The following is a 144,179-nucleotide window of genomic DNA, read 5'->3' on the forward strand; positions in this document are numbered from 1 at the left end:
ACGTTTTAAAGTTTTTTACTGGTTACATGTTTTGAGTTACAGAGGAGCTCTAGGGCCAAAATTATTGCACTCGCTCTAACATACGCAGCGATACCTCACATGTGTGGTTTGAACACCGTTTTCATATGTGGGCGGGACTTACGTATGCGTTCAGTTCTGCATGGGGACAGGGGCGTTTTAAAAAATATTTTTTTTTTATTGTTCATTTTCTGAGATTTTCTCAGATTCTGGCTTCGATCGTAGCAGTGAGTCAGTAGAAGCACCGGAGGGTGGCGGGGGGGTTGTCCCCTCTCGCCTCCCGTAAGAACGATCAAGCAGCGGAACAGCCATTATGATCATTCTTATGGTGTAGGGAATCGCCGGCTGAAAAAGCTGATATCTGAATGATGCCTGTAGCTGCACCCATCATTCAGATATCCCCGCACAAAGTCAAGGTTATCATATGACGGCCGGCGGGCGGGATGTGGTTAAAATGCTTTTTTTTTTTTTTTACACAAAGTTGTCCATTTATACAATATTTCTAACACATAGTATGTACATAGCAGAAATGACACCCCAAAATAGATTCTCCTACTCCTCCTGAGTACGGCGATACCACATGTGTGAGACAGCCTGGCCACATACAGAGGCCAAGTACAGCCAAGCATGGCCGAGCATGCCCGGGTACGGCTGGGTATCACCAAGTATTGCAGGGTATCACCGGATATGGCTGGGTATGGCAGGGTATTGCTGGGTATGGCAGTTTATGACAGAGTATTGGCAGGGTATTGCTGAGTATTGCAGAGTATTGGCAGGGCATTGCAGAGTATTGGTAGGGTATTTCTTGGTATTGCAGAGTATTGGCAGGGCATTGATGGGTATTGCAGAGTATTGGCAGGGCATTGCTAGCTAATAGTTTGTTATAAAATTTTGCAACAGGTAATTTTTCTCCTTCATTGATATGCGCTGATGAGGCGGCACTGATAGGGACAGCTAAGGCGACACTGATAGGCATAGATAAGGTGGCACTGATAGGGACAGATAAGACGGCATTGATGGGCACAGATAAGGCAGCACTGATGGCCACTGATAAGATGGCACTGATCGGCACTGATAGGTACCAATGATGGGCAGCACTGTTGTTGAGGCACTGATTGTGGGCACTGGTAGGCGGCACTGTTGCCTATTGCTAGGTGGCACTGGCAGGGGGCACAGAGGATCTGGCGGCAGCTCGCCATGTTCGGGACTGATGTCCCTCTCACAGCCGCTCACAGGCGATCTGCTTTTTTTTTTTCCTCCTCACACTGTCAAGAGGCTGCAGCAATAAAACATGTTAATCTGGCCCAGGCAAGAATGAGGGTATGGGCCGGCCAGGGGATGAATTTTAGAGGATAAGTTCACCTTTCGTAACATATTACACCCAACATGTTATGAAAAGATGGCCCCTCCCCCTTTTTGACAGCTAGCAGGGGATCTTCTCCCCCCCACTGGCGGTTACAATTTTTTTAAAAAAACAAAAAAACCTAGGCTGTGCGGGGCTGATCGCTCTCAAAACAAAAAAATTGTAAGTGCACATTTTTTTCACCTGCAGAAATTGCGCATTTAGAATTTTTTGGTGAAAAGGTGAGCTTATCCTTTTAAGGAAGAAAAAAGTAGTAAAAAAAAGGGGGTTATGCATTTGGGGGGAGGGGGGATTGAGGCTGCATTAGTGCGAACTTGGGTTTTGAAGTGGTCTGCAGGAATGATAAATATATACAGCCCATTACATATTGTGATAGAGATATTATATATCTAGATCTCAATAAATAATAATGAGTCTCTGTATCTGGGTAGCTGTAATATACAGTAGAAAGCTGTAGAGGAGCAGACATTACACATTGCAATATGATTAAAATTAACAAAAAAAACTAAACAAAAAGTTTCCTCCAATTATAACTCCATTGAACCAGACACTAGACCTCCAGGTGCCCACGGGAAGTGAACTGCACATGCGCACTCAGCTTGTCACTCAGCCCCGGAAGGCCAGAGCCCCCAGGATCTCATCGATCCTGTCATACTGCTTGTCTGAAATCGGCACATGCGCAGTAGTAGCAGAGGATACCCATCTTACTTCTACACCGCCGCTCAGCTGTTTCTCTTCGGAGACATTTGTCTCCTTTCTCATCCTTACTACGCAAGCGCGGCGCCTGCGCAGTACGGAACGGACAGTATCCAATGAAGGGGACAGATTTTGGCAGAACTAAAGGTCATGTTGCTTGGTGTCAGTCGCTGTGTAATGTGCGGTATTCGCACAGTTCCCCGGAGACTGTGGGGCGGACGCTGTAATTTCCTCCCCGGACTGGTATCCGGAGTGCAGTGGAAGCGGAGTGTGGCGGCTGATAGTCGGCGCCATCCAGGCTTGGAAGAACTAATAAGGAGCGAAGCGTGGAGCGGATACCTACAACGATGGGAAGCGGAGGCAGCTCAGACTGCAGACACAGGAGGCGACCAGCAGAGGGCAGCACCCTGGGAAGGTGGAGGAGGGAATGTGGGCTTGAGGAATTGGCGTATCCTACCTGTGATCAGAGAGCTGAGAGCTAAGGAAAGAGAGCTGAGTGATCTCCAACAGCTCCTATCAGGTGAGAGCAGGTGAAATGGGGATATTTATTATAGCAAAAAGTACAAATGATTTTTCTACTACTCTTGAGTATGACATTAGCACATGTGTGAAACCGTTTCACTGCCTAGATACTTTAAATCTAAGGAGCATCTTCAGGCATTCAAGGGGCATACATAACACATCTGATTTGTTGACTACTTGAACCCCCAGAAAGTGCCAGAACAGGAGAAACGACCACGTTTTGCAAAGTAGATCTTTTGAAGATCACATTATTTTTTTTTATTTTTTTTTGCTACAAGTTTTTGAAAAATAAAGAAAGATAATTTGTATTTCTTCTAGCCTAGCTGCATGGAGATGCATGTTTGGAGGTCCTGGAGTGACAGGACAATAGAAACACTTTACAATCCCCACATTTTGGAGAGTAAACGCTCTAAGGTATTTTTAAGAGGCACAGTGAATCTTTTACAGAGTTTGTTTTTGCCACAAGATGTAGAAAGAAATGTATTTTTTGTTAAAGTTGTAATTTTAACCACTTACTGACTGTTGCGTGCTGATATACGTCGGCACAATGGCAGCAGTGGGCAAATGGGCGTACCTGTACGTTGCCTGTAAGAGGCGGGGATAGAAGGCGTGCCCGCCACATACAGCGTGGGACCAGCGGACTCGCTGTCTGCCAGTCTCCTGGTGATCGCATCACAGAGCTGCAGAACGGGGAGATGCCTATGTAAACAAGGCATTTCCCCATTCTGGCTTGTGTCATGATAGAGATTACTGCTCGCTGTCATGTGACTAGTAGCTCCCCCCCCCCCGTTAGAATCACTCCATAGGACACACTTAACACCTTCCTTGCCTCCTAGTGGTTAACCCCTTCGTTGCCAGTGTCATTTACACAGTAATCAGTGCATTTTTAAAGCACTGATTGCTGTATAAATTACAGTGGTCCCAAAATAGTGTCAAAAGTGTCCGATGTGTCTGCCATAATGTCGCAGTCCTGATAAAAATCGCCGCCATTACTAAATAATTATTACTAAAAATGCCATAAAACTATCCTCTATTTTGTAGGCGCTATAGCTTTTGTGCAAACCAATCAATATATGCTTATTGCGATTTTTATTTAATTTTTTTCTTCTAAAAATATGTAGAAGAATACATATCGGCCAAAAATGAGGAAAGAAAAAAAAAAAAAAAAAAAAAAAATATATATATATATATATATATATATATATATATATATATATATATATATATATATATATATATATATATATATATATATATATATATATATATATATATATTTTTTTTTATATTTCCGGGGGATATTTATTATAGCAAAAAGTAAAAAAAAAATTGGGTGTAATGTTGCACTTGTTAAGTTAAAGCGGCGCTGTGCGGAATCACAAAAATGGTCCGGTCGTTAGATTTTTTTTTTTTTTTTTAATGAAGAGTTTTTTGCTTTAAGGTAAATTGAACTTTGGCTTTAGCACAGTGTTTTCTGGAAAGAATCAGTAGTAGCTCACGTATGTGGGGTCCACAGGGCAGAACCTTTGCAAGATAAAAATGAGTTTTGTCTTTTTTTTTTTTTTTTTTGTTTATTATTTTTGTTCTTTTGCTGCTTTACAGATGAAAATGAAGATTTAAAGGCACTTGCAAACACAGAAGTAGCATCTTGTGTAGAAGAAATAATGAGCCTAAAATACCAGGTAATGTACACTTTATTATTATTATTATTACATGTGTAAAAATAAATAAAAATAAACGGTTGGCGTTCAAGTACTAGCGCTTAGATTCTGGATTATTAAAGGAAACCTTCACTCTGAGGAATTCGTAGGCTGTTTTTTTTTTTTTTTTTTTTTTTTTTTTTTTCCTTCTGCCACTTATATAAAATAAGTTTTGTTTTAGGCCAAGCTGGTTGAACAAATGAACTATAACCTTTACTAAGAGATGCGCCTGATGTGAGTGCTGAATAAAAACTGTATTTAGCACCAGCTACACACGGTATACACGCTGTGTTCTGGTAGCAGTATGGGTACTTTCGGGCCATTCCCAGAACAAAATTTCGTTGGGCTGAGCGCTAGTCAGCCATGTGGAGGAAGCTTTGTATCTTCTGAATGAGTAGGATTCCTCTGGCTGAAGTGGAGATCACAACTTCATAAACCACCTCTTTACTGTAGCCCAGGGATGTGCAATTAGCGGACCTCCAGCTGTTGCAGAACTACAAGTCCCATGAGGCATAGCAAGACTGACAGCCACAAGCATGACTCCCAGAGGCAGAAGCGTGATGGGATTTGTAGTTTTGCAACAGCTGGAGGTCCGCTAATTGCATATCCCTGCTGTAGCCTATTGGAGGAAGCCTTGTACTCCAGAAAATTCAAAGGTTTTTATGAATGGCTGAATAGAGCACATCCCAACTCAGATTTGTTCTGGTAAAGGGACAGAAGTCCCATCCTGCTGCCAGAGCACAGCACTGTATACTGTGTAGCTGATGCTACATACGAAGGAACTATTTTAACCGGTTCCTGACCAGCGCACGACGATGTACGTCGACAGAATGGCACGGGCAGGCATATTGGCGTACAGGTATGTCCAATATTCAATGCCGCCCTGCCATCGGGAGCGTGCCGCCGGCGGCGCGCTCTCGCGCTGGTCAGGACCCCCGTGAGTCCGGTCGCGGGACCCGCGGACTCGATCGCCGCGGGCATCACCGCGATCGTCTCACGGAACGGCTGAATGGAGGAAATGCCGTGTAAACAGCATTTCTCCATTCTGCCTAGCAACTAGTGACACTGATCTCTGCTCCATGTGATTGGAGCAGAGATCAGTGTTCACTAAATGAAAGCCCAACCCCCCCCACAGTTAGTAACACACCCCTAGGAACACTTAACCCCTACACTGGTTAACCCCTTCACTGCCAGTGTCATTTACACAGGAATCACTGCATTTATATAGCAGTGATTACTGTATAAATGACAATGGTCCCAAAAATGTCCGATGGGACCCCCACAATGTCGCAGTCACAATAAAAATCGCTGATCGCCGCCATTACTAGTAAAAAAAAAAATAATAAAAAATTATTAATAAAAATGCTATAAAACTATCCCTATTTTGTAAACGCTATAATTTTTGCGCAAACCAATCAATCGCTTATTGCAATTTTTTTTTTTTACCAAAAATATGTAGAATACGTATCGGCCTAAACTGAGGGAAAAAAATGTTTTTAGATATTTTTGGGGGATATTTATTATAAGAAAAAGTAAAAAATAATGCTTTTTTTTCAAAATTGTTGCTCTATTTTTGTTTATAGCGCAAAAAATAAAAACCGCAGGGGTGATCAAATACCACCAAAAGAAAGCTCTATTTGTGGGGAAAAAAGGACGTCAATTTTGTTTGGGAGCCACGTCGCACGACCGCGCAATTGTCAGTTAAAGCGACGCAGTGCCAAATCGCAAAAAGTGGTCTGGTCTTTGACCAGCAAAATGGTCCGGTCTGTAAGTGGTTAAAGTGAGAGAAAGCATGTTGTAAAACATTTTGGGTGATTGGCTTGGACATTGTATACAACAAGTGAAGTCAGAAAACTTTTTGTGTGTGTGTACATGCCAATGCCTTGCAGTGACAGTGTCGGTCTCCTGCGTGTGCTTCTACAGTTGGATGTTGTGCTATCTCCACCTGAAGGAGCTCCACCCCATCAGGTGCAGAGACCACTCTCATGCAAACTATGCAGGCAATAAAATCTCAAGAATCAATTCAGTCGTGGGTGTTTATATACACACTATATTAGCAAAAGTATTGGGACGCCTGCCTTTACATGCACATGAACTTTAGCTCGGTTCACACTGGTACTGATTGCACAGGAACGCTGTGTGTCCTTGTTCTCAGTTTCGGGGATGAATCTTTGCTTGAAATGGAGCCAAAGACGCACGGGGCTGCACAGTGCTCTCCGCAGCCACCCAGTGAACTGGCTCCATAGAGAGTCGGTCACGTTGTCCTGCTATGCGAATTTCCCCGCATCTAATTCGCATAGGTGTGAGCCCAGCCTGAATGGCATCCTAGTCTTAGTCCATAGGGTTCAATATTGAGTTGGCCCACCACTCTTCTTGGACGGCTGTCTGCAAGGCTTAGGAGCGTGTATATGTGAATGTTTGACCATTTTTCCAGAAACGCATTTGTGAGGTAAGGCACTGATGTTGGACAAGAAGGCCTGGCTCGCAGTCTCCCCTCCTAATTCATCCCAAAGGTGTTCTACTGGGTTGAGGTCCGGACTCTGTGCAGGTCAGTCAAGTTCCTCCACCCCAAACTCGCTTGTTCATGTCTTCACGGGCCTTGCTTTGTGCACTGGTCCAAATCATTTGATGGAGGGGGGAATTATGTTGGGCTTGGCCCTTCCAGTTAAGGGAACTCTTAAGGCGCCAGCATGCCAAGACATTTTGGTCAATCTCATGCTTCCAACTTTGTGGGACCAGTTTGGGGATGGTCTTCCTGTTTCAACAAGACTGCGCACCAGTGCACAAAGCAAGGTCCATAAAGACATGGATGAGTGAGTTTGAGGTGGAGGAGTTTGAATGGCCTGTGCAGAGTCCTGACCTCAACCCAGTAGAACACTTTGGGATGAATTAGAGCGGAGACTGTGAGCCAGGCCTTCTCGTCCACATCAGTGCCTGACCTCCTGCACTTCAGGAAGAATGGTCAAACATTTCCATAGACGCACTCCTAAACCTTGTGGACAGCCTTCCCAGAACAGTTGAAGCTGTTATAGCTGCAAAGGGTGGGCCAACTCAATATTGAACCCTACGGACTAAGACTGGGATGCCATTATGTGGGTGTAAAGGCGGGCACCCCAATACTTTTTGGTAAGTGTGTGTGTGTATGTGTATATAATATATATTTAAGAATTTTGAAGAAGACTTGCTGAAGTTCAAAATGGGTAAGAAAGGGGATTTAATTGACTTTGAATGTGCCATGGTTGTTAGTGCCAGTCAGGCTGGCCTGCGTAATGCAAAAACTGCCGATCTACTGGGATTTGCATACACAACCATCTCTAGGGATTACAGAGAATGGTTTGAAAAAGAGAAAATATCCAGTGAGCGGCAGTTATATGGACAAAAATGCCTTGTTGATGTCATCCCTTACATAATACAAAAAAATTGGACTACCTTTACGGTTTATTTTATTTTTTGATCTTGTAAGCAACAAGTGTTGTGAAAAGGCTTAGTCTTTAAGTGGTTAAACTTCCCTCCATTTACAGACCAACATTAATTACTTTCATCTAAAAGAACCAAATGATACTTTTTCTTTATATCTCTCAGTGCTGAGCAATATTGTAATAAATTTTGCTGGCTGCTTTATTTTTTTTTTTTTTATGGCTCTGCACTTGTTACATGAATCGTGGAAATGCCGGATTAAGATCGTGGGGGGGGGGGGGGGGGTTCATTCAAGTTCACAATCTTCTTCTTCTTCTTCCCCCTTTTTTTTGATTTTTTATTTATTTTTATTTTTTACAAATAATCATGCAGCTCTACTACTAGAATATCATCTCTGAATGCACAACACATCCAACCTTGAAGAAGATGGGCTACAATAGCAAAAGACCACACGGGTGCCCCTCCTGTCAGCTAAGAACAGGAAACTAATGCTACAATTCGCACAGGCTCACAAGTTGGACAGCGGGACCTGAACCTGGTCCCTTTGGTCCAGAAGGTTGCCTTTTTGCTTGCTATCACTTCCACATGCCACGTATCAGAGCTTGTGGCCTAGTCCCTTACGTCTCCTTATTGGTTTTACACCCGTGTCCTTCTTTCCCTTCAGGTGAAAAGCAGACACCACTTTTGAATGAGGACATTCCTGCCTTCTCTGTGCCCATGCCCTAAGGCTATTGCGTTGCATTTTTTGGATGTGGTCCACACAGTTGTGTGTACCTGTCTGCTACAGCTTCTCTTCGGAGGTCAGACTCCATTTTTGATATTGTGGATGGCCCACATAAGAGCCTGACGGCCTCTTCTGCATCTACTTCTCTTTGGATCTCCTTTTTTCTGACTCTTGTTTCTTACAAAGTTTAATTTTAAAATCCAGTATTTTTTTGCTAAAAAAATTACTTGGAACCCACAAAAAAAAGAGAAAAAATAAATAAATAGATAGATAGATAGATAGAGATGATGTAACGCTGATAGAATTGTGATCTTTATTCTAAGCGAAAAAAAAAAAAATCAAGATTCTCATTTTAGCCAGAATCGTGCAGCTCTACTGTGAATGAAGGTAAGAGAAAACAATTTTTGTTACTCGCTGTAAAATCCTTTTTCTCTGAGTTAATCGATAGACACCGCACTCGCCCCTCAATTTGTGCTGTCCTGTGCTTTGACGGTGCTATGTTCTTTCTGCCTAGTGTCCTACTCCTGTAGGTAGGGCTGTAAAACCTTATGGTCAGGAATATGAAGAAGCGATGTCCATCATTGAAGTCGGAGAGAGGGATTTTACAATGAGTAACAAAATCCTGTTCATACCGCCAATTACAAACTGTGCAGCATTAATAAAGGCAGAAGCAACATTTTAAAGATTTTACTTTCTTAAGCTTTGTGATACATTTCTATGTACTCATTCTCATTCCATTCTATGACACTGCACTAGAAGCTGAAAGATGAAAACCTTTTTTTTTTTCTTTTTAGATGGCTCGGCTTTTAATTCCAAGAGATGAAGTGGACGACTGCAATCTTATTCTGGAGCTTACAGCTGGTGTTGGAGGACAGGAGGCAATGCTTTTTACTGCTGAAATATTTGACATGTATCAGCGTTTTGCTAGTTATAAAAATTGGAGCTTTGACATATTGGAATACTCCCACAGTGATCTGGGTACATTATGCAATATACTTAAAGAATTTTTTTTCCTGCACAGTTGATAATGAAATCTGAACATACAACTCAGTCCAATAGAGACTATCATACGTATTTTTTTTTCATGTTTTTATACATGTGTAGATACAAAAATTTGTTCCTGAAGAGCCCTTGATAAGAAGGGCTGTAGCAGCAGCTCAACTTAGCAATGTAGTCTATTTTTTTAATGTAAATCTTTTGTTAACCACTTGCTTACTGGGCACTTACACCCCTTTCCTGCCCAGGCCATTTTGCAGCTTTCAGCGCTGTCGCACTTTGAATGACAATTGTGTGGTCGTGTTACACTACCCAAACAAATTTTTTATCATTTTCTTCACGCAAATGGAGCTTTCTTTTTGGTGGTATTTAATCAATGCGTGTGTGTGTGTGTGTGTGTTTGTTTTTTTTGTTTTTGTTTTTTTTCCCCTTTATCAGTGTGAGGCGAGGATTGCTGATTACCGGACTTCCTTGTTTACATGTGACCGGCTGTGAATGGACACAGCCAATCACATGGTTAAAGAGCCATGCCGTGTCCTAGAAACACAGTGAGGCAGCGATCGCCGTGTGTGCGAGAGCGGCCATATCTCCCACAACGAGAGCTGTACGCTCCGCCACCATTTGACGGTGGGCGGGCGGCAAGCGGTTAAATAATTCCAGGCATGGCTATATTATATGTTGGCCTAGCCAATGTTATTACCATACCTGACTGATGCCAAGTTGAGTCACTAAAATAGACACTGCTACTTCAGTGACCCCCACTTATCAATCACAGGAGGTTGGCTGCTCAGCATGGGCGCTATTCAGGCAATGTTTCTCATATTCTGAATGAACGTAAAGCATTCTCGGAATGGACAAGGCGAGGCAGTGATGTCTGGCTGATTCTCCTGGAAGCTGGAAATTACTGATGTAGACTTTGCTACTCCAATCATCTCCACAGTGGCCGTATGCCCTATGCTCCAAGCATTTCCTTTTAATGCTTATATGGATCAATGGTGGCAAAACCATGTGGAATAGTATATTTCTTCTTCTGCCTTTGTAAAGAAAACCTGTCTTGAATGAAACATGGAGATTTCCATTGTTTCTAATTTGGCTTTGTACCTTCTTCCAGAAGGAAACTAGGAACAGGTATCACTACAGAAGCAAAGTCTGACTGCTGTGATCCTATTTATTTCCACTCCTAAAGGTGGCCACAGATGGATCGAAATTCAGATGGTTCAGCAGGATCCAGCTGATTTCTGATCCATGTGTGGCCACTGACTTCTGATGAATTACAATCTATTGATCGTCTGTTGAACAAATCTGTTTGAAGAAAGCTGGCTGCAGTGCTGATCTGTGTATTGTGAGAGCAGAAGAGTCTCTCTGCTGTCAGAATACAATAGCACAATGAAGAGGCTTTTTCTTGAATGTGTGGATGGGGGAATCGAGTAAATCTTTTTAATTCATCCTGAATTAACAAAAACAACTGAGCCATGTATGGCCAGCTTAATGTGGTTGTAAAGGCAGAATTTTTTTTTTTTTTTTTTTTATCATAATACATTCTATGCATTAGACTCAGTTCTCACTGGTGCGATGCAGGAAACCCTGCAAATCCAGTGAGGGTTTCCGCATTGTACCTAAATAGCCACCAGTTCACGCTGCCCTCTATGAACCGCTGAGGGTGTCAATACGACGTTAATGAGATCAGATCACAGTGTGAACTGTTAATTTGAACTGGAATCGGATCGCATGGGTGTGAACACCCATGCGATCCGATCCTGGTGCAGACAAAAAAAGGGTCCTGCACAATTTTGGTCCGAAGGCAATGCAAATTCAGCCATGCGATCACATGTGATTCGCACCGCACTGTAGATGTCTGACATTGCACCAGTGTGAACCAAGCCTTAAGATAAAACAACCTTCTGTGTGTAGAAAATTGAGACTTTACAATAACTTTAAGTAAAAAATAGATAAACAGAGCTAACATAAGAATGCGAACAGATAAATGGAGCAGTGAGTGGATGCACACCAGATTCAGAATTTACTCTTCCTTTATTTTTGAAAGCCACATAATCATTCTTCCCCAATTTTTTTTTTTGGCTCTGCCTTTTTTGAGCCTACGTTGAAGTATGTATCGGGAATAAAAAAATATATGTATAACTATTTTTGGGCAACTGATACTCGACTTCTTCAATGCAAAGTGTGCACTGAGCATGAGAATGCACAGGAACAAGGGGGACAGGTCATATTCATCAAGAAGAAAAAGCAATTTCTTGTTAACCGAATTTTTACATTTTTCTTTTATTTTGATCATGACTTTGGGGGTAATTTTATCAAACAATGACGCTTAGACTATTTTTCAGTGCACTTGGGAAGATTGAAGAAGGAATTTTATGAAGGGAATTCGGATTGCGAGTCCCTTTCTCACTAATCACTTCAGTTGAATGAAAATGAGTGGCAGGGTGAGACATCTAGTTCAATTTATAAACTATACACATCGCTCACTTCAAGTGTTACTAAAGGTAATTTTTAAAAATTAAAATGATAAACGTGTTATACTCATCTACACTGTGCAATGGTTTTGCACAACGTGGCCCTGAACCTCCTCTTCTGGGGTCCCCCGCCAGAGATCTTGGCTACTCCTCTTCTTCATGTGCCCCCATAGCATGCTGCCTGCTATGGAGACACACACAGTGTGCGATTGCTCCTGAGCAGTGTGTGTCTATGCAGCTGTGCTCCATAGACACAGAGCCACTTAGCCCCACTTCCTTCTTACAGCATTTGAGTGACAGCAGCAGGAGCCAGTGGCCCTGTGTAAATAAGAGGGGGGGAGAGAATAGATCCAGCCATGAATAGCACTGAATCAATTGAGGACTCTGGTAAGTATATAGAGGTGGGGGATGACAGCAAGCCGAAAACTTTATTTACCCTAACATTTTTGATTCAGAGTTTCAGTCTTTTTGGTGAGATGGGGAATTAAAGGATTCTCTCCCATTTTTGTGCAAAGCCGCCTTTTTATATAATCCTGTTTCTTGTTCATTCCAGACATAGTGACAGGATTGTTTTAAAGCCCTAGGTTCAGTAATCCTCGCCCTCCTAGTGCTCTTCTGCTGCCCTTTTCTTTGCAGCTGCCACAAAATGCCAGGTGTTGGAGCTTACGGGTAGTGATGACGTGATCCCCCCCCCCCCCTCGGTCACATGACAGTGTTTGAGGGTGGGAATTTACTGCTAGGCCCAACCACTGCATCACAGGAGGTACTCATACTCCTTTGTGGAAGAACTGTGTATTTTGTAAGGGCTGTGATGGAATAACATCTAATATTACTTTTTATTATGTATTAGGTGGAGTGCGACATGCATCAGCAAGCGTAGGAGGTTTAGATGCCTATAGATGTTTAAAATATGAAGGTGGAGTGCACAGAGTTCAGCGAGTGCCAAAGACTGAGAAACAAGGAAGAATACACACAAGTACTATGACTGTAGCAGTATTGCCTCAACCAAGTGAGGTAAAGTATAAACTGAAATAAGAAGCTGTAAATGTTCTATTGAAATGTGGCAAAATGTTGATGTTTTAGCTGTTCACTGGCAAAAACAGTTTGATCATCAAAAAGCAATAGAAACCTATGCTTAAAATATTTAGATATTGTGTGTCAAAGCCCTAGAAGTAAACTATTCTGGGTTTAGCTTGGTCATAAAATAGAAATCCAGCTATGTTGAAAGTATAACTAAAGGCAATTTTCTCCCTTTGCCTTTCAGGACAGCACCTTGGAGAGAGAGAGCGTAGCACCACCTCTTAAAACCTGCTGCTCCCACCATGACATCAGTTTTAGTGTTTCCTCCGCCATGGTGGAAGCACTGCTGGGGAACCAGAGAGGTTGTGCTTTCTCCAAGGAGGGGGTTTTGGCAGTACCTTAGGCTTTTTGCTGTCATCAGACCTGCCCAGCTCCCTCCCGCACAAGAAGGTGGGATCGCTCCAGTGCCCGTTCATTCGGCTCACAGGAGTAAGGGTCCATTGGTGGTTGTCTGCCCCATGTGTTCGGGGGGGGGGGCGGCACAGGTGTGTTCAGTTGGAGCGTATGTGCCAGGTCTCGGCATGTTGGCACAGAGTCTCGGATGGCAGGGGATGGAGACTTCCAGCGTGTCGTAGCAACACGTGGTTCTGGCTGCTGGAGCCCAGGAAGAAGGGGCGGGTCATCTTGCCGGGACTTCCTTCTGCTCCTGAGCAATAGATGCCAGAGGAGCTTCATTTAAGGAGCACACAGGCAGCTGCTGCGGCACTCGTGAAGGAGGAGACAGAGTCGTCAGCAGCAGTTGCGGATGCAGGCGCCCAGGTTCCTGGCCAGTCCCAGGTAGGAGAGGTGCAGAGGCACCTCCTTTCCTTTTCTTCACTGGGTGGTTATTTTGTTTGGTTTGATGGTTAGAGCCTGCAGCTGCCTGCTAGGATGACACGTTCTGTTAGCAGTTCAGCACGGAGGGAGACTCTGGGGAGTATGCTTTGGGCACTTTTTCTTGTCTCTCTATTGCAGTAGTATCTCGCTAATAGAGGTATGGGGGTTGTTTCTGTCTTACAGAAAGCCACTGCCAAAACAGAGACCTGCAGGAAGAAAATGCCCTTCATGCAAAAACCCATTAAGGGACACATGGGCCGAAATCGATTTGCAGATCCTGCGTCGCTGGTTTAATAAGGGAAGAGAACACACAGAAGTATAAGGAGCTATTTTCCTCAGTGAGAAAGGAATTCGCAGAGACCCTTGGGAAAGTACATTCCCTTATGAAGAAACAGGGCCACAGTTCCAGCCAGGAACAAGAGCTCCCAGTCCAGTCTTCCTCCTACCACTTCAAGACTAATTGCACTTTTTTACCTACAAAAAGATGTGCGTTTTTTTTTTTTTTTTTTGTTTTGATTTTAACAAATTTATAACAGTGTATGTGATTTCCCTTTTTGTTAAAGTTTATTTGTCTCACAATTGTTAAAAGCAAATGAAAGTTTTTAGAGTACTTTTGAACGACATTTGTCAAGCTGTCGATTTGATATGGTCAATTTTTACTTTTGCCTATTCTGCACAGTTTTTGTATTTTAGGATGTTTTCACCACCTTTTTGGTCATCTTACTGTGACTAGCCTTGAAAATCGGCTACAGTTTTCTTCTGTGTAGTTTTCAGGGTATGCATTGCAGATCACTCCTCCTACTTAAACCCAGCCCACCAAAAGCTTATGCTATAGGTTAGGCAGACTTCAGTTCTGTAACCTGTTGGGCTAGTGGTCATCAAAACTAAGGCTGGTTGACAGTTAAGTGGATAGATAGATTTTTTATTTATTTTTTTTAATTCATGGTTTTATTCATTTATTTAGTTTGCCAATAGTCATATTTTATTGCTGTCTGTGTCTCATGGGCAAGATTTTCCATCGCTTCTGTCCCATTAACAGCATTCTTACCAAAATAGGAAATAAAGGCTAAATCGATCCCACGTTGTCAAAATAAGTCCTCTTTTAGCACAGCACATGAAAGGTATGTCTTATCCAACCTGAAACTGAATACCCAGTGCTTGCCAATTATAATGTACAGTCAGATGCACTGTTTAAGTTTTTGTATTTCCTTTGGCCTAGCAGGATCAATTCAATTGAAACAAGTTTTTACTTTGGCCTTATTGCTATTAGTACTAACTTTAATTTAGACACCATAGACCTACTCGGTCTGATTTCGTAGAGTGAAGGTTGGAGGAGAGCTCACTTACGTGCTTTACAGGAAGTCTTCGATCTTCTCTCTCCTTTAGCAGGGTATTTATTTCTTCTTACTTTGTCTGGTTTCCCATCCCTCATATTTTCAAGTGAGAACCAGGCCCGGACTGGCCATAGGGCAGACCAGGCATGTGCTTGGTAGACCGGGGCAACCCGGGTTGTGGCCTGTTGATAACTGGGCCACCTAGCTGGAGATGACTGGGGTTGCTGCTCGCCTCCCTCTATGCAGCCATACCTGTGTCTCCTCTGCTCCACTCCTGGTGGAACTAACGGCGAAGTTGTTGGCTGCATGGCTTTGAGCTGTGTTTGACAGCTCAGAGCCAACGCTGACAGCCCCCCCACACTCTTCGCTCCGCACCACACAGACGGGAGAGGAGAGAGAGCTCTTCTGCTCCTCCTCCTGCCGCTATTGTGTTTGCCTCACCCACACTCCCCAGGGATGTGTGGGCAGGAAGTTTGAACCAGCAGACGCCAGCCAGTAGAGGAAAGTTGCAGGCAGCCTCCAACCTGGGGTGAGTAAGCTCACACTCTCTCCTGCTTCCCAGTGTATAAATTAATTTAAAGGGTTCTCTGTGGACTCTGCTGTGGGGGGGGGGGGGCTTTGGTGAGCAGAGACCCCCTTGCATCAGAGTTCCCCTTTACACCAAAGTACACAGCATTTCCCTTTACGTCAGAGTCCCCTTAAAGCAGGGTTCCTCTTTACATTGGAGTCCACAGAGCTCCCTGCTCCCTCCTTAAAGCGTAAGTGGAAATTCTGCACACTCTGGTGGTTTTGGGGGGGGGGGGGGGGAGCTCTGTGGACTCTAAGGGATCAAGGGGAGATCTGCACAGAAAGTAAAAGGGTCACTGTGATTATAGATAAAGGGGGGGGGGGGGATATGACTGCACTGTGATGGGGCTGTGATTGCTAGGGGCACTATAATGTAAAGGGACACTGAGATTTAAAGGGGACTTCACTGTAAAGGAGCACTAATTGTTACAGTGCATTCCCCTTGATGTCACAGTGTCCCTTTATTACATTAGTGTGTAGGACCGCATGCCAATAATACGGACAGCTTAAAGGAAGAAACAGCAGCCATAGCATCTACTTAATAAAGTATCAGGGCATCTATAGTAGGTTGGAGACCTGTTATTATTTCTGCTCCTTCCTTCCTCTTTGATATATTGTCGTCATCTGTTACTTTTGTCTATGTCTGCAGATACATTTAACAATTAATCCCAAAGACTTGCGTATAGAAACAAAAAGGGCCAGCGGTGCTGGGGGACAGCATGTTAATACTACAGACAGTGCTGTACGAATTGTTCACATTCCGACAGGTAGGTAACAAACTGTTAAGGAAAATTATTTTACTCTTGTCAATGAATATATAGCTGACTGATGGGAAAAAAAATGTGTACACCTAAAACTTGTTTGCATCATGCCTAATGTTTAATCACCTCCCACCCAGCCACTGCATATAAACAGCCGAGTGGGAACTTTCTAGATTTGGGAGGATATACCCATATACCCATGTCTTCCCACTCATGTGCCTTGTGTGAGTTTACAGATCAGGGTACAGGCTTATATTGTAATTGCTGTGATCCATCTCGGCAATCACACGTGCAAGCTAAGGCTGCATGCGGCAGCCTTCAAACTGTCTCCTCACATAGCGATCATCTGTGAAAGGAAACCAAGTGTTTTATTACAGTGATCAACACTCTGCGCGTAAAACAAAATTAAAATACAAATTAATCATACCCCTTAAGCAGTACAGTGTCACTATGGTGACACTGTACTGCTCTGGTGATCAAAGGCACCAACTGCTGCACTGATGACACCATATGCCAATGTAGCAGCCACTGTCTTTGATCAATGTCGTCATAATCGTGACAGTATTTAAAAAAAAAAAAACAAAAAAAAAAAAACATACTGTCACCAAAGTAATTGCAAAGTCACTATGGTGACCTTGTACTGCTGTGACCAGTGATTATCTACAGTGACTGACTGCTCTAATTGCTGTATCTCTGGTGCAGCCAAGCATTGTCACTGTGTCATCAGAAGGCCTCATTTGTGTGTGTGTGTGTCTGTCTCACTCTAACCTCGAACTCTGAACTCTGATGATCAGTGTTGGGATGGCTCTTCAGAAAGCATTGGACAGGCAATGAGGAGATATTGTATTGCCCCCTTACCCCCTGCTTTAACCACTTGGACCCTACACATGAGCCCTCATTCACTTAAAAGGGTCCTGATCAGCAGGTGCTACGCCCGCCAAAAGCAAGAGGATATAATTCCTACCATGGCTATGAAGGAAAGTATTGCAGCCATGGTATGTGTCCACTCCTGACTGCTGCCTCTGCAGCTAAAAGGGGCAGTGGTTACGGGGCAGTAAAACCACTGCCCAACCTGACCTGTAAACAAGCCCTAATAGTGTCGGTGTTGCCAGACCAGTGTAGTTGGAAACGGTGTTCCGGTTTGCCACCACACCGGACCAGTGCGGCCAGCAACAGTTTTTCCTGATCACCACACCAGTCTGTGTCACTAGAATTATGTATACCTGCAACAGTGTTCCTTATCACCGCAAGACCAGTGTATGCCAGCAGCAGTGTTTATGATCGTCACCACACAAGTCCCACTGTCACCAAGGAAGTGTAAGCTGGCGACTGTGTCCCTGATTGCTGCCACACTAGTCCCAGTGTAAGCCATCAACAGTGTTCCTGATCACCACTATATCCGTACAGTGATACCAGAGCCAGTGTAGCTTGGCCTGCAAAAGTTTTCCTGATCACCGCCACACCAGTGCAGTATTGCCTCTGGCTGCCTGCCCTGGCCTGTTTATTGACATTGTTTCTGCCTGCTGTCTGAACCAATCCTTTTGTGTTTTTAACTGACCATGTCTCTACTTGCCACCAGAACTGGCCCTACTGACTACATTCCTATGAGAAACCAGCCATCCCCTGTGGACAACTGCACTCCTGGAACCACAGGAAGCTTTTTTTTGTTCTTCCTTCTTTATCCTCATGTACATCCTGGTCAGGAAACATGGTGTTCCTGGGGTCAACCATGTACCAGTAGGCTAGGCTTCCTTGGCTTTTAGAAACGGGTACTCCTTGGACTTTATAGCCCATTTGTAGTTGGGCTGTAAAAGTCTCGCGCATGTGGTATCTCCATACTTTGGAGTAGCAGAATGTGTTTTGGGGTGTAATTCTAAGTATGTCTGTGCTGTGTGTTAACCATTTGCCTACTGGGCACTTTTACCCCCTTCCTGGCCAGGCCAATTTCCAGCTTTCATCGCTGTCACATATTGAATGACAATTGCCAGTCGTGCAACGCTGTACCCATACAAATTTAAATTTTTTTTTTTCACACAAATACTTTCTTTTCGTGGTATTTATTTAATCACCCCAGGTGTGTATGTATGTATGTATGTATGTATGTATGTATGTATGTAATTAGCGCTGCACGATTCTGGCCAAAATGAGAATCACGATTTTTTTATTTTTATTAGAATATAAAGATCATGATTCTCATGACGTAAAATCTTTCACATTTATTTTTATTTTTTTTCTTCATTAAACTAATTTTTTCCCCAAAAAATTGCATTTGAAAGACTGCTGCACAAATACAGTGTGACATAAAATATTGCAACAACCACCATTTTATTCTCTAGGGTGTCTTAAAAATATAATGCTTAAAAAAAAAAAAAAAAAAAAATATATATATATATATATATATATATATATATATATATATATATATATATATATATATATATATATATATATATATATATATATATATATATATATATATATATATATATATATATATATATATATAAATAAATAAATATCTCTATATCAAGACCAAAGATTTAGAAAAAAAAATGTTCATAGTTTTGTTATAAAATTTTTGAAAACCTGGTAATTTTTTCTCCTTCACTGGGAGGGTGACACTGGTGGGTACACATTGGTGGCACTGGTGAGCACCGTTCGGTGCCCTGATTATCAGTGTAGATGTCCCTTTTAGAGAAGCCAGTTAGCTCTGAGCATGAGGAAAGAAGTGCAGATAACTGGCTTCTATTTAAATCTGTGATCAGCTGTGATTGAACACAGCTGATCATATGGTAAAGAGTTGCTTATTGGCTCTTTACCTCAATCTGTTATCAGCAGCGACAGAGCGCTCCGACAGCGCCCCACAGCAGACGCGATCAGGACGGCCTCCCAGAACTAGCTGTCCATTCATCTATAGCGCAGTCTCCAAGTGGTTAATTGACAATTTTTTTATTTTTTTTATTTTTTATAACACAATGGTAATTTAAAAAATTGCCATATTTTCCAAAAACGTGTGGCAAAAAGACATTTAAAAAATAAATAAATAAATAACTATGCCTTTCAGAAAATAACTTGGGGCATTTGCTTTCCAAAATCTAATAATTTAGATGGGTAGTCAGGAAGTTAGACATGTCATTTATGATCCTTGAAAGCACAAAGGAGCTGCTTTTTGTGTCTAAGCTGAGAGTCTGAGGCCCCTTTCACATGGGCTGTCTGATCAGCTCCGTCTGTCAGTTTTTCAGGCGGACCTGATCGACCCTCATTGTTCTCTATGGAGTGGGGAATGTCAGCAGACACATGTTCGCTGACACCCACCGCCATCAGATCTGTTCCTATCCGCCAAAAACAGATGGTGGTCCTATTTTCCATCTGCTCATCGGATTGGATGTAAACTGAAGATGGTCCGTTTTCCATCCGATTGCCCCATAGAGGAGAGTAGGACTGTGTCCACACTGCATAGCGGAGCGGACACAGACCTGGACCTGTCATCCACCTGCTTAGCAAAGAGATCCCCCATTAAACAAGCGGATTCAGCTTAGCGGAGACGCCCGTGTGAAAGGGGCCTTACACATGTAGTATCCTGATATTTGAGCTGTGAAGCAGAATGTGTTTTGTGGTATAATTGTAAGTATGCCTATGCCGTGTGTAAGACATGCCTTGTTAACATGTTCCCGACCAGCCGCTGCAGTTGTACTGCGGCAGAATGGCACGGGCAGGCGAATCGCGGTCATACTACGTCGGGCGCGTGGCCCCGGTGATCGTATTCGAACCAGAACCGATCAGTCTCCAGACCCAGGCCAATGAAATCTGATCGGATCCTCGTGTTGGTCTTTTCCCTTCCAGACAGAGGAGAGATAACATTGAACAGTGAGTTGCACCAACACTATACTGACACCAGGTCACGTAGGCACACAATTCACCCCCCCCCCCCCCCCAGTTAACCCAATCACCACCTGTCACTGCGTCACCCAGTACAGCATTCAGATTTTTTTTTTTTTTTTGATCGCTGTACTGGTGTCATTAGTGACACAAATCCATGTTTGGGTAATTAGTCTTAGGCCCAGATAGGTCTAGGGACCCCCCTAAACCCCCCCCCCACCATAAAGGTTTAACCCCTTGATTACCCCGTCACCAGTGATCACTGTATAAGTGTTATGGGTGACGCAGTTTAGCTAGTTTATTTTTTTTATAGCGTCAGGGCACCTGCCGTATTTTACCCAATAAAGGTTTAACCCCCTGATTGCTCGGCGGGTGATATCAGCGGCATTCCCAAAAACGCAGTGTTAGTGGGATCGGCTGAGATACCTGCTATCACCTTCGTTTAGCCCCTCTGCCCAGCCCACCTCATCCCACCCAAGTGCAGTATCAATGGATCACTGTTGCTTACAAAATGCATAACTGCAGCGTTCGCAGAGTCAGGCCTGATTGCTGTGAATGCTAACAGTTTTTTTGGTAGCGTTTGAATCAGTCGCTAACAATCAAGGAGCTTTTTTATCCGTGAGTATCACTACTGTACCAATAAATTTAGAGACCAAAATGTCAAATCGAAGGTACACTAGTGAAGAGGCCTACACATTTCTGAGCATGACAGATAGTGAAGAGGAAGTCACTCCTTTGTCAGATTCAGGCTCGGAATACAAACCCGTAGACAGCAGCGGCACCCTGACAGATCGCTCTGACGACGGAGTTGTGGTTCCTGCCAAGGTCAGGCATACCAGACCCCGTTCTGCTGTCGTTGAGGTGTAAAAACCACGGGTCCCTCATAGAGCCGCGAGCCGGTACTAGCACTGCTCATCCTTCTGGTGAACTGGCAAGCACCAGCGGCCTAGTACATCCTGGTCGTACATCCAGCACTTGGTGATGTGGCGAGTCCCATAAGTGCAGTGCAAGCCGACAAGCACAAGTAGTGTCCCGCTGCCACCAAGAAGAAGACAAAGACAGGCCCATCAAACCCATAGTGCCCTTCCTGCAGCATTCGCCAATCCTAATTGGCAACCCACCACTTCTGAAACAGGTAGAAACAGTTGATTTTACGTCACTTGATTTTTATTTGATGTTTTTCACCGAAGATCTCTATAGAGCTATTGTGGACCAAAGCAATTTATATGCTGGTCAATTCATCGCCGCTAATCCCCAGCTGACCCTTGCCTTCCTGGGCCTATCCCTCCTCATGGGCATAACTAAAAAGAGTGACTTGCGGTCATATTGGTCCACTATCCCAATTCACCATATGCCCGTGTTCTCTGCCTCCATGGCCAGGGCACGATACGAGCAGATCTTGCTGTTCATGCATTTCGACAATAATTACCTCTCTTGGCCCCTCGTAAACTACTTCAACCAACGGTTTGCAGCCTTTTTCACTCCCCATCAAGCCTGGGTTGATGAGTCCCTGATTACGTTTCCTGGCCGCTTGTCATTCAAACAGTATCTTCCCAGCAAGCATGCCAGATGTGGGGTCAAGATGTATAAGCGCTGTGACAGGGCCACTGGCTATACATGTAGTTTTATGGTTTACGAGGGAAGAGGTAGTTGTGTAGAGCCGGAGAACTGCCCTGACTACAAAGGGAGCGCTGGTAAGTTTGTGTAAGACTTGGTGTCACCCTTATTCGGAAAGGGGTACCACTTGTATGTGGACAATTATTACACAAGAGTGCCACTTTTTAGTCACTTGTTTGATCATCAAATTGGCGCATGTGGCACCGTGCGATCTAATCGCCAGGGCTTTCCCGAGCAGCTTGTAGATTCCCGTCTTAGGCTGGGGGAGAGAGCCTGCTTGAGTTGTAGTAATTTGCTCGCTGTGAAGTGGAGGGATAAGAATGTTTTCATTCTGTCCTCCCTTCACGCAGACACAACGGTCCAAATTCCTATGGTGACTGGTGTTGTGGAAAAACCCCTGTGTCCACGAACATAATCTGAATATGGGAGGGGTGGACCTCGATGACCAGTTGTTGGCGCCGTACCTAATTGCCCGTAAGGACAGACGCTGGTACCTAAAAGTGTCTGTTTATTTACTTCAATTGGCTCTGCTGAATGCTTTTGTGCTATACAAAGCTTCTGGATGAACTGGATCCTTCTTTAACCACTACAATACAGGGCACTTTCGCCCCCTTCCTTCCCAGCCCAATTTTCAGCTTTCATCTCTCTCGCACTTTCAATGACAATTGCGCGGTCATGCTACACTGTACCCAAATGAAATTTTTATCATTTTGTTCGCACAAATAGAGCTTTATTTTGGTGGTATTTATTCACGACTCAGTTTTTTTTATTTTTTGCGATATAAAAGCGGAAATTTGGGAAAAAAAACTATATTTTCTTCATTCTATTTTAAAAGAAATCAAATAAAATCAAATTTTGTCATAAAGTTAAGCCAAAATGTATTCTGCTACATGTTTTTGGTAAAAAAAATTTCCGTTAAGTGTATAATAATTGGTTTGTGTGATCACGGACATATGTGCGCAAATGATCATGTACATATGTGTGCAGATAATCATTGGAACATGTGATTTTAGTGGGACGTGTTTTTTTTATTTGGGGACATGTGTGGTGACATGTGTATTGTGGTGACATGTGTGTTTACACTGTAGGTTTATACTAGACTGGTGATCAGTTAGTAAAAAGCTGTAAAAACCGCTCATACTCACTGATCACCAGCCGGCTGCAGCGATCTGCTCTCCTCTCCTCAGCGACGACTTCCGTGTGAGGAGAGGAGAGCCGATTGCCTAGTAACCGGCTGTTTACATTGCATGACGGCCGTGATTGGACACGGCCGTAATGTGATCAGGAGGGCCAATCACAGAGCCCTCCTGCCGATCCGAGATGCCCATCAGGATCGCGCCGCTGCACGGGCACGCACGATCCCCCTCATTCTGAAGGACGTTCCTGAACGTCCTCTCAGAAGTAGAGAGCTCTCACCCAGCCGTATATGTACATTGGCCGGGTGGGAAGTGGTTAAATTCCAGCAAGACATCATCAGAGCCCTTCTGCTTCCAGATGATGCTCTGGCCCAACTTCCCAATGCAAATGCAGTAAGCCGGCTGCATGAGAGGCATTTTTCACATATCCTCTCTGGTACCCCTACCCAAAGAAACCCCCCAAAAAGAAAAAGATGTCGTGTCTGTAGAAAGAGTGGATATAGGCGGGACACCCGCTATTATTGTCCTTCCTGTCCTGACCAATCAGGTATTTGCATTGGTGACTGTTTCGAACGCTGCCACACGCTAGTTGAGTATAGCATAGGGTACAGTACCACACAGGCACACGTACACAGGGTATCAAAAGATGTGATGGCCATCAGATTTTGACCCTAATCTGCAATGTTCAGTTTACAGTTTTTCTTTTTTTTTTTTTTTTACAGTTTTTATAAAAGTGAAAAAAATAAAAAAACGCACAAAAAAGCCAAAAATAGTTGTGGTTGTATTTTCTCTCTCGTTCACTCTCTACTGTCCGCTCACTATTGTTCTATATCTATCGTTCTCTGTTTTATTTTTACTATGTTTTATTGTATTTGCTTTGCGGGTATGTTTATACTGTAATGTTTGTTTTATTGTTAACCATCATTTGCTTGGCAGGTATGCCATTCAGCTGCAGCACGGGTTTATCTTGACCACAACAGCGTTTGCTCCCACGATACATAAAGCTGTGACTCCAGCTCTGTCGGAGGTGATTTCACCACCACAGTTAAAAAAAATAAAATAAAATGGTGCATGTATGCCTAACATTAGAAGTGGGTGGAGGAAGGGCGCCCTGAGGCTGCATGAAAAAAATAACATTACAATGTATGCCCAACAAGGACCAGCAAGGTACTGGTATGTTGCTAGACTTTGAGTGGATTATACCAGAATGATGCCTGCAGGTTTAGGTATCATCTTTGTATCATTCTTTTCAGCCAGCGGTCAACTTTCATGTAAAAGTAATCCTAGTGGCTAATTAGCCTGTAGACTGCTTTTCTAAGCAGTGGGAGTGGTAGGGCCTATGTTTGGGGGTTCAAAGTAATTTTCTTGAAAAAAAAAAAAAAATATATATATATATATATATATATATATATATATATATATATATATATATATATATATATATATAATTTTTTTTTTTTTTTTTTTTTTTTCATGTAAACAAAGTGTCAGGGCTTTGTCTTCAAGTGGTTAGAACAGTGTGTGATATGTGACATAATGTTGTGCATAAAATGCCAGGACAGTTCAAAACCCCCAAATGACCCCTTTTTGGAAAGTAGACACTCCAAGCTATTTGCTGATAGGCATGTTGAGTCCATGGAATATCTTATATTTTTATTTTTACCCTTTTTTCCCTTTTTTTTTTTTTTTTTTTTTTTTTGCACAAAGTTGTCACTAAATTATATATTGTTCAAACATGGCATGGTTATGTGTAGAATTGCACCTCAAAATGCATTCTGCTGCTTCTCCTGAGTATGGGGATACCTCATGTGTGAGACTTTTTGGGAGCCCAGCCGTGTACAAGACCCCCGAAAACCAATCACCGCCTTCAGGATTTCTAAGGGTGTAAAATGTTGATTTCACTTCCTCACTACCTATCACAGTTTCGGAGGCCATGAAATGTCAGGATAGCGCAAAACCCCTACAAATGACCCCATTTTGGAAAGAACACACTTCAAGCTTTTTGTTGAGAGGCCTGTTGAGTCCATGGAATATTTTATATTTTACCACAAGTTTCAGGAAAATTACATTTTTTATTTTTTATTTTTTTACACAAAGTTGTGGCATTATACCCCAAAATACATTCTATGTGTGGTAGTCCCATATACAGGAGAAGCGGCAGAATGCATTTTGGGGTGCAATTCCTCATATAACCATGCCATGTTTGAACAATATATAATTTAGTGACAATGTTTTGTTTATATAAAAAAAAAAAAAAAAATTATTTTCCCGAAACTTGTGGCAAAATATAAGATATTCCATGGACACAACACGCCTATCAGCAAATGGCTTGGGGTGTCTACTTTCCAAAATGGGGTCATCTGGGGGGGGGGGGGGGGCTTGTGCTATCTTGGCATTTTATGACTTTTGAAACTGGGCTAGGAGGTGAGGAAGTGAAATCAAAAATTACGCCCTTAGAACTCCTGAAGGCGGTGATTGGTTTTCGGGGACCTGTATGCGGCTAGGCTCCCAAAAAGTCTCACACGTGTGGTATCTCCATACTCTGAAGAAGCAGCAGAATGTATTTTGGGGTGTAATTCCACATATAGCCACATCTTAACAGCCTATGCCCTAACTCCTTGCTCCCCTTTTCCTCTAAACTCCTTGAATGCCTGGTTTACAACCAACTGAGTGACCACCTCATTAAAAATAACCTTCTTGATCCCCTTCAATCTGGATTTCGCCCTCAACACTCCACAGAAACTGCTCTTTTAAATCTCACAAATAGGGCTGCAACTAACGATTATTTTCATAATCGATTAGTTGGCCGATTTATTGTTTCAATTAATCGGTTAACCTTTAAAAAAAAAAAAAAAAAAAACTGGGTCAAATCGACGTTCGTTTTCAACCACAGTGACGGGAAAATTTGGAAATAGAAAACTTCTTAGTCAAAGGAATTTTCAGACAGGGTATGTGGTTTTCGTTCAGAAATTACATTCATTTTAAAAACAGAATGTTAAAAACAAGTGAAAATTTCAAAAGAATTCTTTCATTCAGCGAATGTACAAAGATTTTTCGTATGAATATTCTCATCTGAAAATTGATGCGTGTGGCCAGCATAAGGCTTGATACACACCTATGCAGTTTGCTTTTGATCTGTTTCTGCAGTGCTTTTTGCTGTACGTTTTGATTTTTGCGCACATGATTTTACTGCAATTTGTATTTTTGCATTTTTTGGACAGATTAAAAAACACAAATTGCTGCAAAAACGCATTACATGCTTTTCTGCAGCTTCTCCATTGAAGAATATTGAGCCAATAAAGAATCATTTTGCGTTAAAAGTCCCTGACCCTTTCAGATATGAATGTGTCCCATAGGAAACCATGTAAATGAACTGTAGTGCATTTCTGCAAAAAGCACCAACACATAGATGTGAATCGGGTCTAAGACATTTAGTAACATAATGGGGTTAAAAAAACGAAATTAGCCCTTTATAGTAGAAAAAAGCAGATAATCACTACTGTAAGGGGTTCATTTTTTACTGTAGAACAGTAAGCGTAATGTTTTCAGTAGCGATAATTTGCTCTTTGTACTATAAAGGGCTAATTTTAGTTTTTTTAACCCTATTATGTTACTGGCCGATTAATCGATTATGAAAATAGTAATCGATTAATTTCATAATCGATTAGTTGTTTCAGCCCTACTCACAAATGACCTACTAACTGCAAAAATTCTCAGTCTTTGTGTTTTTTTTTTTTTTAATATCGCAAAAAATGGCAGAGGCAATCAAATACCATCAAAAGAAAGCTCCATTTGTGGGAAAAAATGGACACAAATTTTGTTTTGGGTACAGCATTCAGCATTGCATGACCAAGCAATTATCGGTTAAATCAACGCAGTGCCAAATTGTAAAAAGTGCTCTGGTCGTTGAGCAGCCAAATTCTCCGGGGCTGACGTGATTAAAATTCCAACTTTTTTGGAAAAGAAAGAAATAAAAACATTTTTTTCCGCAGATTGTGACAAAAAAAAAATACAAATTAAAAAAAAAAAACACACCATGCCTTACCAAATGACTTTTGGACTGTCAACTTTCCAAAAAAGGTTTTAAAAAAAATGATATGATATAAAATTTAGCACTGGGTACAGTGATGCGTGACTGAGGAAGTGTGTGTGTGTGTGTGTGTGTGAGATGGAAATGAAAACTGAAAATAGCCTGGGCAGGAAGAGGGTGAAACGGTCGAGTCTTCAAGTGGTTAAACAAATGAGTCAGTCTTGGAGCACACATGTATCTGTATGTTACCCTTAAAGTGGTTGTAAAGGCAACCACCTCAATGCATAGGATACATTTAAGGTGAAAATACCTCTTTATTCTCTCGCAGTTTACTAGCAAGGTTACTGAATGATGTGTACCCTTTTTAAAAGGAAACTATAAAAGTATATATTTTTTTCTTACATGTTTACAGAGGTTTCAACTTTTATATCGCTACTAATTGGCACAATAAGACCTGCTTGCTTTGCAGATTTGGTTGTCTGAAGCCTCAAATTGAGCTTTTTAAAAGATGGCTTGCTGCTCTGACTAAGGGCCATTTCAAACTAGAACACGGTGCAGGAACAAAGTTCAAAATGCACAGCCTTGATGATCTGTTGCCATTGCCAGTATAGCAACCCAAACGCAGTTTGTAAATGGAGTGCATTTACAAGTGTTCTATCAGGTTTGTTAATGGAAGTGACGTTTTGTCACGGCCATCTTGGTACACCCTGCACTCGGCCACACTAAGCCTACAGTCAGAAGGCGGCAAGCGGACATCTTTTTACACCCACCAAAGTCTAGTCTTATATAGTGAAATACAATATTTTGAAATCGGTCACTGTTTTGATGTTGAATTTGAACCAGCCGCCATTGACTTGAAAACCTAAACTTGAAAGGTAGACTAGAGCATCACCTGCTGGCTCCAAAATAGTTCTAAAGTCTTAACATTTTTTACCTAAATGCATTCTCTGCATTCAGGTAAACCATTTCACCAGTAACTGTACCACCCCCTCATCCCTCTTTTACTTAAAGGGGAGGGCCACCCTGAAAAACAAAAAAATGTTAATTACAAAAAATCTAAAAAAAAAAAATGAAGAAATTTTTTTTTTTTTTTACTTACCAGAAATGCCTGTTGCTAGGCACTTTCTCCTAATCTTCCTCTTCCTCCTCCGCGGAGATCTTCTGTCTTCTCTCTTCGTCGCGGCGTCTTCTGGGTAATGAGTCGCGCTGTGTTGTGGGAACTGTGTGTTCCAGAACACAGCGCGTCCCATTCAGAAAGCGCTGCGGGACTCGCGCATGCGCAGTAGCTGCGGGACTCGCGCATGCGCAGTAGGAAACGGGCAGTGAAGCCATAAGGCTCCGCTGCCTGTTTCCCTTACAAGGGATGGCGGCGCCGGGACCCGAGAGCCGAGGGACGGGTCGGCCTCGGGCGGCCGACATCGCGGGCGCCCTGGACAGGTGAGTGTGTTTATTAAGTCAGCAGCTGCAGTGTTTGCAGCTGCTGACTTTTTTTTTTTTTTTTTTTTTTTTTTTATAACCGGCCCTCCGCTTTAACTGAGCCTGATCTTAATTCAGCACTGTGCCAGCAGCAACTCTCTCCTCTCTGCTTACAGAGGCAGTAGCAGGAGCTTGTGGTCAATCGAATCCTGTAAGCATAGGGCAAGGGTCAGGGCTGAGCCGCACTACGTGTGTCAATAGGCATACACAGCCTGACTTAGGTTTGAGCTCACAAGTGCGCAGTCCCATCCCCCCTTCAGTTAGAACACAAAATAGGATACGTATTAACCTCTCCCCTGCCCCCTAGGGTTAACCCCTTCACTGCCAGTGACATTTTTACAGTAATCAATGCAATTTTAATTGCACTGATCGCTGTATTAATGCCAGTGGTCCCAAAAATGTGTCAGAATTGTCTGACGTGTCCGCCATAATGTCGCAGCCATGATAAAAATCACTGATCGTCAGCATTACTAGTAAAAAAAAAAAAAAAAAAAAAAAAAATTATATAAATGCCATAAATCTATCCCCTATTTTCTAGTGCTATAACTTTTGTGCAAACCAATCAATATATGCTTATTGCGTTTAAAAAAAAAAAAAAAAAATATGTAGAAGAATACATGTCGGCCTAAACGGAGGACGAAAAAATGTTTTTTTTTATATATTTTTGGGAGATATTTATTATAGCAAAAAGTTAAAAATAATGCTTATTTTTTTATTTTTATTTTTTATTGGCGCATTTTTTTTGTTTTATAGTGAAAAAAATAAAAACCGCAGAGGTGATCAAATACCACCAAAAGAAAACTCAATTTGTGGGAAAAAAAGGACGTCCATTTTGTTTGGGAGCCATGTCGCACGACCGCGCAATTGTCAGCTAAATGGACGCAGTGCCAAATCTCAAAGTGGTCTGGTCTTTGGGCAGCCAAATGGCCCGGGGCTTAAGTGGTTAAACAAAACCCTTTTCATGATGGCCATAATAAAATATGTACAAAACCACTATGCGTTCCCTTTTTCTCAAGTAGTCTTCCAGGACGGCACCCTGAGAGATGACTGGTCCACTTGACAGGAAACACAATCAAAGAGGTTAAAAGCCACCGCCCCTGCCTGTGCGCTTCAGTTTTTTATTGTGTTTGCCTACAGCGAAACGGTTTATTTTTTCTTAGACCCGAAGCCTTGGGCTGGTGGTCTCCCCCTGGGAGCCGGACCAAATGCCTGGGAAGCCTCTGGGTCTGGCAGGATTTTCCCATCCTTCCTGGGTGGTTCCCCTATATTTTTCCTCGGGGGGAGGGTGCAGCAGAAACTGGAAGAGCCCCCCTGAGCGCTGAAGGACCCTGGGTACAGTGGTGTACGCAGTACTTTAGGGGCCAATTTTCCTCTCCTCTCCTTACCTGTGCAGTGGCAGTGCAGAAAAGGAGCCTGGTTTCCCTTTTGACAGGGCTGTGCTGGTATCTCTCCGATCCTGGAGTCCTTGATGCAGCTGCGGAGATCAGCAGGAGATGAGCTGGCGTTCTGCCGAGCCCACGAGGTTATCTCTCCCCTCACAGCAGGGGTGTTGAGTAGACACTGCTCAGCGTTCTGGGGGGCTCGGCGCCACCTTCCTGGAGTTTGGTGGAGGAATGAATCCACAGAATGATATGAGCTCAGCATATCCGGTCTACAGCAAAATGGTGGCTGCATCAGCGCGGGGGAGGGGGGAGGAAGCCACAGCCTCACAGAATTACTGCTAATTAGTCGAAATGGGGGATATAAATCCAGGAGGAGCAGGCAACCACTTCTCCCACAGACCAGCTGCCGCTCACCTTTGTTAGCTGTCCGAAGAAGCCCAGCAACAGCATGGAACGTGAGGAGAGACCCACAGGGTCCATGGCCATGGAGGAGACCACAGGAGGTGAGTCTGACCGGCCGCCAGAGGTTTAGATGGCGGAGGGTACCCCAACTCTTCTCCTTTTGGGTGGTACAGTGCTGTATTGTAATGCCTGTATGTTTTTGTTTCAGGGGACGATGCCACTATCCTTGGGGTTGCCAGCCGTCCTGTGAAATCTACCCGATCTAAGCATTGCGGGAACTGTAATGATAGATTACCCCCAGATCATTCTAAACCCTTCTGCTTTAAATGTATACAGAAGCTGACAGGAAAGGAAACATCTCCGATCATGAAAGAGTTTCTCCAGTACAAACTTAGATGTTGTCCACTCTGAAAGCCTTTCAGTCCTCCCTTAAGGCTAGAGATTCAGAGGCTCACACTAGCAAGGAAGCCTCCTCCCAGGAGGGCTCAGCTTCCTCTAGGGAGTCTAGACAGCGGGCAGATAACCCAAAGTATCTCCCGTCTTTAGGATTCAGAGGAGGAGGATGAGTCCGAATTACCTTGGGCAGGGATTCTCTGACGAGAGTGTGTTGGACAGCCAAGAGGAGGATGAAGGGGAGGTGTAGCAGGCATATCTTCTCAGCTGATGACATGGAGGGACTGCTGAGGGCTATTTACGCTTCTGAAGAGATTTAGGAGCCCACGGCACAGGTCTCTGCCCAAGACAAAATGTATAGGGGCTTAATTAAACCTCAGGCCAGGGTTCTTCCAGGACATCCCGCACTTAAAGATATTATCTTAAGGGAGTGTAAGGAACCGGAGAAGAGGCTCCTAAAGTACAATATGTGGAAGGCACAAATTCCCTACTAAACCAAGGAGGGATAGGAAGGGTTTTTTTTGTGGCCCCCAGGCAAAGAACTGTTTCTCAGAGAAAAAGGTCTCCCTTAATAGATGTTGGAGGGGGGCTGAGAAAGACAAGCAGAAATCAGGCATTCTTTTTTCCACCCAGAAGTCAGGCGACAACACCCCCAAATGACATTCCAGTGGGTGGGGGGGGACTTTCCCACTTTGTCCCTTAGTGGGAAAGGGTCACTCGGAGCCCCCATATTCTACAGATTTCTTCCCCTCCTCCCACCAAGTTTCTCTTGACCCATCTTCCCGGGGATCCCTGCAAGGCAGCAGGAATCCTACAGAACATAGAAGTGCTGGCCAGTCAGGAGGTCATAGTGCCGATTCCAGAGGGCCAGCAGGGTCGGGGGTTCTGCTCCCACATATTTGTGGTACCAAAACCCTCAGGAGGTATCGCCTCATCATAAATCTAAGACTCCTCAATGTCTTCCTGCAGTACAAGAAGTTCTGCATGGAGAGTGTTTATTCTCTCAGGAGACACCTCTTTAAGGATGTGTTCATGGTAACCTTGGATTTAAAGGACGCCTACCTTCACGTCCCTCTATTTCAAGACCATCAGGTCTTCCTGAGATTCGCAATTGCCTCTCCAGAGGGAGTTCAGCATTGGCCGTTTGCTGCCCTCCCCTTCAGGCTGGCGTCCAGTCTAAGGGTCTTTACGAAGGTCCTGGCAAAAGTGGTGGCCTTCTTGCATCTCCAGGAAGTAGCGTTGATTCCCTATTTAGACGACATTCTGATTTACAATCAGAATCGGGATCAGCTGCTTTTGGATCTAACCAGGGTAGTGGAAACCTTAGAATCCCTGGGATGGATCATCGGCAAGGAAAAATCCTTGCTGATTCTGTTCCAGACGAAAATGTATCTGGGATTCCTGGTGGATTCCTGGGAACTGAAGTTAGTTCTACCCCAGAGCAAGGTAGAGGGCTTAATTTCCTGATCCCAGCTTCTTCAGACTGACGGCCTGGCTCTTGAAAGGCAGAACCTGCTGGACAAGGGCCTTTTGGACAGAGAATTGGATACTCTCCTCCTCAGTAGAAAGCCAGTTACAAGGCGTATTTACGCTAAGATCGGGGGGATTCTTTCTCGCTGCTGTCAGGTGAGCAGGACTTCACAACAAGAGATCCCGGCCATTCTGGAGTTTGTCCAGGATGGGGCAGAGCAGGGTTTGGCAACCAAGACACTTAAGGCACAGGTCGCAGCCTTGTCCTGTTTTTTTGGAGAGATGCTTGGCACTAGACCCCATGATAAAGAGATTCCTATTGGTCAGAGAGAGGTTGTCCCCTGTCCAGGTGTCTAGGTTTCCACCATGGGACCTTACCTTGGTGGTAGAAGGGTAAACAAGGCCCCCCTTAGAACTGATAGATCAGATCCCCCTTAGGATCCTCACCTTTAAGTTGGCCTTTCTGCTTCCTATTACATCAGCCAGGAGAGCAGGTGATATTCAGGCTTTCAATCAAGGAACCATATTTCTGTTTACTTGAGGACAGGTTTATACTTAAGCAGGACCCCCTGTACCTCCCTAAGGTAGCATCTAGGTTCCATAGGACTCGAGAAGTAGTGCTACCTTCCTTTGTAATAAGCCCCAAAATGAGAGGGTAGTTTCTTTTCACTGTCTGGACGTCAGACGTTGTTTATTATCCTACTTTAGAAAAAGTTAAGGAGTTTAGAAGGCATCTAGCCATGTTTTAGTTAATTTTTCGGGCCAAAAGAAGGGCCAACAAGCCTCCAAAGCATTCATAGCTAGATAGATTAAGCATACCATTGCTTTAGCCTATGAGAAGTCCGGTAAGGCAGTCCCTAGGGACCTGAAAGCACATTCCACGCGATCTCTGGCAACCTCTTGGGCGGAAAGGGCCGGAGCTTCGGTGGAACACCTTCCTGAGGCATTACAAGGTGGAGTTACTGTCCTTTCAGGATCTGGCATTTGGCAGGAAGGTCCTGCAAGCGGTTGTCCTGCCCTAAGGTAGGCTACTTGCTCCTCTCTCAGGCTGCCATCCTGGAAGACGACTTGAGAAAATGACTAGTTACACTTACCGGTAACTGTGTTTCTGGGAAGTTTTCCAGGACGGCAGGCCTACTTCCCACTCGTTCTCTTTAGGTATAATTTAAAGTTTAGAGAGTGGTGGTGTTGGTATCTTCACTCTCGTTCACTGGTGTGGGTCAATACTTTTTCACAACTGAAGAGCACAGGGAGGGGCGGGGGCTTTTAACCTCTTTGATTGTGTTTCCTGTCAAGTGGACCAGTCATCTCTCAGGGTGCTGTCCTGGAAGACTTCCCAGAAACACTGTTACCAGTAAGTGTAACTGGTCATTTTTCAACCGAAATTTAAACAGAATCAAAGTCTGTGACAGTTTGTCCCCAGGTCATCTTGCAGGACAGCATATTTGGACATTTCCTTGATGATGAAATGGGACAAGCACTAGCAAAAAAATTAAAAGGTGCCTGCACTTAAGACTGCAATTTTGCAGTCTACTAGAAACCCTCACAATTCCTATGCAAAGTTTGGCTTTCTGAACACACCCAGAGCTGATTTGTGGGAGTCTGGGGGGTGTGGACATCTTTATGTGCAACATTCCTGAAAATATTGAGTTATTTGTGGGGGCTGATCTATGTCCTGAGGTATAGTAAGAGCAGGAACCATATTGCTTATTGTGCTTGCTATAACTCGTATTTTAAGCAGAGTTCCACCCATTTAAAAGTCAGCAGCTACAGAAAGTGTGGCTGACGACTTTAAATCGGACACTCACCTGTCCCACCGTCCAGCAGTTTAGGCGAATGAAGCCCTGTTCCCCTCCCCATACTCTCTGCGGCGCAGGCATTGTAAATGAGGGCTCCCGGCTGTGGCTTCACAGCCGGGCATGCAGTGCGCATGTGCGAGCCGCGCACTGTGAGTGGCCGGGGAATCTTCTGGGACCTGTAATTTGTCCCAGAAGATTGGAGGGAGGTGGGAGAGGTCAGCTTCCTTCCAGGGCCCTGGGAGGAAGTGGGAGCTGGATGCCTCTAAAAAGAGAGGGTATACGCCCCCCCCCCCACCAAAAAAAAAATGACATGCCAATGTGGCATGTCAGGGGGTCACCATCACTTAAAGCAGAAATTCAATTTTTGGGTGGACCTCCGCTTTAAGGTGGTTGTAGGCAACTTCTGTTGTGATGCCTCTGAAACAAGACACAGACCAATGCTTAAAGTGCATTGTTAGAACGATTGAATACATAAAAACATTGCTGCTACTTTGAGCCTCGATGCAGCCCTTCCTTTTTCTACAGTTTTTGTAAAGATGACAAATATTATTTGGTAATCATTGATGTTAGACTTTTTTTTGCTTCCTTATCATATAGGTACAGTTGCTGAATGTCAACAAGAACGATCACAGATCAAAAATAAAGATACTGCAATGAAAGTTCTTCGAGCTAAGTTATACAATGTGAAATTAGAAGAAGCGAGAAATAAAAGACAGAGTGCAAGAAAAATACAGGTAAAGACCACTAAAGACTTAAAGCATTTGTTACCCCAACATTTATTTTACCTGATATGTGACTGATGTGCCATGTAAAAAAAAAAAAAAAAAGTATTCTGTTCTCTTTGTAATACTTTGTGTATATGAAATCCCTGGCGTACCTGTTGCCCCCCTGCTTTTCTATTAAAACTGACCACACTAAGCAGAAGAGCACAACATGGTCAGTTCTCTAGCTGTGCTGGGAGCTCGGCCTGCTCTCCTTCAATGATCAGACTTGTCCTGACAGGCTGTTGTGCAACTGAGAACAGAGGGAATGTAATCACTTAAAAAAAAAAAAAAAAAAAAAGGTGTGTGTGTGTGTGTTTGTTTTTCCCATCTATACACCTCACAAGGTGATCATTTACAACCACTTTAATCCTTCTGTTCTGTTGAGAGAAGATGATAAAATCTGAAATGCAGGTATTTAATAAAATCCACTTTTTAACTGCATTATGGACTCTCCCCTGCCAGCTATTGTATTTTGTTTGCAGAATAGCTTAAAGTGGGGTTCCACCCAAAAGTAGAACTTCTGTTGATCTGCTTCCCCCCCAGCGCCCCCTCCCCCCCCCCCCCCCCCCCCCCCCCCCCCCCATTCCTTTCACAGGTACCAGTGCCTGACACTGCAATGCCAATTAGAAAGCGCAGTAGGGAACTGGCTGTGAACCCGAAAGAGTTCACTGCCGGTTTCCCTTACGACAGATGGCATCGACAGGATCCGTTCTGAAAATCGGCTGGGGTGCCGACATCACGGGCTTCCTTGACGGCTAAGTGTATACAGTATATATTAGTATTTGTAGCTGCTGACTTTTTTCATTTTTTCTTTTCCCAGGCGGAACACCGCTTTAACAGTTAGCTGCATCTGTTTCGATGCATTCACCATTTGGTCAAAACTTTTCCACCTGGCTCCTTCATCAAAAGTCAATTAAATCAGCTGAAATTTGAGCTGTGTATGGCTCGAATAGAGAGCAGTATTTTATCTCCGTTTGTGTCACCTTTTTCATTGTTGAATCAAGGGGTGCAGGCAGGGCAGCCATCAGAAATTTCGGGGTACCTTACAGAGCTTTAGGCCTGGGCCCCCCGGGGCCTGAAAACCAAAATTCCCCAGGGCCTGCCCACTGGCTGTCCCACAAAATCAGCCCACATTCTGGAGACTGGAGGAATGGATAGATGTATGGTGTTGGGCGTGGATGTGGATATATTGTGAAAACTGGAGGGATGGATCTTGCTGGGTGTGGATGTGGATACATTGTGGAGACTGGAGGGATGAATGGATGGGTGATGCTGGGTGTGGATGTGGAAACTGGAGGGAGGAATGGATGGATGATGCTGGGCCTGGATGTGGATACTGGAGGGATGGATGGATGATTGTGGATACATTGTGGAGAGGGATGGATGATACTAGTATATATAAGGGACCCCCTCAAAGTCTTGCCCATAGTGAAGCATATATTACAAAGTGAGCCTCGTCAAAGTCTTGCCTATAGTGTAGCGCACATTGCAAAGTGGACCTGTCACAGTCCTGCCTATAGCTTAGCATGTATTACAAAGGGGACTCATTACAGTACTGCTTATAGTGTAATATGCTTTACAATGGGGAGGGGGCATGAATTTTATAAAGGATGTGTATCTGAGTCTTGACTATAGGATAGCATGCATTACAAAGGGGGCCTGTCAGAGCCCTGCTTATTGGATGGCACGGGGCCCATTAGTCCTGCCTATAGTTTAGCATTTAGCCTCAACTCTGGATGCAAAAGCATTATTGCAAAGCCTGCCTCCTGTACACACTGAATCCTAGGACTCGGGAGCCACATAAAACAGTGTAGAACAAGTCCCCCTCTATCCATGAATGCATTGTTGTATTTCAGTAAGTAAAACGGACTTGCTGTGTTTATTATTGTATTAGGAGATATCCATTTATAGACAGGAAGGGACAGCAGAGCTTAGACAGAGCATCTGTTTTTACAGTTCACATTTAGGCCCCCTTGGACATGGCATTAAACTGCTGTGTGTGAAAACCTGACATTTTAGGGCGCCCAGAAACACTGGTGCAGTGTCCAGGCCCATTGCCTGCAGCCTGTCAAAGTCTATAGCAGGCAGACTTATGCTGGTATAGGAAAAGGCTGAATGCTGTACTGAATGGTACTCGCATTTAGGGCCCTATGCATTCAGGAATAGATGCCCAGAATGCACACGACCCTAAAAACGCAAGTACCACTAGTGTTCAGCCCTTTCAACAGCAGCATATTCTAGCCCAGGGGTAGGGAACCTTTTTGGCTGAGAGAACCATGAACGCCACATATTTTAAAATGTAATTCCGTGAGAGCCATACAATGTTTAAAACTAAATACAAGTAAATGTGTGCATTTTATGTTAGACCAACACTTTTTTTTAAATTACAATCAGTCTCTGAATTAAACAATCAGGTGTTCTTTTATTAAGGGATAAATCACAGAACAAAGAAATATGGCAAAGTTGCCGAACATGACATGACCTCTGAATTCTTTTTAATAACGTTGTTATGCTTTTGCTAACCAATGATGAATAAAGTACTTCTTACCATTAATGCGACTTCTGGTGCTGCATGGTTTTGCTGATGGCTTTGTAGTGTGGTTGATCCACATCTTCCCCCGCTGTAATATCCATGTCATCTCTCCCAACTGTAAAATCTGTTTTTTGTTTTTTTTTCTCCTATAATTTTGCATAGAGTCTAGAAGGGATAGAATTTCTGTTTTGATTGCCATTTCTCTATTGGAGTAAACATCCCCAGATAATACTCTGTCCTGCTGACCACACAGGAAGTGCCCAACAGGGCCACCAATAGAAATGGAAACATGATAGTCTCCGAACCTCCCCACAGTAGTAGGAAAAAAGTGATGTTAATAAATACATATATATATATTAATATATAATTATTGTTTTGTTTTGCAGGTAGGCACAAAAGGGCGGGCAGAAAAAATTCGCACATACAACTTCCCGCAGGACCGGATTACAGACCACCGTATTAGCAAGTCTGTGCACAATATAGAAGGATTTATGCTTGGTGATGAACTTTTAGATGATATCATTCAGGCTCTCAGTGATTTTTCGGACTATGAATCTCTTGTGGAAATAATTTCAAGTTAAATTAAAATGTTAATGTTTGTATTAAATTTTGTTATGAAGTAATATTTTTTTATTGCATTTGGTGAACTCTAACTATACACAAATGTATGTGTGTGGGGTGTTTTTTTTATTTATTTTTATTTACTTTTTAACCTTTTTTGCTAAAGTGGGGGAAGTGTGTGTGTGTGTGTGTGTGTGTGTGTGTGTGTGTGTGTGTGTGTGTGTGTGTTTTTTTTTTTTTTTGTTTAATATAAACTGTAAGGTTTACTGCTATCTTTGTCACTATTGGTGGCCACAAAGTTGGAGAGGTACCCTTCTCTTGCTGTCTTTTTGATGATAACCACCTGCTGACTGCTCACATTAAATATACTGTGACTGATCGGCGGGCACTTTTTTGGGGAATTTTTTTATTTATTTTTTAACCAGACAGGTAGCAGAATAGATTTTGGCCTCAATTTATGAAGAAATGTGTTTATTTATATTTTTTTTATGTTTGTATAACAGAATGTAGAAAATATTGGTTGTGTTTTTTGGTTTTTTTTACATTATTGGCCTTTTTTATTTATATAATAAAAAAAATTTAAAACCCAGTGGTGATCAAATCCCACCAAAAAATCTCTATCTGTGTGAAAAATATTATAAAAATTTAATTTGCATACAGTGTTGCATGACCACGCAGTCAAAACATGCCCTGGTCATGAAGGGGGTAAAACCTTCTGGAGGTCAAGTGGTTAAACCCCAGAACCCCAGAACACTAAAACCATTTAAGCACACTAGTGGTACTTGGGTTTTTAGGGTCGTATGCATTCTGGGCATTTATTCCTGAATGCATAGGGCCCTAAATGTGAGTACCATTCAGTACAGCATTCAGCCTTGTACTACCAGCATATGTTCACCTGCTATAGATTTTGACAGACTGTCCCTTCCTGCCTCTGTATAAATGGATCTCCCCTAATACAATAAGAAACACAGCAAGTTTAGTTTTATTTACTGAAATTCAACACTACATTCATGGATAGAAAACGACTTGTAATACACGGTTTTATGTAGTTCCCGAGTCCTAGGATGCAGTATGTACAGGAGGCGGACTTTGCAATATCACTTTTGCATCCAACTGTATGAAAATTTGTTGCACCAAATAGGACACTGTGGTGGTTACTGATACCTGCTGAAGCCCAGGAGGCTTGTTTAAAGCTGGCCATAAATGGATCCAATTCAGGTCGGCTCAGCAGGGACTGGTCAAGATTTGATCCATGTATGGGCAGGCTGATTGTGCCCAAGTCGATCGATTGACTTGGGTATTACCAGCTCGTCCCTTTTTTTTTTTTTTTTTTTTTTTTTTTTTCTCCCATGGGTTTACTGCCAACCACTTTAGTCTCTAGCCGTAATCATTGTGTTCTGCCAGCTCAGAAGGCTACTCATGCCCACCTGCTGGCAGAACACGAGCACTACAGGAGACATGATTCCCCCATCAACACTGTTGTTTTTGAATTGTGACTGCTGGCGGGGGGTGGGGAGGCTAGCTGTCAAATAATGGAGGTGCGGGGGTTAGGTGGTCCGTCCATAACCTTGAATATGGATGTAACATGTTATGAAATGTGGACTTTTCATTTAACCACTTCAGCCCTGGAAGTATTTACCTCCTTCCTGACCAGGTCATTTTTTGCGATATGGAGCTGCGTCGATTTAACTGACAATTGTGCGGAAGTGCGACACTGTACCCAAACATTATTGACTTTTTTTTTTTTTTTTTTTTTTTTTTCCACAAATAGAGCTTTTTTTTTTTTTTTTTTGGTGGTATTTGATCACCTCTGCTATTTATTTTTTGCGCTATACACAAAAAAGACTGTTTTGGGAAAAAAATAACTTTTTTATTTTATTTTTTATTTTTTTACTTTTTGTTATAATAGCCCCACAAAATCGATAAAAAAAAATCGAATTTCTTCATCAGTTTAGGCCAATATGTATTCTACATATTTTTGTACTAATCACTAAGCGTAAATTTGATTGGTTTGCACAAAAGTTATAGCGTCTACAAAATGGGGGATAGATTTGTGGCATTTTTATTATTTTTTTTTTTTTTTTTTTTTAGTAATGGTGGCTACCCGCAATATTTTATTTTTTTATTAAGACTGCGACATTGCGGTGGACAGTTCGGACACTTTTCACACTATTTTGGGACAATTGACATCTATACAGTGATCAGAACTATAAATAGCTTTTGATTACTGTATAAATGTCACTGGCAGAGAAGGGGTTAACACTAGGGGGAAATCAAGGGATTAAATGTGTGTCCTAGGGGGTGATTCTGTGGGGCGATGCGCCTGCCTGGGGGAAAAGACTGATTGCTATTCCTAAGCAGTAGGAACAACAGATCGCTCTCCTCACCCTTGACAGAATGAAGATCTGTCTGTTTACATTGAGAGATCTCTGTTCTCCTTCTCAGAAGCAGTTGCGGGTAGCCAGCGGCAACGCACCCCGGCTCCTACGTCATGAGGTGGGCACGCCCACCATACAGCTACGGCGATTCACACAGGAGTGCCATTCTGACACCCTAAATCGGCTAATGTATACAGTAAAAAATGCTGTAAAAAAAAAAACCTTGTGCTTTTAGGCTTCATTCAGATGGGCAGTGACACCCATTCTGTGTGCTGACCGTATTTGTTATTGCGCTTGCATCTGCCCCAAGCTGCATGCAAGCAGCCAAAAGCGGTAGATGCCGCAGCTCCACAGGCACAGCCCTATGTCAACATTTGAGAGCTGGTGCATGGATCCAAACACACACTGCTAGCAATTGGTATCAGGTGTCGATGTCTGTCTGAATGAAGCCTTAAAGTGCAAGTTCACCCCAACACTAACATCACTGCATCTACAGACATCCACGATCTAACACTAACCTATCTAGCCCTGTAAAGAAGAAACCAGTATACATACCTTCCCCCTTTTTATATATATATATATATATATATATATATATATATATATATATAATCTGATCCGTTCTCCAGCGGTGGAAGCTCTGCAGAGGACACAGCTGATCATGGCTGTGAAATGAATGGGTAGCGACATCACCCATTGACTTACTATGGGGCTTCTGTTGTCAGACGTGTCCTCTGCACCCACCTCCACAGCGAAGCCGCAGCTGATAGCGTGGTATTGGGTCAGGTCGGCTTAAAAAGTTATGTATACTGATTTCTTCTTTACAGAGCTAGATAGGTTAGTGTTAGATTGCAGGGGTTTAGGATGGACTTCTACTTTAATATCACTTTAACCCCTTCCCACCCAGCCCCGGCATACTATTAAACTATTCAGAATACACAGGGGGTGGGAAGGATTGCCAATCGTGTTTCCCCTGTGACAGTGGTCACATGATCGAAGGCCTGTCACATTGGCTACTAATCTTTAGCTTGGAGCAAGAGCTTTCTTGTATAGTCCGTCTTTGCGCTGGGAGCTGGCAATGAGCGCACTCTCAAAACATAACCGCCAGCAATGCATGGACATTAAAGCCCACTCTTTACCTGCTGCCCATTTGTGTTGGGTGGTCATGAAGGGATTACTACACCTAAAAGGAAGAGTTCCACCCCCCCCCCCCCCCTTAACTTTTGGCATATAATTTTATTTGGGGGGTGGGATTCCTAATTTCGACAAACCCATCAGAAGTTCTTCTCCATCCCCCCCAGTGTTGCCAAGAAAATCAGATTGAAATTTACTGACACGTCATCCAAGATTTCCTGGCACAGCCAAGTTTTTACTGGCATATCCAAAAGTTCCAAAATTACAATTGTAAGTGCACAATTTAGTCTACAAACAAGTACAATATGCAATTAGATTTAAAGTGGTTGTAAACTCTTACAACACACTTTGACCTACAGGTAAGCCTAGATTAAGGCTTACCTGTAGGTCCAAGAAATATCTCCTAAACCTATACGGTTTAGGAGATATTTGCCCGAAGACAGGCACCGCTGTCTACGGCGCATGTGCCGTAGACAGCGGCATGCAGGCGCACTGAGCGCGGCATTTTCAACTACGGAGCTGCCGCGCGTGTCGCCTCCCGTGCACATGCGCGGGGGTGACGTCATCGCGGCTTCACCGAATGGCAGCGGCGGAGCTGCGAGACCCCACCAAGAAGATGGATGCGCCGGACTACATTGGACAGCGGTGACTTCGCTGGCTCCTGTGTCAGGTAAGTGACACATAATGGGCTACTATGCGATGCATAGTAGTCCATTATGCTTTGCCTTTGCAGGGAATGAAAGAGGAAGTAAACTCATCAGGGTTTATTTCCTCTTTAAGGTAGATATTAGGGGAAAAAAAAAAAATTTCCTATTTTATTTTCGATATAGTAAGTATGTAGCTCAGGGACAGGACTCGGGAGGGCAAGAAATTACACCAGGGCCTTTTGCAGGCGCTATAGCGTTAGAAATAGCGCCTGCAATCCGCCCTAAAAAAGCTGCACCATTGTCTGTAGTGTGAAAGCCCGAGGGCTTTCACACTACAGCGGTGCGCTTGCAGAGCGTCAGGGAAAAGTCCTGCCAGCAGCTTCTTTGGAGCGGTGTGTTTACAGCTCCTCCACCGCTGCTCCCCATTGAAATCAACGGCACAGCGCTGTAATACTGCCGGCAAAACGCTGCTATTGCGGCATATTGCCAGCGGTTTTAACCCTTTCTTGGCTGCTAGCGGGGGGTAAAAGCACCCCGCTAGCGGCCGAAATGCACCGCAAATCCGCTGGTAAAACACCGCTAAAAATAGCAGCGTATTACCGCCCACGCTATGGGCGGTGTGGTGTGAAAGGGGTCTTAAAGTCAGCGGCTACAGTTTTTTTTTTTAATAGAAGCTGGGTTTACCTATATGCGCATTGGATGTGTTTTAAACTGCTTCAAATTCGCATGACATGTGAATGTGTCCGGCTCTCAATGGAGCCGGTTCACACATGTCCGTGGTGGCTGTGGTGCGTTTTTCGATCTGGTTCAGGTGTGAATTCAGGCAAAAATTTGCACCAGCACTGGTGAACAGGAATGCACCGCACCCCGAACTGTAAACCGCAGCCGCACATATGTGAAGCCAGCTTTAATATTTGAAGGACTGACTGAAGAACCGCTTTGAAGTCCATTTACAACTAGCCTATTGCACTTTGTGGCAACGCTGGTTCCACCAAATTTCACAGCTAAATAGTGTTGTCACTGAAGTAAAAAAAATAACGCATCTCCTGGAAGTCTCAATAGGTTATAAAACCATGTTGTGCAGGGGGCTGGGAACACTGCTGTGGTAATACTAATGCAACGATGGATTGCATATGTCACGTTTTATTTTTTATCAATAAGCATGATATCCCGGCAACTTCTCTGTACAGTATCAGCTGCCATCATATTTCTCTCAGAATAGCTTTCAAAGCAGGGGTCCCTGTTTTAAAGGAAGGAAGCTTTTGCCAGCACACAACATGGCGCTTCTAGCACATTAAAGCAGGGACGTGGCTTAGAGTCTTTAAGGACCCGAGAATACGCGATTGACCAATGAGCATCCGAAGATTCTAAGCGCCAACCTTCTCCTCAATGGCCAGCGATAAAGCGGAACTTAACTGCGATTGGCTGGAAGTTTTAGGCACGAAATTCAAAGGTTTTTTAAATCGTCTGAGCAGCTGGCGCCTTTTATATGACACAGGCAGGCAGTGCGAGCAGTAGACGGGCTTCTGGGGAGTGCGCGGTTAGAGTTGAACATACCCAATCGCCTATAGACTTTTTGTTTTTATATTTTATTCCAGCCGCCCGGCTTAAACAGTGATATGAATTTTATATGAAAGGGGCAGCGTCCAATCAGCGTGCGATCTTGGGATTTAATCCGAGCCAAAGATCTGGAGTCTTGTAAGTGATTTATTTTGTATTTTCTTTGTGGAGATCTGTTTGGAATCCCCGAAGTCTCCTCTATTGAGTTTTATTCGGATGGTTTCTGATGTCTTAATAGAGGAGAAGGAGGGAAAATTTGACATCCGGGCTCTCGCTGTTCTCTATGGATCACAAAGACTTCTCCCCCCTCCGATCACATCACTGATCACTTCTAATCCCCCCGATCTATCACATCTCCCATCCATCCTCTATAATCCGCCATGTATTGTCAGTATAGATCCAGTGTCCCCACCCGCCAAAACCTTCCCTCCATCTTGTGATGGGGGAGGGGGGCCTCCAGTCTGTGTGTACCGGGCTTCTCTACACCTCACCGATATCACTTCAAATGTCTGCAGATTTCTACACTTCATTATTGCTGTGTATAAGGAGAGGATTTAGGCGGGGAGAGGGTGGTGGGGGATGGGAGTCTGCCATGTCCTGATAACAAGCTGACCCTTCTATGTACATTCCTTTTATCACAGCTCTATTCTCACTAATGGAGTCTTCCTTTAGTCCTGAATTCTACCCTGTGGTGACCATGGACAGGAGAAGTCCAGTCACTATGGACAGTGCTGAGGGTTCCTCATACAAAGTATCTGAGGTTATAAACAAAATGTCTGTGGAGGACGTTCTCAGTCCATCTCCACCATTGTCCTGAGGTGAGCATCACCTCCATGACGCTTGTGTGTCGCACTGCGTCCTGTGCGATGTGCTGCAATATAAAGAAGACTGCCATGTGTTGGATTTCAGCCCTTCATATTAAAGAACGTCGCCCCTTCTTCCCTCCATTTTTTTTTCTTTTAACCCCCTGATTGCAGGTCCTGTGCAGTTGGCGCGGATCATCATTCATAAATTGATAGTCCCACCTGTCCCCCCTCTGCTACCTGGATAGCCGCTTTTTTTTTTTTTTTTCTGTCTCCAATGCAGGTTATTCACCTAGGCAAGTGGTCTATATACTGCGTCTCATGGGCAAGATGTGGCCCTTTGCCTTTTATCTGGCCCTCGATGCACCATTCCTCCCACTGCCCCCAGTGACGCAGTGCCATTCCCCCCCCCCCCCCCATTCTTCCCACTGCACTCAATGACACAGTGCCATTCCCCCCCTTCCTGCCAGTGACATGGGTGCCATTCCTCCCACTGCACTCAATGACACGGTGCCATTCCCCCCCTTCCTGCCAGTGACGCAAGGGCCATTCCTCCCAATGACGCTGTGTCATTTCCTCACCAAAAACTCCCCTGCCTGGCAGTGGCGCGGGTGGGTGTCATGCCTTCCCCTGCCTGGCAGTGGCGCGGGTGGGTGTCATGCCTTCCCCTGCCTGGCAGTGGCGCGGGTGGGTGCCATGCCTTCCCCTGCCTGGCAGTGGCGCGGGTGGGTGCCATGCCTTCCCCTGCCTGGCAGTGGCGCGGGTGGGTGCCATGCCTTCCCCTGCCTGGCAGTGGCGCGGGTGGGTGCCATGCCTTCCCCCCTGCCTGGCAGTGGCGCGGGTGGGTGCCATGCCTTCCCCCCTGCCTGGCAGTGGCGCGGGTGGGTGCCATGCCTTCCCCCCCTGCCTGGCAGTGGCGCGGGTGGGTGCCATGCCTTCCCCCCTGCCTGGCAGTGGCGCGGGTGGGTGCCATGCCTTCCCCCCTGCCTGGCAGTGGCGCGGGTGGGTGCCATGCCTTCCCCCCTGCCTGGCAGTGGCGCGGGTGGGTGCCATGCCTTCCCCCCTGCCTGGCGGCGGCGCGTGCCATGCCTTCCCCCCTGCCTGGCGGCGGCGCGTGCCATGCCTTCCCCCCTGCCTGGCGGCGGCGCGTGCCATGCCTTCCCCCCTGCCTGGCGGCGGCGGCGTGTGCCATGCCTTCCCCCCTGCCTGGCGGCGGCGGCGTGTGCCATGCCTTCCCCCCTGCCTGGCGGCGGCGGGGAGGTGCCATGCCTTCCCCCCTGCCTGGCGGGGGCGGGGAGGTGCCATGCCTTCCCCCCTGCCTGGCGGGGGCGGGGAGGTGCCATGCCTTCCCCCCTGCCTGGCGGGGAGGTGCCATGCCTTCCCCCCTGCCTGGCGGGGAGGTGCCATGCCTTCCCCCCTGCCTGGCGGGGAGGTGCCATGCCTTCCCCCCTGCCTGGCGGGGAGGTGCCATGCCTTCCCCACTTCCTGCCGGGGGCGGGGAGGTGCCATGCCTTCCCCACTTCCTGCCGGGGGCGGGGAGGTGCCATGCCTTCCCCACTGCCGCCAATGACATGGACGGGCCATTTCCTCCCATGTGGGAAGGGGGAGAGAGGAGAGGCCATTCTTCCCAGTGACGGTGGGGGGGGGGGGGGGGGGGGCATTCCTCCCACTGACAAACTGGTCAGTCTGGTCCCCTATAGCCTGAGGAGCGTTAAACTGGCCCTTTGTTTCAAAAGTTTGGAGACCCCTGGCTTAGGTGAATGGCATGATATCACACGTCCAAAAAGGCCTTAGTGTGTCGGGGGGGGGGGGGGGGGGCCTTAAGACCCTCTTTGGGATACTCACCTGCCCAGTGGATACATTGTTGTCATGTTGAGATTCTCTTCTGTCCCCTGCTTGGTCCTGCGCTGCCATCTTGTGTGATGTCATTGGGAAGCTACTGGCTCTTCTGGGTGCAGCCAGACATGCTGATGACAAGCTATTCGTCTGGCACCATCCTCACTCGATGGATTATTCCCCCTGAACATTCATATCCCAGCAGGCAAGCGCGTCATTCACCTAGGCGTGTGACTTGTGGGGCGAGAGCCCTTTTTATATATATATTTTTTAAATGCACCCTATTTGCACAATGGAGGGGTGGAAAGGAGGCAACATCAAATTGAGTGTGAAGATACTCTTTAAATGGGGTGTTTGAGGCAATGTATGACAATATGGTGTAAACGGACCCTCAGAAAATTTAGGGCTCTTTCACCTGGCCATATAGCATAAGTTCCAGCTGGGTGCGGTGTACAGCTGCCTATGGAAGTGACTGGCTATACTTACGGTATGTACTGTGTGTGAGAACTTACCTAAATGTGTCTGCTTACAAATATAAAATGCATGGGAATGAGCGTGTTCTAGTTTGAACTGGTTCTTACACTTTGTAGTTAAACATCTGAGGAAGCCATGTTGATTATGTGGTTTTATATTTATCATGTAGCATTTACTCAATGTTAAACTATTTTAATTTTACTTTGACAGGCTGTTAGTAGTGTTTTACACAACTACAAATATGAAGTGTGGACTTAAATCCCCAACAAAGTTGTCGCCTTCGAAATCCAAGCATGGCTCTAGTCCAAACAAGCATGACTCTAGTCCAACCAAGCAGGAACAAGAACCTTGTAAAGAATATGGATCTCCTCAAAAACTGGACTGCTTGGAAACCAATATTGACCAATTGTCTCCATCAAAGGTGGACAGCTTTAAACAAGACAGACCAGTCAACAACAAAGAGAACCTGTTACGCAGACTTGAAGAGGCTGAAGTGAACGATATAGATTGTAGTCCTTTACAAGACAGTGGCTATGCTTCAATACTGCAAAATGACTCTCAAAGCCAAGATGAAGAGGAAGATGATGAGTTTAGCACATCATGTCTTCCATCATTCGAGACACCAAAGCAACTTGGCTCACAGAGTGAGAAACCTGCATCAGTATGTTTCACAAGCATGTTGCCGGTGTTGCGTTTTGAGGAAGCTATGTGTTCTACTTTGAAGAAAAGCAGCAAGGGAAGTCCCAGGTTTGATTGGGATGCTATTGAAGAAGTTGCCTCCAGGGAAGCCTATGGTCTTGATAAGCTAATTGGCAAAAAAATGGGTTTGGAAAGACTGGATATCCTTGGTGAACTTTTCAAAAAAGATTTCAAGCATCTCCTCGGCAATATTTTAAGGCATCTTAGTGCAATGGATTTAATAAAGTGAGTTTAATTTTTAGCTGCACAAGAGTCATGTACTTGTGATCACAGTGCTTTAATGTCGGGCCCCTTTCACACGGGTGCCTCCATATAGCGGATTCTGCTTGCTCAGCTGGGATTACGTCGCTGATCCCCCGCTGAGCAGGCGGATGACATGTCCCCTGCTCACTATGCAGGAAGAACACAGTCCCACTCTCCTCTTTGGGGAAATCGAATGGAAACTTAACAGCCTTGGTTTCCATTCGATCCGCCAGGTGGATGGAAAATGGGGCCACCGTCCGTCTGGATTTTGCAGGCAGGATCGGATGGCAGCGAGTGTCAGCGAACATCCACCGCTCCATAGAGGAGACTGCAGGGTCTGATCAGGTTCACCTGAAAAACTGGGCAGACCTGATCAGACAGCCCATGTGAAAGGGCCATTTTTGTTGGTGTGAGAGATTAACTGCTACTGCTTTAATAATTTACTACTGCTAGTGATTTTAGCATGACTGCTCTTCAGGATGATTTGTATATAATATTTAAGGCACATATAGATGTTAAAAATGTAACGTGGTATTTTGCATTTGTCATCATGGGTCGCTAACCTTATTACTCTTGCCTTTTAGTGTTATCAGTGTGAGCTCAACATGGAGAAAGATTGTGCAGAGGGATAGCTGGGCTTACAGCGTTTATCAAAAGTGCCACAAAGAAATATGTGTAAGTTTTTTTTTATTTATTTATTTATTTATTTCACTTTTATACTTAGAAGAGAATTATGGTGTGTGGGGGTTTTTTTTCCGCAGATTCATACTAGCCTAGGTTAATGCAACATCAGTCCCCTGCTGGCTGTAAGACTGTGCACTGAGTGATCAAACGCCGCCAATTGCTCAGTTCTCAGAACCCCCTGAACAGAGAGCTGCCGACTTTCCCGAGCCTAGATCAACTCTGGGACACCAGTCGACAGCGGGCTTCAGTCTGCTGTCTGCTGAAAACGGGTCACAGGAGTGCAGAACAAACTGCATTCCTGTGCTTCACAGAAGTACAGCCAAACTAGCTTTGGCTAAACTTCTCCTTTTTCTCCTTTACTAGCCTTCAGGTTATTGGCACTGGTATCCTAACTGTGGGCAGCTGACTTTGTTGCCTTTTGGCTTCACACGCGGCTGACTACATGTGGGAGCAGCGCTGCATTTTGTGACTGGTCCGCATTCTTCTGGGACCTGTGTCCATGAAGACTGCCAAAATGGTACCCCCGTCCAACAAAATGACATGCCAAATGTAGCTGAGGAGAAGCTGAGCTCCCCCTTTTGGGTGTAGTTTAAACTAAATTTCTGTGATAAAAAAAAAAAAAAAAAAAAACACCCTTGCAATGGGGGTCAGCCCCATTGCAGGGATTAAATACTCGTAAAGTCTAGGGTTAGCGGTATAACCTCCCAGTCATCAACCTCCCGAGTTCTCGTGTCATGTACAATATGGTCTTGCATTATATAGGACAACGCAACTGCCTGTCGTAGTGAACAAAGTGATGACAGATGGCAAATAATGTGAGTGTCTTGTTTCACATTAGAATTGATATTCAGTCATGCGTTTTGTGTCAAACAGGAAAAAGCAAGGCATGCTGAAAATGCTGCACCACGTGATTCTTCTCTGTTCCGGTTACCACTTGCCTCTGTTCAGAAAATAGCCAGTGCTGCATGTTGTGTTTCGAAGAAAAAGTGTAACAAAAAGAAACCATCATCCCCACATAGTCGACACATTGAGTTTAATGAGGTAAGCCTGTGTGGTGGGGGAGAATACATCTACTTGCATGAACTTTGTTTTGGTTTCCCTTCTCTTCTTGCTTATTGTAGCATTTCATAGACTGCTGCTGCTCTGAGTAAAAAAAAAAAAAAAAAAAAAATATATATATATATATATATATATATATATATATATATATATATATATATATATATATATATATATATATATAATTTATTTTACAGATACTTGTATAGCGCCATCAATATACACAGCGCTTTATACATATCTATTGTACGTCACATCAGTCCCTGTCTTCAAGGTTTTATGATCTAAGGTCCTTAACTCCCATACTAGAGCCAATTTAGACAGGAGCTAATTAACCACTTCAATACCGGGCACTTATACGCCTTCCTCCCCAGACGAATTTTGAGCTTTCAGCTCTGTTGCACTTTTAATGACAATTGTGCGGTCATGCTACACCGTACCCAAGCTAAATTTTTATCATTTTGTTCCCACAAATAGAGCTTTCTTTTGGTGGTATTTGATCACCTCTGGGATTTTTATTTTCTGCTAAACAAAAAAAAAAAAAAAAAAGGCTGACAATTTTGAAAACCCTTTTTTTTTTTTTGTTTCAGTTACAAAACTTTGTAAATAAGTTTTCTCCTTCACTGATGGGCACTGACGGCGCCGCAGTGACTGGCACTGATGGGCACCAGTGAAGTGGCACTGATATGCGACACACACTGATAGGTGGCACGGATTGTCATGAATGGTGCGGCATGGATGGGCACTGATAGGCGGCACGGATGGGCATTGTAGTGTACAGTATTGTATAGGGATGGATGTCAATCAGTGGCAAACAATACATGCCAATCAGTGATGCCCATTGTGGGCATTGATTGGCATCCATTGTGGGCACTGACTGGCATACCTGGTGGTCTAGGGGGCATACTTGTTGCTAGGCATCCCTGGTGGTCCAGTGAGGGCATCCTCGGGGGTGCTGTGCTGATAATCGATCAGCACAGACCCCCCCCCGTCAGGAGCAGTCGATCGGCGAGTGAGGAAAAGCCTGTCACCGGCTCTTCCTATTTACACTGATTAGCCGTGATTGGCCACGGCTGATCACATGGTAAAGAGTCTCCGTCAGACTCTGACACCCCGCAACTACGATCTCAGTAAAGACTGACACCCCGCAACAGCGATGGGCGCGCAGCGGCTTAATATCCTGATCACATCATATGACGTCCAGTCAGGATATTAAAACCACTTTCCCACCGTCATTTTGCTATATGGCGGGCGGCAAGTGGTTAACCTACCAGATTGTCTTTGGAGTCAAGAAAGGAGATAGGCCGTCAGTACATCAGGATTGATCAATTTTCAGATATATACCATAGTTTGTGGACTCTAACTTTCCTATAGACCAGTGGTTCTTAGCCTGGGGGTCAGGACCCCCTTGGGTCGAATGGTGACTTGCAAGGGGTCACCAAATCCTGGACCATTCCTGAAGCCCTCACCACTCTCCCAGCCTTTTCGTGGCCACCCAACAGGGCTGTCCCTGGAGCCCGTGGAAGCCCAGCTGGGCTGTTCCTAGAGCCTGCGGCCGCCCATTCAGCCTCTTCCCAGCCGCTCATTCAGTTCATGGCATGGGTGGGGGGCAGAGACTAGAGGTCAGCTGACTGGTGAATGTGAAGTGGGAGGGGCTGGAGGAGACACCATTTCCTGATTTCGGCATAAGTGTCACTGCTGCGAGACACCACAGAGCTGGAGACACAGTGAGTAACTACCTGTGATTATAGTTGCCATTAAAAATCCCCTCTACATTTCTCAGATCAGCAGATAACCTTGATCCAGAGCTCCTAAGTTGGCTGATCAGAACACCCCCCAGCACTGCCATTCACTACCCCCCCCCCCCCCAAGACATAAGAGTAGGCATAAATATAGAGAATACATGGAAGGGAGAAGAAAAGAGGGGGGAGGAACAAATAAAAAGGTAGAGAGAATGAGAAAAATGTCTACAGAAGGATTGGGGGGTGGGGGGGAGACGACAACAAGAAATTAGGCTAGAGAGAGATAAAAGGGAAAGAAAGGAGAACTAAGAGTGGTACATCCTAAAATGTACCATGAGGGGTTTTAATACTGTACAAGTGGAAGGGACTAAGGGAGCGCTAAATGTCCGTGGGCTAGGGATGCAAATTGTCTTGCCTTGGGTGCTGACAACCCACAATCTTACTGTTGGGGTTCCTCACAACTTGGGAAATTTTATCAAGGGGTCACGGCACTAGAAGGATGAGAACCACTGACTAAAGACTAATGCCGATCTGGGTTATTTTCACCAAAGGAATGTAGTAGAGTACATTTTGACCTAAATGTATGAAGAAAGATTTGCAAAATCATATAACCAAAACTATTTTTTTTACAATTTTCGGTCTTTTATATTTTGCAAAAGCCAGTGATGGTTACCACCAAAAGAAAGCTCTATTTGAAAAATGATAAAAATGTCTTAAGTGTTGCATGACCGTGCAATTGTCAATGTGCGACAATGCTGAAAGTGTCCTGGGCAGGAAGGGGGTGAAAATGCCGGTATTAAAGTGGTTAAATGATTAATACAAGTTCCTTTATTGCAGTTTACCAGTACAGAGGATTTGTTTATTTTTTTTTTTATTTTTTTTACCTGGTCTTTCTGCCAGTAATGCACATCTATCCCTGCATGACAGCGCTCACTCATTGTACCAGAGGAGAGGACTGAAATATCCTCTTTCATAATACTACATAGAGGTGTTCTGTAGTAAAATAGCTGGGAACAATGTAACTGATACAGCTTCATGTACACTTGGCTGTCATTTACTGTGGCAAAATTGTGCTGAGATTTTGACAGTTTTTTGTGGTTTCCCGTGGCCGGCGGTCCAAACGTTCCTATACTGGATGCGATTCTTCCGCGTTCAGGAGAGGAAGATTAAACCTTGCTATGTGTACATGGACACAGGCTTTTAAAGGATTGAGTTTAGCAACTTTGGCAAAAAAGGCCAAAAGCTCATAAAATGCAATTAGCTCTATGTACATGAAGCCCGATTGCAAAACAGTAATTTATAGCTTTCTGGAATAATCAGCTTTTGTCTATTTGCCTCTTTGGCATGATAAAAAACAAAAGTGAAAGCCGCTGCTGCAGCTACCCTAATAAGCCTAGATTTCTGTGATTTACACATGTAAATGTATAATCATTTTTGATATCCTTAGTATATATGGCATGTAAAAGTACGGTTAACAAGTTTTTTTATGTTCATGTGGAGTTCAATGCTGACCACATAAAAATAGTTCTGGAAGCATTTCTATGGCAGTTTTATATACATATACACAGAGCTCAAAAATTCAAGTCCTGAGCTACTAGCCAGGCCTTGTTGCTTGCCACCAGTTGCCCCTCCCAACCCCTGCCCCTAAACACGCCCCCATAAATTTTCTCATGAAATTACACTGTTAAATGATTTATGCAGAATTAAGTTTCAAAAATAAATATTAACAACTTGATCAGTTTCCCATTAAAGCAGCCTCACCAGTGGCCATCAGTGCAGCCCGATGGGCGCCCATCAATGCAATACATTGAGTTTTGAGGCATTGGTATGATTGGGGAGGGGTGGTGGCACTGGAGGCAAAAGGATTCAGACCTATGCCTTCAATCCCCCCTTCGATTTATCACAACTATGCCTCCAAATAGCCCCCCCTTTCCTCCCAGCATCCGTCTTGTTCAATTTCCAATTCAATGCCTTCATGTGCTGCTTTTAATCACCTCCTTAATTATCAAGCTCCTCTGTGAGTCAGTGCGGAGGGCAGGGACGAGCAGCAGGAGGGAGGTGGAGAGGGGCGGCAGACTGCTCCTCCTGAAATGCCCCTCTGTCCAAGGCACTGGCTATACATTCCTGGACAGCACAGCCCTGACCATACTGGTACTGCTCATAATTGCACTCTCCAAATGTGAGCAGATGAGTTGAAATTTTGAGGGCTGTCTATACACATCCTGGGTGCCGCTGAAATTTGCTGTATGTTTTCCAAAAAAATATCTAGTTCATTATTCCGTCCCTGTATGGCATACTTGACTTTTTTGTGTTTTGTATAGATAATGGTGTTTTTATTAGACATATATTGACACTTTCTTTTAATTTTTAACAGGTTGGAAAAACACTTGTTAATGACAAAAGCCTTAAAGTTTGTAGAGACTGTGGTTCTCCTGCCAAGTTTGATTCCTACCTACACAGAGCAATCTGCACCCGGGAAAGCTGTCAGTTGGACTTTTGCACACTTTGCAACTGTGAATATCACTTTTCCAAAGAATGCATGAGCAGTGTAAATCGAAATAAATACTTGTCACAACCTCTACCTGGAAGTAAAAAGAGCAAGCAGAACTTGAGAAGGCTTTGAACCGTAAAAGCACTGAAAAAGAAAACCATGTTTTGATTTTATGGATTTTATGAATTTGCAACATCTATGTGGGACCAAGGGTGTTGGCTGTTCGCCTGTACTGCACAATGCAGATTTAAATAAGGTTTTTAGTGTTGGTAAGACTTTTATAAAGTTTATTTTATAGGGAAAATTATTTTGAATGTTTTTAGAAATTGCATTCGTAATTGTTTTTAGTGTATGCCTAGCCCAAACATTTCTGAAATTTAGATAGTGAGAAAGGGTTAACCCCCATATGTGAACCATTGGGGGAATTCCTCTTACTGTCTCTCACAGCAAGAAGTTGGAGGAAACCTCTGTGGGGAAATTTCCATCTTACTAACTTAGGACAGTTGTCCCAATTAGAAAATATCCCCTTGCCAATTTTCTTGGCAACATTGGCCACCATACTAATAGGGTTGAGTCTTCCCAATGGGGACACAGCATTAAAAAAAAAAAAGACAAAGGGTCTAACACTTTCACTTGCTATCCAAAACAAAAGTTTTTCTTAAAGGTACACTTTAATTTTACCTGTGAGCTTGTGCACAGACCTTCTTGGCTGTGGTTTTACGCCTGTTAAAATGGGGCCCGAATTTACTTTAATTGGCAGCACCCTCTATGGAGTTGAGCTTAATTTGATAAATATTGAAGCATCTGTTAAGCTGCCGCTCCAACAAGTACTTTTATCGGTTTCTAACGTCTTTCCCAGACATATTTTTCATTTTTTTAATTAAATGTTCAGTTTACAAGTTTAACACATTTAAAAGTTGCTGAAATAATAAAAAAAAAAAAAACTGAAGGTTTGCTCCTTTAAGTGTTATATATTTTTTGTAAAATAATTTGGTGCTGTAAATACTGTAAATATGTTTTAAGTGCGTTCCTTTTTTATGTCATGTTTGTGTTTACGTGTGCAATATTTTTGCACTATATGAAATAAATTATTACAAATTTAACAGTATTGTGTGTGGTTTCCTAAAATTGTTCCAACTAATAATGCCTAGTTACCTGGCTGTCACTCTCCAGGCAAGTGACAAGCCATTGAAACCACAAAGTATGCAGTTAGTATTCTAATTTTCCTGATCTGAATAGGTGTTCAGGTTTACATAACAGCAAACTATCACTTTGGTGGTCAGCAACGATGGCCCCCGGTAGTTTCTCTTAAGGCCTCATTTACACCATGGTGCAGAAACATTTGTTTTTCTGCACGTGTTCTGCAAGGGCTCAAGAAAACAATGGTTCTCTGTGCCCTGTTCACACCACAACATGCAGATTTTTTTTCTGCGTAGGAATCTGCAATGTGTATGCAGTTTTCTGCATTGGAAAAAAACTGGCATGAAATTCACATTGGTGTGAACAGGGCACATAACTAACATACGTGAAAACTGATGTCTCTGCAAGTGAAATCTGCATGGTTATTCAATCTGTTTTCATGTATGGTGTGAATAAGCCCTAAAGGTTATATGAAACATCAGTTTTTAGAGGTTTTCACACTTTTTTTCTGCTGTCCATACAATTCCACCCACAGTAGCATTGTGTGCTTCCAACAAGCGATGACCTAAACAAATATTGATCAGCACATCCTAGGCAAATACTTGTGCAGCTCAGGTCCACAGCACTGGCAGGCAAGGACCTGTTGTGCAGATTGGGCTGTCAGCATCCATTCACATTCGCCTCTGTGATTTCTCTCTCCATCACTGGTTGCCAGCAAGGAGAGGAGCACTGGCTATTTCAGGGCTGTATGCAGTCAGAGTGGGGCGGGGGGGGGTTTAGCCCGGGGGGGGGGGGGTTTAGCCCTGCTCACCATCCATAGAAAAAGAAGAGAAAACCTGGCTGCTGTGGGTACTGGGAAGGACCAAGCTATGACTTGTGGGGAATGTAGCCCCCAGCGTGTTTGAGCCCAGGTGGCTCTGGGACTACATAGCCCAACATTACCAGAGGTCTGGTAATATGCAGCAGGCTGTTGATGGTGGAGAGCACGTCACTACAGCTGACAGCCCTGGATGGAGAGCGGGAGGAGAGGGTTCGGCACCCCAGGAATTGGTGAGAGGATGCTGCCCATACTCTACAACACCCCACTTAAAGGAACAGTATTGCCTACTGGGGACACTGTTCAGACACCTGGGTTCAGAGCGACTCGATTCTAAGCGTTACCACTGGATTTGGGCCCTTGCATACCAACCAGTAGTGAAGGGCTTGACAAACACTGCTGGACCATTGCCTCACCTCCTAGATCACCTTCCCCAGTATAGGGATTAGGGGGCATTTGCTTATCCGCTTGTTAGTGTTGTATTTCAGCTCCTGCGACATACTGGCACATCACTGGAGTTTGAAGCGGTTATTCTAGGATGATAGCTGCAGGCATCATTCCAGTATTTTTTCCCAAGGCGTCTTTCAGGACAGCACCTGAGAGATAGCGACTCCACCCTCCTCGTTAGGAAACACCTTCTTCCTCCAGACTTTAAAGGGAGGCGCCTCCCTACCACACATCAGTTTTTGTGTTTCCTCCGGCCCGGAGGGAACACCTTTTGGGAAGGAGTCTGTTTCTCTTAGGTGTTCCTGAGGGACTAGGCTTCTTTCCCTTTTTTTCCTCCTTTAGAGACCCGCTGTCCTCCCGACCTACCCACGCCTCGTCAGCGGTAGCAAGCGGGCTCCTCTTCCCCTCTTGTGCTCGGAGAGAGCCGAAGACTCGGTGGCCCGCACGTTCGTAGGCGCGGCGGCGCGCGTGTGCCGCCGCCATGTTTGTTTTCGGCGGTCGCGCCGGAAGTGACAGAGCGGGTCATCGGGTCAGCTGAAACGTCGTTTCCGGCGTGGACGCAGGGGGGAGGAGGGAGGACAGGTGCTGGTGCCTATTTCCGCTTCCGGTCCGGTGCAGCTGCACGGCGTGACTCCGGAGGCGGCGTTTAGCCACAAGTGGATCTCTGCACAGCTGATTATGGAAGATTCAGCGTCTGCAGCGGTGGGGACAGGCACAGGCACCAGCAAGGCCCAGGTAAGAGGCAGCAGTTAAAGTCTGCCTTTCTTTTTCTATTTCCTGGCGTTTGGTCTCGCTCTCTCCTTTCTTTTTTCCCCCCTGGTGGCAAGGGGCCTGTCTGGGCACTAGAAGCTGACTGGTTTCTTCTTAGTGCACCTGTGTGGTGATCCCTATCAAAGCTGAGACTGGGTCTCACTAAGGGTTCCCTGGTTTTTTTCCCTTTTTTGTCTTTTTCTTCATAGGCTAAGAGCTCTGACCCAAAGAAAAGATGTCCTTCTTGCAGGGCCAAGCTGGGAGAAAATTGGAAGAAAACCTTATGCAGTCCCTGCATTACTTCTTTAGTTAAAGAGGAATCTGCCTCTGTATGTGAGGATCTGGTGGCCTCTGTAAAGAAGGAGCTGTACGCCACGATCCAGAATTTTCGTGACTCACTAGCAAACCCGGCTGCTAGTCAGCCTTCCACTTCAGAGTCTTCCCAGGGGTCTCTCTCAATCCCGGTGTTAGAATCTCTGCCTGAAGACCCTTCAGATAGGGAAAAGCAGTCCACTGCTCTTTCCGTTAAAGATTCGGAAGAGGAGTTGGAGGATTCTGAGGTAGCCCCCTCTAAATTCAAACTGTCCCTTGAAGAGGTCGATGGGCTCCTTAAAGCCATTCATGCTACGCTTGGTTTAAGTGAGGAGAAAAAGGAATTATCACTCCATGACCGCATGTATGCTGGGTTGGATGAGCCTAAGGGCCGAACATTCCCAGTTCATCCGGTCATCTCTGAGGCCATTAGGAAAGAATGGCAGGATCCAGAGAAAAAGCCCTTTTTCTCCAAAGCCCACAAAAGGCGTTTTCCTTTCGAGGAGGACCCTGCAGCAGTATGGAACAAGGTGCCCAGACTGGATGCCGCCTTTTCCCAGGTTTCAAGGTCCACAGATCTGTCCTTTGAGGATATGGGAGTTTTGAAAGATCCGATGGACAAACGCATGGATCTTTTGCTCAAGAGATCATGGCAATCAGTTATGAGCAATTTAAAACCAGCAATGGCCACAACGTGTGTAGCCAGAAATTTAGAATACTGGATTAACCAGTTAAAGTCACATATAGCTGCAGATTCCCCTAAACAGGAAATCTTAGATTCTTTTCCTACCCTGATTACGGCAGTGGCCTATGTTGCAGATGCCTCAGCTGAGGCAATTAAGATATCGGCCAGGTCAGCAGCTCTAACTAATGCTGCAAGAAGAGCCTTATGGCTTAAAACCTGGCCGGGTGACTCGGCTTCAAAGAATAAGCTGTGTGGGTTACCCTTTTCAGGAGACTTGCTCTTCGGCTCTGACCTCGATAATATTCTTGACAGGACAGCCGATAAAAAGAGATCCTTTCCGGTCAAAAAGAAAAAGCAGGTACCAAAGCGTCTTTTTCGACCTCAAAAAACTCAGGATCAGGACAGCAAGTTGCAAGGGAGAAAGAAAAGTTGGTCCGCCCCGAAGCCGAAGGGTAGAGGCGGAATTCTCTTCCGTCCTCCTACACAGGCCGAAAAATCGCAATGACTCGTCTCTGCGGGTGGGCGGAAGACTACAAGAATTTCTTCCGCAGTGGTCAGGGATAACTTCAAATCAGTTTATCCTGACCACTCTCGCGCAGGGTTACTCACTCGAGTTTGTCAACGACCCCCCAAAAAGGTTCCTGATTACCAACACCCCGCGGGATCCAGTAAGGGCCCTGGCCATGAAGTCCTCTCTAGAGGAACTGATGCAACAGGGCGTAGTAGTACAGGTACCCCTGCAAGAACAGCAGGAGGGGTTTTATTCCCATGTTTTCCTAGTAAAGAAACCGACAGGGAAGTTTCGGTTGATTCTCAACCTAAAACCTTTAAACGAGTCCATAAGGTACAGGAAGTTCAAAATGGACTCAATTTTTTCGGTCAGAAACCTGTTGACGCCAGGATGTTTTATGGCATCAGTAGATTTAAAAGACGCATACCTACATGTTCCGATCTCTCCCCAGTCTCAGAAGTTTCTCAGGCTGGCGGTGAGGTTGGGGGGTATGGTTCATCATCTCCAGTTCAGGGCCCTACCCTTCGGCCTGTCATCATCTCCCCGAATTTTTACCAAAATAATGGCAGAAGCTTTAGCGCCACTGCGTCTTCAGGGAATCGCAGTTATTCCTTATTTAGACGATCTGCTGTTTTTCGCCCCATCCAGCGAGGAATTGCAGACCAATCTAGGCAAAGCTCGCAGCCATCTGGAGGCGTTGGGTTGGATTTTGAACCTCCAAAAGTCGTCCCTAAACCCATCTCAGGAGATTCGGTTTTTAGGGTTTCTAATAAATTCGGTGGAGCAAAAAATCTTCCTTCCCTTAGACAAAAAGGACAGGATTTCCGGTGCAGTGTCTTTATTACAGACCAGCCAAAATCTGACAGTAAGACAGGTTATGTCAGCTTTGGGAGTTCTGACTTCAGCAATGCCAGCAGTCCAGTGGGCAAGAATGCATTTCAGGTGTCTGCAGGCTTTCCTTCTAAAATCTTGGGATCACACAGTGGCATCCCTAGAGGCAGAGGTGAGAATGTCAACCCAGGTAAAAAGGTCCCTATGGTGGTGGAAAAGACAGGAGGTCTTATCGGAAGGGTTAGTCTGGGCTTTTCCAGTCGGGAAAAGACTAACAACCGACGCCAGTTCCTGGGGGTGGGGAGCCCATCTAGGAACACGTTTCACTCAGGGGTCCTGGGCCAAAGAGGAGACAATAAGGTCCTCAAACTGGAGGGAACTCAAGGCGATTGCCTTAGCTCTGGAGTTGTTTGTTCAGGAACTGCAGTCCCATCACGTCCAGGTCCTAACAGACAATGCCACGGCAGTGGCTTATTTAAACAGACGGGGGTACAAGAAGCAGGTCGCTTCAGGTACTGGCCATGGAGATTCTTCGGTGGGCGGAAAAACATTTGTTATCCCTATCAGCAGTCCACCTAAAAGGGGATCTAAACAGGGTAGCGGACTTCCTAAGCAGAAACGCTATTCGGGAAGCAGAATGGTCTCTAAACCCGGAGGTATTCACAATGATTGCCGGAAAATGGGGTTTACCAGAAGTAGACCTGTTCGCCTCAAGGGTGAACGCCCAGGTTCCCCAGTTCTTTTCCCTGGACAGTCGCGATGGCTCGCTGGGCACAGATGCGCTAGCTTATCCATGGGAATTTCGTCTTTGCTATGCTTTCCCCCCATTTCAGTTAATCCCGTTAATTTTAAGAAAAATTCAGAGGGAGAAGGTACCAGTTATTCTAATCACGCCCTTTTGGCCAAAAAGGGCTTGGTTTTCGACAGTTCTAGGCCTGGCAATCAAGCCTTGTTGGCGTCTGCCCCTCAGACACGATCTGTTGTTGCAGGGCCCAGTGAACCATCCAGGAGTGGCCAGCCTGGCTCTCACGGCCTGGTTTCTGAAAGGCAGCTCCTTAGGAGCAAGGGGTTTTCCAACCGTTTGATCTCGACCCTTTTAGCAAGTAGGAAAAGGGTTACGAGGGCCATTTATTCTAAGGTCTGGAAGCGTTATGAAACTTGGTGTTTGTCAGCCGCCCAGGTGACAGGGAGCCTTGTCTCCATCTTGGAGTTTTTACAAGATGGTGCAGACAAGGGACTGGCAGTTAGTACCCTGAAGGTGCAAGTAGCAGCCCTGACGGTGTTCTTAGAAAAATCTGTGGCCTCAGATCCGCTGGTGATCAGGTTCTTTAGAGCTCTTAAAAGATCTAGGCCAGCTCCTGTTAAGGTTTTTCCTAGATGGGATTTGTCGGTAGTCCTACAGTCTCTAACAAAAGGGCCTTTTGAGCCTCTTGTGGAGGCTTCCCTTAGGTTTCTCACATTAAAAACCGTGTTTCTGATTGCCATTGTCTCTGCACGCAGGATCAGTCAGCTAAATGCTCTGTCAATTAAAGAACCATATCTTTCCATTTTTCCTGACAGAGTTATTCTTAGAACAGATGCAAAATTCTTACCGAAGGTAGCTTCAGTTCAGAACCGTATACAGGACATAGTACTGCCAACGTTTTGTGTTAACCCCAAAGGAAATAAGGAGACTTCTTTCCATACTTTGGACGTCAGAAGGACTCTGCTGAGTTATTTAAAAAGGACGGAGTCCTTCAGGCGTTCAGATTCACTGTTTGTACTTTTCTCAGGAAGAAAAAAGGGTTTTCAGGCTTCTAAAGTTACTTTAGCTAGATGGCTGAAATTAGCTATCTCAGAGGCATATTCCCAGGAAGGGTTATCTCCTCCAGCAGGAATTTGTGCACACTCAACCAGAGCTCTGGCGTCTACGTGGGCAGAGAGAGCTGGTGCCACCCCTGAGCAGATCTGCAAGGCGGCGTCGTGGTCGAGTTTTCACACATTTGTGAAACATTATAGACTGGATCTCACTTCTGCCAGCGATCAGGCGTTTGGCAGAAAGGTCCTGCAAGCTGTTGTCCCGCCCTAAGGGGTAAGTCTCTGTTATCCTCTCAGGTGCTGTCCTGAAAGACGCCTTGGGAAAGACCAAGTTAGACTTACCGGTAACTTGTTTTCCAGAAGTCTTTCAGGACAGCAAGCATCCCGCCCTATGGTATTATATTATGCTACGCTGTGACTAACGTATGTGTTTATGTGTTCCAGCCGGGGCCGAAGGTTCTCTTCTACAACTGATGTGTGGTAGGGAGGCGCCTCCCTTTAAAGTCTGGAGGAAGAAGGTGTTTCCTAACGAGGAGGGTGGAGTCGCTATCTCTCAGGTGCTGTCCTGAAAGACTTCTGGAAAACAAGTTACCGGTAAGTCTAACTTGGTCTTTTTAGACCTGACAGTTGGCTTACTGGTAAAAGTAATCCTAGCGGCTAATTGTTGATTGCTCTTACAAGCAGTGGGGAGGGGACATCTCGCTGCCTTTCACATGCTTTACTCTGAGCTCCACCAGACTGAGCAGCCATCTGCTCCGTCGGTACCACAACCCTGCCTGACTTCTGATGAAGGTAGCCCGGAGCACTGTCAGTTCAGGGAACCCTCCGGCGCGCTTGAACTCGCTCCGTAGCGGCCGGTATCCTGCTCTTCTCCCTCCTCCCTCCTTCCTGCTCTGGTCCGCTCCAAGGGGCGCACGGAGCCGGAGGGCACAAGGCATCCGGAGGCCCAAGCCTGGCCTGTGGTAGAGGTAACCCAGGACACTGGAAACTCAGAATAATTGAAGGAGAGCAACTGCCATCCACCTCGGCCCGCTGCACTAGGCTGTCATATATGAGGCACCTGGTGGCACTGCGGTTCCCACATGAACACCAGAGGAGAAAGCCCTGAAGCCTGAGGGCCTGGGAAATCATGCAGCAGGCCTGCTCAGGCTCCCCAACAGCTGTGGCCACCTTATCTCCTCTTGACACCCCCCCCCCCCACATGACACAGCTCATGGGCCCTCAGAGTGGACACAACAACCTGAAAGAGGCCACCTGCATCAGACAGGCCCAATGGAAGCTGAGGAAGCAAGGCCACCCTGGCTAGCAGAGGTCTTGGCGGCCATAGCCACATGCCAATCCACACTCGCTGCTAAGATAGAAGCTGTACAGATGGACGTGGGCCTCTTGAGACAGGACATGGACAAGCTCAGAGCCAGGGTGGCAGAAACAGAGCAGAGGGTCAGTACTACAGAGGACACAGTTGCTGAACACAGTGCAGCTCTTCACACACTTCAAGCTAAGGTTAAATCCCTTGAGTATAGAGCAGAAGATGCCGAAAACAGAAACAGATGCAACAACCTGCGCATGTTGGAGGGCAATAATCCCACAGGCTACGTGGAGGACATGCTACGCAATCTTCTACCTAAAGCCCGCCTATCTCCTCACTATGCAGTGGAAAGGGCGCACAGGATCCTGCCTAAACCTGGCCCCCCGGGCCAGGTTTAGGCAGTTTCAAGTGCAAAGTGCACTTGGAAGTAGAGTTGCTGTAAATCTGAGGGGAAGCCCTGCTAATTTTATTATCCAATCGTGTGCAAGCTAAAATGCTGTTTTTTATTTTCCTTGCATGTCCCCCTCGGATCTACAGCGACTGCTCTTCCAAGTGCACTTGTTGTTTGCACTTGTAGTGCAAAGTGGATTTGCCTTTAGTAAATAACCCCCCCATAGTGTCCTATTTCCAGCCGGCCTGGGGGACCAGGATGGAGAGACTGTTCGCTTCTTCACCTCCCCCAGGGAGGCCTCTGCCTGGCTGGACTTGCTACCCCATGAGCGGGAACCGAGAGCCTGATACGTACGTGAGTACCTACTGTTCATGATTGTAATCCAAAGACATGCAGGTAGGTTAATTGGCTTCTGTCCAAAATTGGCCCTAGTATATGAATGGGGACCTTGGATTGTGGGCTTCTTGAGAGTAGGGACCGACGTGAGTGCAATGTACAGAAATGGGGACAATTGTAGACACTCAGGTTGAACTGGATGGACTGGTGTCTTTATTCAACCTAACTAACTGAAACACTGGACACTGGGGTGCCACTTGCGAATGTGAATTTTATACTGACTTGCTCAATCCTTGATGTCTGATGGCGTATGTTGCACCTGTTGTGCCTGTTCACGCTCAGATGGCCAGCAGAGGGCACCCAGGAGCACCCCATGAAGGGTTGATGAGATAGTACCCCTGGATAGGAGAACCAGGAGACGCTCAATGCCAAAATGGCTGTATGACTCCCTCTCCATTGGGATCACCAGGGAACAGCTACATATACTTACCGATGGTTGAACTGTTCTCCTTACTTTCCACTGAAGGGACAGACCCAGCTACATGACCAACTTCCCCTTTTTTTACTCCCCTTGAACCTAATCCCCATAAGTTCAAGTTATGTTCCGGCGGATGCCTCAGCTGGGAGGAAGCAGCTCAGCTCACTCCTTGACCCTGTAGAACTTCCGAGGGGTTGGGAGCACCTCTTGCACAGGACCACCCTTTGCAGCTGGCAAGCTGATTCTTGTTGGGATGGAAACCGGCCTCAGTTTTAAGGGCTTGGGTGGGGTGGGGCTGCCCCACTAGGGCTGGTTTATGGTTTTTGGTTATTTTTTGGTTTAAAAAATTAAGTTGTCAATATGTTCTGAAACAGCATTACAAATGTCAGTGCTATGTATCTGCTCTTGTTGCCTCATCCGAGTCAAGCTGGTGGTCTCAGGGGGGGGGGGGGGGCACCCCTCCAGTCCTATTATTACCTATCCAAGACACACGTATGTCATCTGTTAACATACTGTCATGGAACACCAGAGGCCTGAACTCCCCAGTTAAGAGGTCACTGGTGTTCCAATTCATCAAGGCACACAATCTACACATATGCATTATCCAGGAAACCCACCTGGTGGGTAGCAAAACATTTGCCCTTAAAAAGCCCTGGATTGGGTATTTCTACCAATCCACATACTCAAACTTCGCAAGGGGCGTTAGCGTTCTGGTGCACAAATCCCTCCCCTTTAGACTACTAGACTTGGTATTGGACTTGGATGGGCGATATGTAATAATTCATGCACAGATTTATTCCATGAAGTGGGTAATAGGTGTTTATTTTCCCCCTCCAGCGTCACTGTCTCTTCTACATCCGATCACCTCAAAAATAGCAGTACAGGCCAGTGACAATATGGCCATATTGGGAGACTTTAATATGGGTCCTGACCTGGACATGGATAGGAGGTCTGCAGGTGGATACTCCCACTCAGAACTTGTGGAATGGGCGGAACTGTATGGACTGGTGGGCGTGTGGCGCTGGAGGAACCTCACTCCAGGGCATACACCTGTCACTCTGCATCTCATAGATCTGGCATATCTGAGAGGCCTGGCTCTGTTCAAGGTAGATGAAAATCAAGATACTACCCAGGGGCATATCTAACCATGCACCACTTCTCCTGACACTGGAGCTCTCCTCGGCTCCAGAAATTTTCCTGTGGAGACTGTCTAGGTTCTGGATGTCTGACGAGGCGGTGGATGGACACTTTCAAGGGGCACTCCAGGAATACTGGGGAGTTAACCCTGGATTGGCTGACACATTGATGGTATGGGATGCTTTTAAAGCCTATACTAGGGGGAGGTATCAGTCTATAATAGCAAAGGTCCTCAGAAAGAGAAGAGCTGATTTGGTTAGAGCGGAGAGGAAGCATGATTTGTCAGATCCAAGGACCCCAGAGACAATGACGCACTTCAGTCTGACTGGAGAGGTAGTGCAAATTCGCACCTCTCTCAAACGCTTACTAGCTCAAACGCAGCATATATTCGAACAGGGGGAGAGGTCCTGGAAGTTGCTGTAGCGGGAACAGTCTGGTGGGATGTGTGTGCCTTGCATACAGGGACCGGGTGGAGAACTACTGTATGCCCCTGATGAAATAAATGACTGCTTCGCCTCCTTTTCTAGAAGCCTATACAGCTCTAGGGCTGCATACACCACCGACTAATTAACTTCCTACCTAAACCCAATCGACATCTCGGTCCTGAGAGCAAAATATCGAGAGACGCTTGATGCCCCAATAGCCACAGATGAAATCTTAAAAGCCCTTAAAACTCTCCTATCAGGTAAATCCCCATGCTCTGACGGCATACCAGTCAAATTTTATAAACAATATGCAGAGGAGTTGACGGACAAGCTGCATGCCGTATTAACTGAAGCACAGAGGTTGAAGGTGATACCCAAGCCAGGCAAAGACCCGTCCCTGTGTTCCTCATACCGTCCTATTTCTTTAATTAATGTGGATGCGAAACTCTTAGCTAAAGTACTAGCCATACAACTCAATGCCATTATAACTGCTCTGGTGTATCCAGACCAAATGGGGTTTATGCCGGGGAGGGGAACGGACATCAACATCAGAAGGCTTTTCATGCACATGGACAGGGCACAGCTGGAGTCGGTGGGGGTGGTGGCGTCACTCGACACCGAAAAGGCCTTTGACTTGGTGGAGTGGGGGTTCTTGTGGGGAGTCCTTTTGAAGTTTGGATTTAGGCCGAAGTTCATGTCATCGCTGAGGGTGCTCTATGCCAGCCCAAAAGTGAGGGTCCGCATGAACGGCACTCTCTCTGAAACCTTTCCCCTGAGCAGGGGCATTTGTCAGGGCTGCCCTCTATCGCCGGGACTATTTACCCTGGAGGTGGAACCACTTGCCATTGCTTTGAGGGCTGAGGCAGGCATTATGGGCATAATGGTTGGGGAAATAGAAGAAAAAGTATCTCTATACGCTGACGACACCCTACTATATCTTGTGGATGTCTCACAGTCGCTACGAAAGGCACTAGAACTATTTGAAGACTTTGGCCGATTCTCGGGCTTTCGCATAAACTGGGACAAGTCAGTCCTGTTTCCGCTGCACCGCTCATCCCCAAGGGAAGATACTGGAACCCCACTCCAGTGGGTGGGGGAGTTCACCTATCTGGGCTTTAAGATTAGCAACACCACACACAAATGTATAGAAAAAAAATGTGCAACCCCTTCTCTCCCACCTTGTAGTTAAATGTACAGCCTGGCACTCCCTCCCACTCACACCAGTGAGTAGAGTCAACCTTCTAAAAATGGTGTTCCTTAGTAAATTTCTCTACTTCTTTCGCAATACCCCTTCCCACATACATATACATAGATCCTTCTTTAGGCGCCTGGAGGGAGTACTGACTTCATTTATTTGGGCCAGGAGGCCACCCAGGGTGGCCAAACATATACTATATCTTCCCTTATCAGGAAGAGGTCTGGCTCTCCAAAACTTCCAACTGTACTACTGGGCAGCAGTCCTGGTCACGGTACACTGGTGGTTTTCACAGCCCAGACAGAATCCGGCAGTAAGACTTGAAGCAGCTATCTTGGGTTCATATGCGGCCCTAACCAATCTGGTGTATAGAGGACTTAAAGCTCCCCACTCCCTGACAGCCCTCATGAAGACAACCATTAGAGTGTAGCGGGAAGCCAGGGCCATTTATGCTACACTGAACCGTGTATCTCCATATACACCACTATGGGGCAACCCTACCTTGCCCCGCCTCTGGAGTATACCAGACCCCTCACAATGGGCCAAACGGAGGATTACCACCTTAAACATGTAATGGAAAATGGTGCGCTCATGCCCTTCTGCAATATGAAACATCTGTACTCTTTGCCCAGGTCCTTTGAATTTAAATACTGGTAACTGAAGCATGCAATGAGGGCTCAATTCCTGGACGCGATAACTTTGGAACCGGACTCAATTGAACGACTACTGACTTCGAGTACAATGGGGAAACCCCTCTCCACTCTATAACTATACCTGACGATAGCCTACGATGTTAAACCTACCCGCTCAATGGACAAATGGAGGGAAGACATCCGAAGCTCTGGGGGAGAACGGATGAGAAGAGTGCATTTCCACCTACATCCCATCTATAAAAGCGGCCAAGGACAGGTTCATCCAACTTAAATTTATTCACAGGGCATATTTTACTCCGCAAAGATTGAACAGAATATACCCACAGCTAGACCCAAACTGTCCCAGATGTGGGACTGAGGAGGGAACATTCTGGCACATGGTCTGGGCCTGCCCCAGGCTCAGAGCATACTGTGAAGGGGTGGCGGAAGTGCTTGGTGACATGGGGGGAACCTGGATCCCATTGGACCCTATGGTGCTCCTACTGAGTTATTTAGGCGAGGTGGAGGGGGATAGATACACTAAGCTTTGTATCACATTCTCGTTGTTCTATGCTAGGAGGGAAATTATGCTGCACTGGAAGTTGGCTGAACCCCCTACCCTTACAACCTGGAAAATGGAGGTGGATTCAGTGCTACCCTTATATATTGATACAGGGGTTATGGGCCTGAAGCCAGGGTATGCCCAGGATCATGGGAAACAAAGGAGTGGCAATCACATCAAGGGTCAAAAGTTCCTTATGTTGGGAAAGGATGGTAGCAGGCAAAGGCAGGGTCTTCTGGGTCACTTGACCCGATTTAATGTAGGAACCATCGGCCAGATAAACAGGCAGTCCATGAGTCTTTTCCTGAAGGGGCAATGCTTGTTGGCTGGCAAATGTGGCATTCATAAAGCAACTGCACGCTCCTGAGTCAATGATGGCGCTGAAGGAGACTGTCCTTTCCTGAAGCTGCAACGAGAGAGGGAGAGCAAGGTGGGTTGTGTTGGCAGGCAAGGATGAGGATGAAGGACTGGCAGAAACAAAGGAGAGGCACTTACGTGTCTTGACAGGGCAGTTGTTCACGTAGTGACCAGACCCACCACAGTAGAGGCATAAATTCAACTGATGGCATTGTGCACGCTCCTTCGGAGGCAAGGTGGGATGCATAAGTCCTAGCTGCATTGGCTCAGAAGTGTCAGGAGTTGAACTGGTAGGGACCACCTGCGGAGCAGATAGGTAGCGGGAAGCAGGAATCGGAGCCCTTGCAGTCATCCAAGCTGGGCGGGTTGGTTGGGAGGACTGGTGCTCTCAGAGCCAGTGGTCTATTTGAATAGCTAGTGCAATTAGGCCTTTTTTTTTATCCAGAAAAAACTTTATTCGGTAATACACACATACAGTCCAAATAAGTACAGTCAGTACAAAACAATGCAGTACAGTGCAAAATAGTCCGAGAACATACAGTACATAAGAACATTCGAGTCCCCTCCCCCCCTCCAACCTATAACCCAATAAAGTGAGTAATCTTTACATACACCAAAACATTAATCTGCAGCCATGCATATAGAAAAATATTTAGAATGCAGCGCTTAGCGCACCCCTGGTCCGAGCAGTCGGTTCATGACTAAGTCATCCGGGGCAAGACCCGGAGTGTCCAGCCACGGCCCCCATAGTTTTTCAAATTTATCAGGGCAACCTCTATGCTGATAAACAATTTTTTCCATTCTCAGCGTATTACCAACAGTAGTGGTCCATTCCCGGACTGATGGAGGTGAGTCCGATTTCCAGTGGAGCATTATCAACTTGCGGGCAGCAAAGAGTGCCCTGGTCAGGGCCTCTCTAGTATGCGATTCCCACTCCAACTCATCCAGCAAGTTCAAAATACAACACCGAGGATCCCAGGGGACTGACACCCGAAACACCGTGCTCAGGGTGCCTGTCACCCCCCTCCAATAAACATGAAGTTTGGGGCATCGCCACAGCATGTGTATTAAGTCTCCGTGATCCCTTTCACATCTGGTGTAAGACCCATAGAGTGTAGCCTATGGGGAGTATAGTAAATTCTCAGTATGGTGTACAATTGTGTAAGTCTGTGCGTCACATTCAGCGAACATACTGCCACCGATTGCAACACTTCCTCCCACTGCTCATCCTCCAGGGGCCCCACATCTAATTCCCATTTCCTTTTAACCGTCAGGGGGTGCTTTAACACAAATTTGCTTAAAAATGTAGCGTAACTCTGCGAGATAAATCCTTTCGAGTTTTCGGCTGATTTAAGCTGGGAAACAAGAGGCAGTCCCTCCAGCTGCCAATCCGAAACCTTTGATTGGGCTAGAAAGGCATGCCTAAGTTGCATATAATAAAAGTACGTATGTGCCGGGAGTTGATATCTTGATATCTTGCTTTCAGGGTATCAAATGGTAACAGTTGGCCATTACTCCTTGTGCTGCAGCTTTGCTAATTCAGGATTCGACTCATTAGCCCATATAGAGCTATATTCACTAAATCCCGTAGCTCCCTGCAGATACTTGGTTTTGTTCCATATTTTCTGTATTAAATTATATGTGGGGAAACATTTTTTTGGGGGGGGGGGGTTTGCCGAAGGCCAGGGCTTCCAATGCGGTCGGAACCGATCTCCCACCCACCGTGTACAACATAATAACCTCAGAAGCACTGGAGACTCTGCCATTGGGGTCACCCTCAGGGACCATAGTGCCTATTAAATGTTGTAGTTGAGAGGCTAAATAGTATAGCCAGGGGTTTGGCAGCGCAAGTCCACCGTCCCCCTTCGGGTGTTGGAGATGCTCTAATTTAATCCTAGGGGGTCGGCCTTTCCATATTAGCTCGCGGCAATTAGGCCTTTAAGGGTATCGGGAATGCCCACATGGGCGAACTCGTCCTTAAGTCCTTCTGAAAGACGGAACTGATGTTTTAATGCTGCGTCGTTCCACTGAGTGTCTGCACTCCAGCGTCTAAAGTCCGTGACATAGTCCTCGGCCACTCTGCGACCTTGCTGGAGCGCAGACAGGGCAGTCTCAGCTGTGGCGGTTCGCTGGGGGTCTTCATAAAGCTCCGCCATCGCCTCAAAGAAGGATAGTAAGGAATCGGTGGGAGCGCAGTTCCCTCCAGGAGACGATGGGCCCAGGTCTGAGGATCCCCTTGCAGCAGAGAGATCACAAATCCCACCTTTGTGTCTTCTAGAGAAAAAGTCCTGGGTTGGAGGGCGAAATACATCTGGCAAGCATTTCGAAAGGCCCGGAATTTTGATCGGTCCCCAGAGAATCTCTCAGGAATGGGAACCCTTGGTTCTAGTGGGAGCATTACCACTGATGGCTGAGAGGTAGGCTGTACCGATGAAGCAGAAGGTGCAGCAGCCATGGGGCTGGGACCGGAGAGTTAATGGACCTGTTCCTCTGACTTGGTATAGCCTTCTTGTAGAGACATCATGGCCTGTGTGAGGGCCGTAAGGTGTGTGAAGATCTCCTTCATGGCGGAGACTTCTCCTGCAGGCTCGAACATGGCTGTTCATACTGTTGCGCACGCATATTCGTGCATCCGGTGCTGGTAAATCCCTGACACTCCCTGGATTTTGCCAATCCAGGAGGGTCAGATATGTTGTCCCCAGGTGAGCAGTGGAATCTCACAGCCTGGTTACTGAGGAGGACATTTTGAGGGGTAAGGGATTCTCAGACCGGTTAGTGTTGACCCTACTAGGTAGCAGGAAAGAGGAAACGTGCTCTATCTACTTGAAGATTTGGAGATGTTGCAAAAGTTTGTGCGCAGAAAGTTCCTTCAACGTGCACAGCCCAGTGGCAGTTTTTAAATTTCTGCAGTGTGGGGCAGACAAAGGTATCAGCTCTGAGTGTTTTCATGGAGAAATGGCTAACTGGTAACCCCTGTGTAGCTAGGTTTATCAAAGCATTAAGCAGGCAGAGGCCAGTTAACAATCTTCCATTTCCTATGCAGGATCTGCAGGATCTGTCTCTAGTGTTACAGGTGCTCATAAGAGAATCTTTTGAGCCCAGTGATTCTTGTGCGGTTACAATTTTAACCCCCAAAACAGTATTCTTAGTGGCAATCACTACTGCCAGGAGGATTAGTGAACTCAAAGCCCTTTCAATCAGGGATCCCTTTCTACAAATATTTCCGGATCAAGTAATTTTTAAAACTGAGGCCAAGAAATACTTTTGCCTACGTTTTGTTCAAATCCTGTGGGTATACAGGAGCATAATTTTCATAGGTTGGACATGAGAGGGTGCGTCCTACAGTACATGGATAGCACAAAGGTATTTAGAAAGTCTGATTTCTTTTTGTTTTATTTTCAGGGGCTAAGAAGGGGGCAAAAGCCTCTAAACAAACGATAGCAAGATGGCTTAAGTTTGCTATTAGTCAGGCTTACGTAGGTCCTGAAGGGTATTAGGGCTTATTCCATGGGGGTTTTAGTGGCATCATAGGTGGAAAGTGCTGGTGCTACACCAGAGCAAATCTGTAGGGCTGCAACATGGTCCAGCTTTACCCCCTTTGTCCAGTACTACAGGTTGGACTTGTTGACTGCTAAGGATCAGGCCTTTGGGAAAAAGGTCCTTCAAGCTGTGGTCCCTACATAGGGGTAAGGGGGTAAGTGCTAGTTTTATCTTCTCTGAGGTGGCCGTCATGAAAGAGAAAAATCAAAGTTACACTTAGCGATCATGTCTTTTCCAGGAGTCTTTCAGGACAACACCGATACCCACCCGAAAAATGTGTTTATCAAGGGAGTTCCTGACATGGGAACTGTCAGGAGAATCAAAGGTTTGTATGATGGTTTCTTGTGTCTCCCCAGCTGGCCGAAACTACTTTTGGAAGACTGAAGGGCTGGTGGGGCAGAGTGTGCTTTAACCTTGTAGCTGAGGCGGTGTTTCCTGTGAAGGGTGGAGCCGAGATCTCTCTGAGGTGGCTTTCCTAAAAGACTCCTGGAAAAGACGTTACCGATAAGTTTAACGTTGATTTTTTTATGACTGCTGCAGTCTGGCTGGTCTTTGCAGTCTGCCAGGTTTTTTTTTTTGCAGCAATTGCCCTTTTAAGAGTTTATCCCTATGGATTATTGTTTTTATTGTGCCTTATACTGTTTTTAGTATTTGTATTGCAGCTTGCCTGGCCCTTGTAGTCCACTGGCCGAGTGCTAATAAATTCTCCAATGTTTGTTCTCAGGCTTGATTAAGGGGTTGGTTTGTCTTGAAATGCATTACCTTATACCTTACCCACTCCCTGCTTCTTCACATTGCTCCTTGGGAGAGTCCATTCTGAGCATGCCAGCACTAGAGTTGAGCCAGACCACAGATCGTGTGTGAGAAGGAGATTGTGGCAACATCTCCTTACTGCTTACAGTGTACACCAATCACACTGATTGCCCCCCCCCCCCCCAATAAGGAGGACCTGTCACCACCCAGCAAAGGTCCTGCCCATATTTCCAATGGTCACAAGCTTTGTAATCTCCTGCAGGTGTCATTTGCTAATGGCACCCCAAACGCATATCAAGCGCACTTTTTTTGCGGGCACCAGATTGCATGGTATCGCAGTATCATGCAATTGGTGCGGCGCGTTTTTCAAAAGTAGTGCATGTACTACACTATGAGGGTTATTTACGAAAGGTAAATCCACTTTTCACTGCAAGCGCACTTTCAGTGCACTCGCTCTAAATCGAAGGGGTAGATCTCAAATGACTGGAAGCTCTGCTGATTTTATCATCGAATCATGTGCAAGCTAAAATGCTGCTTTTTATTTTCCTTGCATGTCCCCCTCGGATCTACAGCGACTTTACTTCCAAGTGCACTTTCAGTGCAACGTGGATTTGCCTTTAGTAAATAATCCCCTATTTGTGATCCAATCGCACTCCAGGGGAATTCACAGGAATCTGGTGTGAGCCGCCCCTTAGAGAGTTTCTTTCAGACAGACATATTCGCAGGTCTGAGCAGCTGGCGCCTCATTGCAAGTGACATGACATTACATACACAGCTCAGATATATAACTTTTGCAAAAAAACAGAAACCTATATTTTTATTTTAGTACAAAATATAATTTTTACTTATTAGGCATTAGTCTTTTTTGAACAATTACAAATAAGCTTTGTCACTCAAGATGTGCGATCAGCACTCTCATATTCTTCCTTCCTCACATTTCATTCCTGTAAGCAAAAATATTTTACAGAATAATTTAAAACTATATTATTCCAAATGTTTCTATATTGCTAAGTTAGTAATATCACTTGCAATCTGTTCCCTCAAGATGGCGCCCTTGTCATTTTAAACCATTCCAAACATATGAAAAAAATATATTCAATAGAAAAGAACACCATTACCCCTCTCAGTCCGCACTGCTCTAGCACAAAACTTTCCTGCATTCTCAAGGTCCCCAGGTAGTTACTATGAGCAACCAAGTTATCTGTGTGTATTAACAGTCCCCTTTTGCTCAAACTATAAACACTTGGTCAAAATTCAGACGGACTTAGATAGAGAACATGTTATATATGTTTCGGACGGAACAAATTCCTATCAGGAAAACCGCTTGTCTGTATGCTGTTCCGACGTACCAAATATGACACATGCTCCGAAGCAAGTACGAGACGTCGTACAAATTGTCCCGTCGTACGCGTTGTACGTCATCGCGTTCTTGACGGTCGGAATTTGGTGTGACTGTGTGTATACAGACAGCTTGAGCGGAATTCCAGCAGAAAAACCTTCAGAGTTTATTCGACGGCAAAACCAGTCTTGTGTACAGGGCATAAGGCTGCAGGCATACTATATTCTTTATGATGCCTGTTCTCCTACTGCAGTTTAGCAGCAGAAAAATGTGGCAAAAAAGCTACGTTTGTGCATGCACGTTTATGTGTGCTAACGCTCATTCACACGTCTGGCGGTAAAGCATTCTTTTGGCCAGAATGTTCATTTATACTGGCCATTAAAATGTATTGACGTACAAATGGGCATAAAACATGCCTAGCGTTAACATGCGTTTATTCATGTTTGGGTACTTTTGAGTGTTTTTTATGCTGAAAAGCTTCTCTCCTGAATGCGACTTTGGTCTGGGTTTTTTTGCCTCTGAACTCCTGTAAAGGCCAATAGTGTTTATGGACACATAGGCTAACATGGAGACCGGTGATTAACTATCTCATGCCCTATGCAAGACTAACACTCTAATGCCCCATACACACGGTCGGATTTTCCGACAGAAAATGTGCGATCGGATGATCATGTTGTCGGAAAATCCAATTGTGTGGCCTCCATCTGACTTTTTCCATCGGATTTTCTGACGCAAAAAGTTTGAGAGCAGGATCTAAAATTTTCCGACAACAAAATCCGATTGTTTAAATTCCGATCGTGTGTAGACAATTCCAACGGACAAAGTGCCACGCATGCTCAGAATAGACTAAGAGATGTTCAGATTTTCCGACAACTTTGCGTGACCGTGTGTATGCAAGACAAGTTTGGGCCAACATCCATCGGAAAAAATCCGACGGATTTTGTTGTCGGAATGTCCGACCGTGTGTATGGGGCATAACACTGATCATCAGTGCCCTGATTATCAATGTAGCCCCAGCACCAATCAGTGACCAGCAGTGACATTAATTAATGCCCATCAGTGATGCCAGTCAGTACATTTTAGTGACCTCAGTTGCTCATCAGCGCCACCTAATCAGTGCCCATCAGTGCCACCTCATCAGTGCCCATCAGTACCACCTAGGGTTGCCACCTGTATGGGATTCACCCGGACAGTCTGGGTTCTGAATCATCTGCCCGGTTTTCAGCCTGAAACCCGGACAGACCATTCTGGCAGGGGGAAGCTTCATTAGCATACTTGCCACTGTGAAAACAGTCACAGCGGCAGTATAATTTCTTCTCACTAAATACACACACTGTGCTGGTGTGTATGTTAGAAAGGAGTTTCAGATTCCAGTCTCTCCCCCCCTCCAGGCTCCTGTAGGGTCTCTGTTATCTCTGATACCCTCTCTATAATCACTAGTACCGAGAAGGGGGAGACGGAACTGAGAAGATCACTGGAGTTCCTGTCGGGCTGGCTGCTGCTCACTAAGAGGTGAGCTGACTTTTTATTTTACAAAGGAAAGTTTCCTGGGGTGCAAAGTTCCAGGAGGATTTCTTTTGTGATGGGTTAAGATAAGCAGAATGGAAGAGACATCAGTGAGTGTGTGTGTGTGTGTGTGTATGTGTGTGTGTGTGTGTGTGTGTGTGTGTGTGTGTGTGTGTGTGTGTGTGTGACACACCTCTGATTGTCCAGACTCAGAGCTTGGATAACACAGGGTTACATGAATGGTCATATATTACCTTCACATCATCTATATATACAGAGTGCTAGGGGGGTAGCATCCCCCATCATACCCTCCACACTCCTCTCCTGTACATACTGCCCCCATCATACCGTCCGCACTCCTCTCCTGTATATATTGCCCCCATCATACCCTCCACACTCCTCTCCTGTACATACTGCCCCCATCATACCCTCTGGACTCCTCTCCTGTACATACTGCCCCCATAATCCCCTCCAGAAATTTTATTTAATCACAAAACTATATGTATAGTGTATACTACATAAAAAAATTGCTGTTCATTACAATGTACAGAGGTAATGAATTGAATGTACTACAAAAAAAAAATATTTGCCGTGCGCTGTTAAAGTGTTCGGGTTTGGCTTAAAGAAAAGGTGGCAACCCTAGTGCCACCTCATCAGCTCACATCAATGCCACCTCATCAGCTCACATCAATGCCACCTCATCAGCGCACATCAATGAAAGAGAAAAATTATTTATTTACAAAATGTACTGACAGAAACAAAGAAAAAAAGTTAAAAAAAAATCGTGTTTCTTTAACAAAAAATAAAGACCCAGCTTAGAGATTAAATACCACCAAAAGAAAGCTCTATTTGTGAAAAGAAAATTATAAAAATGTAATTTGGCTACAGCAATGCATGACCGCGCAGTTGTCATTCAAAGAGTGACAATGCTGAAAGCTGAAAATTGGCCTGGGCAGGAAGGGGATGAAAGTGCCCAGTATTGAAGTGGTTAAGTTAAAACTCTAAGTAGATATAATCAACACAAACTGTATTTATGCATTTTAAATGAATTTATGAATTCATTAATACATGTAAGCAAGCAGTTTCAGTACCTTATATCTGTTTGGCATCAGCTCCTTGAAATTCCTGTAGAGTGGAGCTCAGAAAGGGAGAAGAAGTGGCACAAGAAGCCATTCAGTTCATATGCTGACAAGGTTATAGAAAAAAATATAGCACAAAATAAACACGTGAAATAATATGTACAAAATTCACAAAGTAGCAAACAAAATAAGTCCAGTGACAAATATTGTGACAAATCTAACTTCAGTATAGCAAAATGTGGTGCTGGACAGTGGGGGAACTTTCAGGCTCGCAGTAGTCAAACTTGCGACTGCGTCCTGCCGTTCTACCTATGTGGGGGGGCCCAAAACCCGGCGTCTCCCCCTGCACCTCTGGCTTTCAGTTTGTGCCCATGGGGCTTGTAGTTCTCCTTCCTAGTGTATACAGTGGAGAGGAGAAGGACATCTGTCCCAGGCAGCTATCAGTTTCACTCTGCATTGTACAAGTGAGTCGCTCTGCTGATGTAAGGGGAGGCTCTCTGGGGACCCTGATGTAAGTCGGGGATCTCTGGGGACCACAGTGTAAGTGGGGTATCTCTGGGGACCCTGATGTAAGGGGGATCCGCACTCAGATATTTAACAATTTTATATATATATGTATATATATATATATATATATATATATATATATATATATATATATATATATATAAATACACACATATATATTATATACATTTGTATGCCTGCCCAAGCTTATGACTTTCTTTACTTGCTACACTGCTATGGGCTCTAGCCCGAGATCTTTTGGTTTCAGGCAATGGGGCCCTGAAGATTCTAGTTATGCCTCTGGTGCTGTATCCCACCACCAGAAGATAAGTTGCCTGCTCACCTAACCTATTTGATCCCTGGACCAACATGTAGGTCATATAAAGCATTCTCCTTGGGGTAAGATCCAAAGGCAAAGATATAACTGGAATCACAGGCAGGGCCCTGGGTTACATATGCAATAAAGAAGGTGACTGAATAGTGTTCTCTGTATCCAATAGTTTATTTAAAAGAACATAGAAAATTCACTCACAAGAGATGGCGCTGATCCCAGTGCATATAAAAGGCAATATTGATCAAACAACTCCACGCGAGACAGCCGCAGGTGACATCATCTCAAAGCTCCTCCCCCCGTAATTGTTACGTCCACGGTGGGACTTTGTCAGCGGGGATCATGTGCTGACAAGGAGCTGTGAATGGGCCCGTGGATGTCTGGGTTTAAAAGAAGTGGGTTGACTCATCCGGTGCCATTAAATGCTGCCACTGTACCTGTTAAATGCTGCCAATGTGCCCATTGAATGCTGCCACTGTGCCATCAAATGCTGCCACTCTCCCATCAAATGCTGCACCATCGAATGCCACCACTGTGACGCCCCCCCCCCGCCCACTCGCCACCTGCCCAGCACTAACCCTGTCTCAGTGGGGCATTGGGTGACGGCGGAGAGCAGTGTCCTCCATGCGTCTCCTCCCGTACTCTCCTCTTGATAGGCATCCAATCACTGTGCCTGTCGTTTCAGCCAATCAGGTGACAGGTAACAGACCCAAACACCCGATTGGCATTGAGGCGGTTGTTCAGTGTTAGGAAAGCGAATATTAATTTGCTGTTCTAACATATACCCGGGTTCTGACACACCGGGGCTTATTTACTAAAGGAAAATTCACTTTGCACTGCAAGTGCACTTGGAAGTGAAGTCCCTGTAGATCCGAGGGGGACATGCAAGGAAAATAAAAAACAGCATTTTAGCTTGCACATGATTCGATGATAAAATCAGCAGAGCTTCCATTCTTTTCAGATCTACCCCTTAGATTTAGAGCTACTGTACTTCCAAGTGCACTTTCAGTGCAAAGTGGATTTGCCTTTCGTAAATTACCCCCTATGGCTATAATCAGGTGCTTCAACCCACCCCCCCCCCCCGCGCTGGAATTCAGGCATACGAAAAGGGGCCGGGTGCTTGAAAAGGGGGTGGCAGTGGCGGCCATGGGTAGATCCTTGCTATGCATGAATATATCTATTGGTCATAGAGGGGTTGGCTGGAGAGAGGGTGCAGTACTCCCGTGCGCCCTTCTGGACGCACACCGCCACTGCTTCAAAATGAAAGCGAGTATTGCCTCAAAGGTTGCTTTATTTATTATTTTGGCTGGAGCTCTCCTTTAAGAGGAATGTTAACATCTACAGGACTCCATTATTTGATTCTGCTATACACCCTTTGAAGCTTATAATGGATAATGTAAAAAGTAATATAAGAATAAAAATGGAGTGTCTTGCTTAAACCTATTAGTGACTTTTATATTCCATATTTCTTGCTATTGTTTTCACCCTGAAAAATTTGTGAAAACTCTGTTATAATGTACACTTAGATAATAAAGCATTTTTTATTAACAGTAAAGTTATTTCTTCAAAAATCAACACCCAATTTTGAATCTTTCCATGTTTTCTCAACATATAGCCACACTAAATACATAATCTCCTTGAAGAAATGTTATATAGGGACACTTGTGACTGTACATGAGTAATATATTGCAGCATCTCCAGAAAATTCCTCCTCAAGTCTGTGTGTGGATTGCATACGTCACAGCTATTAGGACTATTCTTTTCTCAATAAAAAACAACGCTTTCCGTAAATCAGTAGGCATGGGAATGCATTGGGTTGAATTCATTTGATTTGTTAAATTAAATATTTCGTATATAAATGTGATTTGAGGAATGCGATTCAATTGATTTACAAATGTCAAATTATTGTCATAAAGAGATCTGTGAAGAAAACAGTTAACGGTACTTTGTAAAAATCGAACACATTAGGGCTTGATCGTCAGTGCAATCACTTTGTTGGTATGAGATCAGATCAAAATCTGTTCTGATTAGTACTGGGCTTTGCTCCTTGAACCGCTTTACCAAATAAATAAAATAAAAATGGAATCTAAAAAAATTGTGTGGGCTATTGTGGATCCCTAAATGAAAACAGAATTAGATCAGGTAACATTCTTATTACTTACCACTTGATGGCGCAATAATACCACACAGTATTGCTTACCATTCTCCCCCCCCCCCATCTCTTGGGAACATATTAGCAAAAACCCTTAAGGATTGTTGTCGTAATATATGACTCATAATGCAGTACAAATATAAGATCTGTCATAAAACACCATGTTTAATGTCAATTTGTTGTTTTTTTTTTTTCTTACGTGGACTAATTATTTTATGTTAGAGGCTTTCTGTTCACATCTTAATCTAATTTATATGCTTGTGGTAGGGTAAATTATGGCATGTACGTAAGAGGGAGGGATGTGCTTGCATAGTTATTATAAAAGCATATGTTGCTTGCAAAATGTGACCAGCAAAGAACCATAGTTTCTATGGTCCTATACGCATTTATTACACTGGGATTGAGTGTAATCATCTTAATGTCAGCTTATTAGGAGATCAATCCATTGCTGCTAGTTAGCAATTAGAAGCCCAAGTGTAGACGATAAATGTTTATTTTGCCCTCATTAGCTGTGTTAATTACAAATTAATGAGTCCTTATTGTCTTCTGCTCATCTAAATTAATAAAGCCTTTGCAGATTTTAACTTAAAGATTGTATAACGTGCAAAATGTAAGAAGATATTGCTAGTTTGTATTTTCAATGACATATTACATCACACGTGACTGAACACTCTGACATACCGTCACACGTGACTGAACATTCTGTTATTTTGTAAAAGAATATGGCAAATTATGGTTTTAGGAAAGATTTTTTAAAACCCTCCATGGGTGCCGTGGATAGACTGGTGGTGATTTATACCAATGGCTCTTTACCAGTAGCAGCAAACATGGTTTCACAGGTCTATGGTCTTTTCCAAGTTTTTAACCTTAATTTTTTTTTCTTAAAGCTCAACTCTGGGGAAACTTAAAAATGATTCCTTGTGTTGGGGCTACATCCACACTGCAAGGGTTAATTGCTTGTTTAGGTCTAGGGTAAGGTGACCAGATTTTTAAAATGAAATCTGGGGACATATTTTTTTTTACTAGTAATGGCGGCAATCAGCAACTCTCTGCCCGTCGCCGCCGCCGCCCACCTCACAGCCTGTGAAGTCTAATGCCGCGTACACACGATCGGAATTCCGGCCAGAAAAAGGCAGATGAGAGCTTTTCATCAGAAAATGCGACCGTGTGTATGCTCCATTGGAATTTAGCTGTCCGAACTTCCGCCAGCCAAAAGTTGATAGCATGTTCTCAATTTTCCTGAAGGAAAAACTTTCTATCGGTAATTCCGATCGTGTGTATGCAATTCCGACACGCCAAAAATCACGCATGCTCAGATTAAATTACGAGACAGAAGCTATTGGCTACTGGCTATTGAACTTCCTTTTTCTAGTCACGCCGTATGTGTTGTACATCACCGCGTTATAAATGATTGAAATTTGATGTGACCGTGTGTAGGCAAGACAGCTTGAGACGAATTCCGTCGGAATTCCGTTGGGAAAACCATCAGAGCTTTTTCCGAAGAGAATTCTGATCGTGTGTACACGGCATTACTCCGGGCCCAGCCTCTGTTCAAATACAATTCAGGGACAAAACCGGGGACAGAATTGGACTGGGAGCATTGTCTTCAATCCAGGGACAGTCCCTGGAAACCGGGGATGTCTGGTTACCCTAGTCTAGGGGACTCGTTAAAGAAAATGTGGTTTCCAAATCCTCCAATAATACATGTTGCTAGACTAGTCCTCACAGTGTCTTATTCCCTGTGCCCCAGTGGTCTAAGGTTCTGATGTCACAAAGACCATCTCAGGGTCCACAGTACTGCATTGGACGTAATGACTTTTAGAGACATAAAAAACTGGCCACTTTATTTGTTTGATGTGTAGAGACAGCCCACTGACAAAGCACAGCCCCAAGCAAGTGATCATTTTTCAATTTCCCAGAGTTGAGCTTTAAATATGAAGTTTAGGTATGGCAATTTTTAAATAGTTAACCACTTCAGCTCCGGAAGAATTTACCCCCTTCCTGACCAGAACACTTTTTACAACCTGGCACTGCATCGCTTTAACTGGTAATTGCGTGGTCATGCAATGCTGTACCCAAACAAAATTTGTGTTCTTTTTTTCCCACAAATAGAGCTTTCTTTTGATGGTATTTGATTGCCTCTGTAATTTTTATTTTTTGCAATATAAATGCAAAAAGACCAAATTTTTTTTTTACTTTTTGTTATACATTTTTTTTAATAAACTCAATTTTAGTCATACATTTAGGCCAAAATGTATTCAGCCACATGTCTTTGGTAAAAAAAATGCCAATAAGTGTATATTTATTGGTTTGTGTAAGGCCTCTTTCACACTAACGTCCCGTTCAGGCCCGCCTGTCAGTTTTTCAGGCGGACCTGAACGGGTGCTCCATAGAGGTCTATGGAGCGTCGGATGTCAGCGGTGACATGTCCGCTGACATCCGACCCGCTCCGATCCGAAAAAGTGTGACGGAGGAAAAAGCTATTTTTCCATCCGTCTGCGGATCGGATCGGGTGACGACGGGCACTGCGGTCCGTCGTCATCCGATCTCCCATAGGGGAGAGCGGCGCTGTGACAGGTCCGTCCCTGCGCAGTGTGCAGAGACGGAGCTGTCATCTCCCTGCTCAGCGGGGATCGGCGGAGTGATCCCCGCTGAGCAAACGGACATCCACGGGGCGGATCAGAACTGATCCGCCCCGTGTGAAAGGACCCTAAAAGTTATAGTGTTTACAAACTAGGGTAAATTTTCTGGAAAAAAAAATGTAAATTTATGGCAAAATATAAAATATTGCATGGACTCAACATGCCTATCAGCAAATAGCTTGGGGTGTCTACTTTCCAAAATGGGGTCATTTGGTGGGGGGGTTTGTGCTATCTTGGCATTTTATGGCCTCCGAAACTGTGATAGACAGTGAGGAAGTGAAATTACCATTTTACGCCCTTAGAAAGCCTGAAGGCAATGATTGGTTTTTGGAGTTCTGTACATGGCTATGCTTCCAAAAAGTCTCACACATGTGATATCCTCGTACTCAAGAGAAGCGGCAGAATGTATTTTGGGGTGTCATTCCACATATGCCCATGGCATGTTTGAGGAATATATCATTTAGTGACAACTTTGTGCAAAATATAACATTTTCCATGGACTCAACATGCTTCTCATCAAATATCTTGGGGTATCTACTTTACAAAATGGGGTCATTTTGGGGGGGGGGGGGAGGGTTGAACTGTCCTAGCATTTTATGCACAACATTTAGAAGCTTATATCACACATTACACATTCTTCTAACCACTTGAAGACAAAGCCCTTATGATATATATTTATTTATTTATTTTATATATTTTAAAGCAGAGGCCCTACAGATTAAAATGGTGGGTGTTGCAATTTTTTTTCACACTGTATTTGCGCAGCGATTTTTCAAACACAATTTTCTGGGGAAAAAAACACACTTTTTAAAATTTTAATGCACTAAAACACACTATATTGCTCAAATGTTTGATGAAATAAAAAAGATGAGCTTATGCTGAGAACATGGATACCAAACACGACATGTTTTAAAATTGCACACAAATGCGCAGAGGCGACAAACTGCATAAATTTTTTTAAAAGCCTTTACAGGTTACCATTTTAGATTTACAGAGGAGGTCTACTGCTAAAATTATTGCCCTCGATCTGACCTTCGTGGTGATACCTCACATACATGGTGCAATTGCTGTTTACATATGACATTTGTGTGTGAGCAGGGGTGCTTTTTTTAAATTATTTATTTAGCTTTTTTATTATATTTTTAAAATGTTCCTTTCATTTATTTTTATTTTTTTTGATTATTTTTAATGTTATCTAAGGGAATGTAAATATCCCCTATGATAGCAATAGATAGTGACAGGTGCTCTTTTTTGAAAAAAATGGGGTCTATTAGACCCTAGATATCTCCTCTGCCCTCAAAGCATCTGACCACACCAAGATCGGTGTGATAAAATGCTTTGCCAATTTCCCAATGGCGTTGTTTATATCCGTCAAAAGTCATGAAATGCTCGTAGCTTCCGGTTTCTTAGGCCATAGAGATGATTGGAGTCATTCTGGTCTCTGATCAGTTCTATGGTCAGCTGGTGAAACCACCGGCTGCATTCTTGGGTTCCCTGTTGGCACAGGAGAGCCAGAGAAAACCATGGAAGATGGAGGGGGACGGGGACGTTCCCTCCCACTGCTTATAAAAGCAGTCTAGAGGCGAATTAGCTGCTAGGATTGCTTTTACATGAAAGCCGACCGTTGGCTGAAAAGAATTATACCAACATGATACCTAAACCTGCAGGCATCATTCTGGTATAACCACTCAAATCCAGCAACATTCCAGTATGTTGCTGGTCCTTGTTGGGCATACATTGTAATGTTCTTTTTTTCATGCAGCCTGTGGGCTGAACAAAAAAAAGAGACTGATCGGTGGGTATGCCCACCATTAGAATATCTCCCATTATCCACCCACTTCTAATGATGGACAATGCATACATGCACCATTTTCTTTTAACTGTGGTGACAAAATGACCTCCTACAGCGCTGGAGTTGCTGATTTACATATCACGGGAGCAAACTCTGTTGCTGTCAAGATAAATAAATCAGTGCTGCAGCTGAATGGCGTACCTGCTAAGCAAATGAGGGTTAACAATAAAACAAAGTAACATTACAGTATAACAGTAAGCCCTTGTACACACGGTCGGAGAATCCGTCGGAATGTGTCCTATCGGACCGTGTTGTCGAATTATCCGACTGTGTGTGGTATGCATCGGACTGTTTCCGTCTGAATATCCGTCGGACCAAATTTTCAAACTTGCTGGAAATATTTTCCGACAAACTGGTCCGATCGGAATTCTCTACACATGATCGGAGTATGTCCGACAAAGTGCCACGCATGCTCAGATCAAATTCCTACATCAAAGCTATTGGCTACTAGCCTGAACATAGTCCCATCTTAATGAAATTATGTCATCACGTTCTGAAAGATCGGATTTTTCGACAACTTTGTCCGACCGTGTGTATGCAACAGTTTCGGACAAGATCCGACGGACAAAATCCGACGGACAAAATCCGACGGATTTGGTTGTCGAAATGTCCGAACATGTGTACAAGGGCTAAGACATACCACACTTGCAAAGCAAATACAATAAAACAGTAAAAAAAAAAAAAAAAAAAATTAACGCAATATCTGCCTAAAAAATATATGCTAAAGCATGGGGGTATCCGCCCCTAATGTTAGGAGCAAATCGCTCCTCCACCCCTGCCCCCATGCTTCTGCATATATGCTCTTTTTTTTAACTGGGTTGGGGAAATCACCTCTGACAGCGCTGGAGTCACGGCTTTACATATCGTGCTGCAGCTGAATGGGGTACCTGAAAACAAAAAAATGTAAACAGTAAACATCGTCCCCATACATTACCATCAACTTAGCTTTTTTTCTTTTTTCTCCTTGGATTTATATATTACACTATAAGGGAAGCAAGAGGTAAAGGAAATAGAAGGAATTGTTATGTTTTTCTTTTTACTATGTATAAATATGGAAATTTGATGTATGATATTCAGACTGTTTATGTAAAATTCCATTCTTGTTTATATGAAGGAAAAAAAGGGGAAAAAATAAAGAAATTGCAAAAAAAAAAAAAAACACAGTAAACAGTAAAGTATAAAAGAATTACATACCTGAAAAGCAAACACTATAAAACATAGTAACAATAAAACATTAAATTGTAGAATATAGTAAAAAAGAGCAGAACAATAGAGAGAGAGAGAGAGAATAGAGAGAGAAAGAACAATAAATCAACAATTATTATTTATTTATTTATTTATTTTTTTCCTTTTTTTTTTTTCACACTTTTTTTGTAACTGTAACAGTTGTAGTAGTTGTAACTGTAACGGTTCCAGGGTTCGATGGCATCTTTGGAGACCCAGTGTAAGTGTGTCCTAGTCTGTGCAGGGCTGTACCCTACGCTAAAACTCCACTAGTGAGTGGTAGCGTTCAAAACATTCACCAATGCAAAGACCAGGATGGTCAGGACAGGAGGGCCAAAATTAGCGGGTGTCACGCCTATATCCGCGCTTTCTGCAGAAGTGACATTTTCTTTGGGGGGCTCGTTGGGTAGGGGTACCAGGGTGGACATACGGAAAATGTCTCTCATGCAGCCAGCTTACTGCATTTGCATTGGGAAGTTGGGCCAAAGCACCGTCTGGAAACTTCTGGAACGTCTGGAATTTAAGGAAGCATCCAGTTCATCCTGAAGCTTTGTATAGCACAAAAGCATTCAGCAAAGCCAATTGAAATAAATAAACAGACACTTTTTTGTACCAGCGTCTGGCCTTATGGGCAATTAGGTACGGCTCCAACAACTGGTCATTGAGGTCCACCACTCCCATACTAAAGTTATATTCGTGGACATAGAGGGGGTTTCTCCACAACACCAGTCACTGTAGGTGAATCGTGTCTGTGTGAAGAAAGGACAGAACAAAAACATTCTTATTATACCTCCACTTCACATCGAGCAAGTTATTCTACTTCTCCCCCAGCCTAAGACAGGATTCCACAAGCCACTGGGGAAAGCCCAGATGATTAGATCACACTGTGCCACATGCTCCAATTTGTTGATCAAACAAGTGACTAACACGCTCATGTATTAATTGTCCTCATATAAGTGATACCCCTTTCCGAATAAGGGTGACAATAAGTCCCACACAATCTTACCAGTGCTCCCTATGTAATCTGGGCAGTTCTCTGGCTCTACATGACTATCTCTTCCCTCGTAAACCATAAAACTATATGTATAGCCTGTGGCCCTGTCACAGAGCTTATACATCTTGACCACGTATCTGACACGCTTGCTGGGAAGATACTGTTTGAAATACAAGCAGCCAGAAACCTTAATCAGGGACTCATCAATGCAGATTTAATGGGGGCTAAACAAGTCTGCAAAACATTGGTTGAAGTGGTTTACAAGGAGCCAAATTTTGTAGAGCCAATCGTATCCAGGGTCAACCAGAGGACAACTGAGTTCATTGTCGTTGAAGTGCATGAACCGCAAAATATGCCTGTAATTGGTTTCCATTCTCAAGCAAGGGTCAGCTGGGGATTAGTGGCGATGGATTGACCAGCATACAATTTGCTTTGGTCCACAATAGATCTATAGATATCTTTGGTGAAAAACAGCAAATAAAAATCAAGTGACGTAAAATCAAGGTTGGCCGGTGAATGGGGGAAGTACGGGTGCTGCAGAAGTGGTGGGTTCCCAATTAAGATTGGCGAATGCAGCCTGTCTTTGTCTTCGTTTCAAATATTTTATTGAAAAAGTCAAGTAAGACACATAGAAATAAGCAGAACAGTTTACATTAGTATCTGTAACGGATTATAGTTAAATGGGCTGCTACTAAAATTCGCAAATGCAGATAGTCCAAAGAGTGCTAAAGCACGTTCGCGTGCCCTTCGTGCAAGAAAGCTAACAAACAAAAAGCGTCCAGGAAGAAGATCAAGGGAAAATATAAAAAAAAAAGGGAAGTTAACAGTTACCATAAGAGAAAAAACATGTAACGAACAGTGCTGTAGTGGCAGCTATTATTACAGATGATATCGTAGCATAAAGTTCCGCTAGGTGAATATTGTCTATGTAGTAGGGAGAGAGAAAGAGAAGAGAGAAGAGGACAGGATGAGAGGAAAGAATAAGAACAGGAAAAGAGGTTCAAGGTGGAGAAGGAAGCAAAGAAAAAAGAAGAAAGAGATATGGTCGGGAGGTCTGAGGGAGCCCCAACTCTCAGGATACTAAAATACAAGGGCTAAGGGGCCAAGAGACGTGAATCAAAATCTTTTGGTAGAAAATGGTCAACCCATGGCTGCCATATTTTGTTAAATAATGGGATCTTATCTAGCACAACTGCTTCTATTTTAGCGTGTATCATCGCCTGTGTGATTCTAAGTTTAGTTTCAGTTATATTCAGGGATGGTGTCCTCCAGGCTCTCGCAATCGTTTGTTTAGCTGCAGTTATCACTTGAAGAAAAAGTCGATTTTGGGCTTTATTGAGATCTTGGGGCAAACAGTTCAACAATGCTGAAGCTGGGTCTGGGATCACAGGGAATTGTAACAATGTAGTTAGCAGGTGGAAGACCGAGGACCAGAAATTTATCACGACGGGACATGTCCACCAAATGTGGAGGTGGGTGCCCCGTTCTTTACAGCCCCTAAAGCAATCAGGCGAATAGCCAGGTACAAATTTGGAGATTCTAGAGGGGACCAGATACCACCGCATCAGAACCTTGTAATTTGCTTCAGATGCCACAACATTTTGCGATGAATTTTTAGTGTTAGTCCATATATCGGTCCATGACTCTAAGTCAAGGTTAAGTGATAAATCCTTGGCCCATGCGGTGGCATAAGGTGGGAGGTCTTCAGCTGTATCGGAAAGGCAAGAATATAGACAGGAGATAATGCCTGGGGCATGGGGGTCAGAGGAGCATATGGATTCAAATGAGGACATGGAGTTAAGATTAGGGTGAGGGGTAATATGCGCTCGGAAAAAGTGAATTATCTGTAGGTAGCGAAAACACTCTTCGGGGGGCAGATGGGCCCGAGCCTGTAGGTCGGAAAATGTTACAAAGGTCCTTCTCGAGGAAAAGTCACAAACTCTTGTAAGATTTGCTCGGGACCAAGCTGTAAAAGTAAGCGGTTCTGCAAAAGCCGGATAAAAATTCGGGTGACCTATAAATGAAAGCAGAGGAAAATGTGGAGACAGCAATTTGAAGGGAGTACATACCTTATGCCAAATTTTAAGGGAATGACTCGTCACGGGGTTTGTAAGTGATCTACAGGTCTGTGGGGGAAGCCAAAGTAAATTGGAAACAGAGATGGGATGTGCCTCCACTGCTTCCAAACTGACCCACAGAGGGATTTCGGACACGGCGTGATATAAGGTCAATTGTGATATCTGAGCTGCATAATAATAATTCCTAAAATGTGGAATACCCAGGCCCCCACGGAGTTTATGTCGGAAAAGAACAGCCTTAGAAACCCTGGGTCTGATGTCACCCCATATATATTTGAAGGCTCGACTTTGAATGGCCTTGTGGAAGTATAATGGAACCATAACCGGGAGTACTCTATATAAATACAACAACTTGGGTAGTAGGGACATTTTAACAGCCGCAATGCGACCAAGCCAGGATACACATAGGGGTTGCCAGGAGTTAAGGAGGGAAGATAATTTACGAAGCATGGGTAAATAATTTATTTTGTATAAATCTGCTGGATTACTGGTTAATTTCACTCCTAGATAGGGAATATAGGAGGTGGACCATTGAAATGTGTAATTTGTGCGTAAAACTTGAAGCGTCTCAACAGGAAGGGATACCGCTAAAGCCTTAGACTTAGCCTGGTTCACTTCGAGGCCTGAGATTTGTGCAAACAAGTCAAGGAGTTTAAACAAATTAGGTAAAGTAGTATGGGGTGAAGTTATAAATAATAGGGCGTCATCCGCAAAGAGACATAATTTATGGGTTGTGGAGGCTATTTCTAATCCCCTGATATCGGGGTTAGATCTAATCAAAGCTGCCAGGGGCTCAATGGCAAGCTGTCTTTGTCTTCTTGGTGGCAGCGGGACACTACTCATGCATGCCACCTCGCCAGCTTGAACTGCACTTATGGGACTAGCCACGTCACCACGTGATACTGCAGTGCTGGATGTACGACCTGGGTGTACTAGGCCACTGGTGCTTTCCTGTTCACCAGAAGGATGAGCGGCGCTAGTGCTGGCTCTCTATTCCATAAGAGGGACCTGCTGTTCTTGCACCTCAATGACAGCAGAACAACGGGATCTGGTATGCCTGACCTTGGCAGGGACCACAACTCCATCGTCAGAGCTATCTGTCAGGGTGCCGCTGCTGTCTACAGGTTCATATTCTGAGCCTGAATCTGACAGATGAGTGACTTTTTCTTCACTGTCATGCTCAGAAACATGTAGGCCTCTTCACTAGTGTATCTTTGATTTGACATTTTGGGCTCTAAATTTACTGGTACACTAGTGAGACTCACGGGTAAAAAAGCTTGTGACTGTCAGCGACTGATTCAAATGCTACCAAAAAAACTGTTAGCGTTCGCAGGGATCAGGCCTGACTCTGCGAATGCTGCAGTTATGTGTGTTGTGTTTTGTAAGTGACAAATGATTGATTTAAACTGCACTTGGGTGGGCTGGGCTGGGCAGAGGGGCTAAACGCAGGTGCTAGCAGGTATCTGGGCTGATCTCACTAACATTATGTTTTTGGGAACCCTAAACTGCTGGGGAGGCTAGTATAGATCAGATCAGATATTGATCCGTTCAGACACTATACTACTAAAGGAAGGTGTATGGTGCGTGCGAGGGTGTTAGTGCTACTGGCACTGATCTGACTCTGCCTGGGGTGACACAGACCCTGACTGACACTAAAATCTAACTTATATCACCACCAGGCGATCAGGGGGTTAAACCTTTATTGGGTTATATACGGTGGGTACCCTGATGCTATGAAAAGCTAACTAACTAACCAGTGTCAGCCGTAACACTAATACGATGATCACTGGTGACAGGGGGTGAAAGGGTTAATTAGGGGGAAATCAGGGGGTTAAAACCTTTATTAGGTAACATATGGGGGTACCTGTGGCTATAAAAACCTGACGGTGAAACTAATCACTTGACTAACTAGCGTTACCAGTGACACAAATACGGTGATCGATTAGTGACTTTGGCGACAGGGGGTGAAAGGGTTAACCAGGAGGTTAAAACCTTTATTAGGTAGTATATATGAGGGTACCTGAGGCTATAAAAACCTGACTATGAAACTAATCACCTAACTGGCTAACTAGCATCACCAGTGAAACAAATACGGTGATTGATTAGTGACACTGGCGACAGGGGTTGAAAGGGTTAACGGGGGGCGATCAAGGGGTTAAACCTTTATTAGGGGGGTAACCTAGACCTAACGGGGCTAATACTAACTGCCTTAACACTTATTGAAGTCACAAATGACACCAATACAGTGATCAAATCTGAAAACTGCAATTGGTGACGCAATGACAGGCATTGAAAGGGTTAACAGGGGGGTGATCAGGGGGTGGAAAGTGTACCTATGTGTGATGGTGTTAGTGTGCTGTTGGTGAAATTCACACAATCCGACTATCCGGCGGACTTAGTCTGGCGGACAAACTGCCGAAAAGTCTGCTGGACTTTCCGAACGAGCGGACCTGCCCACACACAACCGGACTTTTCCGGCGGACTAGGTCCGCCGGACTATGGCGGGAGTCCGCCGTACTTTTGAAATGAACAGACTTGCCCACACACGGAGGAAAGTCCGTTAATTTTGAACGCCCTCCAGGTAGCCGGGACTAGCGAAGGAGGTCAATGTCACCGCCTCCATGGGCGAGATTGACACCTCGTTAGTCCTGTCACCTGGTATGGACTTAAAGGGGAAGCCCTACGCTGAAAAAACGGCGTGGGGGTCCCCCCCAAGGTTCATATCAGACCCTTATCCGAGCACACAGCCTGGCCGGTCTGGAAAGGGGGTGGGGGCGAGCGAGCGCCCCCCCCCCTGAGCCGTACCAGGCCACGTGCCCTCAACATGGGCGGTGCTTTGGGGAAGGGGGGCCCTGTGCCTCCGCTTTCTTCTTCCAGCTCTTTTACTAGTGGTGGCCCGGTCTTCTGTCGCTGCCTTCTCTTCTTTTTCCTTGAGATGTTGACTCGACGCTCACTATGGCCGCAATGACAGGGACGCATCGTGCGGCGACATATAGAGGGACAAGGGGCGGGGTCACCAGATGATGTCACATGGTGATGTCCCCCCTTCCCCAAAGCACCCCCCCATGTGGAGGGCAAGCGGCCTGGTGCATGCTCGTCCCCACCCCCTTTCCTGACCGGCCAGGCTGCGTGCTCGGATAAGGGTCTGATATGGACTTTGGGGGGGGCCCCACACCGTTTTTTCGGGGTAGGGCTTCCCCTTTAAGTCCATACCAGATGACGGGGCCAGCGAGGTGTCAATCTTGCCGATGGATGCGGCGACATTGACCTCCTTTGCTAGTCCCGTCTACCTGGAGCCGCGTTCAAAATGAACTGACATTTCTCCGTGTGTGGGCAAGTCCATTCAAGTCTGCCGGAAAAGTCCGGTTGTGTGTGGGCAAGTCCGCTCTTTTGGAAAGTTCGGCGGACCTCCGCTGCAAAGTCCGGCGGTTTGTCCGCCAGATAGTCCGATTGTGTGTTTGCGGCATTATACAAACAACATTTTGTCCTAAAATGTGTCAATGTAGATGCTGACTGTTCAAGAACATGACAGCATGTGAACAGTGTGAAAACACCTTGATCTAATTAATCATTTGTCTACTGCATACTTTCACCCCCTACACTATCAGGCCAATTTCCAGTTTTCAGTGCTGTTGCAGTTTGAATGACAATTGTGTGGTGATGCAACACTGTACAGTGCTTTGAAAAAGTATTCACACCCCTTGAAATTTTCCACATTTTGTCATGTTGCAACCAAAAACGTAATGTATTTTATTGGGATTTTATGTGAAAGACCAACACAAAATGGCACATAATTGTGAAGTGGAAGGAAAATGATAAATGCTTTTCAAATTTTTTTAACAATGAAATACGTGCAAAGTGTGGCATGCATTTGTATTCAGCCCCCTTTACTCTGATACCCCTAGCTAAAATCTAGTAGAACCAATTGCTTTCAGAAGTCACCTAATTAATAAATAGAGTCCACCTCTGTGTAATTTCATATTTCAATGGTTTTTATTGAAAGTTACAAAATGTGTTTGACATTTAGGCATAAACTTTTTGCCATATCTAAGTAAGTATACGAGTTCTTCACAGAAAATTTATCATTCTATTATTGCATTTCCAGAAAAGACTAAACACTAAAACTAACAATTAACAATTCTGTGGTTTGGGAAGTAATTACAATTATCGCCCGGTCCCCCCATTCCCCCGCACCCCTGGGGGGGGAGGGGAGGGGATTGCCATGACCACGAACGACTCCATAGAGAGAAAAAAGGTAAGAGTAGAAATATGAAAAGAGAAATTTCAGAAAGAAAAGAGGTAAGAGAGATGTGCACTCCATAAAATTGATTTGGTGGGTCCCTAGTATCGTATCGAGAGTCACAAGTATCTTATCTAGGGTTCCCACACCTTGTCAAATTGGGCTAGTCCTGTAGGATCGCCAAAAGGCGTTCATTTACCATGATCCATGTCAACTTATTTTTGACCAAGTCAAAAGGGATCGAGGGTGTCTTCCATGATCTGGCAATTGCTATTATAGCTGCCATAAAAATGAAGGCTACAAGTCTCCCTGCTTGTTTGGGAGTACCTACTACTGGACGTCCCAGAAGCGCCTGTTGTGGGGATTTGATTAAGTTCACCTGTGTGAGTGAGAAATTTAATTGTATAGGTGGATCCAAAAACGTTTCACTTTGAGGCAGGACCACCATATATGAAACATCGTTCCCTCCAGACCTCACCCTTGAAAACAGGAGGGCGAGGGCCCTAGAACAAAGGAGGCTATTCTTGTTGGTACCATATACCATCTAAGCAAAATCTTATAATTTGCTTCAATTAATGAGATATCTATGTATGATTTTGATGCACACTGGGACGTTATGGACCATTCGGCAAGAGTGAGCATCTCACCCATGTCTTGCTCTCACTTTTTCACGTAGAACATTTTTTCTGAAGCTGATGTCAATATACTGTAGATTTTGGAGATGAGCCCAGTGTGCTTATCAATGGATCTACAGAAATACTCCATTGGGGTGGACGTGGTTATATCGGCTGCGTGTTGCAAGGAGTGCAAGAAATGAGCTATTTGTGCATAATGAAAGATTTCTGAATTTGGGAGGAGGTACTTCTCCACCTGTGTGTAATTTAATCTCAGTTTAAATATACCGGACAGGTCAGGGCTAAAGTTGTGGAGAAGTTTAAAGCAGGGTTATTTTATAAAAAAAATATCTCAAGGTTTGAACATGTCTCAGAGCACTGTTCAATCCATCATCCGAAAATGGAAAGAGTATGGCACAAACTTGCAAACCTACCAAGACATGGGCGGTTTATCATTTTCATTTATCATTTTGCATCTACTTCACAATTATGTGCCACTTTGTGTTGGTCTGTCACATAAAATCCCAATACAATACGTTTACGTTTTTAGTTGTAACATGACAAAATGTGGAAAAATTCAAGGGGTGTGAATACTTTTTCAAGGCACTGTATGTATATGAAATGTTTATCTTTTTTTTTAAGACAGATTGAGCTTTCTTTTGGTGGTATTTAATCGCCACTGGCTTTTTTATTTTTTGCTAGACAAGTGAAAAAATACCAAAAATCTTAAAAAAAAAAGTTTTTATTTGTTTCTGTTATAAAATTTAGCAAATAAATATTTTTTCTTCTTCACTGATATGCAGTGATGAGGCTTCACTAATGGACACTAATGCCGCGTACACGCGATTGGAATTCTCGTCGGAAAAAGCTCTGATGGTTTTCCCGACGGAATTCCGACGGAATTCCGACAGAATTCGTCTCAAGCTGTCTTGCCTACACACGGTCACACCAAATTTCGATTGTTTAGAATGCGGTGACGTACAACACGTAAGACGGGACTACAAAAAGGAAGTTCAATAGCCAGTAGTGACATCAGAACCTTAGACCACTGGGGCACAGGGAATAAGACACTGTGAGGACTAGTCTAGCAACATGTATTATTGGAGGATTTGGAAACCACATTTTCTTTAACGAGTCCCCTAGACTTGGGTAACCAGACATCCCCGGTTTCCAGGGACTGTCCCTGGATTGAAGACAATGCTCCCAGTCCAATTCTGTCCCCGGTTTTGTCCCTGAATTGTATTTGAACAGAGGCTGGGCCCGGAGTAATGCCGTGTACACACGATCAGAATTCTCTTCGGAAAAAGCTCTGATGGTTTTCCCAACGGAATTCAGACGGAATTCGTCTCAAGCTGTCTTGCCTACACACGGTCACATCAAATTTCAATCATTTATAACGCGGTGATGTACAACACATACGGCGTGACTAGAAAAAGGAAGTTCAATAGCCAGTAGCCAATAGCTTCTGTCTCGTAGTTGAATCTGAGCATGCGTGATTTTTGGCGTGTCAGAATTGCATACACACGATCGGAATTTCCGATAGAAAGTTTTTCTGTCTGGAAAATTGAGAACATGCTATCGATTTTTGGCTGGAGGAAATTCGGACAGCTAAATTCCGATGGTGCATACACACGGTCGCATTTTCCAATGAAAAGCTCTCATCGATCTTTTTCTGGCCGGAATTCCGATTGGCTGCACTAATGGGCCCTAATAGACTGCACTGATGGGCACTGATGAGCCTGCACTGATTGGCACTGATGAGAGGGCTTGATGGACACTGATAAGCTTCACTGATGGGCACTGATGAGGCTGCACTGATGATCAGTGCCCTGATTATGGTAAAGAGCCAGCTGTGATTGGCCCTTTACCTCCATCTATGATCAGCTGTGTCCTAAGGATACAGCTGATCACAGAGCGTGCTCAATACATGCTCTGGGGGTGCATGGCGGGGCAGGGTTCTGGAAGGATGTTAAACGATGCCCTCCCAGAAGTGTGCAACCGTGCTATAGTCTTCATTTGGCTAGAGCGGTTGGCAAAAGGTTAAAGTGTTTGTAAACGATCACCTTGTAAAACAGCCTATTCAGTATAAAAAAAAAAAAAAAAAAGGGAAAGGCAAAACATCGATCAGTGATCACATTGCATCTGTTCTCAGCTGCATAATAGCTGGGGGGAGGAGAAACAGCAGCACACTGAATTTCCCAGTGAAAGGCTGTGTAGGGATGATGTGTCAGGACAAGTCTGATTATTGAAGGAGAGCAAGCTGAGGTCTCAGCACAGCTAGAGAACTGACCATCATATGTTCAGGGTGGTCAGTTTTACTAGGAAAGCAGCAGGACTGACAGCCCCTAAAATGTAAAGTTTTTGAGTTGATTACTGTCCTTGTGTTTTCCCTTTAATTAATAGATTTAATACCTTTAATTGATAAATCTTTTTCCGTTTGTACTGAGTTAAATCATTGCTGAATTCAGTATCACAGCATATGTTCTCCCTTTGTGTTTGATTATTTTTTATTTTTATATATAGTTAGTTAATGATAGGATTAGTTTGGGCATTCCTCTCAACAGGTTAATGTTAACAATGGCATGGAACACTGTCATACTGCATTTCAAGGACAATAAAAAGTACAGTTACATTTAGCCATTATACATTGCATTGTGTAGAGCTCATTAATCAGGCACATCAAACAAACAATTTGAAGTATTGTCTTTTACCACCAACCTTGACTGGTTCCATTAATACCTGTCAAATTACTAGCAGATAAACTAATTATTTTCGTGTTTTATCCCTGAAAAGGTCAAAAGTCAAAGATCACATCTTTGCAATGTTTAAATAAATGCATAGAATGCAATAAGGTGGAACAACTTTGTAACCTTTTACAACAATCTCCTATAGATTATTAGAGTATAGGTTTAAACCATAAATTTTTTGTTTGTTTTCAAACCATTTTATTAAAGTAAAACTTTTGTCAAAATAAAAAATGTTGTATGTGATCCAGTCTGTAACTACCAATAATAAATCTTTTTTTTTTTTTAGTCTCCAAGTAACAGAATTTTATTCTTTGTTGATTCTGCCAGTAGAACTCTTATTTTTTATGGTGACAATTCATCCTACAGTGAAATTGTGCAGCAGGTTTTTCCTTTGGCGCTACTGGCAGGGTCAACATGTAAAAATTTATTTTTATAAAAGCGAGTGCAAAAAATCCTAAAAATCAGGGTGTATGCATTATCAAGTACTCACATTTTAAATACAACCCATTGATATGTAAAAAATAATATCACAAATATTTAAGATATTTAATATTTTTTCTTTACAGTTATCTGCATACCAGTTCATCCTCACACATCTTGCCCAAGAATTAGCAATATTTCTGGCTGTTGGCATTGGAGATCATCAGGTCTGCACAGAAGTTTTGGATACAACAGGTTCTCTTTCAGCAGTGGCGGCTGGTGGTTTCTTTGTTTCGGAGGAGAGACAAACAACCAAACCCCCCCAGTGGCAACTCAAATCCAATACCACCCCCCACACCCCCCTCCCCCAGCTGTCTGCCGGTCGCGCCACTGGCACTTACCCCATCTAGGTGGCGGGATTGGGCATCCATGGAGCAGCGGCGGGAATCGGGCATCCAGAAATCGGCGGGGACCGGGCGGCTCTTCTCTGCTTTGATTCTGCTGTGGGACACCTCCCCTACTTCTAGGCGTCCAATAGAATCGCCTGTCCTTTCAGACAATTGGGTGATGGGTATCAGACCTGCTTCCCGAATGGTCGGAAAGAGGATCAGTGTTGCAACAGCAAATATTCATTCGCTGTTGCAACACACCTGGGTGGGCTCCTTACGCTCCTCAGCATCCTGAGCTTACCCCATTTTGAATCCTATTAGAGCCTAAGGGGACGGACGCATGAATAGAAGGTGGCCGCCGTGGCCATGCATAGATTCATCCTATGCATGAATATATCCATCGCATATACAGTATCTCACAAAAGTGAGTACACCCCTCACATATTTGTAAATATTTTATTATATCTTTTCATGCGCCAACACTGAAGAAATTACACTTTGCTACAATGTAAAGTAGTGAGTGTACAGCTTGTATAACAGTGTAAATTTTCTGTCCCCTCAAAATAACTCAATGCACAGCCATTAATGTCTAAACCGCTTGCAAGAAAAGTGAGTACACCCCTAAGTGAAAATATCCAAATTTGGCCCAAAGTGTCAATGTTTTGTGTGGCCACCATTATTTTCCAGCTCTGCCTTAACCCTCTTGGGCATGGAGTTCACCAGAGCTTCACAGGTTGCCACTGGAGTCCTCTTCCAATCCTCTATGATGACATAACGGAGCTGGTGGATATTAGAGACTTTGCACTCCTCCACCTTCCGTTTGAGGATGCCCCACAGATGCTTAAGAGGGTTAAGGTCTGGAGACATGCTTAGCCAGTCCATCACCTTTACCCTCAGATTCTTTAGCAAGGCAGTAGTCATCTTGGAGGTGTTTTTAGGGTCATTATCATGTTGGAATACTGCCCTGCGGCCCAGTCTCTAAAGGGAGGGGATCATGCTCTGCTTCAGTATGTCACAGTACATGTTGGCATTCATGGTTCCCTCAATGAACTGTACCTCCACAGTGCCGGCAGCACTCATGCAGCCCCAGACCATGACACTCCCACCACCATGCTTGACTGTAGGCAAGACACACTTTCCATTGTACTCCTCACTTGGTTGCCACCACACACGCTCGACACCACCTGAACCAAATAAGTTTATCTTGGTTTCATCAGACCACAGGATGTGGTTCCAGTAATCCATGTCCTTATTTAGATAGAAAAAACAATCATCGCTCACATATACCAAAGAAAAAAATTATTTTTGCACCCAAAGGAGCAATACAGAAAACACCTCAATAACACATTAAGATATACAAATGGTGCAGCGCAAATAAAAGTCCAAAAAATAAATTGCATATAGTTGTGTAGCAGCAGGAAACATATAGGGGGAAGACACCACGTAGTGAAACAGCTCTTCTTTTGTGTGTGACCAATCCTTCCACCAGTAGTAGTAAAGTCTTATCAGCTGGGATGGACCTCTGGGTACTCAGATGGTCAGACACGCAAATTCACACCCGTGGTGTACAGGAACCTCATTGGTTAGCTTCCCACATATGAATAGAGAAATCTTCAGTTCTAATCCACCAACAGTCCGATATGACCAACTTCAGATGTATGCACAACGCTTTCACTCCAGGTGTACATAGGCAGGGAAATACTTACCGGGGAGGGAAAATGGCTAATTGGGCTCAATTTGAACATTTTTACTTAGGGGTGTACTCACTTTTGTTGCCAGTGGTTTAGAGATTAATGGCTGTGTGTTGAATTATTTTGAGGGGAGAGTAAATTTACATTGTTATACAAGCTGTACACTCACTACTTTACATTTTAGCAAAGTGTCATTTCTTCAGTGTTGTCACATGAAAAGGTATACCATATATACTAGAGTATAGGCCGACCCGAATATAAGCTGAGGCACCTAATTTTACCCCAAAGAACTGTGAAAATGTATTGACTCAAGTATAAGCCTAGGGTGGGAAATGCAGCAGCTACTGGTAAATTTCAAAAATAAAAATAGGTACCAATGAGATTACATTAATTGAGGCATCAGTCGGTTAAAGTTTTTTGTGATGACATGACTGTTTGCATAGAGCAGCCTGTGTTAGGGCTCATAATATACATTCTACCAGTGCCCATGAAATGCAGCCTGATAGTGCCCATCATGTACAGCCTATCAGTGCCCATGACATGCTGCTGCCAGTGCCCATAATGTACAGACTACCAGTGCCCATCATGTACAGCCTACCAGTGCTCATCAAGTACAGTCTACCAGTGCCCATGAGGTACAGCCTACCAGTGGCCATGAGGTACAGCCTGCCAGTGCCTGGTATTGTGATAACACGCTGTGTGTCAGAGCTGGATCTGAATCGTTGTGCAGCCGCTGTAACGATGTCCCACCTCCTATGACACACGGCACAATGATTCCTAGCATTGGATCAGTGTGCCGTCTATCACAAGAGGCGGTCTAGGAGGCAGGACATCGTTACAGTGGCTACACGGTGATTCAGATCTCTGACATACAGCATTAGATCATGCTACCAGGCAATGGGGAGGCTGCACATGACACTTGTGAGAAGAGCAGGAGGGAGGGGAAACTGACAGGGGAGCGCCGGGATGATACATGTGCAGCACCCAGTGGGACGGCCCCGTCCCTTTTTTTCGGCTCCGTTTTCAGGACTTTTTTTTCCTTAAGTGGGACCCTCACTTGAGTATAAGCGGGGGGGCGGGGGGGGGGGGGGGTTTCCAGCATAAAAAATTTACTGAAAAACTCTGCTTATACTCGTGTATGAGGGGTGAACTCACTTTTGTGAAATACTGTAGGGGGTGGCGAAGAGAGGATGGATGGATGAGCCACGCCTGGTTATATATTAAACCCCTCTAAGCCCTTGTACACACGGTCGGACATTCCGACGGAAAATGTCCAATCGGACTGTGTTTCGGATAATCCGACCGTGTGTGGGCTTCATCTAACTTTTTCCGTTGGAATGTCCAACCAAAAAAGGTTGAGAGCTGGATATAAAAGTTTTCCGACAACATGATCCGATATGACTTTTTCCGATCGTTTGTAGAGAATTCTGATCGGACAAAGTGCCACGCATGCTCAGATCAAATTCCTAGACCAAAGCTATTGGCTACTAGCCTGAACGTAGTCCCGTCGTAACGAAATAACGTTATCACGTTACGAACGATCGTATTTTCCGACAACTTTGTCCGACCGTGTGTATGCAACACCAGTTTCGGACAAAATCCGTCGGACAAAATGTGACGGATTTTGTTGTCGGAATGTCCGACTGTGTGTACAAGGGCTAAGACTTGCTCGCCTCCTGAACTTATCTGCACTAACACCTCCAACCTCCAGTTTCTTACATACCCCGTAGAACCATGTCCTGTGCATTGTTTGTTTCTCCTTGGGCAAATAATCAATTCTGGCATTAGCTATGTCTGCATTTTGAGACCTTATAGACATGTATGAGGCCATCCAGTGTCATGAATGGTCCCATACTGGCCTATAAAGGGTTCAGTGCATAGGCATGGCTGGCATCAAAGAGGTTTTCTGCCCAAGGAGAAGTAAACTGTGCAGAGGAAGCTGAAACGGTGGGGTTAGTCTAGGTTAAAGGGTTGAAGGTTAATAGAGAAGTTTAGTATTAAAGTATAGTTATCATTTAATGTTTGTTATTTTTAAATTATTAAACAGCTAAAATAACAAATCCAGTTGCCAAGTGCAAACTTCTAATGTATGCTCCCTGGAAAGCAGTCTGATCCTTTGTGAGCTGGAGTGAACATTGTCAATAAAATTATACGTGTGATTTGAAAGTTGTGAAATTCAGGAGTCTGGTTGTATATTCCCTGTGGATAGAATTGTGTAGGGAACCTATCCTGTGTACTTAAGAAGCTAGAGATGTTTGAGAATAATCAAACAGCATCTACCAGTAAGATACATCAGGTAACCATGAGAATACACATAATACAAAACACAAACATAATTTGCTGCCCTCAGAATATATAGAAAGTGTAGATCGTAGGAGGATGTAGTAGCACGCAGTGCATTTGTAAGTGTCAAAGACATCAGAATAAACATAAAATAAATGTATAGGCATGCATAATCACAAACTAAAACTGTATCAACTATAATTATTAGAATACCTTTAAAATTATTTTCTAAACCATTTACACTTTTGATCACATTTTGAGGCATAATGTTGAATGAATCCTTAAGTAATAATTTTTTATATAATCAATATATTGCTGGAGTTGAATGAGGTATTTTCCATTGTCTACTCTAGTTGATGAAACCTATATCTATTTACATAATTTTGCAAATAAATACTTAAGCAAAGTTTATAGGTCCCTTTCTTCAAGAAAAAAAAAAATAGGTTGCATTACTACTATGATATTAATTTCCTTCTAACGCTCTAAACTTTTTCTGGAAATATGTAGGTGTACCCTCAGTAGTTGAGCTGCCAACCAAAAACACATAACTGTCAACTTACCTGGGAAACTCAGGAGACATCTGGGTTTGAAGGTCTTCTCAGGGGTCTTCATGCGGCATAAGAAAATATCCAAAATCCCTAGCCAATAAAAGATTTAGTCTGAATTAGGAAGAAGATGATGTCAGGAGAGGAAGTGAGCAGAGAACCCAGAAACTCAAGGTTCAGCCTCTCCTCTGTTATGCATATCTACATAAAGGTGACAAGGGGGTCAAAGTGAAAAGAAATAATTGGTGGGTGGTAGAAAGTTGCAGTTTCAGGGGTACTGGGAGGCAAGAATGTGAAGTGGCAAGGCCGCTGAGTGACAGGAGGTACAGGGGCAGGTAGTTACAATGTCAGGAGTACACGGTGGCAGCATATTGCTATGCCATGGATGCAGTGGCAGAGAAATTCAGTATTAAGGGTGCTAGGTGGCAAGAAGGGGCAGTGTCAGGGGTGCTTGGTTCTTTGTAGGGCCGAATGCAAAAGTTTCTACTTGTAAACCTGCAGGGAAGCTTTTAAGAAGGACTAAGAAGAGTGACACTCAATATATTGTAGGCTCCTGGATGTATTACCTACTAATCTAAGGTAAGTGCAAGGGAGTTCAGTTTGCACTGGGAATTGAGTTATTAGGATTAAATTATTTAAAAAAAATAAAAGTCTTCAGGCCCCCAAAACCTGGCTTCCTTATAATCTGTTGCAGCCAGCACTATAATTCTTAGTAAGTGGTGACATCAAGTGACGTCATGTGACAATGCTTGGGCCTAGGATTGGCTGCTAGATAGGCTCTATGCCAGCTTAGTTTCCCTGGTGGAGAGGGAAGAAGGAGTGGTGGATGAGCACTACAGGGGTAACTATTGTAGACTTGCAGAGGGGAATGAGCTGCCAAGACACTGTCAATTTATCCTGAATAGCAAGGGCAGCATTGTCTCGTTAACCACTTAACCTCCAGATTTACCCCCCTTCTGTACCCAAATAAAATTTGTGTTCTGTTTTTCCGCAAATAGAGATTTCTTTTGTGCACTGTAAAAAAAAAAAAGACAGACAATTTTGAAAAAAACAAACAATGTTTTTACTTTCTGATATAAAGCACATCTAATAAAAAAACAAAAAAAAAACTAATTTGTTCATAATTTTAGGCCAATATGTATTCTGCTATATATGTTTGGTAAAAAAAAACAATATATTAATCGGTTTGCGCAAAGGTTATAGCGTCTACAAACTATGGGATATTTCTATTTAATTTTTTTTACGAGTAATGGCGACGATCAACAACTTATAGCGGGACTGTGATATTGCAGAAAGACAGGTGGGACACTAACACTTTTGATGCTTTTTGGGGACTAGTGACACTAATACAGTGATCAGTGCTAAAAAATATGGATTGTCACTGTACTAATGACACTGGCCGGGAAGGGGTTAACATCAGGGGTGATCAAAGGGTTAAATCTGTGCCTAGCAAGTGTTTTACTAAACTGTGGTAGGTGCTTTTACTAGGGGAAGGCATGGATCTGTGCCCCTGCTTTACAGAAACACAAGATCAATGCCTTCCCTACTGACAGAACGACAATCTGCCTTGTTTACATAGGCAGACTGCCATTCTGCCTCTGTGCCAAAGGATAGGTGGGTTCTGGATCACGTACTAGCTACGTAATCTAGCGCAGTAGAGCTACCGTGCCACTGTATATCTAAGCCCACGTACACACGGTCGGAGATTTTGCCAACCAAATCCGTCGGATTTTGCCCGTCAGATTTAGTCCGACGGATTGTGTCCGAAACTGTTGCATACACACGGTCGGGCCACGTTGGCGAAAAATCCGATCTTTCAGAACGTGATGACGTAATTTCGTTACGATGGGACTACATTCAGGCTAGTAGCCAATAGCTTTGATGTAGGAATTTGATCTGAGCATGCGTGGCACTTGGTCCGATCAAAATGCTCTGCACATGATCAGATTAGGTCCGTCCGGCCCAGTTGGTCGGGAAATATTTCCAACATGTTGGAAAATTGGGTCGGACGGAGATTCGGACGGAATCAGTCCGATGCATACCACACACAGTCGGATTATCTGGCGACATGGTCCGATAAGACTCATTCCAACAGATTCTCCGACCGTGTGTACAAGGGCTAAGTGATACGGTCAGCAAATGGTTACGTGGAATCTACATGTTGTAGAATGGTTTACTGCTTTTAGTTACATGTGTAAATGTGAAAAAAATAATAATAGTGCAGCTCTGTAAAAAACCTTACTTTCACATGTGAATTAAACAAAGCAGCATGACCCTAATAATGTATAACAATAGTGCTCAACCTAAGTGATAATTTAAATAACATCAATATTAGGTACTATAGGGCGCCTCTCCCATCTATAACCATACTGTGAAAATACAAACCAAACATAAAAATCTTGTGTGCTTCAACTTATAACAGTGTTGTGCATACACTAATGTATCAAAATAAATATTTTTCCGTTTGAACATTAGTGAACCTCCCCCTCTGTGAAAATAATAGTCCAAAGTTCAATACTAACACTTCCATCAACTTCTTCCACTTATTATGGTGCCATGTCCATACTTGGTGTTCTTCACCCCCTTGTCTCAAACACTCACCAAAACTTTCAGACTCCTTAATTTAATAAGTGGGTCTACCAGTGCTTATTCTTCTTATTCAGGGGGTTCTCATATAGTCATGTTTCCAACCTCGATCTTTACCAAATAGTCTACTATTTAACCCAAAAGTATCTTCCTCTGCTCCTACTCTAACTCTAACATATCAGCCACCATAAATCAAAAACAAGGACGATCCAAGAAATTCTGAAAAATTAAGAGCAATCCATAATAAAATGTCAGCCAAAACTGAAAAGAAGTGATGCAGTGAAAATCACATAGGTAGGTGATTATTTATTTAATGTATAACTGTGACCAACATAGTTGTAAATAATGTATCACTGGATGTTAACCTGAGAAATAAAATTGTTAAAGCGGAGGTCCACCCTAAAGTGGACCTTCCGCTCATCGGAACCCTCCCCCCCTCCGGTGCCACAATCGACACCTTTCAGGGGGGAGGGGGGTGCAGTTACCTGGATAATCCAGGTAACTGCACCCACTTCCGGGATAGCTCTCTGCGGAAAGGGGCGTAACGTACGCCCCTTTCCGCAAGTGCCCGCCCCTTCCTGCAAGTGCCCCGCTGCCTGCTGGGAAACACACAGATCCCAGAGGCAGCGGGGAGCGTCCTTATTGCGCAGCGCGATTCGCGCATGCGCAGTAGGGAACCGGGAAATGAAGCCGAAAGGCTCCATTTCCTGATTCCCATACCCAAGATGGCGGCGGCAGGACCCGACAGGCGACCTAGAGATCGGCTTCGGGTGCCGACATCGCGGGAGCGCTGGACAGGTAAGTGTCACTATTTTAAAAGTCAGCAGCTGCAGTATTTGTAGCTGCTGGCTTTTTAAAAAAAAAAAAAAACGCGGAGTCCCGGTGGACTCCCGCTTTAAGTATCATTCTTAATTATACATGTTGAGTAACCATAATTGCCTGTTAAATGTTTATGCTGCATATTAACTGGGCAGCAGCCACAACAGTGGGGTTGATCTACTAAAGGCAAATAAACTGCTCAATATGCAAGGTCATTTTCCCCAGTGCTTAGTGAATGTGGTGAAAAGTCATTTTGCAAGGAAAACGCAATCACGTGCAACGAAAAAAATAGAATAAAATAAAAAATATTTTTACTTGCACATGTTTAGATTGCCAGAAATCAGCAGAGCTTTACCTCATTCACCAAAGTTGGTCATACATGGATCAAAATTTGGCCAGTTCAGCAGGGACCAATAGACTTCTGTTTAACCACCTTGTCAGTTAAAGCTGCTCAATCAGTGCAGGCAATAGGTTGCAGTGCTGATCTATGTATTTTGACAGAGGGGGAGTCTCTCCCCTGTCATAATAATAAAGAGCAGTGGGGGGGATTTCCCCCATCCATCTGAAACGTGTGGATGGGGGGGAATCATTTTTTGCTGAATGAAACACTAAATTATGTATGGCCAGCTTAAGCTAAGGGGAAATTATTTTGCAAAGCGGACATCCTATTTGCATTTAGCAACTCAATCTACTATCTCTGTTTGTTTTATTGGCAAAGAATGTTTTGGACCAAAAGCTAGAAAGATAGGTAGAAACCCAAAACCAAGAGTTAAGCTCTGCACACACGGTCAGACATTCCGATGACAAAATCCATCAGATTTTTTCAGACGGATTTTGGCCCAAACTTGTCTTACATACACACTGTCGCACAAAGTTGTTGGAAAATCCGATCATTCAGAACCCGGTGACATAGTACACGTACGAAGGGACTGTAAAGAGGGCAGTAGCCAATAGCTTTCCTCTCGTAATTTATTCTGAGCATGCGTGGCACTTTGTCCGTTGGAAATGTCTACACACGATCGGAATTTAAACTATTGGATTTTGTTGTGGGAAAATTTTAGTTGTTGGAAAATTTTCGATCCTGCTCTCAAAATTCCGATGGAAAAAGTCAGATGGAGCTCACACACGATCGGATTTTCTGGGATTTACAGGGCATTATTGTTCAAAACCGACCAACTTCTTGGACAAATTTTTGGGCAAAAACGCATTTGGACAGTTTAACTTTAGCTATTCCCCATTGTTTTCCCTGTGTTTTGCCAGCCACAGTGTGTGAAACATGCCAGTACACATCCCTTCAGCCCCCTCTTTGTCAAAAAAACATAAAGACTACGCCAAGTGGAATGCATCTATATATGCTCTCAGTGACTTTTTTGCCTGAGGGAGATCAAATTGTGCCTTTTGTCCAACTGTCCTCTTATATCTGGAGGTGACCAAACACATAAAAAAAAACATTCTAAACTTTTTTTTTCTTGAATAGCTGCTGCTGGATAAATGCAGGCACTGCCCACGCATAGTTTTTCTTTTTTTGCTAAGTATTTATGTCCAGGTACACATGAAAAGCAAAACAACTGAAAGTTAATAGTCATGTTGGCACACATGTTGGAACTAGGGGGACTCTAGATCTTTCTAGATCTTTGGCATTTATGGGCCAAAAAAATTGAAAAGATTTGTAAGCTTACAAAATACAGCAATTTGGCATAGGAACAATAATAATTATTTAGCAATATAACATTAGAATAATATTATGCTTTCCGCTCTTGCTGGCTATTGTAAAATTGCTTAGAATTTACACCAAGTCCCAAAGATAACTGAAAAAATATCAGCTGATACTTATGAAAAATGCTGGTAGGCTGCTAAGTACATTTAATTGGATTTAATTTTCTGTACTGCTGCCCTTCTCTGGCAACCTCTGTCCACAGCAGTGGTTCCTAATGTTGTTGTATTAACTATAATAACAACTCTCCTGCTACCTGCCCTTGATTTAGCCATACTTTAGATCAGGGGTCCTCAAACTTTATAAACAAAGGGCAAGTTTACTGTCCTTCTGACTTTAGGGGGGCCAGACTGTGGCCATTAGTAGAACAAAATGTCCCAGCATCAGTGGGAGTAAACAATCCTTCATCATTGGTTTGATTGGAAGGAACTGTGACCCATCAAGGGTGCCATTGGGAGGAATCGTGCCCCATCATTGGTGCCATTGGGCCCCATTGTTAGTGTCATTAGAAGGAACTGCGCCCCATCGTTGATGTAATTGGTATGAATTATGCCCCATTGTTGGTGTCATTGGGAGGAATTGTGCCCTTCATTGGTCTTAGTGAATGAAATAGTGCCCCAAGGGCCAGATAAAAGCAAGCAAAGGGCCACATCTGGCCCCCGGGCCACAGTTTGGATACCACTGCTTTAGATTATAATAATTGGAATTGTAGTTACTCTCCTGGTGAGAGAATACATCCAAAAAGCTTGTAAAGCTTCACATAGATCTGAAAATGATCTAGTATTCCAAAAGGATGTTTACATTTGTAATTAATGTGACTAGCTGTCACAGAGATCAAAATATATAGAGCCACTCTGATTGGCTCTGTACACTGTGCCTGTGATCTGAGCTGTCAAATGAAAAAGGAGAAAGAAATAAAGAAAGAACAACTAAAGACAAACTTTTTTTAAGTTTTGGACAGAGTGGAAATGGATTAGAATACCTAACAGGTTTTTTTTTGCTGCCTCTGTCCATGTTAGGGAATTTCACCTTCTCTGTTTGTCCTGTTTACCATTATCAAAGTAAAAGAAAATCCCTAATCTTAGGCTGTCCCCAGAACAGTAAAAGTGGGGAAATCTTCCAATAGGGACACTAGTTCTATTGACCTGGGCCTCACCAGGGATTCCTTTAATGTGCAGGGATTTCCTCTCACTTCCTGTTTTGGGTATGAGACAGGAAGTGAAGGGGAAGGCTGGAAAACTGACAGGGGTTATAACCCTCCCTTACTACATCTAAAATGAAACATTTTTTTTTACCTATAGTTCTACTTTAAATCCTTTTTCAAAAATGTGGTATGACAATTTTATATAGTAAAATTGGAGCACTACAGGTGAGAGGAGGAGAAATTTGTAATCTGATCGCCTTGCTATTCAGGTTTATTTGACAACTGCAGTGCCCCAAAAAGCTACTCTTGCTTAGAGTTAAAACCACAATCTGCAGTCGTTAAATACTAAGTATTCTGGTTCGTTACTTAATACCTTAAATGTATCTGACTAAAAAGACTTAAAACAATTTTATATTTTATTAATAATAAATAATAATATTTAATAATATACAGTATATTTAACACGCTCTCTGTGTTGCTTCACCATTTTTCAATAATCCTTCTACATTTTACCAATTTCAATTGCACTTTGATATTACAGCTTTCCATGTCAGGTTTTTTTAAATTTAAAAAAAAGTGGTAAATAAGGTAAAGTGTTACAAAAGAAATAGTAGGTAATTCATCAGTGTTTTTAACCACCTCACTACTGGACACTTTCTCCCCTTTCCTGCCCAGGCCATTTTTTCACATTCAGCATTGTCATTCTTTGAATGACAATTATTCAGTCATGCAACACGGTACCCAAATGAAAATGTTATTTTTTATGAGACAGACAAAGCTTTCTTTTGGTGGTATTTAATCACCACTTGATTTTTTATTTTTTGCTAAATAAAAGAAAAAATCCCCAAAACATTGATAAAAAACGTGGTTTTCTTTGTTTCTGTTATAAAATTTAGCAAATAAACAATCTAATTTCTCGAGGACCTAAAATGCCAGGACAGTACAAATAACCCCCAAATTACACTTTTTTGGAAAGTAGAAAGTCCAAGGTATTTAGTAAGAAGCATAGTAATTTTTTATCACAATTTTTTGGAAAATTAAGAAATGAAATACTTTTTTAAAAATATACTGCCACCAGAGCAGTACATAGTCACCATATGACTGGTGTGGTGGTGATCAGGGACACTGACTGGTACTGGCACTGGCTCAGTACTGTGATCTGTTATCTGCTGTGTCCAGTGGACATCATATGATGTCCACCCAGGACAGAAGAGCTCCTGATCAACCATCATTTGACAATAGACTGGGTGGGAAACAGTTAAACAATTGTGCTAAGATATTCAGGCTCATAAATATTCAGGCTCATAAAATTAGAAATGAAAACCTTACTCCCATATTTACTCCAGCAGCTATTGATGTAAAAAGTCTGGATCTCCTGACAGCACTGGACCTTGAGAATATGATGATACTTTACTGATACCTTTTTGTAAATAAGCTAAGATGGTGGCTGGTGGCTTTCGGCAACAGAAAGTAGAGTAGTGAAACAACATCTAGCATCTGTAAAATGATCAGTTATCCATTGTTTAAACAATGTATTCTCATTTCTAATCACATTTTAGAGGAACACACTAATTGCTTGATTGCTTGCCTTAATTTAGAAAAAAGACACTCGTACATCATGGATAAAAAAAGAATGTCTTCACTAATAAAGAGGTGGATACAAAAATAGTGATATAAAAAGTGTCAAACAAATTTTGTGAATGGTATTGAATTTGACAGATGCTGTTTAAAGGGCTAACAAATGCAAGCAGGTCAGATTAAGCAGTAAAATTCTTCAGATCGTAATATTGCCAGAAATAGAATGCGACCAATTCAATTACTACACCAATTCCATCTTATTAAAAATGTTTTCTTTTATTAGGATTATTTCAGTCAATTATTAAACATCACATTAATATTTCATGAAAATAATGGGTGGTTTAGTAAATTCACATGGGGATAGCAAGTCAGAATTAATCATTTTAATTATTTTTAATTCATTAAATATTCCATTATCTTAAAAAAGACAGCTTCTATTATTGTATTTAATTTCGATTTATTATCTAAGATTGACTGTAGTCAAATATTTAAACTTTAATTGGTTACAATATCAATGTATTTGTGGCCAATGTTAAGGCTAAACGCTAAACAATTGTTTTTTTTTGTATATTTTTTTTATGTATATTTTTTGTGTGGTTTAAGTATTTACTCACATTGCCCTTTCTATGCTCAAATCAGCGGAAACGTTTCTGATCACTGTTTTGTTCACTCCATTGCTTCTGTCATAGACATGGTGTAGAGCAGTGGTTCTCATCCTCAGTCCTCAAGTACCCCCAACAGGCCATGTTTGCAGGTTTTCCTTTATCTGGCACAGGTGCTTTAAATCAGAGTCAATGGCTTGTTATTTCGGACAGCTATTTTTTCTAAGCCCTTGTACACACGGTCGGACATCCCGACAACCAAATCCGTCAGATTTTCCAAAACTGTTGCATACACACGGTCAGACAAAGTTGTCGGAAAATCAGATCGTTCAGAACGTGATGATGTTATTTCGTTATAATGGGACTACGTTCACGCTAGTAGCCAATAGCTTTGGTGTTGGAATTTGATCTGAGCATGCGTGGCACTTTGTCCGATCGGAAATCTCTACACATGATTGGAGTATGTCCGATCGGAGCATTTTGTCGGAAAATTTTACCAACAAGTTGGAAAACTTGGTCCGTCGGATACTCCAACGGAAACAGTCCGATGGAGACCACACACAATCGGAATATCCGACAAAACGGTCCGATCGGACACATTGCGTCGGAATCTCCGACCATGTGTACAAGGGCTAAGAGTAATTCCCAAACATGATCTGTTGGGGTACTTTAGAACTGAGGTTAAGAACCACTGGTGTAGAGAATACAGGGTAGGGCTTTGGGCAGACAACAGCCAATTGGAATCAAGTGCAGCGGGGCAAGGAAAGATCTGCAGTGAACTCTTATAAAAGGTAGCATGTATAACATCAGTGCTGTCTGTAGAAATCTGCAAAGAAGGGATGGGTACAGGACTGATCACTAAGTGTGAACCAAGCTATAGAGGTGAATCTAATACAACATCCCCTGCACTGAGACACATTTGTCCAGGTAAGACAGGAAACTTGCTATGCATACTTACCCACCTTTTCTTTTTGCTGCTAGCTTAAACTAAATATTCCAGCTTTTTAATAGTAGATGATTACTGCAAGTTTCTGACTCAGCTTTTGTCTTGTCATTGGGTATAGCAGCACCATCACATAAGCTTGCAATTTAAATCTACATACTCTTTGACATAGCAAAAACACTGGAGGAAGAAGGCTTTAATGGAGGAAACACTTCCTTGATTTATTCAGTGCACAAAAATTCTTAAAAAGTGCTTGGGGATCTGGGTCCTGCCCCAGGGAACATGTACCAATGCAATTTTTTTTAAAAATGGCAGTTTTTTCAGAAGCAGTGATTTTTTTAATGCTTAAAGTGAAACAATAAAAATAAAACATTCCTTTAAATATCGTACCTGGGGGGTGTCTATAGTATGCCTGTAAACTGGTGCATTTTCCCTGTTTAGAACAGTACCACAGCAAAATGAAATTTCTAGTAAGTAAAAATTGTCATCTAAAACTAATTGCGGTTGTAATGAATTGTTGGGTCTCGACAATATAGATAAAAATCATTGAAAAAAAGAGCATGGGTCCCCCCCAGTCTATTACCAGGCTCTTTGGGCCTGGTATGAATATCAAGGGGAACCCCGAACCAAAATTTAAAAAAAAAATTGCGTGGGGGTTCCCTCCAAAATCCATACCAGACCCTTATTCGAGTACGCAACCTGGCAGGCCACAGGAAAAGAGGGGGGGGGGACAAGGGAGTGCCCCCTCCTGAACCATACCAGGCCTTATGCCCTCAACATGGGGAGGATGCTTTGGGGTAAGACCCCAAAGCACCTTGTCCCCATGTTGTTGGGAACAAAGGTCTCATCCCCACAACCTTTGCCCGGTGGTCATGGGGGTATGCGGGGGATGGGGGGCTTATTGGAATTTGGAAACCCCCTTTAACAAGGGGACCCCCCAGATCCCAACCCCACCTTGTGTGAATTGGTAGTGGAGTACATTGTACGCCTACCATTTCACAAAAAAAGTGTCAAAAATGGCTCCTGCTGACTGACGCTTCATTTTTGTGACAATTATTATATAGCTGAGGGCGGGGCCACCCGGTAACGTAAATGGGTTACCCCGCCCCCCTGTGACACCATGGGGGTTTCCCCGTGGAATCAGAGGGGCAGTGTCACCCATTTACATCCCCGGGTGGCCCGCCCTCAGCTATATAAGAACTGTCACAGTCAGCGGGAGCCTCCCATTTAGGAGGAACGGTATGGGCTTTTTGTTTCTTTTCTTTATCGATCCGTTGGGTGGCATTAATTTAAATTTCAGGAGATTTTTATTTTTTTATTTTTTATTAAAGGACTTGTCACAAGCTGACTCTTTTTTTTCATTTTTGACACTTTTTATTGTGAAATAGTAGGTGTACAATGTACCCCATTACCAATTCACACCGGGGTGGAGGCCTGGGATCTGGAAGTCCCCTTGTTAAAGGGGGCTTCCAGATTCTGATAAGCCCCCCGCCCGCATACCCCCAAACAACCACCAGGCAAGGGTTGTGGGGATGAGGCCCTTGTCCCTATTAACATGGGGACAAGGTGCTTTGGGGTCAGTATTTTGTGGTATCATTTTTGCTATATACATACTATGTGTTGGAAATATCTTCTAAACTGACAACTTTGTGTAATAAAAATGCGTTTTCATTTTTTTCCCACATTTTCTGAAAACTTCTGGAAAAAAATTAACCTTCAAAAGAGTCATTATGCCTCATAGATTATACGTTTGGGTGTTTGCTTTCCAAAATGGGGTAATTTTGTGGGCATTTCCATTGTCCGGGTGCTCCAAGGCCTTCAAAAGTAAGATAGGTTGTCAAAGTGGCCAGGCTGTGTAAAAGTCTCACACATGTGGTATAGAGGAGAATCAGAATGTATTTTTGGGTGTAGTTACAAGTATGCACATGCTGTGTTCAAGAAATAACCTGTTTCTGTTTCCATTCCATAGCTCTCCCTCTGTCTTATCTCACTAACTCTTCTCTTATCTTTATTGCCATTGATTTGTATGTGTTTTTTTCTCTTCTTTCCCTCAGAGGTGTTTTTTGTTTTGTTTTTACATTCTGCTTAAAAATTTGTAAATCAGTACTGCTTGGACCTTGAAGAAGGGGACATACCCGAAAGCTTGTCCTGAAAAATTGTATGTTAGTGCAAATAAAAAAAGTATCACGGACAGTACTAAATTTTCTTTGTAAAAAAAAAAATTCTTAATTTTCCCAAGAATTGTGAGAAAAATTACATCAAAAAACTCACCATGCCTCTAACTAAATACTTTGGACTGTCTACTTTCCAAAAAGGGGTCATTTGGGGGGTATTTGTACTTTCCTTGAGTGTTAGTGTCTCAAGAAATGAGATAGGCCTTCAGTACATCAGGTGTGATCAGATGTGATCAGTTTTCAGTGATTTGCATCCTAACTTGTAGACTCTATATCTTTCATACAAACCAAATAATATCCACTACTTATTTTTACAGAAGATATGTAAGATAATTTATGAAGAAAAATTAATTTTTTGCAAAATTTTACAATAGAAACGTGTTTTTTTTTTTTTTTATATTTTTGCTCTTTTTTTCGCTTATATCGCAAAAAATAAAAAACCCAGCAGTTATTAAATACCACCAAAAGAAAGCTCTAATTGTGAGAAAAGAATGATAAAATTTTGTTTGGATACAGTGTAGCATGACAGATTAATTGTCATTCAAAGTGTGGGAGTACTGAAAGCGGAAAATTGGTCTGGGCGGGAAGGTGTTTAGGGGGACCCCCACACATTTCTTTTTTAATTTTGGTTTGGGGTTCCCCTTAATATTCATACCAGAATGAAGGGGCCTGGTAATGGACTGGGGGGGCATGCTCTTTTTTTTAATGAGTTTTATCTATATTGCCAAGACCCAACAATTCATTACAGCCGCAATCAGTTTTAAATGACAATTTTTCCTTTATGCCCTGTACACACGATGGGACATTGATCAGACATTCCGACAACAAAATCCATGGATTTTCTCACGACAGATGTTAGCTCAAACTTGTCTTGAATACACACGGTCACACAAAGTTGGTTGGAAATTGCGAACGTCAAGAATGCGGTGTAAAACACGTACGACGAGCTGAAAAAAATTAAGTTCAATAGCCAGTGCGGCTCTTCTGCTTGATTCCGAGCATGCATGGAACTTTGTGCGTCGGAATTGTGTACACGCGATCGGAATTTCCGACAACTAATTTTGTTGCGGGAAAAGTTGAGATCCAGATCTCAATCCAGATCTCAAATCTTGTGTGATGGAAATTCCGATGGAAAATATCCGATGGAGCCTACACACGTTCGGAATTTCTGACAAAAAGCTCCCATCGAACATTTTCCGACTGTACAGGGCATAAGAAATGTAATTTTTCTTTGGTACTGTTCTTAACGCGGGAAAAAATGTGCCACTTTACAGGCATACTATAGACACCCCCGCAGGCGCAATATTTCATTTTTATTGGGGCAGGACCCAGGTCCCCAAACACTTTTTATGACAATAACTTGCATATAAACCTTTAAAATGAACACTTTTGATATTTCATGTTCGTGTCCCATAGACTTTAATGGTGTTCGTGTGTTCTTCCGAATTTTTTGCCTGTTCTCATGTACTGGTGCGAACCAAACCGGGGGGTGTTCGGCTCGTCCCTACTGGAACTGCACATGTTTTATTTCATGGTATCTTGCTATATATCTATATTCTCCTTCTCACAAAGGATAATGTGGAAATGCACTCTGCTACACCAAATATGTAGATATGAAAAGTTGATATAGCCGGTATGTCCTTTCTTTATAAATGTTACTGTATTTAGTATTGTACTAACAGCACTTGTATGTAGGGTGGCTGGGGTCAGGAGTAGAATAATAAACTATCTGATCTACTCAAGAGTAAATAAAAGCATGCCCCTTGGGGGCCTTTACTGCTACCACTTGTTAATACAGATTATACTGTTTATGACTACATTTTTTTTTTTTGTTATCCTTACATATTTAAATTTGTATGCCCTATTCACAAGTTTACACTGTGAAGTTTTAACACTGCAATGTTTGCCAATTTTCTCTCTGTAGATATCTGTCAGCTTTAAAAGTAGTGTGAGTAATGACATAACGCTTACGTGAATATTGACACTGCCATTTACTAATTTATATATTCCAGGATATGTGCTAAGGTATCTAGAAATATTCTGTGAAAAGGTACATTGTGCTATCCTTGGATTTCTCATTTCTACTTTCTAATTTAATGATTTCCTCAAGGATGTTCAATTGATACACATCATTTCAATTCAAATATTCAGTCTGCTTAAGATAAGTCCATTAAACCAGCGTTCACAGTCCTCAAGGGTAATTTTTGATTAGTCTAGAGATTGGTTAAGTTATTCATTAACTTTTGTCAAAATGTGCCAGATGACACTTTAATTTAATATTAAACAGTAATGGAGATGTTACAGGGAATTTTTAAACACACTCTAAACAAAAATATGCTGTATATTTAGGTTACATATAGTCAAATTATCTTTCTCTATTAACCCTTCACATACAATTTTGTAAGATGTGGATAGTTAAGGTATTTTACCTCATTTGATTATTATTTGAAGTACTTTGGTAGGATTTATAAACACCCCAATAAAGAGGCAATCAATGAAATCCAGAGTAAAAGATGAACATACATTTTATGCTCACAACAACCAACCAGATTTAAGTTCTTGTTTTGTAGCCTGCCAAATGTAGCAATTATCCATGAAGGAGCCACTTGATGTATAAGATCCTCTGTTCTTCTGCACTAACTCTGCAGATACTATCGGATAGTGATAGTGCAACAGTTGAGCAAATTTGATTATCAAGCAGCAAACAGTAAATGTTCAAGGGTGTATTTTTTCTTTCACCTGCTATGGGTAACCCCAACTATTGAAGGGATCTTTAGAAGATTTCCACAGCAACAGTCAGTAATAAAGAAACACTTGTTTTGCACCTTCTGCTGGCCAGCTAGATGGGACCCAGAACCTTGTGTTGGCATGCTTGCTGTAATGTCCCTTTAAGAGTTTTGTATACAGTTGAAAATCACTCCTACCCATTCTCTGTACTAAGAGTTGTAGTTTTTCCAGTCTGTGATAAAGCCTAGTTCCTCCTCCAAACTTAAAGGAGTAAAGACAGGAAAAATCGCGCTACCACCTATATTAAAAAATTACAAAAATTGTGCACACATAAAAAACTGCTGCAGTTCTACTATATACCAAAAATTATATATAAATACTCGAAGAAAATGTCCCAAAGGAAAAAACACGCTGTCCTAAGTATAAACCTAGGTTATGTGTTTCCCCTACAGGGGAATTTAAACAACTACAAACATTTATGTGGGAATGTCATAAATATATTATTACCACAACCCTAAAAAATAAAAAGGTTTGATTAAATCTGATGTGAAACTTATAATATATATCCCCAACAGAATACTATCATCTATACTTTCAATTCAAAAAGTGCAAGACAATAACAATGACATATCTATATGCACAATGCACACACAATGCATATAAAAAAAACACAGCACCCTCTGCACCTCTATCTCAACAGGTGCAAAGAAATGACACATTCATGTATATCATAACAAAACGTGAAATGGCGTGCAAAAAAAAAAAGGAAGAAAGAAAAATTCAATAATAAAGTTATTGTTGAGAACAAAGTCCAATGTGAACTAAAAAACACCACGTGTCAGATGAATATTGAACTCTCAGTTTCCTGTTCAGCCACTCAATATGAGTTATAGTGCACCACCACCGGAAGTGAGGATTGGCTCCTTACCAGAAGTTCTTAGATAATACGCTCTGAGAAGTCAAACCAGGCCGTGTGTATCCCTTAAACGTCCATAGGCTCCGCCCATAAGTTAAAGCATAATACAATCAGGCTCCAATATTTGGCAGTGACCGATCCACCATAAAGGGAGAAAAAACGTTTTATTACCAATAATAAAAAAATATAAAAAGCACTTACAAAGGTCCAACACAATTGGGCATATCACAGTAGGTAGCGCCGGCCGGACGCAATCATCTACATCAATAGCCTATTCACCAGCTGGTCTATTCTGAGGCAATGGATAGCGTGTCACACCGCCCGACGCGTTTCGTGAAATATCACGTCGTCTCGGGGCTCGGGTGACATGCCATTTTGCCTCGTTTATATATGGTCTTAAGTCCCAAACCTCCTCCTTCATGGGCGGCTGCGATATCGCTGGCAATCTCAGGGCGGAAGTGACGCAAAAGCGTCACGACACGCCAGCCAGTCATATCGCGCCATCCGCTCAGCCTATCACCATTGGCTCACCGTCGAACACACGCGGAAGCCAAGCCTCGTTTCCGATAGCGTGACAAACGTCCCATCTCCGCGTTCGTAAAGGCGGAAATAGGCACCAAAATAAACACTGTCTCCGCCCACACTAGCAGCGTAATCACATCAGGACAGCCCCCCAATCCCTGGTGGCTTCCCGACGTGAATAGGTACGAAGTAATAAATGCGGGCAGAGCGAGGACCAAGCCTCGCTTACGATCCTCACCCGGCACGCAATATTCACGGAGCAGGAACAGAGGAATTAGAATAATAAAAGTGAAAATAAAATAAAGATAAAAACTCGCTCTCTGGGTCCAACCCCAACCCTCCATCGTCCCCATACCAATGGGTACCATTCTGTTGAAAACAGACCAATAATATTTGATCTGAAAAAATGGGTGTCAGAGGGCATACTCAACGCACCACTGAGGAGGAGGTTTGTACCAACAGACCCCCATACTACTACTTAAAATATCTTATGTCAAATTATGGATCATACATTATAGACCGTACATTAGACACCTCCCACATACATCTATATCAGGACAGAACGTAATTTTAAAATAATAATATTATGAGAAGATGCTATATGAAAAAACTTTTAACGATTACATCATCATAGTAGGATTTCATCATAACATCTCTATCATATACATACACATAATACCAATAAAAATAAAGAATGAGACAGATGATAAATGTTACATTAAAACCAAAAATCCATTGTTAGACCAGAGTTCCAACTGTTTAGCAAAAATCTTATCGCCCCACAGCAACACTAAAAGCAACCTTCCAACGGGGTCACTAGCTATTTATCCGCAGCGATTTTATGCAAAGGGCCACAGTAATGTAGTATACCCACAGTAGAGGAAAATAGCCGCAAAAGCCTACACTATAAAATGTAGACTTCCCGGCTCACTCCTACACTAAGCGTTATTTATAAACGCATTTACATCAATGTCGACGTTCATCCCAAAAGGGGCATATGTTTTTAATCTATGGATCCATGACATCTCTAAACGAGAAATGTCCCTTACTAATGATCCTCCCCTCCAATGGGGTCTGTGCTTATCTATCCCCATATAAAGGGTGTTAGAGGGATCCCTGCCGTGTACCTCATTGTAATGTCTGGAGACTGGGTGCTTGTCAAAGCCTCGTCTAATGTTACCGATGTGTTCGTTTAACCTAACTTTTAGGGGCCTCTTCGTCCTCCCCACGTATTGGAGCCCACAAGGACACTGGATAAGATATACCACTGCCACCGAAGAGGAGGTAATAAAAGGCTCCACCCTATATGTTTTAAGTGTACACGTGGAGGAGAATTCGCAAATTTTAGAATTCTTATTCACATTCAGTGTGCACACCTGACAGTTCTTACATCTATAGAACCCCGTTAAATTCTGAAAGAAGCACCTGTTAATCTTCGGGGGGTTTTGTACATTAGGGGCAACCTTACTACCCAATGTAGGTACCCCTCTGAAGATAACCCTAGGGTTCTCGGGTAAAACTGGGCCCAAGACTTGATCATTGGTCAGAACATGCCAATGTTTACGGATTAATTGCTTAATACTCCGATGTTGTGTCGAGTATGTGGTCACAAAAGGCAACAACACTTGATTCTTATCTTTATCTATGGACCCTTCTATCAATAATGTCGACCTATCTCTATTACGTGCTATATTCACAGCCTCTATCAAGGCTTCCGCCTCGTACCCTTTTTCCCTAAATTTTGGGGATAATGTCGTGGCCTGCTCATCAAATGTAGTTACCTCAGTACAGTTCCTCCTGAGGCGCATAAATTGCCCCAGAGGAACTGATTTTAACCATGAGGCATGGTGGCAGCTTCCCATAGGGATATAGGAATTTCTATCCGTTGGCTTGAAATACGTTGATGTGATAAAGGTGTTATTCATCACCTTGATGTTTAGATCCAAAAAATTGACCTCCTTCATACTGGCTTCATAATTAAATCTAATGCCTCTATTATTCTGATTTAACATCCCATAGGAGGAGGACGTCGTTGATGTACCGCGCCCACAGCGCCACCTCAGGTCGCCTTGGAGAATCGACCATGTCCTCCTCCTATTTGGCCATGAACAGGTTGGCCAAACTGGGGGCATACTCCTCCAAACTAAACTTCCTACAATTCCCCACAATTTTTCTTTGTAATCCATGTGTTCATGGGTGCCCTCTAGTGGATTGAGGAAAGATTGCATTTTACAGTTCCACAGTAAGGTTAGATCACACTGCAGCATGGAGCGGCACACAGCAAGGGTAGAGAGCGTCACTGTTCACCATTTCAGATCCGATTTTAGCCCAAATTTTTGACTGAATCCGGACCTGAAATGGTCCAGAAGATGCACAGGTCTCCTGTGAAATTCACACTGGAGCCACTCTGGAGATGTGTGAACCGGCTCCATACAGAAAACTTCAGCAACAACTCCCCTTAACTACCCCCCCAAAGGCTCCCCCTCCTCTCAATTGAAGGTATACTAAAGGGCCCATGTCCTCCTTTCTCATCTCATGGGGGTCACATAAATATGTTTTCTTCCTTCCTCTGAAGAAACAAAAAGATTTCATGGCGACCATGTTTTCATATAGATTTCTCGTTTTTGTTAAGATGTCCAGACTAGATCTTCCATTCGGTTTACTTCCTCTACCTTCCTAAGCCACATTCCCACTGTGGTAGGCTATGTCTGTTTCCAAGGGGGATACAGGCTTTGGCTGAATTCAATAAATGGCACAAGATGGACTTTCTATATGTTTTAGCTGGGATTTCGGATAGATGCAATATGAAGAAGGCCGGGTCTTCCAGAAATTCAACATCACTAAATTTTTGCATGATCTCCTGGACCTCTTTCCAAAATTTACTAATTCTAGGACAGGACCAAAAAATATGTAGTAGGGTCCCCTGTTCCCTCTGACAGTGCTAGCAACCATACGGTATGTTCAGAAAGCATTTGTGAAGTATAACTGGGGTTGTGTACCAATGGGAAATGATCTTAGAATTTGTTTCCTGCTATGATCTTACTGAAAATTTTGAGGTCAACATTTAATAAAAATATCGGCCTTTAACTTCCACATTGCTTAGGATCTTTGCCTTCTTTTGGTATCACTGAAATCATGGCTTTCAAAGATTCTAAAGGGAAGGTAGTTGTATCTCCCAAACCATTGAGCATCTTAACTAGATAAGGCTCCAAAAATGGGTAATAAAAGCTTATAGTACTGAACTGTGAAACCATCTGGTCCTGGTGCCTTTCCCATCTTTGCTGTTTTATTACAGTTTGTAGTTATTCTAGTGTAATTGGTGATTCCAATTCCTCCTGTGTGATAGTTGTCAGACTCAGTATTCCACATGCTGCCAAATAGTCCTCCATCACTGATTGGTCTGGTACGTCCAGATTCAAATTATAGAGTGAGGAGTGTAAATCCCCAAACACCTCAGCGATTTGTTTATGTAATTTAATTTCTTCTCCCTTGGTATTTAAGATTGAAGGAACGTACATCGTTGAATGCAGCTTCCGCAAGGCTCTCGCAAGTTGTCTACCGCATTTGTTACCGGATTCGTAACTACATTTACGTCCTACTTGAAGTGCCATTTTTTCTCTGTACTGGAGTAAATCAATCACTTGTCTATGGGTACTTAAGAGTTCTTGTTCTATTTCTATAGTAGGGGCATGTTTGTGTCGTGCCTCTAGTCGATGAATATTTGACAACATCATTGATCATTTTGCTTCCCTTTCCTTCTTAATTCTTGCCCCATGCTTAATCGGCACACCTCGTAATACTGCTTTGTGGGTTTCCCAAATTACTCCCGGAGCACATTCTGGGCTATCATTAGTCTGAAAAAAACATTTTGCCTCCCTCTGGACAGCCTCTATCACCGAGGGATCCTGTAGGAGGCTTTCATTGAGTTTCCACATCGTGGGACCTAAGCGACAACTGTTCAACAAGATTATATTTTGGAAAAATTGGTGAGTGGTCCGACCAAGTGATTGACCCAATGGAAACCTCCACAACTGAGTGTAATTGTTTATGCAGAATAAAATAATATACATTATGTGGGTTGTAAAAGAAGGTATAGTCCCCTTCCCCTGGGTGGAAAAGGCACCATATAGCCACTATTCTCACTCCTGCAATTGTCTGGTGCAACTAATGATACACCTGATGAGGCATCTTCCTTGGGTATCAAGGGGACGTTAATATCCCCTCCCATAATCAACTGTCCTTCTGTAAACTCCATTAGTTTATCTAATGTATTTTTTAAAAAGAGGTCCTGCTGAATATTAGGTGCATAATAGGAGGCCAAAGTTACTCTAGTCCGTCCAATTGTTCCTTTAAGAAATAAATACCTTCTTTTTGTATCTATCCAGGTGTCCACAGTATTTTATTTGAAATCATAATAGATATTCCTCTAGTTTTAGTGTCGGGATTAGACGCATGGTACACCAATGGATAACTTCTATTTCTAAGCAGAGGGAGATTATTTTCCCTCCATTCACCCACTCCCCCCATTCTCCCCTTTGTACTTCATGTGTGCGTGAAATTATTGATCCAGTAGTGGATTTTATAATTTTCCAGTGAAAAAAAAAAAAGGGGGGGGGTGTAAGGTAAATACGGTATTTATTGGCGTATAACACTCACCTTTTCACCATGAAAATTGGGTGCAAATAGCGTGTGCGTGTCAATACTTAAATTTTAGCTGCCTTATTCAAAAAAAAATAATTCCTGAAACTTCCCTCTTAAAATGAATGTGCGTGTTATACACATGTGCGTGTTATACACATGTGCGTGTTATACGCCAATACATACAATAATCAAAATAATTAAAAGTAATTTTAATTATTAAAGTAATTAAAATAAAATTAAGAGAATATGTCAATTATGAGATCCAAAACCATAGTGTCTATCTCACAATAATAATTAAGTAAAATATATTTGTGTATTCCAAGTGCCATCTCTCTTCCTCTTCCTCACCCCCTTCATTCCAGGCTGTCTTGTCCGTTTAGGCTCTGTTTCCACTACTGCGAGTTGTTGTGCGGCTTAACACATGTGAAGTCACATGACAAGTCAAAATCCGTGTATTTCAATGTTCCCCATTCTAATTGTGTGACTCAAGTCGCTGCTTCTCCCAAAAAGGGGTTTGTACTACTTTTTTCCGACTTCGGTGCGGCTTGTTTTCCCATGGTTCTCACCAGTCGCATGACATTGCATCAAAACGCATTGCAAAATCGCACTGTAAATCGCAAAACTTTTGGGGTTGCAATAGTGGAAATCTAGCCTTATTCTAATACTATCTCACCTTTCTAACTTCTCACTCTCTCTATTTATCTCTCCATCTCTCACTCTCTACTCTTCCATTCATTACCTCTGTCTTTCCACTGTTGTCCACTTCCTTCTCAATCCATTCATTCCCCTGCTGCTACTACCCCTATCCTCTATACCCCCCCCTACACATTCCTATCTTCTGTATTTCGCCCTACATACACTCATCACACTTTACCAATCCCTTTACATTTGATCTACATATCTGCATACATTCCTCCTATATCTGGGTAAGGTCAGTGTCCCCATATCCCCCCAATTCTCATCATGAAAAGTCCTTATTTGACCCTCCTTTTCCTTACATCTTGGTAGGGCATGTATTTCTGCAAAATATCGGGCCTCAATTCCCTCCTTGCTATATAAGTGCCGGTTCACACCAGTGCGACACAAGAACCCTGCAAATCTAGTACGGGCCCCTGCATGGCACCCGAATCGCATAGTGTTTCACATCAAGATGCGTGAACCCACTGGGGGTGTCAATGCAAAGTCAATGATCTCCCCAGATTGGTCAGCAGATGACAGTGTGAATTGTGGAGTGGTGCAGGAATTGGACCGTACCAGTGCAAACACCCATGCGATCCGACTTCAGTGCGGGCCAAGAAAAAAAAAAAGGGTCCCGTACCATTTTATTGCGAATGTGGCACGATCCCTGCCACACAGTTTGTATGGCCAAAATTGCATCGTACAGACACTGCATGTGATCCGAACAGCTATACGGTGTGAATCACATCCGATGTCCAGCATCGCATCCATGTGAACAGACCCAAACCAACGAAGTTCCATTAATCTCTATACTTCCATTATTTAAATCATTTAGTTAGGGAAATACTCATGAGGTGAGAACTGGGATGGCTCCTTTAAGATCAGTAGTCCCCCGGACAAGACAAAAAAAAGAAAAAATAAGATAAAACAAAGGGGGAGAGGGAAATTATATATATATATATATATATATATATATATATATATATATATATATATATATATATATATACACAGGGTTATAGGAAGCGGCATAGACATAAATGTACATACACCCACTCACACTCACACAGGTTGAACTGGATGGACTGGTGTGTCTTGACCCTACTACACTAAAATCTCAGTGTTTTCATCCCTGCCTAGTTCTCTTCTGGGACTACAGAGCACCTCTCCTTTATGTTATATAAATTAGGAGATGAGAATATATTCTGTAGTCCAAATTAGGACCATACTGCCTACTACTGTTATCAGGCTTTTCCCCACCCCTTTCTTTGAACTGCAGAATACCTCTTACTATGTTAGAAGAAGAGGGATGTGGGAGGTATTATGTAGTTTTACACATGTACACAGATCTTTTTTTATACAGGGTGGGCAGGATAGGTAGGAGAAGGGGTGAGAGAACATTTGCAAGAATAGTTATAGTTAGGCTTTTCTTCTACCTTAAATTCAGACTGAATTTCATGGATATGGATTATCAGATCCACAATGTCAGTGTTTTTTTTTGGTTGTTTTGGATATTCAAAATGCTTCTGGCAAAAAAAGGACCCAAGGCTGCTTCAACTGCTTTTTCTGCCATATATCTGCTTTTGATGTTACCTGAACTTGTAGAATGACTGAGTTTCATCAGGCCCCCGCCTTTCTATTTTACTATCCCTGATAGAGTTTTTAAAGGAAGTGGCTATGGCTCCATTATCTCATCAGGCAGGGCTGTCAGGATCTTCCCAAACCATTCTTCATAATTTTGTATCATTTGCTGTTTGATAATATTTTTTTAGAGTCTGGTTCAGATTTCCATTGACTACAATGGGACTTCTGATCCACAGAATCTGAATCTTGAAGGTTTATGCTTTTTTTTAAAAGTTTGGTTACACCATAACTGGTGCTGGCTGTATTTTCTGGCATGAACAAAACTAGGATTTTTTCTTTATACAGCACTGATCCACACCAAGCCTTATACTTAACCCTGATGGTGTACTTAATAAACATAGTTATAACATGTTGCTAACTTATAAAACTTTGCTAACTAACCTTTGAGATTTTTGGGTCCCAATTGTTTCCCCCCCGACTTCTAACTGGCTTGCATCGATGGCCATTATGATCAAAGGACAGGAAATGACCACACGTTATGTTAACAGCAGCAATATATTACTCTGATATTCAGTTTTTTTTCTTCTCTTCAGATATTATTACTATATCAGTGCAAGCACTTGCTTTACACATTTTTTTTTCAATGAGGCTGGTAACACATTCAGTAACTGCAGAATAAATATGATAATCAGTCACTTATGCAGGTCAAATAAGTAGATTAGCCGTCCTATAGTGGAGCCTTGCTGTGAATGGGATCTTTACAAAAGTCTGCAGAGTCTGTGGACTGGAATTATGATACTGACAGAGATCATAAATAAGACACAAATATGATCATTGAAGTATGTTTCTGCACATGGTTACATTTCTCATGATTTCCCTTAGGGAATAATGTACTGGAAAATTTTGAATTTATTATTCTCATGTATGTAATATGCTCATGCAAGTGTGTGTTTTCACTGTACTCTTTTACTTTCGCAAATTATTCATTTACAAAATGGGACATGTTTTACATAAAACAATTCGGATGGATCATGTTAATTTCAGCTTTCAGGTTCTTTACTTTTTAAAATTTAAAGTGACATTATTGTTTAAAATTCCCATTACAATTTGAAGAATGAGGGAAGAAAGTTGCTTGCAATGGAACTTGCATAAAAAAAAAAATGAAATAAAAATAAAATTAACCCATACATTTGTTTTGCTTTCAGATGTGTTCTTTATGGTGATTTGCGAGCAGTGAAAAAAATATCTCACTGATAGATACTTTTGGGGCTTGACAAAATTTAAGCGGTTTAGCTAGATTTATACCAAAAAAAAGCCAGCAGTTACCATGTAGTCCATCTCCAGTTCTAGATAGCTGCAGTTCAGTTTTAAAGTTTATGTAAAATCAAAACTTTTTTTTTTTAGTTTTGGATAGACTAGGAAAGATTAGAACCTCAGTCAGGTTTTTTTTCGCTCTTTATGTCCAGCTGGGAACATTTACCATCATTGTTTGTTCTACTGACCATTGTTTCTGGTACAATGTAATCAGAAAACAAAAATGTTTGCGTTGTCATAGGAACCAGAGGTGGTGATGATTGTGGTGGTGGGGTGGGGGTAATCTCTATCTATTGACAGCTGTTTAAGAAGGGATATTCTTTCACTTCAGAGAGATTGCTTTCTGCTGTATTTTGGGGACAGGAAGTTAAGAAAACGTTCCCTGATGGAGGAGAAAAACGGCATATGTTTGTGGACATATATACATAGCTGAACCTTATAATCTACCAATGCTGCTAGAGGCCATATTATTTTTTATATGTGTTCTGAACTTGATAGCTGTCCTTAAAGTGGAAATAAACCCTGATGGGTTTACTTCCTCTTTGATTCCCTCCAAAGATAAAGCATAATGGACTACTATGCACTATGACACAGGAGCCAGCGAAGTCACTGCTGTCCCCTTGTGTATGCGCCGTAGACAGCAGTGCCTGTGTTTTGCCAAATATCTCCTAAACCATGTAGGTGTAGGAGATATTTCTTGGACCTACAGGTAAGCCTTAATTTAGGCTTACCTGTAGGTCAAAGTGGTTTGTAAGGGTTTACAACCACTTTAAATTGTTGAGTATAGGTCTACTTTAAAGGATAGGTATTGTCACATACCTGATAGGAGACTTAAATGATGAGGGCGGCCTCTCTTGTATTTCCTGCCCAAGCACCCATGAAGGTGAAACAATGGGGTTGATTTACTAAAGGCAACTAGACTGTGCACTTTGCAAAGTGAAGTTGCACTCTGCATGAGCAGTTGCTCCAGACCTTAGTAAATTAGGGTAGGCTTTGCTGACTTTCATAAACCAATCACGTGCAAGCAAAAATACTGTTTTCTTCATTTTTCTTGCATGTGATTGGGTATTCTTTGTAGGATGCAGCTTTACCTCATGTGCTAAGCTCTGAAGCAACTGCACTTTGCAAAGTGCACAGTCTATTTGACTTTAGTAAATCAACCCTGGAGTGTGCAAAGGGACTGGGGGAACACAAGTGCTAGAAGATATAGTTTGCAAAAACTCAAACTGGAGATGCCAACCAGGAAGATCCTGCAGAACAACACAAGTTAAAGGGGGACTCTGGCTTGTCTGAAAGTTCAGGATGACAGTGTTCTCAGATGATGTCAGCAGGCTTGTAGCAAAACTATGAATAGAAGCATGCAGCTGCATCAGCGCATAAAGCAAGTAGGCAATCCATAATGGTGCAGAGCAGAAATGGAGGCAGAATCAACAACATAGATCAAGCTGAAGTCAGGAATAAGCAGGCAATGAAGTACCAAATCAGGAGCCGAATCAAAGTTAGGGATGAAGCCGAAGTCAGGAATAGAGAAATACAGAGCAGGATCCAAATCAGGTCAGCAGAAGGAAGTAGCGACAAGAAGCACACGCAGAACACAAATCAGGGAATAACTAACATGCTGAAGACCAGTCAGCACAGACATTGAGTTAGAGCATCCCTTAAATAGGCTGTCTGATGCCAATGTTGACTCTGTGTGCATTCTTGCGCAGAGGTAGGCTAATAGGAACCCTGATAGATGCATATTTAAATGACCATAACATATGAGCAGTTCTAGTGTTCAATTCATGCATGAGGCAAATGCCATAATTCATTATGATCATACATGTCTTTACCCTACTGTGTGCACAGTATTTTAAGTATTTTAAAAAAATTTGGGAGTACCAGGGGTAATAAGCTCCAGGCAGGCTGGGCAGAATAAATGAAATTTTCTTTAGAATGAACACACAGGCTTGTGCTTATCTTAAAGGACCAAGTGAACAACAGTTTAATGTGTCTCTAAAGCCAAGAATTGTTTTAAACAGTAAGAATCAGGTAGAATCCTTATTAGGGAGATCTTCTTCCCCCTTTCTGTCCCATAAACACAACAGGAGATAAGAGATAATCTCTCCAAAGAAAGGGCAATGCCCTATTTGTGGACAAATATTTCAGTTGGAAGAATACCTTTCTATTTTTATTCAAGTTATAACTCAAAATCCAGGATTTTTCCTCACTTTAAGTCCAGGTGACAATGGCCACTAGAACAAATAGAGAGGTTTAACCTTCCAGGTGGAGATTAACCAAGGAAAATACTATCTGAAACGAATAAAATAGTTTTTTTCTAAGAGACACATTATTGAAAATATTTTCTATAGTATGTAGTTGAATACATTGTATATGATTGAATACATACAGCATACATTTTTACTTTTAAAACAAAGTTGATTTTTTTTTTATTATTATTTTGATAGAACTTCTAGGTAAGGAATATGTAGGGAGAAATAGCTGTGTTGTAGACATTGTTAGAGCTCATAAAACAAAAGTAGAAGACAGACTTATTTTTCTACATTTCAGTTTACTCAAAATTAAAGTTTTTAAGATGAGATTTTTCCATATTTCTTCCATTTTTGGAGAACTGTTTTGAAAAACCACCCACGTGCCATCACAAACCTTTTTTTCTTTTCTTTTAAATGAAACAGCAGAATAAAATCCAAACAGCCTTTCTATGTTTTTATTTATATGGTGACATTTCATATAGACATTTCCTTATTGTTAACTTGTCCCTTTTTTCATATTGAAAACGCTAAATGCTAATCTGTTGGGGATTTCTTGCTTATGATGGCACTCATAAATAATTTCCTCATTAAGGATTCTTCAACATCCTTATCTATAAGCTTCAGTCAAGGGAAACTGAAACAACCATTATTCCCCTTAAACAGGTTGATTATACTACACAGATAATGTGTCTGTAGTGTGGTTTGCATTTACGTTGCCAATCAATACATAGCAGATTGCTTTGCTGCTTTATTTTAAAGGATGCAAATCAGACCTTTCAGGAAGTAATAGGATAGCCAGTGCAAGCCTTAAATACTTGAAATTCCCTTAATGATCCATTAACCTAATTATTACCTTCTTTTATATAAAAACCACAATTCAGAAATGAGTTAATTTCTAAATCTTCTAAATTAGGACTTTATCTTTAAGGAGTATGGCCTAGAGCTCTTATATTTATCAAGCTATGAATGTGACATACACTAAACATTCACTACAGGTGTATAATTTCATGTAATTGAAAATATTTGCACAAGGATAAATCACCTACAGTGAATGTTTGGTGAATGTCATATTCACTACCTTTAAAGATACCTCTTGGATCACCAACAACAAATAGAACAAATAGAACAATAAGAAATGTACGGTAATTGTTGCTTTTTTAAGTCTTCAAAATAAATGCTTTCTTGAGAATTAGACATTTGATCTGGCAAATCATGAATAAAATATATATAAACCTTTTCAGCCATTACTTTAAATATTTTTTTTTAGATAATTGTTAGATTTTGGACAAAACAAAATTTCTCATGTGTTGTCCTAATATACTGTTCCCACCAGTAAAGACATACTTTTGTTGTGGCCTAATTAAATAATAGAGTGTGATTTTTACTTCTGGGATAGGCCATGTACGATGGGCCTACAGTACCAAAACTGTTCTGGGAAATACCAATTATCCTTCTCACAAATTTGATTGTTGACTATAGATCAGCAACCCTGACCACCCTTATTTGAATAGAAACTGGCAAACTAACCTATGCTACTACAAACCTAAACTACAAACACTGTAATCAGGCAGCATACTACCCCCAAGCTGTAGTATTAGTCAACTTTCAGAAACTGTTATTGGCAAAACTGGTATTAATGCTAAGACAGTGGGTTTGATTTACTAAGGTAAATAAGTTGTTCAATTTTCACTTTGCAAAGGAATTTTCACATAGCTTAGTGAATGAGGTGAAAATCTGACTTACATGAGATGAAAACCAACTGATATCATCCAATTATGTGCAAGCAAAACCCTGTCTTTTTATTTTCTTTGCACATGATTGTGTATTCTTTTCAAACTGGATTTCACCACATTCACTAAGCTAAGGGAAATTCCCTTGCTAAGTAAACAGCCTATTTGCCTTTAGTAAATAAACTCCAATGTATTTGTGTAGAAGTTAAAGATGCAGCATTTTGTTATACTGTATATACATACTTTTCATTATTATTATTATTATTATTATTATTATACACGATTTATATAGCGCCAACAGTTTATGCAGTGCTTTATAATGTATAGGGGGGGGACAACACAATTACAGAACAAAAGGTACAGGAGGGCCCTGCTCGTAGAGCTTACATTCTAAAGGGAGGGGGTGGTGATACAAAAGGTAATAGCTGCAGAGAATGATTTGATGGTGGTGGCTTGAGGACAGTTGTTAGGTGGGTATGGGATAGGCTTCCCTGAATAAATGAGTTTTCAGGCATCTCCTAAAAGTGGACAGGGTAGGGGCTGATCGGACAGACTGGGGCAGGGAGTTCCAGAGGATGGGAGCGGCTGTGGAGAAGTCCTGAAGGTGAGCATGAGAGGAGAAAAAAAGGGAGCGAGAGAGCAGGAGTTCCTGGGAGGAGCGGAGGAGACGATTTGGGCGTTATCTGCAGATAAGGTTGTTGATGTAGATGGGGTCAATGTTGTGGATGGCTTTGTATGTTATGATTAGCATTTTGAATTTTACACGGTGAGGTAGGGGAAGCCAGTGAAGGGATTGGCAGAGAGGGGAGGTGGTCACGGATCGATTAGTGAGGTGTATTAGTCTAGCAGCAGCATTCATAATTGACTGACTGACATTAATGAGAGAGTTGCAGTAGTCAAGGCGAGAAATAATCAAGGAGTGAATGAGTTGCTTTGTGGTGTCATTAGTCAGGAAGGGTCGAATTCTGGAGATATTGCGGAGGTGAAGATGGCAGGATTTAGCCAGTGATTGGATATGGGGGCTGAAGGAGAGGTCAGAGTCAAGGATTACACCAAGGACCCTGACATGTGTGGAGGGACCAATGGTTGTGTTGTTGATATTAATGGTGAAGTCACAGGAAGGATCGTGAAGGAGGAAATATAACAAGCTCGGTTTTAGAAAGATTGAGTTTGAGGAAGTGGTGTTACATCCATACTGATATGTCATTCAGTAATAAAAAAGAGGAAAAAGTTTTCGGGACTCTAAATGAGGCTGGCACTAAAGGAATGCCTGCCTCCATCCCTATCAGACATGCAGACGTGAGTTTGACGCCCAACCTTGAAATTAATTATAATAATCAAATTACTTTGCCAATTTTTATCTAATAATTCAATTCATTATTTTTTATTTTTATTCTCATATATAATTTGCAGAATAATTCCATGATGCATGCTCCTGATGAGCGGTTGGAATACCGCGAAACGCGTAGAGCCGTTGGCCATTACCCTTTACCTCAATCATGGAATATTAAGATTTATATGATCCTCTCCATTTTATAATTCATCATTTAGGCATTGTTAATCAATTTTTTAATCTAGTAATCATTTACCATGGTTATCCTGGCCATTTTGGGTTCAACCACAGTAGGATACGTTTATAATATGCATTTACTGTTTTCTGTATTTCATGCTAATGTGTATTGGATTGTAATTTACCTTGTAATATTAGTCCATGAGTTATTGTGTGGAGGCTGTATGCCCAGAGCATTTTAGAGGTTGATGCCCAAAATGTTTGTATAACATATCATGGACTTTATTAAATAAATATTATAGTCACTTGACTTACTCTTTTACTGATGTGTGCTTCATTTAAAGTCCCAACTCTGTTCTCTCCCCTTATATGTCATTCAGTAAGTTTGAGATTCTTGAGGAGATCGAGGGGGTGAGTTGAGGAGTGGAGAGATAGATCTGGGTGTCGTCGGCACAGAGGTGGTATTGGAAACCATGGGAGGTTATCAATTGGCCCAGGGAAGAGGTATAGAGTGAGAATAGGAGGGGCCAAAGGACGGAACCTTGGGGTACCCCAACAGAAAGAGGAAGGGGAGCGGAGGAGATGGAGTTGTAAGTGACACTGAAAGTGTGCTGAGATAGGTAGTAGGTGGCGAACCAGGATAAAGCAGAATCACAGAGGCCAAGGGAGTGCAGTTTGCTGAGGAGGAGCAGGTGGTCAACTGTGTCAAAGGCAGCAGAGAGGTCTAAAAGTATGAGTATGGAGTAGTGGCCGTTGGTTTTAGCAGTTAGAAGGTCATTGGTGAGTTTTAGCAGGGCATTTTCAGTAGAATGTTGTGGGCAGAAATCAGACTGTAGGGGTCGAGAAGGTTGTTGTCCATGAGGTAGCGACTCATTTGGTCATGGACAAGGCGTTTTATGAGCTTGGAGGCAAACGGAGCAGGGAGATGGGTCTTAAGTTATTCAAACAGGTGGAGTCTAGTGAGGATTTTTTCAGTATGGGGGTAACCAGTGCATGTTTGAGCAGGGAAGGAAAGGTGCCGGAGGAGAGGGAGAGGTTGAAGATGTGGGTTAGGGAGTTGAGGATGCTGGATATCTCCTTGTGAATTGTGTCGATTTTGCTATTGAAATGGTTGGCAATCTGTTGAGTGGTAAGCAAGTTGGTGGGTGGGGGCAGTGGGGTGTGAAGTAAGGAATTAAGCTTAGAAAAGAGTTGATGAGGTTTGGATGAAAGTTGTATTTGAGAAGGGCAGATTTGTAGACGGTAAAGTCTTGCAGGGACTTAGATTTGCGCCATGCTCGCTCAAGAGCACGGCTCTGTCAGTATTTTTTTTTTTATGTAATGTTCCTTTAAAGAAACCTAAAATACAAGTTAGAGTTCCCATACATACTATTTGAGCCAAAATCAAAATAACCAAAACCCTTTTTTTGGATTAGTTTTTTTTTTACCGTTTGTGTCCCTATCAGGTTTATTGCCTCATCACTTGGGATTATCGCAAGGACAGAAAGTAATGGTAAATGATAAATTATAAATCTTTTCATCAGAGACACAGACAAAAACATTTGTGATAAAAAAATAAATGCAATCAGCGCAAAAAGATAGGTGTATAAAAAATGCAACAGAACACTTAAAGGATATTCACAACATCTATGTAAATGACAATAAAACAAAACAGTGCAGCGCAAATACAGTATCTCACAAAAATGAGTACACCCCTCACATTTTTGTAAATATTTTATTATATCTTTTCATGTGACAACACTGAAGAAATGACACTTTGCTACAATGTAGTAGTGTAGTGAGTGTACAGCTAGTATAGCAGTGTAAATTTGCTGTCCCCTCAAAATAACTCAACACACAGCCATTAATGTCTAAACCGCTGGCAACAAAAGTGAGTACACCCCCAAGTGAAAATGTCCAAATTGGGCCCAAAGTGTCAATATTTTGTGTGGCCACCATTATTTTCCAGCACTGCCTTAAACCTCTTGGGCATGGAGTTCACCAGAGCTTCACAGATTGTCACTGGAGTCCTCTTCCACTCATCCATGTTGACATCACGAAGCTGGTGGATGTTAGAGACCTTGTGCTCTTACACCTTCCGTTTGAAGATGCCCCACAGATGCTCATTAGGGTTTAGGTCTGGAGACATGCTTGGCCAGTCCATCACCTTTACCCTCAGCTTCTTTAGCAAGGCAGTGATCATCTTGGAGGTGAGTTTAGGGTCATAATCATGTTGGAATACTGCCCTGCGGCCTAGTCTCTGAAGGGGGGATCATGCTCTGCTTCAGTATGTCACAGTACATGTTGGCATTCATGGTTCCCTTAATGAACTGTAGCTCCCCAGTGCTGGCAGCACTCGTGCAGCCCCAGCCCTTGACACTCCCATCACCATGCTTGACTGTAGGCAAGACACAGTTGTCTTTGTACTCCTCACCTGATTGCCGCCACACATGCTTGACACCATCTGAACCAAATATGTTTATCTCATCAGACTACAGGACATGGTTCTAGTAATGTTCTTAGTGTGCTTGTCTTCAGCAAACTGTTTGCAGGCTTTTTTGTGCATCATCTTTAGAAGAGGGATGATAGTCATGTAGACCAATTTGCTACAGTGTGCAGCGTATTACCTGAGCACTGACAGGCTGACCAATCACCTCTTCAACCTCTGCAGCAATGCTGGCAGCACTCATACTTTCTATTTCCCAAAGAAAACTTCTGAAAATGACACTGAGCAGGTGCACTTACCTTCTTTGGTCTACCATGGCAAGGCCTGTTCTGAGTGGAACTTGTCTTGTTAAACCACTGTATGGTGTTGACCACCGTGCTGTAGCTCAGTTTCAGGGACTTGGCAATCTTCTTATCGCGTAGACCATCTTTATGTAGAGCTAAAATTATTTTTTCTATATCGTCCTTTGCCATGAGGTGCCATGTTGAACTTCCAATGATCAGTATGAGAAAGTGAGAGAGATAACACCAAATTTAACACACCTACTCCCCATTCACACCTGAGACCTTGTAACACTAACCAGTCACATGACACCAGGAGGGAAAATGGCTAATTGGGTCCAATTTGGACATCTTCATTTAGGGGTGTACTCACTTTTGTTGCCAGCGGTTTCGACATTAATGGCTGTGTGTTGATTTATTTTGAGGGGGCAGCAAATTTACACTGTTCTACAAGCTGTACACTCACTACTTTACATTGTAGCAAAGTGTCATTTCTTCAGTATTTACAAAAATGTGAGGGGTGTACTCACTTTTGTGAGATACTGTATGATTAAACAAAGTACATATATCATAAATAGTGAACTACAAAGCCCAGGAAGCAAAATAGACGTTCCACGTGATGGAAATTTTAGGAGCAACTACTTCAAGTGATAATCTCTCCACCTTTAAAAAAAAATTGTTTTGCTCACCTCACATAATGGACCCCTGACAGGTGGTCAAAAACGCAAGTCCCACCAAATGGGTAAATAAACACCAGGAACTGGAACTCCAGACATCCGAGATAGTAAATCCAAAGCAATAGTGTCATGATAGGGATCCCAGATGACTCAGATTTTGGTGTATTAAGAGAGTCAATAGATACGGTGGGGGGGTTATATACGTTGTCTTAGCCAGAGTAGCCAGAGGGAGTCATTTTGTATTTTTGAAGCCAAGGTTTTAACACCTGAAGTGTTAAACATAGATTTTGATCTTAATTGTTTTATTACTGATAGATCGTTTTTATATGTATACTGTATGTTGAGATTATTTTGTATATTTTGGTAATTTCTTTTTTTTTTCATTATGTTATTTTATGTTTATAGCTATATTTGATGCAGGATGGCAGTGGGTTTGGATGTCTTTGAGATTTATGTATATCTATTTATTGGGGTTTTCTATATATAATTCTATACTTTACTGAATCGAGCAGTAGGGGCCGCTATTTGTCTCCTTTAGATTCATTTTTTAATGTGGAATCGTTTTATATTTATCACTCTTTGAGCCTATTCCCTATTAGGGTGGGTGATCTTGTGGGTGGGTTGCTGCAGAATTTTTAAATGTGTTTTTTGTAGAATTTTGTCTGGCGCTTTCAGCGCCGACAATTGTCTTTCCAGTATTTCTTCGCCGGACTAGTTTCGGCATTGTGCACCCCTATGGCATTGTGCACCCCTATGAAGTTCTTGTGAACGTAACGCGTATTGGGGGGACCTACATCTGATGTCACCCTCTGCCATCCTGACTGAATGTCATATTGTCTATGCTCATATCAGCTGGCTTCATGTGAGTAGCCTAGGGCCCTACTTTCCTTTAATTCATCCCTGCAGAGGACATGTCCCAGAGCTAGGTGCTGGAATTCTCATTCCAGCACTTGATGCTGGTGTCTTACCAGATTAAGTACAGGAGAGTGGTGAAAACCTATCCTGACTTACTGTTTCTGGTCATGTGACAACATCACACATCTCAGAGCCACAAGGGAGGTCTGGGATAGACTTCTATTGGTCTGAGGTACCAAGCTGCATCATTTTATGTTCCAGGCTGAGCTTTCCTGCCTGTACTGTCCAGTACTGGTCAGCTGCTCAATGAGTTGTAATTAGTTACAACATGGAGCTCCATCTGCACCTGGATAAATGGAGAGGCTAACAGGCAGGTGTACAACAGACATGTCATAATTCTGACCCTCTTTTTCAAGTTCCAAAGCGGAAAGTTATTTTATTGGTGCTTTACTAGCATGACAACCTAGAAACAAGAGTTGGTAAAGCTGCAATGCAGCATGTGCTATCACTCTCCTCTGATTATGGCATCCTGTAGACTGCACTTGCATTTTCAGCTCATCACTGTACCATGTTGTTACTATATTTCTCCATTGCCATTCTCCTCATTGTCTACATTCCATGGCAGTTCACAGAAAATTCATTCCAGCATCAGACAAATTCTAGTAACACAGTTTTCACTGTTAAGTCATGAATGTTTTAGCTATAGATTTTAGTGTAAATTCTGCTGTAATGTAGTGTCAGTCCCCTTCCATTTGTATATAGCCTTGGAACATTCATTGAACATTCTCAAGACCCATAGCCACCTAGGATTCTATGGCTGTAGTTATGTCCCTGCCGAACAGTATTATGCCTTGTACACACGGTCGGATTTTCTGACAGAAAATATGTGATCGGATCATGCTGTCGGAAAATCCCACCGTGTGTGGGCTCCATCAGACTTTTTCCGTCTGAATTTCTGACGCACAAAGCTTGAGAGCTGGATCTCAAATTTTCCGACATCATAATCCGATCGCGTCAATTCCGATTGTGTGTAGTCTAGTCCAACAGACAAAGTGCCACTCATGCTCAGAATAAATTATGAGACGAAAGCGCTCGGTCAGGTAAAACTAGCGTTCGTAATGGATATAACACATTCGTCAGGATTAGAATATTTTTATTTGTCAGATCTCACAAATAATTTTGGATTTTTATCTTTTAATTTTTTTTTTTTAATTTTGTGGTTGCTTTTTTAATCAAGATCTCCTTTTTTTTAATTTTGGTCATCTTCGTAATTATTTTGGTGTGTTTTGTGTGTCAGCTTACCACAGCACCATTATTATCTTTTTATTTTATTGTTTTATTTTTTAATCTTGAGGAGGTTGTTTGGTGTTGGTGCCCCTTGTTAATTTGACTTTGTATTTTTGAAATGTACCTGCCTACTCACAAATAAACTGTCCGTTTTGAAGTAAAACACATAAGCAAGTATTTCTTTAAACAAAAAATTTTTTTATATGGTGTCATAATCAAATAAAGAGGGAGGCAACGCTGGAGAAACTGGGGAAATTGTTAAAGCCTTTGGCCCCCAGGGCACACATCAATTATTTAAAGGCAAAAATGGGTGGCCTGAGGAGTCCATATCTAAGGGAGAACAGTCTGGTCCAGTCCAATCAGGTCCACATTCCACAGTCATCTCCTGGCTGCCACATTCTACGCCCTCCTGCTGGCTGAGGTCTTTCTGTGTATGAAAAAGGGACATTGTTTTAGTTTTTGCTTCATCAAACAGACACAATTTTCAGCTATTGACTGTTGCAAATTGAAAGTTAACAAATAGAAAAGACTATCATTTTGAGCCTAGCATTTTTCATTCTTGTGCCAAATATTTTGGCCACTACTGTCTATTCATATGTAAAACACTTTATAAAATCAGCAATTAGTAGCAAAAATCAAGTTAACATCATTAATTTTTACTCCAAAAATATGTAGAACAATACTATACCTGGCTCAAGCTGGGCTCCTCCACTTCTTCCTGTCTGGAAGTCCCAGGTTGGGTGTTGGAAGCCTCAGCAGGAGTGGAACAAAGCGTAGAAGGAAGCGTGAAAGGAAGAGTGGAGAGTGATTCCCTGACCTCAGTCTGGTCTGTTTCAGTCTGGTCTGACAGAAAATTCAGCCTCTCATAGTATCACAGCCTGGGGGCATAAACGTCATCTGCTGCAGCTCCAGATTTCATGGACTCCTGGACCTTCTTGCGCTCCCTTGGATATGTACTCCTCAGGCCACCAATTTTCACTTTTAAATAGGTGATGTCTGCCCTGGGGACCACCGGCTTCACCAACTCCAGCAGTTTCTCCAGTGCTGCCTGCCTCTTTAAATTGTTGCTGTAATGTGGGTGTTTTGTTTGCCATAGACAGGGCATCTCCCTGTACTTGTCTATGAACAGGGGGGAGGAAACTATGATCGTTGAACCCATCCATATTCTCTGCAAGATGCAAAGCAAGACAAACCCTAATGTCAGGCTAAACTCTCCTAATCTTGTCCCAGTATAAGCCTCAATCTAGAAGCAGTATAGGCCAGTGATGTACCAAGTTAAAATTGTACCTTTGTTCGAACGTTCGGCACTTCAGTTCCTCCTTCCTCCGCTCACAGTTCGTATGTACGACACACACGTGCTACGTTTTATATACAGTGCGCATGCGTGAAACTCCGCCCGCCTCTGACGTTTTTTCTAGTCTATTCCCCGCCCCTTCTCTTTCGTTGCAGTGGGGAGAGCACATGGCGGAGACACAGCAGGTGCGCACTAATTATTCCACTAACGAGGAGGAGGACGAGGAAAGCCCGGAGCCAGAAACATCCCGATTCCCGGAGAAGATTTAAGGCCTCAAATATGTCTTTTGTAGAGATGTTGGAGATGGACATATTGAAGAGGAACGACTATGATGGGAAGTATGGACCTTACCCAAACCCAAATATCAGAAAGACCAAGATCATGACTAAAGTTGTGAAGAGCCTGCAGAAGAATTTTGTGGTACGACGATCCAAGGATCAACTAAGAAAATGCTGGTCAGCCTTGAAACTGAGGGAGCACGATCAGTACAGAAGCATCACGTGAGTTCTTCAAAAAAATAAGTAGTTGTCATATTATTATTATTGCTTGCATACTGCAACATGTGCTTTTATTTAATGTTGTACAGTTTAAAATGGCCACTTTCATGTTCATGTGTTCAATCATTCGTAGTAAACGTTTGTTCGCCCACTTCAAATACGATGTTTTGGCAGTTGCAGTTAACTACATTTGTTCAGGCCTATTTCTAGTCAAAGGAAGTTTGTTTTCTGGAGGGTTTTATAATAGAATGAAATGCAAACTTGATTCAGTGTAAAGGAGAGGACACTCAGTAGCTGTTTACACATCTGGACTCTAGTGAGGGACACCAGAACACCCTTTTTATTAGGGTGTCCCACACACGTGCTCCAGTGGATACTATAGGTGTGTCTCCATCTGTCAAACTTGCACAAAACAGGTAAGTATTCCAGCTTTAGAAAGTGTCAAAAATAATGTTTTCAGCTTTGAACTCTGACAAAAAATATAATTGTACTACACTTCCAAGCAATGTTTCATATTCCTATTTCTGCCCTCAAATATCTGTGTGCAAAGTATTCCTTTTTCACATTCTCATAGGGGAGAGAAGACTCGGGACGTCTGAGGACACCATAGACCCCCCACCTCCCAAAGAAGGGGAAATAGCAACACCAGAATTAGAGGAGGAGGAGGAAGGAGAGTTTGTAGAAATTGGCACCACAACAGGTAAGTGTCGGAGACCTTCGGGTAAGCTAATCAATGTATGCCTGCATATTTATAATACACAGTATTTTTTTGGTTTATTTTTAGGGGATGTGGATGTTGTGGAAGAAGAATCGCATTTTACCTGTGAAAGTGCCCAGATCCTCATCGGGGGGAGATAATGGGGTGCAATCGCGATTTAGATAATATCAAGAAAAACATCAATGATGTTCAACAAAAAATGAAGAACATCCTTGATGTTTTAGGGAGAATGTGAAACACCCAAAAATAGCTAGCATCCATTTTCATTTTTAAAAAACACTTTTATATTTTTGGAAAAGCCAAATTTGGAAGATGCACACAGTGTATCAACATGTGCTATCTCCCATCATGGGGGATCAATGTACGCGTTTTGTGGGTGCAACCCCTTCCTCGCTACTAAAGTGGCTGAGATGAAGGGGTTGCACCCCCAAAACACATACATTGATCCCTCATTATGGGAGATAGCACATGTTGACATTAGGCATGGGATCAGAAGGAAAATGGCCAGTTTGATTCACAATTTGTGTGCATCTTCCAAATTCAACTTTTACAGGGGTGACACCCCATGTGATGAAGGCAATATCAACACAATTTGTACATACTCATGTCTGATATTGTCTTCACTTTTCAAAGTTGAACTTTGTAAGTTCCTGTGTTTGTATGTTATGCTTTGATACATGCCTTATTACACAAAAATGCCAAGTTATATTAATGTTACCAAAAATAATGTTATATACACCAAATATGTTGGTTTACTGTAAAACCCTTTTATAAACACACATGTGAATGTGCTTTGAGTAAAAAGTTTAATTATGAACAATGTATGGCTTCCTTTTTCAATGCGCCAAAGCAGTATTTGTAGGAAAGTTGTTGTTTTCTGTGACAATGGGTGTTATTTACTAAAGGCAAATCCACTTTGCACTCCCAGTGCAGTTTCAGGTGCACTTTTGCAGTGCATAGTGGATTTGCCTTTAGTAAATATCACCCACAGCGCTTTATAATTTTTCCCAATCACGCCATTTTTATGACTCCACACATTTCTGCCATGGTGCTGAAAATGAGGAATATTTTTGTCAGTACTGCATGACATACATTAGCAACAAAAACAAGGTGTGTAGCAGACCCACAACATAATAATCATATTATCTGAAGAAGAGACTGTCACCTAATCTCGCCAAGAAATTTGGTTTGCACTGTTGAAAAAAAGGCCCAAAAAAATAAAAAATAAAATAAAGCTAGGAGACACCTAAAACAAACCCAAGCAGTAAAAGAAAACAAAGATTATTGCAGTTTGAAAGTGAAATTTATTTAAAAAATGCCTCTCAGACATTGTCTGGCATATCAATGGCCCCCCTACCTGCAAAGTACTCCATGTATCGGTTTACCTTGCGAGCGCATTGGGGGGGCAAACCAGGACGGCTAGCTTCAAGGGCCGTCAGGTTGGCATGTTCTGGTAATAAGTCTGCGTCAGGCCCAACTGAGGCCACATACCGTAGTTCGGAGAGTACTTTTTTAAAAAATTGTGCAGAATGCAGCAGGAAAGCACTATATATTATTCAGTTTATATTCCACCATGTGGATTGGAGTCAAAAATAGGCGGAACCGGCTGGCCATTATCCCGAAAGTGTTCTCCACTACTGTTCTGGCTCTGGCCAGCCAGAAATGAAAGATCCTCTGTTCCGGGGTGAGGGTCCTCAACGGGAAAGGCCGCATCAGATGGTTTGCCAGAGCAAACGCCTCATCCGCAATGAAGACGAAGGGGAGTCCTTCCACATTCTCCTCTGGAGGTGGCAAGCCCAGACTGCCACTCTGGAGATGCCAGTAGAACACTGTCTGCGCAATCACTCCACCATACGACATCTGCCCATTTTTCCCCACGTCCACATACAGGAAGTCATATGTCGCTGACACTACCGCCAACATCATGATACTATTATACCCCTTGTAATTATGATAGTAGGACCCCGAGTTGGGGGGTGGGACGATGCGGACGTGTTTCCCATCAATTGCACCTCCACAATTGGGAAAGTTCCAATGGGTGGCAAAGTGGGAGGCCACAGTCTGCCATTCCTGTGGCGTTGAAGGAAACTGTGGAGTTAAACAAGAATTTTTTTTTTGGTAATTTTGCACATCAACATTGCAAGCAGATTAGACACAAACATTTTTGCCCAAGATCAGTATAACATTTTTTTAAATGAGTATTTAAAGCCAAAAGTATAAGGTCCACTTATCAGGTTCCTCACCCCCTCCCATTCCCCCCATCTAATGGCCCATTGCAAAAAATTAGGGGGGGGGGTGTTTTGGACAGGTAACCCTCTCCACTTCATTGAGAGCTGAATGCATAAATAATGTGTAATAATAATGTGTAATGTAATCTGACCACAAAAGAGGTAGGTATAGTGTGTGTTGGGTTTGGCAAAGTCAGCAGATAGAAGATTGGTATCAGCTGACTAAGCAGTTGGGGGAGGGGGGTTCCTAATGAGTTTGGCCCACCAAAAAAATCCTTTGGCACGCTGCATGAATTTAAGAACACACATAACATTTGTACACATTTTAGGGGGTGTTTAGGGGAAATCACTACTATGGAGCTGACAAAATACATTGGTAAGTGACTAGGCTAGAGGTGTTTATGAGCCCAGAAGAGCATGCTGGGGAGGTTAGTGAAGGCAAATATACATGAAGGACAAAAAAGAACTTTAAAAGCTTCCAGCATGCATGAGAACAAAGGGGCACAGCATATCACAGCACATTCCAATCATGGTAATTATGGAACGATGAAAGAAATACAATATATTAGCAAACATTAAATACATATAATGGGATGTTAAAGGAGAAATCTTACCTCAATATAGTCCTTCTGCAGGACCTGAATGATGGCAAAACAGGTCTCTGGAATAATGATCCCCAGAGCCTGGGGGGAGATGCCTGTAGAGAACCTGAGGTCCTGAAGGCTTCTCCCTGTCGCCAAGTCGCAATTTGGCAATGAGCCTCTGCTCCAAAGTGATGGCTTGCCTCATGCAGGTATCCTGCCTGCTGATATAAGGGGTCAACAAAGCCAACAGACGGTGAAAAATGGGGTCCGTCATCCTGCGATAGTTGCTGAAATCATCAGGATTATTCTCCTGGATCTCACGAAGCAAAGGCATGTGCGAGAATTGGTCACGCTGGAGCAACCAATTCTTGCTCCATGAACTCCTCCTCTCCCTGTTCATGGACCGGGCTTGGGTCAAAGCTAAAAGCCCAACACCAAGCCCCTGCACAGCACAAACTCTACAACGAGTACGTACATGCAACATGGCTTCAAAACGGTTGGCTGGTCAGAACGGACTAACAGAAAGCACCGATAAACAGCAAGGCCTGTAAGAACGAACTGAAAACCAGAAACGAGCAGACAATAAGCACTGAAAATCAATGCGTACTTTATAAATATAGGCCGCAATGACAAACAAATGTGAATTGACTACACACACTGATAAGCAGATACGCACCCACAAGCACAAACTGTAGAGCAGTAACGATCTGAAGCACAAGTCTGAAAAGCGTAAATCGTCTCTAACCAAACTTCTACTAACACGCGATAAATACGAGATCAGCAGAAGGAGCCCAAAGGGTGCCGCACGTGGTGCTGAACTTCCCTTTTATAGTCCCGTCATACACTGTTTACGTCACCGCGTTCTTGACCACCGGAAATTCCGTCAACTTTGTCCCGCCGTGTGTAGGCAACACCAGTTTCGGACTAAATCCGTTGGATATTGTCTGACGGATTTGGTGATCGGAATGTCCGACCTTGTGTACGGGGGCTAAGCCCCCGTACACACGGTCGGAGATTTCCACAACCAAATCCGTCGGATTTTGTCTGTCAGATTTAGTCTGACGGATTGTGTCCGAAACTGTTGCATACACACAGTCGGACTAAGTTGTCGAAAAAAAGTTTGATCTGAGCATGCGTGGCACTTGGTCTGATCAAAATTCTCTGCACATGATCGGATTACGTCCGACCGGCCCAGTTGGTCGGGAAATATTTCCAACATGTTGGAAAATTGGGTCCGACGGAGATTTGGACGGAATCAGTCCGATGCATACCACACACAGTCCGATTATCTGACGACATGGTCCGATAAGACGCATTCCGACTGATTCTCCGACCGCGTGTACGCGGCATAAGACTCCAGAGATCTAATTTCTAAAATGCTACACACTATATCAACCATCATTATGAAATAAGTGTAAATAACAAGATGTATGGCATTATCAATATTCCACACAAGGGTATTGTGTAGTGCAACAGATCATTTAACATTATAAATGATCATGCATACTTATTGCAAATTTATTTTTAACCTAAATTAACTGATCAACTTATAAGTACACAAACTGATCAAGAAGTATTTCTTTCAAGAAGTGTTGTATTTCCTGCATCCTGATCACAGACAAGCTATTATGTCTCCTGTCTGGAAAAGTCTCTTCAATGCCCTAACGTTGCCTTAAGATTTCTAGTGCGACAACTGGCTGCAGCCTCCTCTTATTTCGTTATGAAAGCTCCCATTGGATTAAGGATTCCTGAGTTAACATCAGGGTTTAAAGTTAGGGTTAAATTCAGTAGGCCCAAAGTTAGAGCTTTACTAGCAGAATGAAAGAATCTAATGCAGTGTTTTTAGTTTCAGAAATGTAGAATAAATTACAGTTTTTTTTTAAAGGACACTTGCCACCTGCCATTGCTGATCTCCTTTAAAAAAAAATTATCTGCCTGGCTATCTTTAACTTTAATTTCTAACCCTTTGACATAAAAAATGAAGTTAGTGCATGTAATGTTCAAAATTCTATGTCTGTGCACACTAAAATATCTACATCAGCATTGCAAACTGCTGTCCGTATATAATGTAAATACAGCGATAGACGTGCACATCCATTATGGACATTGTGAGCATGGCATTATACTCAGCTATGTTTATAGCAAAAATAAGCATTTAAAGTATAAATATTGCCAAAACTTTCTTAACCGCTTCCCGACCGCCTCACGCAGATATACTTTGGCAGATACAGGCAGATTAATGTACCTGCACGTTGCCCTTTAAGAGGCGGCTTGTGGGCGCACCCGCCAGGGACTCCATGACCATGATCGCGGGTCCCACGGACCCGATGTCCACGGGGATAGCCGCGATTCTCTTACGGTGAGGAAGAACGGGGAGATGCTAATGTAAACAAGCATCTGCCCATCCTGCCTTGTGACAGTGTCACTGATCAGCTCTCCCTGTAATCGGGAGTGGTGATCAGTGATGTGTCACACACAGCCCCTCCCCCCACATTTAGAATCACTCCCTAGGACACACTTAGCCCCTACAGCGCCACCTAGTGGTTAACCCCTTCAGTGACATTTTTACAGTAATCAATGAAATTTTTTAGCATTGATCGCTGTATTAATGCCAATGGTCCCAAAAATGTGTCAAAATTGTCTGATGAGTCTGCCATAATGTCGCAGTCATAATAAAAATCGTTGATCGCTTCCATTACTAGTAAAAAAAAAAAAGATCAATAAAAATGCCATAGAACTGTCCCCTATTTTACGATTTTTTTTTTTACCAAAAATATGTAGAAGAATACGTATCGACCTAAACTGAGGAAAAAAAAAATTATATATTTTTTGTGGATATTTATTATAGCAAAAAGTAAAAAATCTGGTGTTTTTTTTTAAATTGTCGCTATTTTTTTGTTTATAGCGCAAAAAATAAAAATCGCAGAGGTGATCAAATACCACCAAAAGAAAGATCTATTTGTGGGAAAAAATTATGTACATTTTGTTTGGGAGCCACGTTGCATGACCGCGCAATTGTCAGTTAAAGCGATGCAGTGCTGAATCGCAAAAAGTGCTCTGGTCAGGAAGGGGGTAAATTCTTCTGGGGCTCAAGTGGTTAAATTCTGTCTTGGTGAAATTAGCCATCAGGACAAAATATAGGGGTGAATTCCCTATCAAGCAGTAAAAACGTGAAAAAGTGTTCCCTACTCTACACAAAAGTAA

General features: G+C 43.0%; 2 protein-coding genes across 2 annotated transcripts; both read left to right on the plus strand.

Moving 5' to 3' along the window:
• The first annotated feature begins 2,062 nt into the window (after positions 1-2,062).
• On the plus strand, positions 2,063-37,953 carry MTRF1L (mitochondrial translation release factor 1 like). Its single transcript, XM_077486319.1, has 7 exons — positions 2,063-2,597; positions 4,202-4,281; positions 9,235-9,418; positions 12,758-12,921; positions 16,354-16,471; positions 34,647-34,783; positions 37,733-37,953. Exons 1-7 carry the CDS (start codon positions 2,228-2,230, stop codon positions 37,925-37,927), a joined length of 1,248 nt encoding a protein of 415 aa, XP_077342445.1. The 5' UTR covers positions 2,063-2,227; the 3' UTR covers positions 37,928-37,953.
• Positions 37,954-43,532: 5,579 nt separating this feature from the next.
• On the plus strand, positions 43,533-54,760 carry FBXO5 (F-box protein 5). Its single transcript, XM_077486320.1, has 5 exons — positions 43,533-43,764; positions 46,950-47,663; positions 48,266-48,356; positions 49,239-49,406; positions 53,541-54,760. The coding sequence occupies exons 1-5, from the start codon at positions 43,697-43,699 to the stop codon at positions 53,787-53,789; spliced, it is 1,290 nt and encodes a 429-aa protein (XP_077342446.1). The 5' UTR covers positions 43,533-43,696; the 3' UTR covers positions 53,790-54,760.
• The last annotated feature ends 89,419 nt before the right edge of the window (positions 54,761-144,179 follow it).

The sequence above is a fragment of the Lithobates pipiens genome, unplaced genomic scaffold (assembly GCF_037356315.1).
Source record: "Lithobates pipiens isolate NorthernLeopardFrog02 unplaced genomic scaffold, aLitPip1_a1.2 Scaffold_18, whole genome shotgun sequence".
Taxonomy (NCBI): domain Eukaryota; kingdom Metazoa; phylum Chordata; class Amphibia; order Anura; family Ranidae; genus Lithobates; species Lithobates pipiens.

What these genes read in the sequence shown, in the direction of transcription:
- FBXO5 (XM_077486320.1), top strand. Translation starts at nt 43,697, where the DNA reads ATGAAAGGGGCAGCGTCCAATCAGCGTGCGATCTTGGGATTTAATCCG. An exon ending in AGTGCCACAAAGAAATATGT is followed by an intron (nt 48,357 to 49,238) that starts GTAAGTTTTTTT and finishes TGTGTCAAACAG; the next exon opens with GAAAAAGCAAGGCATGCTGA. An exon ending in GACACATTGAGTTTAATGAG is followed by an intron (nt 49,407 to 53,540) that starts GTAAGCCTGTGT and finishes AATTTTTAACAG; the next exon opens with GTTGGAAAAACACTTGTTAA.
- MTRF1L (XM_077486319.1), top strand. Translation starts at nt 2,228, where the DNA reads ATGTTGCTTGGTGTCAGTCGCTGTGTAATGTGCGGTATTCGCACAGTT. An exon ending in ATACTCCCACAGTGATCTGG is followed by an intron (nt 9,419 to 12,757) that starts GTACATTATGCA and finishes ATTATGTATTAG; the next exon opens with GTGGAGTGCGACATGCATCA. An exon ending in AATTGTTCACATTCCGACAG is followed by an intron (nt 16,472 to 34,646) that starts GTAGGTAACAAA and finishes CTTATCATATAG; the next exon opens with GTACAGTTGCTGAATGTCAA.